Source organism: Crocuta crocuta, unplaced genomic scaffold (assembly GCF_008692635.1).
Source record: "Crocuta crocuta isolate KB4526 unplaced genomic scaffold, BGI_CrCroc_1.0 scaffold41, whole genome shotgun sequence".
NCBI classification, from domain to species: Eukaryota; Metazoa; Chordata; class Mammalia; order Carnivora; family Hyaenidae; genus Crocuta; species Crocuta crocuta.
The window spans coordinates 16,642,949-16,787,127 of record NW_027529428.1 but is presented as its reverse complement, the minus strand read 5'-3'; the positions used below and the strand labels follow the sequence as shown (position 1 = coordinate 16,787,127).

The window sequence follows — 144,179 nt, the reverse complement described above, 5'->3', positions numbered from 1 at the left end:
TTACACTTTCATTATGTACAACTGATCTCTTTGCTTCTGGGCAATCACTCTTGATTATCACTTATCCTGTTCGGAAGATTTGGTAATGAGGATGTGGGCAGAAATGATAATGATGTCTGAGTTCGGCTTCTCAGTAGCCTGGGGGTGAGTGGAGAAGGTGGAAATATATATGAAACAAGGTTGGCCATGAGTTGACCATCTTTGAAGCTAAGTGATGGGTAATTGGGAATTCATGGAGTTACTTGCTCTCCTTTTCTATGAGGATGAAATTTACAGTCATAAAAAGTATAAACATTTAAATTAAAAAGAGCATCTCAGTAACTTTGGTCACATGTGATTAGCCACTCTACCTTGTCCCCAATCCTCCCAACAGTGTCGAATATTATTTGGAATCATTTCATTAACCATAAAGGCAGGATGGCTTATTATTAATAGGCCTTCATGACCATAAACGAGAGTCTCGGCTGAAGCATGACTCTCAAGCAAAATGGGAAGAGAGTCACTATTCTTGCCCTTCGCTTTGTTTTTTTTAAATACATTTTAAAAAATTGTTGGAGACAGACCTAATTCACTTAAATTAGCCAACAAATTGTTGTTTGACTATGTCTCAGTTGTCCAGTATACAAAAATGCCAACACTGAATTTCTTGTGTGCATTCTCTATGAAAATAGCAAGAGAAGGGGTGTCTGTGTGGCTTAGTCCATTGAGCGACTGACTTCGGCTCAGGTCATGATCTCACAGTTGGTGGGTTCGAGCCCCACGTCAGGTTCTGTGCTGACAGCTTGGAGCCTGTTTCAGACTCTGTGTCTCCCTCTCTCTCTGTCCCTCCCCAATCTGTGCTCTGTCTCTCTCTCTCTCTCTCTCAAAAATAAACATTAAAAAATAAAAAAATAAAGTAGCAAGAGGAGTTGGAAACACATTGTTTAATGTGAGAAAACAGAGTTGACCATAATTCTAATTAGACCTCCCTCCTCTCTCTCCTTCTCCTTCTTCTCATCCTCCTTACCTTCATCTCCTTCTCCTTCTTCTCCCTCTCTATTTAGAAAATATGTCTTCACTAATTTGGACAACAATTCATATTCATTGTGTTAGTCCTTTATCTCTCATGTGTATCAGGGAGATTTGAGTCAAATTTAATGCCCACTTGTAACACACTATCCTAGTGTCTAATAATTTGACTTCTGTCCTATTCTCTCCCATTATTCTTATGCTTTCCACTAGGTTTAATATGACAGGTTCGGGAACTAAAAACACCGAGGCACCTGGGTGGCTCAGTCCCTTAACTGTCCGACTTCAGCTCAGGTCATGATAAGGCCCCATTCGGGCTCTCTGCTGTCAGCACAGAGCCCCTTCAGATGTTCTGTCCCCACTCTCTCTGCCCCTCCTCTATTCTTTCTCCCTCTCTCTTCTCTTGAGTAAATAAACATTAAAAAATAAATTTTTAAACAGTTCCTTTATATACGTGTAAACCCCCAGGGGGTACAACTCTAGAAATTAGCAAGTTCCATGACAATGTGTTATCAAACTGCACCTTAACATTAACTATAACTTCACTGTTTTGTCACAGTCCAAAATGTAATTAAAGGGCATCTCTGTCCTTTTTACTATCTTTTTGTATGGTTTATGTTTTATTGTGGTAAACACATAACACAAATCCACTATCTTAACCATTTTGAAGCATACAGTTTACTAGCTGAAATACATTCATAATTGTGAAAGAGGTCACCAGAACAGTTCTCACCTTGCAAAAGTGAAACATACTCATTAAACTGCAACTTCTCTTTTTCCCCTTCCCCTTCTGAGCACCATTCTACTCTCTGTTTCTGTAAATCTGACTACTTCAAATGCCTCACACAGGTGGGAAAGTATCCATCTTCATGGATGTGAGGTGAGATCTCATTGTGGTTTTGATTTGCATTTCTATGACGGTGAGGGATAGCGAACCTCCTTTCACGTACTTGTTGGCCATTTGTGTTTCGTCTTTGGAGAAATGTTATTATTGCCTTTGATACTATATCATGTCAGCAGGTCTGCACTGGAACTCCACGATTTGCTCTTGAGCTTTGAAATTTTGGAGGATGTAGTTTTAGATTATCCATCAGGTCTCCACACAGTTAATCCTTATGTTCAAGGAATGGCAAAACTCTTACAAGTATGGCATCGTAGTCAGGGTGGGCTTTAAACAGTATCTCATCCAGTTTCTAGACCTATCAGGAATATGAGTGGATTTCATAGAGTAAATTTATATATATTTCAAACATAGAAGTCATTTATAAAAATGATTGAAGAATTAATATTAAAGGAACATATCTATGAAACTGAATATTAAATATACTTAATTATAAGTACCTGAAAGAGGAAGAGTGGCTGCATGTTTGTTTGTTTTTAATGTTTATTCATTTTTGAGAGACAGAGAAAGACAGAGCATGAGTGGGCCAGGGGCAGAGGGAGGGGGAGACACAGAATCAGAAGCAGGCTCCAGGCTCTGAGCTGTCAGCACAGAGCCCGACATGGGGCTCGAACCCACAAACTATGAGATCATGACCTGAGTCAAAGTCAGACACTTACCCGACTGAGCCACCCAGGCGCCCCTGCATGTCTTTAAAAGGAGGGCTTAGAGGGACAGCCATCAAATATTTTTAATAGTCACCTGTAGAGAGTATCATTATGACTGGTTTCTATTTTCTTTTTTATTATTAGCATTTTCTAATTTTTCTTTCATAAACAAGAAGAATAATAAGTGCTGCTTTTTAAAAAGTATGTTAATTTGTTTTTGAGGCGTTCAGTGTTCACAAAGTGTGGTCTGCTCATTGATTGCATCAAAATTACCTGGAGATACATTTAAAATGCAGAATTCCTGGCCAAGTCCTAGGCCAAGAGTTAGCATTTTTAACAAATACCCCTGTGATTCTTATGCATTTTAATCAGGCTGACAAGGACTTGATTAGGAGTGCCCCCCTAATGGATGGTGCCCCCCCATTTATACTCTTTATACATGTGCTAGAGTCTCCGAACTGCATCTCCCCGTTGTCCTCCCAGCACGTAAAAAGTCAGAAGGTACCCTGGCTTCCTAGTTGCTGCGAGCACGAGCCCCACTCCTCTGTGCCCTCCCCCGGCGAGCCGGAGTTTGCTTGACTTCCTGATGGAAAGAGCTATCTGAAGGACGGAACAACCCTGCCATGGAGAGCAGATGAGACTGGTTGGCGTGACTGGAGGTCATTCAGTAGCACCCATCGGGGTGAGTTGAGCCCATCATGCTGATGGACTGCCTGGCTCATCCTGCCCGCTGTCATGCTGCTGGCCCTCTACGCTCCCCTTAACTGTGCCCCACCTGTAGAATGAAGACAGTAATCATACCCATCTGCTCAGACTTTCACTTCTTTTAATGCTAGAAACCAAGAGTTCAGAGTACTCTGTGCCCTAGACACAAAGAAGACCTTCCTAATGATTGCTTCTGTTTCACAAATAATAGTAACCAGTATTTAGTGTGTGCCAGAGACTGCCCTAAGCACTCTGCATTAATTACTTTTTATCCTCTTAACAATCATATGAGGTAGCCACTATCCCTATTTTACAGACAGAAGGAACTGAGGCTTCTAGAGAGGCTCAAGTTTCACAGACTTGGGAAGCAGTGGAGGCCAAACTTGAGCCCAGAGCACCAACACTTAACAACTCCACTATATTCTCTCTTTCCACAGACTTATTTTCTCACTAACTAAAGATACGTAATAATTTATGTTTGGCTGACTTACTAATTAATTTTTTTAATTCTTAAGAATATTTTTCTTACTCAACCCTTCATGCAGAAAAATTACTCTGCTGGGGTGCCTGGGTGGCTTAGTCAGTTGAGCACCTGACTCTTGGTTTTGGCTCAGGTCATGATCTCATGGTTCGTGATCTGAGCCCCGCATCAGGCTCCATGCTGCCAGTGTGGAGCCTGCTTGGGATTCTCTCTCCCCCTGACTCCCCCACCCTGCTCAAAATAAATAATTAAACTTTAAAAAAAGAAAGAAAACTTACTCTGCTAAGAAACTGAGTGAAATCAGCATTTTCACGTTCAACTGGACGATAGCATCCTTTGTAGCTTAAGCAAAAATGAAGACAAGAATTTATCCAAAGGAGCATGTGGATTCTTGAAAATAAGCAGTGGAAGGAAGAGAGAGAAGAAGGAATCACATTACCCAAGTATGATGTCAGAGGCAATATATGAGTCCGGAATTAACCATTTAATAACTGGATAGTATTTTGACAACATTAACCCATCCACATCAGTTCCACATCTAATTCACCAAAGGAAGACTCTCTCCCTTCCCAAGTCACTCCCTAAAAATGCCCAATATAATACACTGCAGGGTCTTTCTTTCCTCCAATGGCCCCTAGGGTTTGTGCTCTTGACTGCTTGCTGCTGCCTCTCAGCACGTGAGGGTCACCTTCTGCAGGGCTCTGAGAAGGTAGAATAGGGTCCCAACAGCTCCTCTCCACCTACACTTCCAAGGCCCCAAGCAACCTCACTGTTCGCCGTCTCAGGATTCTTCAATAGCAAAGAAGAAAATGGATAAGGATGGCAAGAGCTCCTTCTGTGTCTTTACCTTAACCAGGTGGGGGAAGCACAGGGGTGCAGATCAGCCTACTGTGTGGGTTAGGAAAGGAAGCTGGCCATTGTCTGTACACACTTCGCTATGAAGGCCACGTCTTTCCCTGATGTGGAACATAAAAACCAGTTTACCTGTTAGTGTCTCTTAAAAGGCGGAGAGGCGTTATTCAGCCCTGTAGCCCAGATCTATGGGGGAAACACCATTTGGCTAAAATGTGGCAGACATATTGGAATGCTTCAAGACTCAAGGGATGGGAATGGGTGCTGAGGTCCTTTAGAGAATATCTCAAAATACCCAGTTTTTGCTCACATAGTTCCCTCTTGTGGCTAAAGTATTCACTAGAAGAAATATTTACTTAAGATTCTATCATCCTCTATTAAAAAAATTGTATGACTGAGGTATAGCTGACATACAATGTTACATTAGTTTCAGGTGAACAATGTAGTGGTTCGATAATTCTGTACATTACACTACGCTCACCATGGTAGGTGTACTCATCATCTGTCACCAGACAACATTATTACAATGTTGACTATCATCATCATTCTCCTAATCTATAGATTTTATAAAGTAATGGACATTTCTGGGTTACCGGGGTAGATCAGTCATTGGGCTGAGTTACTGGACTCTTGATTTCAGCTCAAGTCATGATCTCATGGTTCATGGGTTCGAGCCCTCATCAATCTCTGCACTGGCAGGGCAGTGCTTGCTTGGGTTCTCTCTATTCCCCTCTCTTTCTGCCCCTCCCCCCTCAAAATAAATACATAAATTTTTAAAAATGGACATTACTAAGCTTCTTCATCATGAAAGTACTATTAACAATACCCCCAAGCAAAAGTTTCAAAACAAACTTATCCAGACCATATGACCAGCATATAAGATATGTTAAAGATATCTAGTTTCAGGCAAAACTCAATTGTTAATTCAGACATGAAGTTAAGTATATGAAATCAAAGAAATCAAAGGATTAAAATGTATGAACACAACACATTGCCATTAACAAGTCAAGAGTTTCCCATGCTCACGTTAGTCCCTGAAACTGTATTTAGGTACCACTGGAAGTCCAGTTAATCAACAAAGAACATGGAGTTGCAAGTTGAGAAACTACTCTTTAAGTGTAGTAAAGTTAGTAAAAGAGCTTAATATGAAACACAGTATATAGCATTATTATATTCACACCATATGGCAAATGTAAGTTATAAATCCTCCAAAATTAGATATGTACTTTTTCTCTTTCATTTACTTATGATTATATCCTCAATGTTCTATTCAGAACATGTTGGCATTTCTATCTTGTTTTATTATTTCAGTTATCAATAATAGCATTTCTTGGGTTCTCTTACTTTTCATTAAACTATGAACAAATATAAGTTAAGAAAGAATGGAGAAAAAAAGAAATCTGAAAGAAGTTCCACCCAACCGAGCAGTCAAGTAATCGTCCAGTGTCAGCCTTCAGTAATCCTCCAAAGCCTTTCTCTCCCGTCTCGCAAAAATACTGTCACCTTCAAGAACAGGAAACCATCTATGAGCCACTTCCCATGCTTCCTCCTTCCAACAATGCAGCACCTTTTCTACCTGGTACCCTTCCTTCATAGATTCACCTTTACTCTTTGTCTTCACTTTGTTTCCCCCAGAAGCTGACTCTGAGACTAGAATACACATCCAAATAGTATATTTGGGTGGTGATGTTGGGAAATGCCAGCAGGGAAAGTAAGACATGGTACAGAAGACAGCCAACAAAAGGAGTGTTTCCAAGCTTGTTAGCACCATGGATAGCAGGTGCTTAGTCCCTCTGAGGAATTCTGGGAACCAGTGTACAGCCCGTGCCTCTGAGGTGTTCTACCTGGGAAGTGAGGGAGCAAGAGATTTATACACCAACTGTTGTCACTCATCAGAGAAGGGCTGCTCCTGGGAGGTGTCAAATCTCCACACACTCAGCTTCCATGGTCACAGCTGGACCTCCGGCCACTAGAAAAAGCCATTGCAAGATGGTGCACCTGCTGGAGGTTGATAAAGCCCCAAAGAGTCATGGTCAGAGCACCAACAGCATCTGCTACACTGGTACTTGAGATTCTAATCTAGTACAGTGAAACCCATTATCAAAAGCAAGGGCTCACAGACTTGGGAAAAAGATCAAAGGCTCTGGAGACAGACTGGTTTCAAAATCTGGGTTCTTTCTTTGTTTTATTTTTAATTTTTTGAATTTTTATTTTTGAGAGAGAGAGAGAATGAGAGAGAGAGACAGAGACAGAGTGTGAGTGGGGGAAGGGCAGAAAGAGACGGAGACACAGGATCCGAAGCAGGCTGCAGGCTCTGAGCTGTCTGCATAGAGCCCCAATGCAGGGCTCAAACCCATGAATTGCAAGATCATGACCTGAGTTGAAGTCAGAGGCTTAACCGATTCAGCCACCCAGGTGCCCCCAAAATCTGGGTTCTTAACCTCTCTAAGCTTCAGAACTCCATAATGGATTGTTGTAGGGACTGAATCATGTCACTCATGTAAAAGTCCCCAGTATTGTGATTGACACATGGTACACATTCCCCCAAATGCTAGTTATGAATGTTTTTATGAACACCCGACCCCCTCACAGAGACCAGTTGTCAGACGCAACCTAAAAATGTTCTGCTTCAGGCACCTGGGGGCTCACTCAGTTCAGGGTCTGACTTGGGCTCAGGTCATGGTCTCACAGGTCATGGTCTCACATGGTCTCACATGAGCCCCTCACAGGGCTCTTTGCTGACAGCATGGAGCCTGCTTTGGATCCTTTGTCTTCTTCTCTGTCCCTCCCCCACCCATACTGTGTGTGTGTCTCTCTCTTTCTCAAAAATAAAAATAAAAATAAACATGGGGTACCTGAGTGGTTCAGCTAGTTGACTGTCTGACTTCAGCTCGGGTCATGATCTCATGGTTCGTGGGTTTGAGCCCCGCATCGGGCTCTGTGCTGACAGCTCGGAGCCTGCTTCAAATTCTGTGTCTCCCTCTCTCTCTGTCCCCTTCCCTGTTTGTTCTCTCTCTCTCTCAAAAATAAATAAACATTAAGAATAGTTTTTAACAAAATAAAATAAAAATAAACATTAAAAAATCCTTTAAAAATGTTCTGTTTGACCAGGTTGCCCAGCAAGGACCCAGAAGTTTCTGTCTCACTACTGGCACGGCATTTACATTGGCATCAGTGAGCAGAACTGGCAACATGTCTGGGTATCAGTCCAACTACCGTAATCTTGAAGACATGGCCAGATGGAGCCCCGATTGCCATCAGAGTGGGGAGGGGGTGGTCTCAAGCTGAGGGGGCTCAATAGGTCACAAAAGAGTGGACAGATGTCCCAAGCAAGGTCTATTTTGTGGTCCACCTTACCCTCGCCACACTACTTTCCTACTGAGCCACCCAGTCTCTAATTTTTTTTTTTTATGTTTTTGAGAAAAAGTTAGGGAGGGAAGAACTAGTACTTCGTATTCTCCATAACAAGTTCCAACACAAAAACATAACTGCCCTTTCAATAAGCAAGTATTTTTGGAATTCCTTAGTTCAAATGAAATTACATGGTTCACATGCTCAAAGCATTTTTTCCAACTGTTTTTCCTCCCCAGTCAGTGGAGACCAGACTTTTGGAAAAGCTCAAACTTTCATTAAAGTTCAGCCATGCAGGATATAAAAGCTGGGTGGGTCCTGCTCAGATTTTTCTTCCTCGCTAAACATCTCTACCCAACTGACAGCAAGACCGGATTTTGGGAAGGGATGCCGAGGGCCAAGGACAGACCTAGGGGGCCACGAAAGGCAACAACAACAAAAGCAAATTTTGAGAAAAAAAATTTACATTTTCTAAAAAGGCAGAAAACACTAACTTTTCAATTCTTAAGATAGTGTCTGAAATAGATATATAGTAAGCTCATTCCAGTACAAGGCCATATTTTTTCTAAATTGCTCATTGATCATGAATATTATAATTGAAATTACAAATCTCAAAAAATGTTTAGGGATGAGTATTTACAGATCCTTCATTTTAAAAAGTATTGTCTGCCTTAATTAAAATAAACATTTCTTCCAAAATTGGCACTGGAAGGAGAATCTTGATGTGGAGAGAAACAGCTGGATTGTAAAGCCCTCTAGAATCACCTTCCCTTTGGCTGGGGGTGGGGGGTGGGGGAGGGCACTGTTCTCTCCCCTAATAGGGGCCTAAGCTGGGGCAGTGGGGCAGCTATGATTCCAAGAGTGCTTCCCAGGAAACTTCCTGTACCCTAACCTCTGCCTCAGAGTCTGCTTCCCTGAAAATCCAGTTTGTGGCAGGTACCCACGGCCAGGGACACATATCCAGACACCTTAACCCAAAAGAGTAAAGGAAGGGGAACTTGGGTGGCTCAGTCAGCTCAGAGTCTGACTCTCGGTTTCGGTTCTGGTCATGATCCCATGGCTTGGGGTTCAAGCCCCTGCCATGGCAGTGCGGAACCTGCTTGGGAGTCTCGCTCTGTCCCTCTGCACCTCCCACTTGTGCTGCTCTGCCTCTCTCAAAATAAATAAGCTTAGGGAAAAAAGAGTAAAAGAAGGAGAAGGTCAAAGCAGCCTATTTCTGTCTGTATATGAAACTGCTTCAGCTCAGTTGGTCTGTGGTGTTTTCCTCTTTGCAGATGGAAGTTTGCCTGTATCTCTTTTGAGGTCTCTGAATAATAACCTTATCAGAATATAACCCAATAAGTGTATTTATGAATATATGGGTTCTGGGGCATTTTATTTTAAACTATCTTTTTTTTTTTTCTTGGTGCAGAGTCCAGTGCTCTTTATTAATCTATTCTCTGAAAGGATTTTTTTTTCTTAAATAGTTTATTGTCAAGTTGGTTTCCATATAACACCCAGCGCTCATCCCAACAAATGCATTTTTGGTAGAGAAGGGAACGTGAGTGGGGGAGGGGCAGAGAGCGAGGGAGACAGAATCCCAAGCAGGTTCTGCGCTGACAGCAGTGAGCCTAATGCAGGGCTTGAACTCACAAACCATGAGATCATGACCTGAGCCGAGGTCAGACACTTCACCCACTGAGCCACCCAGGCGCCCCTGTTGTAAACTATCTTGTTAATAGTCAAAATAATTTAGCAAAAAAGAACAGAGGTGACTTAAAGGAAATGAAAGAAGTACTGACATATCTCACTTCATAAAAAACATATTCCTAGAAAAGCAGACTATGAATTGTGTTTTGGTGAATTAAATTATATTTTAGTGTCAGCAGGGGAACTCATCCCTGACAAATAGTGTGGCAGGGGAAAAATGGCAAATTTAAATCGTTACCTTCCAATTCACTACTTTGTGAAACTAGATTTTCAGTCACTGAAATGATTTAAACTAAAGAATTTGTTATTCATGTCTTCTTTATTTAAACTATGAGTGTTTGTAGGGGTGCCTGGGTGGCTAAGTTGCTTAACTGTCTGCTTCTTGATTTCAACTCGGGTCATGATCTCAAGGTCATGAGATCAAGCCCCATATTGGGCCCTGCACTGACAAATAGTATGGAACCTGCTCGGGATTCTCTCTCCCTCTCTCTCTACACCTTCCCTGCTTGCATGTTTATGCACATTCTCTCGCTCTTTCACACACACACATAAACCTTAAAATAAAATGTATTAAATATATATATAAATATATATATATATAGGGGTACCTGGGTGGCGCAGTCAGTTAAGCGTCCGGCTTCGGCTCAGGTCATGATCTCACGGTTTGTGACTATGTTGGGCTCTGTGCTGACAGCTCAGAGCCTGGAGCCTGCTTAGAATTCTGTGTCTCCCTCTCTCTCTGCCCCTCCCCCACTTGTGCTCTGTCTCTCTGGCTCTTGCAAAAATAAACATAAAAATTAAAAAAAATATATATATAACTCTTTGTAAACATATGTGTAGAAGCATATGGGAATAGCCCTGTTTAAAACTACATTAATTATAAAATAAAGTATTTGTTATTCAAAGTATAAAACCATGGCAAAAAATCTAATATAAAATTGTATTCAACCCTAATTATTTACTCTTGGCCTAATGATTTTAAAGATGGAGAAAAATTCACTTCAAGTTATACATTGCTGTAATATTCTTGAGGAGATTAGCCAAACACTTGCCCAGTACTGGAACTTTGTTTTTTTATTATTGTTCACAATAAATGCATTGACAAAGACTTAATCTCTTTGTCAATTAAATAAAATTAAATAGTTTTACTCATTTTAGCCACTCTGACTGTGTGAGGTAGTATCTCAGTGTGGTTTTGATTTGTATTTCCCTGATGAGGAGGGATGCTGAGCATCGTTTCATGTGTCTGTTGGCCGTCTGGATGTCCTCTTTGGAGAAGTGTCTGTTCATGTCTTCTGCTGGCGAGGATGTGGAGAAACGGGCACCCTCCTACACTGTTGGTGGGAATGTAAACTGGTACAGCCCCTCTGTAAAACAGTGTGGAAGTTCCTCAAAAAATTAACAATAGAACTCCCCTACGACCCAGCAATAGCACTCCTAAGAATTTACCCAAGGGATCCAGGAGTGCTGGTGCATAGGGGCACATAGACCACAATGTTCATAGCAGCACTCTCAACAATAGCCAAAACATGGAAAGAGCCTAAGTGTCCATCAACGGACGAATGGATCAAGAAGATGTGGTTTATCTATACCATGGAATACTCCATGGNGGGAGAAGAAGGGGGGAAATGGTGGGGGAGAGGGAGGGAGGCAAAGTGAGGGCTGATGGCGGTGGGGGGGAGGGGAAGGGGGGTGATGGGCATGGAGGAGGACACTTGTGGGGATGAGCACTGGGTGTTATATGGAAACCAACTTGACAGTAAACTATTATAAACAAAAAAAGAAAAAAAACTTTTTCATAAGAAATATTTCATCAATATGATAATGTTTAGCAACCTTAAAACTAATAAAAACTATCAGTCAAAAAATAAAATTAAATAGTTTTATTTATTTTGTTTTTCTTAATGTAGGGTCTACCCCCAATGTGGGGCTTGAACTCATGACCCCAAGATCAAGAGTCACACGCTGCACTGGCTGAGCCAGCCAGGTGCCCCAAAATAATTTGAATTCTAATGCTATGTTTTAGCAATGGATTTAAACTGCCTCCTAGATGAGTAGTTAAAAAGAGAGAAATGAAGGTTAGGAATTTACTATCCTCTTCCACCAAAGAGTGTTGTTGTTCCCCTTAGATCAGTAGTCACAGAGAAACCATGGATAATACAGTGCCAGATTTGGATAGAGGATTGAGAACTTGGCCTTAGCTCAAAGCCAGTAATTCACATTTAAATAAAACGAACATTTGGAGGCAGTGCTCAGATTTAGTTAAGATTATATTATAAAGATCCAGGAGGAAATCAGTCCTGGGATCACATCTATTTGCAGTAGAATGAATAACTTCCTTTGGTGAATAATTATGTAAGTAGATCTGTTATTGCAAATCTACCTAAGCCTGTATAATGATGTCGTTAGCAGCAACGGGCACAAGTACATGGGTCAGGAATGTACTTGGAGAGGAGGAACAGCATGTACCCCAATCCAAAATGCTGACATATACACTTTTGAAAAGAGTTTCAGGGGGCACCTGGGTGTCTCAGTGGGTGAAGCATCCAACTTCGGCTCAGATCATGATCTCATAATTTGTAGGTTAGAGCCCTGTGTCGGGCTCTGTGCTGACAGTTCAGAGCCTGGAGCTGCTTCAGATTCTGTGCCTCCCTCTCTCTCTGGTCCTCTGCTGCTCATGCCCTGTTTCTCTCTCTCTTAAAAATAAATAAACCTTTTAAAAATTTAGAAAAGAGTTTCAGATGCATAAGGCTATTTCTTAAAAACAGGCTTCCAGAAAATTACTAGAACTGATAAGTGAGTTCAGTAAGGTCACAGGATACAAAATCAATATACAAAAATCTGTTGCATTTCTAGACACTAATAATGAAGTAGCAGGTAAAAAAATAAGAAAACAATCCCATCTATAGTTACATCAAAAAGAAGGAAATATCTAGAATAAACCAAGGAGATAAAAGAAAACTATGAAACGTTGATGAAAGAAATGGAAGGTGACACAAATGGAAACACATTCCATGCTCAGAGACGGGCAGAACACATATTATTAAAATGTCCAGGGGCGCCTGGGTGGCTTAGTCGGTTAAGCGTCCGACTTTCGCCTGGGTCATGATCTCGCGGTTCGTGGGTTCGAGCCCCGCGTCGGGCTCTGTGCTGACTGCCAGCTCAGGGCCTGGAGCCTGTTTCAGAGTCTGTGACTCCCTCTCCCTCTGACCCTCCCCTGCTCACGCTGTCTCTCTCTCTCTCCTAGAAATAAATAAAACATTTAAAAAATTAAAATAAATAAATAAATTAAATGTCCATACTTCTCAATGCAATCCCCATTGAAATCTTGACAGTAGTTTTCACAGAACTGTAACAGAACAAACAATTCTAAAGTTTCTATGGAACCACGAAAGAACCTCAAATAGCCAAAGCAATCTTGGAAAAGAGAGCAAAACTGGAGGGATCACCATCTTAAATTTCAATATATACTACAAAGCAATAGTAATCAGAATACTATGGCACTGGCACAAAAACAGACACATAGATCAATGGAACAGAATAGAGAACCCAGAAATAAACCCACAATTATATGGTCAATTAATCTTCAACAAAGGAGGCAAGAACATGCAATGGGTAAAAGACAGCCTCTTCAACTAATGGTGCTGGGAAAACTGGACAGCTATGTGCAAAAGAATGAAACTGGATCTCTTTCTATAGCATACACAAAAATAAACTCAAAATAAATTAAAGACCTAAGTGAGAGACCTGAAATTATAAAAATCCTAGAAGAGAGCATGGGCAGTAATTTCTCTGACATTGACAATAGCAACATTTTTCTAGATACATCTCCTGAGGCAGGGGAAATAAAAGCAAAAATAAACTGTTGGGACTACATCAAAATAAAAAGCTTCTGCACAGCAAAGGAAACAATCAACAAAACTAAAAGGCAGCCTATGGAATGGGAGAAGATATTTACAAATAACACAACTGATAAGGATGCAGTATCCAAAATGTATAAAGAAGTCATACAACTCAACATCAAAACCCCAAATAATCCAATTTAAAAATGGGCAGAAGAAATGAACAGACATTTCTCCAAAGAAGACATACAGATGGCCAACAGACACATGAAAAGATGTTCAACATCACTCATCATTAGGGAAATGCAAATCAAAACCACAGTGAGATATAACTTTATAACTGTCAGAATGGCTAAAATCAACAACACAAGAAACAGGTGTTGGCGAGGATGTGCAGAAAGGGACGCCATCTAGCCCTGTTAGTGGGAATGCTAACTGGTGCAGCCACTGTGGAAAACAGTATGGAAAAATTACAAATAGGGGCACCTGGGTGGTTCAGTTGGTTAAGCATCCACCTCTTGATCTCAGCTCAGGTCATGATCTCACAGTTTGTGAGTTCAAGCCCCACGTCAGGCTCTGCGCTGTCAGAGCAGCTTGGGATTCTCTCTCTTCCCCTCTCCAGCTTATTCTCTCTCTCTCTTAAAAAAATGAATAAACATTAAATTTTTTTAAAACTTACAAATAGAATTCTCATCTGATCCAGTAATTCCACTTCTGGGTATTTATCCAAAAAATACAAAAACACTAATTCAAAAAGATACATGCACACACATGTTTACTAAAGTATTATTTACAAGCAAATTATGGAAGCAACCCAAGCAACCCATTCATCGACTGATGAATGGATAAAGAAGATGTGGTATATGTATACAATGGAATATTACTCAGCCATAAAAAGAATGAAATCTTGCCATTTGCAGCAACACGGATAGAGTTAGAGTATAATGCTAAGTGAAATAAGTCGGTTGGAGAAAGGCAAATATCATAGGATTTCACTGATAGGTGGAATTTATGAAACAAAGTGACAAACCAAAATCAGACTCCAAAAAACAGAAAACAAACTGATGGTTACCAGCGGGGAGGTGGGTGGAAGGATGGGTGAAATAGGTGAGGGGGATTAAAAGTAGAATTACTGTGGGGTGTCCGCGTGACTCAGTTGGTTAACTGTCCAAGTTCAGCTTAAGTCATGATCTTTCAGTTCAGGAGTTCAAGCCCCATGTCAGGCTCGGTGCTGATAGACTGGAGTGTGCTTGGGATTCCTTCTCTCTCTTCCTCTCTCTCGGCCCCTTCCCACTCAAAATAAATAAATAAACTTAAAAAGAAAAAGGGTATAATTACCATGATGAGCACTGAATGTATAGAATTGCTGAATCACTATATTGTATACCCAAAACTAATATTATGTGTATAAATATATGGATTATATATATATATATTATACATATGTATTACATATGGTATATATATATATATATGGGTTTCGAGGTTACAGGCCACTTCACTTCATCCTGTGCCCAAAACAGAAGGTGGAAGTGAAGGAACAGCCATATTTCTACACAGAGGAAGTCTGTGTAGACCCATAGCACCTCCTACTCCTTTAGGACCTGATTCAGGTTCTCCAACTCTTGGGGCAGGTACGTGTTTAACTCCGTGATGAACACACTAAAGGTTTAGAAGTAGTGAGAGATGAATGCAGATTCCAGTCCATCCTTGTGGCTTCCAGTTTGTCCTTCTTTCCCTCACTCATATCCACACTCCCCATTCTGGGGATTTTAGCTCCAGCCAGAGACACACAACAGCCTCACACAGACAGTGTAACCAGCTTTTATAATTGCACACAATCAAATCCTTGTAATAAATCCATTACAGTGTTTCTTTCTCATAGTGGTTCAGCTTGTCCAAACAAACATTTGGGTTAGAATGTTTTTGTTTTTATTTTTTGCTGTTACAAAAGGTACCACTGTGAACACTCAAGTCTGTGTCTCCTGGTGCACTTGGGCAAGAATCCCTCTACAGTATATTCCTGAAAGTGCGTATCGCTGGATTGCTGGGCATTCAAATATTCAATTTTATAAGATAATGCCAAGTTCTATTTTAGAGCATTTGTGCCAATTTATATACTTATAACACATTGCTTAGGAGTTGCCCTTGATACAAGTCTTTTCAATTACTTTGTATAGTAGTGTTTCTTAATTTTAGCCCATCTGAAGAGTATAATATGGTTTCCTACTATCATTTTAATTAACATTTATAGAATTATTAATGAGGGTTGAGAATAATTTTATACTTCTATTCTCCATGTTTCCTCTTCTGCAAAATGACGACTTGTGACTTTTACCCATTTTCTATGGCATTGTGGGATGTTTAATTATGGATATACAGAAAGAGTTCTTTAGATATGATGGAAACCAGTGCCTTAGGGTCATATGCAATGGTGTGCTGGAGCTGGTTTGTCCAAGAGCAATTCTGTGCATCTCCATCTCTTCCTAACTCTGTATATAGTGACATTATGTTGGTAGCTTGAAATAGGCCTTGTTGGGAACATCTCCTCCACAGAAATCATCAAACCCTACAAATCATGGACAGCTAGCTTTTAAACATTGATCAGCACACCACCTATTACACATGTTGCAAATATCTGCTATTGGTTTGGGTCTTGTCTACAGATTCTTTTGTGGGGTCTTTTGAATAAATGAAATCCCCAATTTTTATATAGTCAAATTTGTCAATCTTTCTAGTTCTCAGTTTAGATAAGCTGTACTTTATTTTAGATGTTTAAAAAATATCAGCTTTCCCATCAACGTCTTTAGTATGTCTGGAATTATGTAGTGTGAGGTGGGGATCCCACTTCATTTTTTCCCCCTAATTTGTCCCATTATCACTTATTGACTAATCCTTCCTTTCCACAGTATGTACTGCTTTTGTGATATATTACGTCCATACATGTGTAAGTCTGTTTCCAGAACCCCTTCTAGCCCATTAAATCCATTTGTCTATGACAGCATCAGTCTGCACCGTCTTCATTATTATAACTTTATAATTAATGTCTTCAAGTCTGATAGGGTGAGTCCCCCTACCTTATTCTTCTCTAAAACAGTCTTTATTATTTTTTATTCTGGTCTTCATTCATTGATACAAATTTTAGAATCAGCTTATCAGTTTAAGGAGGAAACCATTGGGATTTGGAATTAAATTACATTGACTCTATAGATCAGAGTGGGGAGTACTGACAGAGTTCTTCCTAATGAAGACCCTTCACTGTTTATCTATCTATCTATCTATCTATCCATCTATCTATCTACCTGAGAGAGAGAGTATGCCCATGTGCAAGTGGGGGAGGTGAAGAGAGAGAGGGAAAGAGAGAGGGAGAGAAAGAATCTTAAGCAGGCTCAATGCTCAGCATGGAGCCTGATGTGGGCTCTATCCTGCAACCCTGGGATCATGACTTGAGCTGAAATCAAGAGTCAGATGCTTAACCAGCTGAGCCACCCAGGTGCGCCACCATTTATTTCTGTAAAAGGTTTTCTTTGATGTTATTTGAATAGAGTTTTAGAATTTATTCCATGTAGGTCTTATACAACTTTCATTTGATGTAGCTAAAGTTTTTTTCATTGTTATTGTAAACTGCATTTCCCCCCAAATTATACCTCTGTTTGTTGCCAATGCTTAGAAATGATATTTGAGGGGCACCTAGCTGGCTCAGTCAGTATATCATGAGGCTGTTGATCTCGGGGTCAGGAGTTCAATTCCCACATTGGGAGTAGAGTTTACTTAAAAAACATAAATTAAATTAAAAAAAGAAATTGCATATGATTGTGTGTATTGGTCTTCTATTCAGCCAAATAATGAGCTCTGTTATTTCCAACCATTTGCTTTTAGATCCTTTGGGACTTTCTATGCAGACAATTATATCTTTATAAATAAAGGCTATTCCAATACATCTACCTTCTACTGCCTTTTCCCATTAAAAATTTTTAATGATTATTGTTGAGAGAGAGAGAGAGAAAGAGAATGTGGGCAGAGAAGGGGCAGAGAGAGAGGGAGACAGAGAATCCGAAGCAGGCTCCACACTTGTCAGCACAAAGCCTGATGCGGGGCTCAAACCCATGAACTGTGAGATCATGGCCTGAGCGGAAGTTGGACACTCAACTGGCTGAGCCCCCAGGTGCCCCATGCTTCTTCCCATCTCTGAGTTTTGTTACTTCTTTTTCCTGTTTTACTGCCCTTTTAGGAAATCCAGTATAATCCTGAACAGAAGCAAATGGACTTCCTTATCTTGTTCCTGATTTTTTAGGGCCTGATTCTCTGTTTTCTGACACTAGGAGTATTGTCTTTACATCTTTTGAGATGGCTGTGTGTTTTTCCCCTTTAATTTGTTAATGTCCTGAATTATAATTACATATTCCCTAGTGTTTAATATCCTTTCATTTCTGAAAAAAAAACCCATCCTGTTTATGATGTGTTGTCATTTTAAAATGGACTCCTGGGTTTGTTTTATTAGCACTGTATTTGAATTTTGTGGCTCTGCTTTTGGTTGAGCTTGGTCTGTAACGTTCCTTTATCGTACTGTCCTTGCTTAGTCTTGACACCAAGGGAACATTAATGTCAGAGACTTAGCTGTGTCGTATTCCCTCTTCTCCTGTTCTCTGAGGCAGTTTTAATGGCTGGAGTGATTTCTTCCTTAAAAGCCTGGTGTAAGTCATCTGTGAAAACATCTGAACTTAATATTTCCTTTGTGGCAAGGCTTTAAAATATTGATTATGTTTCTTAAATAGGTATAAGGCAATTCAGATTCTCTATTTTTGAGTACGTTTTGATAAGTTATATTTTTCTAGGAATTTGTCCTTTTCACTTAAGTTTTCAAATGTTTGACCTCAATTCACACAATTAAAAAAAATCTTTGCCTTATCTTTGATTATGTGACTTCCATACTAGTATTGCTTGTTCTTCCTCTCTTTTTTTCTTGCTCAATCTCAGCAGAGATTTCCCTATAAGACAGAATTTATAATTTCATAAACTCTCTTTTGCACCTTTATTTACTTTTTTTTTTACAACATTTATTTATTTTTGAAAGACAGAGCATGCAAACAGGGGAGGGGCAGACAGAGATAGAAACACAGAATCCGAAGCAGGCTCCAGACTTCAACTGTTACCACAGAGCCCGAAGTGGGGCTTGAACCCACAGAGCATGAGATCATGACCTGAGCTGAAGTCAGACGCTTAACCGACTGAGCCACCCAGGTGCCCCACAGCCACTGTGGACCTTAAAACCCAAACCCAAAACCAAAAATCAATGCCCGAGTCCCATCTCAATCCAATTAAGTTAGAATCTCCAGTAGAAGCTTGCTAAGACTAAGAGATGGACTGCATTAAGGACATATGAGCGGGGGAAAGAGAGGGAGACAAAGCTCAAAAGTGGGCTTATGGATGATTGACAGTCCTAGATGGTGTGCTGCTTACCTCTAAGTTTACGTACTGATTTGAAATACGGGACAACATCATAACTACTTAGTGCAAAATTGAATTAAGTAAATTTTCACTATCTCTTTAAAGGGAAACACAACAAAAATTCTGGGTCTCAAAATAATTATTCTTCTCTACCTTTAGGGTATAAGATCATTCATCAAGTGGGTATGATTCACAGTGAAAATGGCTCATGCACTCCAGTGTTGTGGAGCAGAGAGCTTGGCTTGCCCAAGAATTCCCCTAAAATGAGACTGTGCTCAGGACGGTGAGGCATCGTTTTGCCACGAGATGGAGCTATGGGCTGAGATTTCAAAAAACTAAGCAGCATTTGAAAGGGAGGGAGAGGCTTAGAAAACTTCTCTAATCCTCACTTCATGTTTTATTTTTTAATTTCATGTGTGTGTGTGTGTGTGTGTGTGTGTGTGTGTGTATGAAAACTGACTACTTTCCAAATAAGCTACACATTCACATAGTTCTAAATCTACACAATGAGAAGGCTGTACGGTCTCTGTGGTGGATACTCCCTGTCTGCTCTCCAGGTCCACCGTCCACCTGACCTGAGCCCCGGGAGGGGTTCACGTGTAAGGGTGCATCTAGAGTGTTCTCTGCCCTTGGGCATCTCATAGGGTTTCCCCGGGGGACAGCACTGAAAAGAGAGATGAGGGCGGGACGAGAATGGGGTCAGGGGGCAGGGATTTCCCCCAGCTTCTTCCCTGGTGGGCTGTGGGTTCATCTCGGGAGGGCTGTGACATCTGTCCAGTGGCTCCTTCTGTGCCTACAGAATTCTCTCTCTTTGGGTTCAGGTGACCACTTACTCCTCTTGTCCCTTGGGGCCTGCCACGGTAATGATTCCCCTCTGTAGTGGGCCCAAGGTGGGCACACCACCATCCTCCGTTGGGTGCCTTAGCCCAGCCCACACCTTTGTAGATCATTCTTTATTAAACCTCCTTTGATTATGCCTTTTGAGTATGCTGTGTATTTCCTGCTGGCTTTCCTAACTGGTAAAGTTCCCTTCCCGGCATCTCTCTCGCCCATTCATCCAGTTCTCCTGAAGCAGCCAATTCTGTAAGTTTCCTATGTTTGCATGTACAACTATAAAGGAATATCTCTCTCTATATATATTCCTATCACCCTTATTTTTTCAAATTGCAGCATTTTATATACCCAGTTCTGTATCATGGCTTATGTGTACATAAACAATATATTCTAGAAATCACTCTATAGCAGTACATAGAGATTTACCTTGCCCCCGTTTTTATCGCTGCTTTATACTCCATTTTATGGTGTACAATAATTTTTTATCTAGTTTCCAATCAAGAGACATTTAGGTTGTTTCCAGCTATTTGCTATTACAAACACTGCTATAAGGAATAAACTTGTATATGGGTCATTTCTCCTTTTATGTATGAGGAAAATGAAACAGAAAGAGATTAAGTGAATTGTCCAAGGTTATTTATGGGCAGAGCCCATAGTATCACAGTCACTACTTAGCAGGAAGAGACTTTGCCCAATGGAATCTGAACTTTGCTTAGTGTCCCCTCACTTCACCCCCCAATTTACTATACATTTCAACACTTCTTAAATTTCTACCCTTACACTTCCATTGCCAGGAGAGTGGTTACAAGAATAGAATCTAGAGCCACCATCCAGGGAATGTTTCCTGCTATATTGCTAACTGGCTGTGTGACTTTGAACAACTCACTTAGCCTCTCAATATCTGTTTTCTCATTTATAAAAAATTTCCTGCCTCATGGTGCTGGGACAAGCATTCAGTACTTGGAGAAGCACCTGGGACACAGGAAGAGCTACTGTGTGAGCACTGGCTCGAAGGAGTGGCATTATTAGCATTCAAGTACAATATGAGAGAGCTAACTCATTGTGTCTCATCAACAGGCCATCTTTAAAACCAAGATTACCTGAGATGATCAGATTGCTTCTTAAGAACAGATGTGGATAAAGAAAGATTGTGAATAAAGAAATATCAGGGAGCTGGGGACCTGAAATGGATCCTAAAAGAGAAAGGGGTTTCTAAAGATAACTTTGCCCACTTCGCAATTTCATTTTGATTTTCCCACTCACATGGACTTAAAACAAGTCTATTTGCCTTCCGGACAGCCTCCCCATGTATCTTACAATTTCCAAACTAGGCTCACGGTGCAAAGGCCGCCACTGTCCGCCACCCTTTGCCAGTAAACCAACCCTGGTCTTCCTCTTGCTGTCCCCGGCACATTTGAACGAGTCAATTAAAAAAAAAAATCTCAGATTCTTCTGTGACTGCTGCCTTTCACATCCTTATGGCAAATTTGTTAGCAAGCCCTCTACGTTTTTTAATATCTTTCAGCTTCATTCCCACCCTCTCTCTCTATCTCCTCTGAGACTAACTTTAAATTAGACTCTTATTGTTTCTATGTTCCACTAACCCCAACCTAGTTCTAATCCTTAATTCGTGAAATTTATAATCTGGAGAGAGAGTGAGACATTAAGCACATGCAGATATGAGGTCACTTGAAATGACCATATCACTTCTTAAGAGCAGATGTGGGGGCGCCTGGGGGGCTCAGTCGGTTGAACGTCCAACTTCGGCTCAGGTCATGATCGCATGGTTTATGGGTTCAAGACCCACATTGGGCTCTGTGCTGACAGCTAGGAGCCTGGAGCCTGCTTTGGATTCTGTGTCTCCCTCTCCCTCTGCCCCTTCCCCACTTGCTCGCTCACACGCATGCTCTCTCTCTCCCAAAAATAAATAAACATTAAAAAAGAAAAGCAGATGTGGATGAAGAAAGATAGGCAAAATATTAGGGAACTGAGGACCTGAAATGGACCCCAAAAGAGAAGGGGTTTCAAAGTTTACTTCCAATAACTGGTTATCTAAAATAACACGGATAACTGGTTCAGGGTAACAGGGATGTTGTTTTCTGTCTAGCGTCCCATGGAAGGAAGAGCAGAAACCCAGGCTTTGTGTCTTGGAGCTCAGGGCTTCCTAGCCTCAGGAACACATTTTTACCCTTGCTTTAAAAGTCTCTGGGATGCTAAGAGCTGGAGCTGGGAGGCCAAGAGGAAAAGAGGTGGCCTGGCCATAAGGAAGAGGGAGAATGGACGAAACTGGCGTGAATAGGGAGCTGCGGGGAACAGACTTGTGGCAGGTCCTGTAACAGCTGGGGATCCGCTTGCACTTTCGCACAGGGCTGGGGGGGGATGACCTGCCCTGAGCACCGGGACCCCAAGAGCAGTGGCAAGAATCCCTACGGCAGACCTGTGACCAAGAGAGGACCTGTGTGGGGGCCTACCTGCAGCTTGCCAAGGGTAAGAGAGCCCAACAGGTGCCCAAGGACCAGCCAGGGATGGGGAGTGAGTGGCGCCAGAGCTAAGAGACCAACTTCTGGCCGCTCCTCCATTTTCATGGCACTGGGTAGACCCCTTGGCCTGAAAATGAGCCATTTTGGGGTTGGCGTAGTAACTGTAGTTTCATCTGTATAAGACCATCATGCTGACTTCACGTCATGAGCCTTATTCCATGAGCTGTTTCTAGGTCAGAGAGGCGAGTTAATTTCTGTTCTTTTCTTTTATAAAATAAAATAATCCCAAAAGGCTATATATATATAATTTTTTTTGAGAGAGAGAGAGAGAGAGAGGTGGGGGCTGGTGGACACAGAATCTGAAGCAGGCTGTGTGCTGATAGCACAGAGCCCAATGCAGGGCTCAAACCCACAAACTGTGATACCATGACCTGAGCTGAAGTCAGATGCTTAACTGACTGAGCCACCCAAAGGCCCCCAGGAAATACCGATTTTTCAGTCACAAATGAGTTGTGTTATCATGAATGTGCCATGAGTCCCCCATGGGGCTCAGTCTCCTCATCTGTAAAATGTGGGGGATGACTTTGAACCTCCATCCCAGCTCTGCTACCTCTGGGTTTTGTGTTGTGTCATCCACACACACTGACTCAAACATATTTGGTGCTTAAATCAAAGTTTGAAGTCTGAAACTTCAATACTCTGCTTCGAGGCAATTGCAAATCACAGAGTAAGACATTTAGCAGCCTACCATGAGGTATCCAAAGGAGACAGATCGCTTCAGATTTCTTCTGAGAACCAGGTATAGAAGCCGGGAAAGAAGAGCTAAGTAAGAAGGAAAAATGCTAAGGATGCTTAGAAGAAATGTCTTCAAAGTAACAAAATATCCAGAGTTAATCTTTTTTCAAAAGGATACACGTGAATTGCCTGATAAATAATGTGCTGGGTTTCTCTAATTTTCCTGAATGTATTTTCCTCCCCTCCCCTCCCCCCTCCTCTTCCTTCCGGTCCCCTCCTCTCACCCTTCCTTCCTTCCTTTCCTGTGTGTGTGTGTGTGCGCGTGCGCGCGTGCACGTGCACACACGTGCATGTCAACCTTAAAAGATATCTTGGTATCTGAGAAGGTGTTTTCTGCTTTCATTCAAAATGTAGAGACAGCACTCAAGTGTGTCCCAACTTTTCCAATCTATTTTAAAACAAAAGGTCACGTTACAGATCAGGAAATTTGCACTGTCATCCATTGAAAATAATGATCAACGGTCACATACAGTCTTAATGTTTGAATTTGACCTTTAATACTTGTGGATTATTGCACTTGCACAATTCCACCAGTCCTCAGAGTTAAGAACACAGCCTGCATCTGATTCACTTAGTGAATATATGAACATAGCTCTTCATGTGCTGATTTTCTCTATGACTTTTGAAAAGCTATAGCAGGATACTAGGAAGATTGTGCCAGTCAGTGGCATTTGGAGGGACCTTTCCTTTTTGAACTCTTCTATGATTTCCAATGCAAACTGGCTTGCTTTTTTTAGGAAAAAAAGAGACATTATCTAGTCTGTGTTCCTTTTAGAAATGACACAGGGAATAAATACATGAAGTCAGCATTTTTTATTGCCTTAAAAAGAGGAAACTTTGTATTTTTTCAATTCTTGCCTCAAGTAAAGCCCATAGATTCTTAGGCAGTTATCAGTATTAAGTCTTATGGTGGTGACACGTCTGAAAGACTTTACCGCTTTTCTTTTTTTGGGGTGATTACATATCATCTGATTATAAAGTTCATCCTAGATAAGAGGACCAGAAAGTCCCTTAGGGGAAAAGTTATGGCCCGAAATGCTGTCCATGCACTTTCTGATTCTTTGCCACAGTAGCTGGGGGCTAAGAGGTCTGGGATTAAATTCTGGTGAGATAAATGGGGATTTAATACCTCACCCTACTTTCCTTTCTGTGTGTGTGTGTGTGTGTGTGTGTTTAATTTAGGTTTTGTTTTGAATAACATTTTATCCTGAAGTCACATGATAACATACAGTACTTGAGACTCTCAGTTCCCCTTACTGCAAAACCACACTTATATGTTCAGAAACTGGCCTTCACGAGAAGCAGATGATACAAGGAGGTGGGGTCCACAAGGCCCGGGTGGGTTTCTGCAGGGTGCTGGTATGTTGCCCAGAGGGATCTCGGACAGTTCCAAGGTGAAATTCTGGACATGTTGGCTGAGGATTATTAGAACCTCATTTCTTTATTTTATCATCAATGGCAGCTGTAAACTCCCTGCAAATCCAGCGCCTGCCTCATTTCACAGAGTGTCTCACAATTCTGGGAAGAGAAGAGGTGTCTGGGGCTGAGCCCCACCTCCAGGAAGCTTATAGTCTTGTCATCGCCACACTCACAGGGGAGCAACTGAGGAGCTCTCGCAAAGCCAGTCAAACAAGCCCCACTTAAAAGACTGCATGGAGAGGCTCCTCTGCCTGGACCGGCCTTTCTCAACAAAGCCCAGGCCCTTAGCTGTCAGGGCAGCCTCACTTTCACAATCTATACATTCTGTTTTGTTTCTGACTTCAGCCCCTCTAGGTGAATTCATGGTTTTGTCATCACCTCTTCTTATACTCAGAATTTTTTTTTTCTGTAGAAACTGCTGCTTTCAGTAGCCTCTAAAGCTTATGAACAAGTAATATCTTCAGAGTCCCCCTCATCTTCCCCTAGATCTGAAAAGACATGACAATTGGGCATTGACTGTGGGCAGCCTATTTCTTTGCTCATTCTGATGAGCTTTCTAAAGGTGATGACTGTGGCCTTTACCTCTCTTTTCACTAATGCTTATTATAAACTTTTTAGTAAAATGGGGCTTTGATAATCTTGCTTTTCTAGCAGCATGTTAGCAAACCCCAGATCTCTCATTTCCTCCCTCTCTTTTTTTTTTTTTTTTTTTTGAGAGAGGGTGCAAGTGAGTGAGGGGCAGAAAGAGAGAGAGAGAGAATCTTATGGGGGCAGACAGAGAGAGAGGGAGGGACAGAGACAGAGAGAGAAAGAAGTGGGGCTCACCCAAAGCGGGGCTCGAGGTCACCCAATACAGGGCTTGAGCTCACCTGATGTGGGATCTGACTTCACGAATTATGAGATCATGACCTGAGCAAAAATCAGATGCTTGACCGACTGAGCCACACAGGTGCCTGCAGACCCCAGATCTCTTGCTCACAGTTTAGCTGACTAACCATTAGAAACAAATGAAATTACTGTCTGTGGATTCCTCTCTGTAGTAGCCCTTCATTCTCTCATTTCTCAGCAAACATTTCACTCAACACAGCGCAGTGACAGGCACTGGGCTAGGAGATAGAAACAGAAACATGAACAAGATCCCGCACCTGGTAGAAAAGACAATCAGCCCCTATGGCACCTTTATGTGATTTGGAAAAAGTCACCCCTTCCTCCTGGTGGGGACAGTTCTGCATCAGGGCTCAGGAATAATAAGTGGAGAACAGAATGGATTTCAGCCTGCTTGGCCAAGGACCCTTGTGTAGGGCATAACCTGAGCAACATTACGGTATGGACCAGGAAATGTAAACAGTATATGATGTGTGATGAGCACAGAGGAGAGAGGACCTGAATGCCTGGAAGGTTGGGGAGTTGGGGGGGGGGTTCCATGGAAGATGTTACATGTGAGATGAGACATGAAGGAGCTCATCCAGGGAAGGTGGGTGGAGGGCAGAGGGAAGATGTACAAAGCCACACAGATTTGAAAAGCATGGCCTATCTGGGGCTCTGGAAGTCAGGGATGGTGTCCAGAGTGCCCAACAGGTGCACGGGTGTGGAGATGGCTTGATAAGTATTGAAGCTTGAAGACACTTAGAGGAATGATCTAGGACCTAAACTCTAGGTCCCTGTTACTCAAAGTCTGGTTCCCCTTAGGGTAGCTTTGGCATCATCAGACAAGTTGTTAGAAGTGTGGAATCTTGGGGCGCCTGGGTGGCTTAGTCAGTTAAGCGTCCGACTTTCGCTTAGGTCATGATCTCGCGGTTAGTGGGTTCGAGCCCCGCGTCGGGCTCTGTGCTGACTGCCAGCTCAGAGCCTGGAGCCTGTTTCATAGTCTGTGCCTCCCTCTCTCTCTGGCCCCCCCCTGCTCACGCTGTCTCTCTCTCTCTCTCTCTCTCAGAAATAAATAAAACATTAAAAAAAAATTAAAAAAAAGAAGTGTGGAATCTTGGGTGCATTTTAATAAGCTCTTAGGGAAGGAGGGTTTCAAGATGGCTGCACAGGAAGATCCTATGCTTCCTGTCCTTTCCCGCTGAAAATGGTGTGAAAACTAGGTGACTTCTCCCCACAACAAAGGATAAAAGGACAACGTTAAGATGCATGGAGGGACAGAGTATGGTCTTGGCAAAAAACACCACTTCAAATCAAAGGATAATTTATCCAAAGGATAAATTAAAAAATACCCAGAGAGAAATGAAAAGAGAAAAGAAGACATACTAAAATCTATGTAATGGAGCAAGAGAGTTTCTAAGAGGGAAGTTTATTGCAATACAGACTTATCTCAAGAAATAAGAAAAGTCTCAAACAATCTAACTTTACCTTTATAGGAACTAGAAAAAGAAGAACAAATGAACTCCAAAGTTAGTAGAAGGAAGGAGATAATAAAGATCAGACTGGAAATAAATGAAATAGAGACTAAAAAGATAATAGAAAAGGTCAGCAAAAGTAAGAGCTGGTGCTTTAAAAAGATAAACTTGACAAAAGCCTTTAGCTAGACTAACCAAGAGAAGAAGGAGGGCTCAAATTTATATGCCAACACATTGGACAACCTAGAAGGGAGAAATTCCTAGAAATATTCAATCTTTCAAGACTGAATCAGGAAGAAATAGAAAATCTGACACACTGATTACTAGTAAGGAGACTGAATCAGTAATCAAATAAAAGTCCAGGACAAGACAGCCTAACTGGTGAATTCTACCAAATATTCAAAGAATATTTAATACCTACCGTTCTCAAAATCATCCAAAAAACTGAAGTGGAGGGAATGTCCTTAAACTCATTTTATGAGGCCAGCATTGCTCTGGTATCAAAAACAGACGAGGACACCACAAAACATTAAAAAAAAGAAAGAAAGAAAATTACGAGACAATATTCCTGATGAACATAGGTGCAAAATCCTCAACAAAACACTAGCAAACAGAATTGAACAATACATTAAAAGGATTATACACCATGATCAAGTGGGATTTACTCCAGGGATGCAAGGATGTTTCAGCATTTGCAAACCAATGGGCAGGATACACCACATTAACAAAATCAAAGATAAAAATCCTATGGCAATCTTAGTAGATGCAGAAAATACATGTGACAAAATTCAACATCCACTTAGGATTAAAAACATTCAACAAACGTTTTTTGTTGGTACCTCAATATAATAAAAGCTTTATATGACAAACCCCTGGTGACATGAGATTCAACAGTGAAAAGCTGAAAGCATTTCCTCTAGGATGCCCACCACCCCCACTTTTATTCAGTACAATACTGGAAGTCCTAGCTACAGCAGTTAGGCAACAAAAAGAAATGACAGGCATCCAAACTGGAAAGGAAGAAGTAAAACTGTCACTATTTGCAGACGACATGGTACTATATATAGAAAACCTTAAAGACTCCAACAACAACAACAAAACTGTTAGAACCAGTAAATGAGCTCAGTAAAGTTGCAGAATACAAAATTAATAACAAAATTTATTGTGTTTCTATACACTAATAACAAAACATAAGGGAAATCAAGAAAACAATCTCACAATTGCATCAAAAAGATTAAAATACCTAGGACTCAATTCAACCAAGGAGGTGAAAGACCTGTCTTATACTGAAAACTATAAGACATTCATGAAGGAAGTTGAAGAAGACACAAATGGAAAGATATTCCACAGTCATGGACTGGAAGAATTAATACTGTTAGAATGTCCATACTACCCAAAGCAACAGACAGATTGAATGCAATCCCTATCAAAATTCTGACATCATTTGTCCCAGAACTAGAAGGAATGATTCCAAAAAAATTTGTGTGGGACCACAGAAAACCCTGAATCGCCAAATCAATATTGAGAAAGAACAACACAGTCAGGGGTATCCCACTCCTGGATTTCAAACTATACTAGGAAGCTATAGTAATCAACACAGCGTGGTACTGGCATGATTACAGACACATAGATCAATGGACCAGAATAGAGAGCCCAGAAGTAAACCCATGCATATACGGCAATTAATTTATGACAAAGGAGGCAAGAATATATACTAGGAAAAGTACAGTCTCTTCAATAAATAGTGCTGGGAAAACTAAAACAGCTCCATGCAAAAGAATGAAACTGGACCACCATCCTATACCATATACGAAAACTAAGTCAAAATTGACTTTTAAAGACTTGAATATAAGACCTGACAGCACAAAACTCTGAGAAGAAAACTTAGGCTGTAAGCTCTCTGACCTTGGGTCTTACTGATTTTTTTTTTGGAACGGACTTCAATGACAAAGACAAAAAAAAGCAAAAATAAACAAATGTGACTACATCAAACTAAAAAGCTTCTGTACATTGAGGGACACCATCAATAAAACAAAACCATCCTTACTGAATTGGAGAAAATATTTGCTCAACATATATCTGGTAAGAGGTTGATATCCATAGTATATAAAGAATTCTTACAAATCAATAGCAAAAACCCACACAATCTGATAAAAAAAAAAATGGGCAGAGCATCTGAATAGGCATTTTTCCAAAGCAGACATAGATGGCAAGCAGGGACATGAAAAGATGCTCAACATCACTGAGCATTAGGAAAATGCAAATCAAAACCACAGTGAGATACATTTTACATCTATTAGAATGACTAAAATAAAAAAATACAAGGAAATAACAAGGGTTGGTGAGGAGGTGGAGAAAAGGGACCCCTCCTACACTGTTGGTGGGAATGTAAATTGGTGTAGCCCCTATAGAAAGCAATGCTGAACTTCCTCAAAAAAATTAAAAATAGAACTACCATATGATCCAGCAATTCCACTTCTGGGTATCTATGTGAAGAAAACAGAAACACTAATTCAAAAAGATATGTGCCCTCTTATGTTCAGTGCAGCATTATTTACAATAGCCATGATATGGAAACAATGTAAGTGTCCACAGATAGATGAATGGATAAAGAAGGTGTAGATGCACACACACACACACACACACGCACGCACACACACACACTAGAATATTACTCAGCCATAAAAAGAATGAAATCTTGCCATTTGGGGCAACATGCGTAGAAAGACAAACATCACATGATTTCACTTTTATGTGTACTTTTGAAAGCAAAATAAACCAAACCAGACTCAGATTCACACAGAGAGCAGGTTGGGTGGTGCTGGAGGGGAGGGGGGTTTTGGTGACCCCTTAAGTCCTGGGGTCATAATGTACAGCATGGGCCATATAGTTAATGACACTGTATCAACTTTGGATGGTGACAGATGGCAATTATACTTAGGAAAGAGATCATCTGCAACACATACAAATGTCAAATCACTGTGTTGTACCCCTGAAAGTAATATGATATTGTAGGTCAAGTATACTTCACTAATGATATAAAAAAGCCCCCTAATGGTTCATGTGCACATTAAAGTCTGAGTAGCACTGGTTTAAGGAAGAGTGAGAAGAATAAGGGTTTGCTTTGAAGACATATTCTCTAGATATTCCAAACATGGAGTTTCCCTTTACACTGTCACAAATCTACCATCACCAGATTCACCATCAGGGTGACTCTGTGATATTAACTACAATTCATCGTTATGGAAAACAGGGGCATGAAGAATTTAATTTGCACATGAGCATCAGCAAATTGAAACAGAAGGAAGAGAATGCAGACTTCTCCCCTTGCTTTTTTCTTTTTTTTGTCTTAACTACTTAGGCTTGCTTTCCCTTGAGCCTTTAGCTGGGAGGTGTGGAAACGTCTAAGTCTAGCAAGCACTGAGGTTGGAAAGGTGAACCCATCCAGAAGCCGTGGACTCGACATGGTGTCTGTGCACCATCTTGGAGCTGCTGAAAAAAATGGAAATAACTCTAAAAAAGATCCTAGGAAGAAAGTAAGGTGAGTGTTATCTCTACCCAGCCTTCCTCATCTCTTCTTTTTCCCCTTTGCCCATTTCTTTATGCAATCGTTCAATTATTGACTATACATATTAAGCACCTACTCTGTCAGGCCCTGTTATCTTCATATTCCTAGTAACCGCAGAGCTTTCTACAGACTTCCAGATCTCCTGAGAGATCCTTTACCAAAGCTTCTACAAGTTAGACTTTCCCTCCAGCCCTAGGTGGCTCGTGGGGACAGTAAGAAGAATAGAAGCTGGTAGGCTCTGAGGTTTCTGTTCTATGCTCTGTCCTCTGTGTATGGGCTTCTCTGATTCTTTTTCTGTAACAGAAATCCTGGGGCGAGGGAGGAATCCAGGCACAAGGTGGGGGGGGGGTTCAGCATCTGCAAGGGGTTATTACTGTACTTGACTGAGAGATTAGCCCTGGTTTTTGTGTTTTAGCTACTGAGGTCAGAATGGGGTGAATGAGGAACAATGAGCGAATTTCCCTCAAAGAAGGATGGGTTGAAGAGTAAGTTTGAGGTGCACGGAAGGGAACTTTGGGGGAGGGGAAGCAAAAGACATGTAACACTTTCCCTCCAAACCGTTTCTGGGAATTCAGCATAGAAACCCCTTGAGTGTTACCATGGTATCATCACTCTGTGATAGAAAATCATATTACCATAAAACAGAGATGACAAAGGAAAGGTATACTGGGTGTCACTGTGGTATCTGGTTTGACTTTTAAATCTAATCGTATGATAAGACTGCAAAAAGGTCACTATGGATGCCTAGCATGAGCTGGTAGCTCTTCTTCCTTCTACCTCCTTCCTACCGGTATCTGGTTCCTCTAAAACTGTGAGTGCAGGCTAGGAAAGGGGAAAGGCAGGGGAAGAGACATGCAAATATCAGGGTCCCAGCCTAGAGCCTCCACACGCAACTTTAATCTTTGAGATAAAAACTAACGGTCATGCTCAGTTATATAGCAATCACTAGATCTCTTTATCTCTCTTATTTCCTTCATAACGGCTGTAGGAACTGAAGACTTCTTTAAGCAGGCCCTGCGTTGCATGAGTTAAAACAGAGAGTAAAAAGGAAACAGACAAGAAGAGAAAGAGGAAAAAATAACCTATAGTTAGTTGATAGGTAGCTCAGAAGCAACCAGGGTAAGGCTGTTGTAAATGAGCATCAGGTGGTATAGGTGCTTCTCAAAGTGTGGTCCGTGTGTTTGTGCCGATCCGCAGCAGGTGGTTACAGGTCTGCAAAGGCCTGTGTGGCCAGGGCTTCCCAAGAGGGAGGGCTGTGAATGATCAAACTGTGGAACGTTTATACATCAATGTGATTTTGCTTGGGAGGCAGGATAGGTTTCCAGCCTCAACTGTTGGGGCCACACGCGTAGAACAACTTGTGTTTGAAACAAGGGATTTGTAATCAACCTTCCAGGCACCTGCTTGAGTGCCTGGGACAGACAGATATGGTCCCTACACTCCTCTCCTCCAGGGGGAAGATTAGCCCATTTTGCAGGTGATCTGCCTCAAACTGCCTTTCGCCACTTCTTTCTTCCTTTGCGGCCGTCTTCTGAGTAGAGGGGAAATGTCTTGCATCTGAGTCCCCAGAGCTCAGATTCCGTTACAACTGGAAATTAGTGTTCTCTGAGTGAGAACCACGTATATGCGCTTGGAAGTGGTAAACATTTCTCCCAGGACATTCTACTTCTTCAGTATGTTTGGCTTAGACTTGCCCTAAAATACATTTTCCTTTGTGGTTTGTGTAAAAAAATTTTAGAGGTAGATAAAAATGTAGTTGGGCCCCAGGACTCTTCCCTACTTAGCAATTATGTTACTTTGGACATAGGGTTTTCAGCTTTCATTTCTCATCAGAAAAGTGAGAATAATCCTACCTATTTTGCCAAACTGCTCTAAGGGATTAAATGAAATAATTTATGCAGAACAGCCCACACAGCGGTTAGCACAGCTGACTTCCTTCTGGGTCTACTTCTTCACTTTCACTTGAGTACCAGGTCCCAAGAGAGCATGAATGGAAGAGAAGAATGGATGGTAGGCATGGAAGGAAAAGAGAGCAATAGAAGGAAATAGCCTAGGACTGACAATCTCTAGTCCATTCAAGTTAGCTGGCTCAGGACATTTGTTTCCCAGCAGGTGAAATAACTTGCATTCAAAAAGAATTTTTAAAGTTTATCTATTTTTGAGAGAGAGAGAGCAAGTGAGCATGCACATAAGCGAGGCAGAGAGACAGGGAGACACAGAACCGAAGCAGCTCCAGGCTCGGAGCTGTCAGCACAGAGCCCGATGCGGGGCTCAAACTCACAAACTGCCAGATCATGACCTGAGTTGAAGTTGGACACCTAACTGACTAAGCCACCAGGCGCCACAGTAACTTGCATCTGTAATATTAGAGTCGGTGGAGAGTGAGTTGTTCTGGCTTGAGATCTGGAAATGCACCCAGCGGCTTTGTATCATGGAAGTGTGCCCCGTGGTCATTCAAGAACCCCACAAGGACAAATGTGTCACGGAGAGAGTCATCCTTCAAAGGGTCACACTAATTAAAGCCTAGATCATGCTAAGCTTTATCCTCTCCTGTGACGGCAAGAGAGCTGGTCTCTGGCTTCTCCCTCCCAAGGAGTTCTGGTCATTCCCAAGGAATGCTTGCTTCAGCCAGCCATCTGGAGCCCTGATGGTGATGTATCTTTGTAATTCCCCACAACGGGCTGTAACACGTAACACAGTTTTACTGAAGGAGATATGAGAATAATAGAAAGAAATAATAATGCAGAAAAGTAAAATACCCAACTGGGCCCTCCAGAACTCTACCCTTGCTTCATAGGAAATGTTTTTCCCTTCAGTCCCCATCTTGCTGCCATATGGAAGGGATCAATTTACATACAGAAGACAGTCCATTGACCAAGCCTCATTTCCCAGATCCCAAGAAGATCCAGGGCCACAGCTGTACTCACAGTAAAGGCAACAGTTTCACACAGTCATGTGTTTTATGTTCAAAGCCTTCTGTGGATGCAGCAGGTGATCAATAAATATTTGTTGAATGAATGAATGGTCTTAATCTTTCCATTCTAGTGAGGATTTTGGTTGTATATTTATGTGATTAAAACTAATTATGAAGGGTTTTTTTCCCCCTCCTGGAATAATCAGTCTCAAAAGAAAATTTTAAAGTTCCTTACTGGAAAAAACAATCTGGTGACTTGGAAATAGGAACTTCTCTCCACTTTCACATCCCAATGTCCTATTTCTAGCAATTAAGATTTTGTGAAATATTTGCCCCAGTTTAAGCTGGGGTGCCTCATTCCACAGGGCATTTTCTGTTAAAAGCATATTTTCTGAAAATCCCAGGATTTTCCCTTCTGCATGAAGGTTAGCTGAGCAGACTCTTGCCCCCCAAAACAGTTTTTAAGACAAATTACTCTACTAGCGGCTAACCATTCATTAAGCTTTGGCTATTTGGCTACATACTAACTGGGGTGGGTACATTAGCATGTTATCCTTAATCCTCTCAGTAATGCTGCTGGGTTAGGCTGCTGATTTTACATGTAGGGAAACTGAGGCTCAGAGAGCAAGTGACCTGTCCATGGTTCACATAGCTCAGCAGCAGCAGAGCTGGCTTCCACTCAAGCCTGCATCTATAGGTCTCAAGTCAGTTTGGAAAAGGTCATAGAAACTCAATAGGGACCTATTTGAAATTACCCCCCATTTCCCTCCTTCCCCCTGATATTCTGCTATGCTTCCCTCTGGCTGTGTCATCTCTGCAGAAATTAGCCACTGTTACTGATGGAAGGTGTTTAATTATCCTCCAGTGTTTGGGGGCAAACGTCTGCTTTGACAACATGCTGCCGCTCTTATCTGCCTTCCTCTGTCTGAGGCTCCAAAAGAAAGTCCTTGAGGAATTCTAGCTCTTCAGCCTTACCAGTATTGCCCCGGGGGACTCCATACTTATGGAAATGACTGATTGAAAACAACAACAACAACAACAACAACAACAAAACTACAGAAAAAATCATGATCCCACCACTTGGCTGAGAGATTCCGTCTGTCTGTCTCTCCAGTCCTTCCAGGATCAATGCTTCCTCCGACGCAGTGCCCTCCAGTGACCAAACCACTGGTTGCTAGCCACTCCCCCCCGTCCCTAAAGGGTTGGCATCATCACCCCGGTAAAGGTCCTGCCATGGGTTGTCCAACCACACATGCCCCAGCTGCTTTCCCCATTTCAGTCATCTTGTGTCATGTGGTCTTTTTATACACTAGTAAAAGGTTAGGGAGAGGGCTCCTTTGAGCCACCAGCCCCTCGTAGACATCTGTAGCCCCAGTGCCTCGTATAATGCTTAGCACTAAAGTGGTGGTAATATAAATGAAAACATGTGGTTTTCCCATGACTGTATCTTCCAAGGATAGCCCTGGACCCTACTTCCCTAAACACGGCCCTTTCTCCCAAGTCTTAGTATATATTGCCTGGGTTGAGTTGATCCATAGCTCTGCTTCAGCAGAATTTGTACCCATGGAATGTGGCTTTCACGTCTTCTCTTAATAATTCTTCTCCAGGAGAAATACACCCAACTCCTATAGGTATTCCTAATCTACACTGGTTCCCAGCTCCATCGGTGAAGCTGGGTTCCTCACTCCAGACCTGTTCCCATTTATCAATGTACCAGGTAACAAGTAGAGCCTAGAATAGGACAAAGTACTCTAAACACAGGCTGGTCGAGACATACAAGTTAAAGCAAAACTATCTGTTCCCGGATCTAAACAATATCCTACTATCAGACGTGCTGACACTCTTAGCTTTTAGCAACTGGATTTCAATTTGGCCTGCATTTGTAGTTTTGACAGATCTGTAGTTTACAAGTATGATGTCACTATTTTATATGAAGTCCCCACAACTTTTTCATCTTCACTGCTGACAAACCAATCTTCTTCTGTCTTTGCTGTCTGCACACCTAGAAGCAACCACTTTATACTCTATCTCTTTGGTCTTGACTTTGTTGATCTTAATTATTTAATTATTTNGGGTACATCGGGCAAATTACTTTACTTCTCTAAACCTGATTTGGCCGACCAGTAAAATGAGAATATTGGCACTATTTGTTTTACCAGTTGTCAGTAAGGCTCAACCAGACATTTGAAAATGCTCTGCAAATTTTAACATGCCACAGAAATCAAAATGAGGGTGATGTTACTACTGTTGAGTGCAGTTGGGTTGGGCTTCATTTCCTTCCTTCCTTCCCTCCTTCCCNGAGAATATTGGCACTATTTGTTTTACCAGTTGTCAGTAAGGCTCAACCAGACATTTGAAAATGCTCTGCAAATTTTAACATGCCACAGAAATCAAAATGAGGATGATGTTACTACTGTTGAGTGCAGTTGGGTTGGGCTTCATTTCTTTCCTTCCTTCCCTCCTTCCTTCCTTCCTTTCATTTCTTTTCTTTCTTTCTTTCTTTCTTTCTCTCTCTCTTTCTCTCTTTCTCTCTTTCTCTCTTTCTTTCATTTCTCTCTCTCTTTCTTTCTCTTTCTTTCTTTCATTTCTCTCTCTCTTTCTTTTTCTTTCTTTCTTTCTTTCTTTCTTTCTTTCTTTCTTTCTTTCTTTTCTTTCTTTTAGAGAGAGAGACAGAGAGAGAGCCAGGGACAGGGCAGAGGGAGAGAGAGAATCTTAAGCAGGCTCCATGTTCAGCACAGAGCCTGACATGGGGCTTTTTATCTCATGACCCTGAGATCATGAGCCAAGCTGGAATTCAGAGTCAGATGACCAGCCGAACGAGCCACCCGGGCACTGCTGTTTCCTTCTTAAACCTGTCTGCAATGCCTGATGACCATCAGCTGCTGACAAAACACTATGATGAATTTCTCATCTGTCTTTGCTCCCTGTCAGATCTGCCTCCTCTGATACCTGACTTGGATCCACACTCAGATTATGATTCATTTGTTTCTTCTTGTTGCCACTTGCAGTTCCTGACCCTCAGGGCTTCTTGTGTGAGGCCCCGTTTCCATGTGACCGTCCCAACCCTGGACAGACTGACTTCTCAACTCAGTGCCCCACTGTCAACATCCAGAAGCATGGAGTTTGTCAGAGGAATGACCACATGACCAAATGAATGATGAATGAAGGCCACCTTCACACCTACTTCTGTTCCTTTGCCTGTGGTTTTGGTCTCTTGTGGACAGACCAGCAGAAAGATAAATACACGGACAGAGAAAGAGACGGACAGATGGCTAGTTAGACAGGTAGACAGACAGATTGACAGATAGGCAGATCCAATGAAATACCATGTGCAAAAGCAAGTTTTAAATGTGCTGTACTTTCTGTTCTCGTTCAGGGCTGATTTCCATCAGATGCTGGTATGGTTGCACCTTTGTCTTGGATAGAACCAGATGGTAAACAGTCCCTGTCCCACACATGCTGAGTGACCCCCCACCATCCTGGCCATCTCCTGAGACTTGTGCCTTCTCTGGGATCTCCAGAAATCCCCCCTTGCCACCATGTAACAACCAAAGGAGTGAGTCTTGGCTCAGCAAGAGTTTCCAGGACTCCAGCCTTTGGACCAGCGTCCATTCTGGACTGGCCGGTGCCACTGCTGGGCAGGGTGGTGAAGTTTTTGAGTATCAGCCCTGCGCCCATTTCCACTCTGCTTACGCCCTGCCCATCACGAAAAGCTTCCAGGTGCCGCACATTTCTCAGTCCCTTTGCCTCTCCCTTCCACGGGGGTTCCCACCCAACCTGAGTTCCTTGGAGTCTTCCTATGGTTTGTTTCCTCTCTTCAGACACTTAACTGTATGTGGCCTCGCTTTTTCTACAGCTTTTCCCATTTGTGATTTCCCACGTGGATTTCTCCAGCTCCTTAAAAATCCCCTAAGGTGCAGGGTATCTAATAAAGACTTTGTATCCCTCCCATCTCCCACTGTGCTGACTGGGGGTTCTCAGCCCCAGCCTGGAATCCGACAGATTCCTCCGGGCTAGACCAGCTGCCTTCTCCTCAAATGGCTCTGGAAGGGACAGGATGCTGCTGGGATGGTCCATGGATCCCCAGTCTCACTGATGAACACTCAGGAAGCCAACCTGGGCTTGAACTCTCCATTTTGCCTCTTAGGGGGAAGGTTATAGATGGAGACTGTCAGCTGGCATTTCCCCTAACAGCTTCCAAATGTCACATCCCAGCATCTTGCACCCCCTGTGCTTTCCTTCTCTTCATTTTTAGAACACTCAAAAAATTTTTGTGTTTTGGAAAGACCCCTCCTGCTCCCCACCCTTGAACTGCCTGCCTTCAGGAGGGTGGTTTCTGAGGTCAACTCCCCAGAGCACAACGTGGAGGAGACAAGAGCAGCTCATCTGCCACATTTGTGTCACATGCAGGGTCACAGCCCAGTCATGTGCTATGTGCAAGTCTGATTCGACAGTTAATTAAGCGGAGCAGGATGCTGGTAAGCCTAACGCCCCTGCACACTTTCTCTTTGTAAACTCTCCTTTTAGTTTCTGTTTAGAGTCTCTTTAGAACACGGATGAACGTTTGCACATGACATAAGGGAAAAGACATGGGCTGTACATATAAAATTTTTGCCAAAAATACCATTATATTTGGCATTCGTGGGGCCTTTTGATTTTTAATAGACACTGAAATTCTAATATTTCAAAGTATTTTTTAAATATTTTTAATTTAAAACATTAAGTTTATTTTTTCAGGTTAAAGATGTTAAATGTTTTTATTTTTATCTATCTATTTCTCTATTTATTTTTTTGAGAGAGAGACAGTGAGAGGCAGGGAGGGGCAGAGAGAGAGAGGGAGGTGGGGAACAAAGAATCCAAAACAGGCTCCAGGCTCTAAGTTGTCAGCACAGAGCTCTTCGCGGGGCTTGAACCCACGAACTGTGAGATCATGACCTGAGCCGAAACCTGACACTTAACCAACTGAGCCAACCAGGCGCCCCAGTTTTTATTTATTTTGAGAGAGATAGAGAACAGGCAGGGGTGGGACAGAGAGAGGAGGAGACAGAATTCCAAGCAAGGTCTGCACAGTCAGCCCAGAGCCCGACATGGGGCTTGAATCCATGAACCACAAGACCATGATCTGCGCCGAAACCAAAAGTCCGATGCTCACCCAGGTGCCCCTAACTGTGTTTCTAAAAACCTTTCAAATACAAGAAGAATATAAAGAAAACTAAAACTGACCATAATCTCATCACATCGACTGAGACTCTTCCTGTAATTGTCATTCTAACTTCACAGGTGAGACACCAAAGGAGAGGAAGGAAGGATAAAAGGAAGGAATATGTGCTTTTAAATTTTTTTTAACGTTTCATTGTATTTTTGAGACAGCTTGAGTGGGGGAGGGGCAGAGAGAGAGGGAATCACAGAATCTGAACTAGGCTTTAGGCTCTGAGCTGTCAGCACAGAGTCCGACGTGGGGCTCGAACCCACCGACTGCGAGATCATGACCTGAGCCAAAGTTGGCTGCACAACTGACTGAGCCACCCAGGTGCCTTGGAATATGTGCTTTCAGATTTTCTTCCCAGATGTGTTAAAAACATGACTCTGTGGAAATGGTCTCCCCAATATTTTTTATTGAAGTATAGTTGATACATAATATTTATTAGTTTCAGGTGTACAACATAGTGATTTGACATTTATACACATTATGAAGCTGATCACTGTGATCAGTAACCATCTGCCACCACACAAAATTATTACAATATTATTGACAACATTCCCTATGCTATGACTTTATAGTTTATACCTCTTACTCCCCTTCACCCGGTTTGCTCTCTCACCCCCCAACTTCCCTCTGGCAACTACCAGTTTCTTCTCTGTATCTGAGAGTCTGTTTTTTGTTTTGTTCTGATTCCACACGTAAGCAAAATCACAGTAATCCTCAAAATTTCTGAAAGAAATGACAGACATTCATTTCCTAACAACACTTACACTGTCAGAAGTACCATTGCTATTTCTGGATATTAAAGTGTTACAATGATTAATAAGCTTTACAGAGCTCTGATTTCTGTATTATAATATATATAAAAATATATGTGTATATATATTGACATGAAGTGCTAATATTCCATCTTTCCAATTTTTGTGTATGTGCTGGCAAAGCGAACATGTAAAATAATGCTTTGCAAAAGTGCTGTGTGTTACCAAAAATCTTATAAAGAGGGAAATGACATACAGCTCCACTGCTTCAACAAAGCCCTATTAATATGTTGGTGACTTCTTCCCAGCTTTTTGTTCTATTCTCACTTTTTTAAAAATTTTGTTTCTAATGCTTATTTTCCTAAGAGAGAGACACACAGAGCACGAGCAGGGAGAGGCAGAGAGAAGAGGGAGACACAGAATTCGAAGCAGCTCCAGGCCTGAGCTGTCAGCACAGAGCCTGACGTGGGGCTTGAACCTACAGATTGTGAGATCATGACCTGAGCCGAAGTCAGATACTTAACTGCCTGAGCCGCCCTGGCGCCCTTTTCTCTCTCTTTTTTTTTTTAATGTTTTATTTATTTCTAGGAGAGAGAGAGAGAGAGAGACAGCGTGAGCAGGGGAGGGTCAGAGAGAGAGGGAGTCACAGACTCTGAAACAGGCTCCAGGCTCTGAGCTGGCTGTCAGCACAGAGCCCGATGCGGGGCTTGAACCCACGAACCGCGAGATCATGACCTAAGCGAAAGTCGGACGCTTAACCGACTAAGCCACCCAGGCACCCCTCATGTTTTCTTATTTATTTGTTATTTTTTTAAATCTACTTGGACTTGGCTTTACAATAGAAAGAAAACCATTATTGTGAGACGACCCACATCATCATTACAGTTTGAGTCTCTCTTTCTCTTTTTACTTTGCTAATTATCCTCAAGTGTCCAGGGCTTGTCTGGCATGTTAGGTGAGGAGATACGGCTGCCACGTCAGTGAGCTTAGGTTTGAATCCTGCCTCTACTGACTGTGTGAACTTGGGAAAATTACTAAGGAAATTTGTCTCAATTTTCTCATGTAAACCATGAAGAGAACACCTTTCCTACCCGTCAGATTGTTAAGCATGAAGAGGGAACAGATGTAAATTGAGTGACATAGTAATGAGCTCAGGCTGGGTAAGTGCTTAATACACAGAAATTATTTTTTTCACTTAAAATCGTATCATAACACTTATATTTCCATATAATCTTTTTAATTCTCATTTTATGACTAGATAGTAGTCTGCAATACAAATACAAATCCCTATGACTAACTCACTTCCATTTTGTTTGACAAGTTATTTCCAGTTTGGGACCATGTAGATAGTACTATAATTAATACATTTTTTCACACAACATGTTTTATTTCAGTATATGGATTTCCTTTAGAAAAATCCTTGGAATGGTATTTTTGGGTGAAAGTATAAACCTTGACATCGTTCTTGCTACATATCCAAGCATATTTTTTGAGTTCACTTTTTTTTTAACTTGAGCAACTGAGGATAGAGTTTTGTACTTGCTATTTTCTTTTTTAAAATTTTTTAGAAGTTTACTTATCTTGAGAGAGAGAGACAGACAGAGAGAGAGAGAGAGAGCAAGGGGTGGGGGGCAGGGAGAGAGGGAGACAGAATCCCAAGCAGGCTCCCTGCTGGCAGCGCAGAGCCAGATGCAGCTCGAACACATGAACACATGCAATCATGACCTAAACTGAAGACGCTTGACTGACTAAGCCACCCAGGCACCCTTGTGCCTTATGATTTTCATTCAATGTCATGACAAAGCTTTTTAAAAATATTATTTATTTTTATTGGCAGTGAATGTCTGCATGTCTTTGGCTTTTTCTATCTTCTGGATTATTTCAGATGTATAGATTTACAAAAGTATAATTACTTGAATAAATGGTATGGCCTGTAATCTACAAATCATCCTCCAAAAAAATCATATTGATTTATGTGATCACTGACAATTCATGAGTCTACCAATTTAACAACATATTCTGGAGCAATATGTGTTAAGATTAAAATGCATTTGTTGGAGCACCTGAGGGCTCAGTTGATTAAGCGTCTGACTCCTGATTTCAGCTTAGGCCATGATTTCATGGGCGTGAGATTGAGCCCTGTGTTGGGGCCCAGTGAGGAGCTTGCTTAAGATTTTTTTCTCTCTCTCTCTCAAAAAAAAAAATGCACCTGCCAATGTTATGATTCAAAAAGGCCTTCTTAAATTTTGTTTTTATTTAAACTTTAAATTTCCTATAAGTTGAGCATTTCATGTGCTGACTTTGAAAGCAAGGGGGAATTGAGACATTGGGAAGTTGCCTAATTTGACCAGTAGCCTGAAAAAAAACTATACATATTTTCAGGCTGATCATATTTCTGCTTGATCTGTACAACTCTCAGTACTTGGCATGCGTTGCTTCTTCTGTACTTCCTGCAGCTGTTCTATTTTACCAAGGAGTTCTATTTTTACAGGACAAACAGAACTGAGCAGAAAACTTGCTCCTTGGAGTTTACTTCCTCGAAGAGGAGCCTGCTGTTGAGAATACAGAATCATGTTTGGTAATGGAGTCAGCCAAAAGGAAGCAGAGGGAAGAGATGGTGGAGAGAATCTGGATCCTGCTGGCATTAGACCCCTGTGCGCACCCGCACCTTTGGCTGCTCAGTTACATAAGCCAATGCATTCTGTTATTTTAAAAATTTAAGCCCATTTGCTTCAGGTTTTCTTCCAGTTGCAACCAAATGATGCAACTGATACAAGTTCTACGAAATGCATTTAAAAATAGATGGATTTTGGCCTATGCTCAAAGCCAGAGCCATTTCCAATTGCTACTTTCTTGTCCAGTTAATCAATAAATATATAATAGGCCCTTGTTATATGCTCAAATGCCAGAAAGTTTAAGAAAGTTCCTATGCTACAACCTAAATGGATTCCACGGTCTCTGTATTTTCCTCTCTCAGGAAATAGATCTCCATTTACCCAGATAAGTTTCTATTCGGGAACTGGTGGTTGTTTACCCCCAGTTCTCAGGTCTAAGCCTATCTTCCTTTATTCCATCCTGCCAGGCTGGGGCTGGGATTCTGCAAACCTCAGTCACCGGCTCCCCTTGCAGCTGCTTCCTGTGAAGTTCCAACAGATGGGACACCCTAGGGGCCTGGAACGTGGGAAGCAAAGACTCCTTCCTGTTTCCAGACAACAGGAACTTAGCTGCTGTCTGCAGTTCCAAGGTTTGGGTTGCGTTGGTATCTACTTTGTGCTCCTTCTGTCTTCCAAGATCTTTATGAGCAATTCCCAATATTAAGTCCACTGCACTTTCCTGCCTGGACTCTGGCGGATACAGGACTTGATACTGGGAGTGGTCTGAGGAGACAGGCTCTCAAAAACAAGATTCTGAGAATTATTTGCTTTGAACTCAGGGCTGAACTCTTTGCCAATGGAAAATGGGAGCGGGTAATCCTTGGCATGCGATGACCTTACGATTCACCAAATTATCCCCTATTCTTGCTGAGTTGGAGTGCCAGCAGGAGGTGGGGTTTTGGAGACACATTAACTGCTGCCTGATGCTGGTAAAGATGATGGGGGGTGGGGGGAGGCTCCTGGGTGGCGGTTAAGCGTCCGGCTTTGGCTCAGGTCATGATCTCACGGTTCGGTTCGGTTCGTGGGTTTGAGCCCTGCGTCGGGCTCTGTGCTGACAGCTAGCTCAGAGCCTGGAGCCAGTTTCAGATTCTGTGTCTCCCTCTCTCTTTGACCCTCCCCTGCTCACGCTCTCTCTCTCTCTCTCTTTCAGAAGTAAATAAAACATTAAAAAAAATTATCCCAGGGAATGTAAGGAGAGACAAGTGCTTCCAATTGCACTGTGGTGCTTGCAGGATGGAAATAAATAACAAGCTTTCAGCTCAAATCATCTTTCAGGAATGAGAGGGCTTCTAAGGCTGCCCTAAAAATACCTCTAACATCTTGTAGTTACAGGACAGACATGTCTAAAAACTCAGACCCAAATCAAACATTCATAGGCTGGCCACCTCTCATATGTGAGAGTGGAGGGGGTAATTTAGAAAAAATTGGACTCCGACCCTAGGAACAGAGACCTTTGAGTGGACTTGGATGAAGCTGAAAATCCTGAACTCTCCCTCCCCCAAGTGTCACTGACCTTCCACTGATAGTGGAAGAAGCCTCTAATTTCCTCTTTGGTAAATACCAGCCTTTCTTTGCTTGAAAACCTGTAGTCAGCACATCTGAGGCAGTTGCCTTTGCATGGGGATCTCTAATTTTTTAAAACTCCACTGCTCCCAACTCCCATGGCCTTCAGGCTTTTATCTAGAGTCAGATTCCAGCATATTCAGGGAGAGAAGGGCAGTCTGTCTCTGGAGGAAAAGGCTTTACTCCAAAAGAATCACAAGCTTTTGTTAAATTCATGCTAGAAGAAACCTAAGATATGTGGAGATGGATTCTAAGGGTATCAGATCAAAGAGAACAGAATACAACATTGGGTTGGGGCCAAATTTAGGTAGCCCTGATATAATACACTTCCCATAGGTTTTTGGACTTAATGCTATGGTAGATTGTTATAGCAATAGCCCTAGGGAGTCATGCCATTTTATATATCAGGCCCTCATGTAATTCCTTCCACAGTGATTTTGGCCTAGCTATTTGACTTGCTTTGGCCAATGAGATGTTAGCAAATGTGATGCAGATGGAGACACTTGCATGTTGGGGTCTGCCCGCTCTTTGCTCTTTTTGGATCCACTTCTATGTTGAAAAGAGCACAGACAAATCTGCTGAAGACACACAGCCCCACCGACAGCCAGCACCGACTCCAACACATATGAATGAGGCCACCCAAGACCAGTGTGCTCCGACATCTATCAGCTGCCCGCAAATGCATGAGTGAGCCCAGCCGACGCCATGCAGAGCAGAAATGAGTTGTCCCAGCTGAACCCAGCCTAAGTTGCTAAACTACAAAATCATAAACACATAAATGATAAAAAAGAAGCCATAGGTTTTGTTATACAGGGAAAGCAAGCGGAAACAAACGTATTGCTTTGGGCAGATGGGAGTGGTCTGTTTACGAAGTTGGTTGGCTGATCCCCATGTGCAACAAGGACATTAGGTGATAGAATTTCTTTGGAATAATGGACAGATAGGATCCTAAAGGCTTAAGGAGTTAGGAATAATGGGGTAATTTGTCGTGTGTAACCTGTGTGTCTTTCCTCCCCCTTGAAAGGGACCAAAGGATATTCCCTTCACTAAAGTATCGAGAAATGCATTAGTGAGGGAGCCCCACAACCCTGGGCACCCCCAGATGTCTGTTTTCTGTAGGCCAAAGATGATGGTAGGAAATGCTGCCGCTGATATGGGCTTCCTGACTTCATGAGATGATAAGAGCCCAGAAAAGCAATCAGAATTTTTTACGCATCGGAAATCTTTAGTGGTAGTTGGCCCTAAGAATTAAGTAGTTGGCCAGCCTACCAAAGCATGGCTTGATCTATAGAATAGAAATCTGGCTTGAGTTTTCACAACTGAGAATTACAGCTTCTTCCCCAAATTCTTAGAAAGGACCCTGCAACAACGCCATAGATACTTGTAGATCCTCCTCCAAGCTATCCCCAAGGGGACCTGAAGTCATTCCTGAAGGTGTCTGTGCCCTGGGGGAAATGGAAATACCCAGGCTTTTCAGGGATTCCTAAATGCTGCTCTGAAATGACACCAATCCTTAGGAACCCCAAATGTCACTGTGGTCCACTAGTCAAAACAGGCTTATAGTGATTAGGAGATGAACAGAGCTTGTGCCCAATCCAATCTCATTATGATCTGTGACTCAAGCATCATTAAAGAGATTCATTAGAAGGACTAGTCAACAACAGAGGTGTAAGCTTGGGGTATGATGATAAATTTGAAAAAAAAAGGATTGAAAATGACAGCTCTAGCTGAGATTGTGTATATGTCTGGACAAGAACCAGATGCAAACAGCAAAAATGAAAATACTTGTGCTGAGATAATGAGATCATAGGTGGTTTTTGTTTGCCTGGCATCTCTCAATTCCTCAAACTCTCCCAAATGCTATTTTTGCTCCCTTTGTAAAAGGTACTTTTTTTTTTTTTTAAAAAAGACTTAGTGTTTATCCAGCTCTTTTGTTTTAAGAGTTGCCTTTACATACATTTTAGCCAATCACAGTGATGTCATAAAAAATAAGAATGTAATGTGTCACCATTCTCTTCAATATTATGATGAGGCTCAGAGCCAAGCATGCATGAGGCATCTACTCCATCCATCAGGCTGCAGGATTGACAAACTCCTCCTCCCTCCTTGCCCTCCAGGAGCTTAGAGCCTAAGGAGAAGATGTAACATGGGCTTAAATCCTCATGATTCAAAACTGAGAAAGACAACCCTCTATATCTGAGACTCTGCTCTGATAACGTACACATTTGGATAGTTCCTGGATCAGCAGGTGCCCTGAGCTTCATGACCCCGGTATGCAGACCAGATTTAACATGATTAGCCTGTTGTTGCTCCATGCAGTTACCCTTGACATGCATAAAAGGGGACTCCACAGCATTTCTACAGTGCCAAGCATCAAAGGCCTTGCCTAATGAGTGTCCCTGTGTCACAGACATGGAACTGAGTCCCTGAAGGGTTAAGTTTAAAGTCACAGAGAAGACCAGGAAAAGAGCATTAGTGTGGGACTTTGACCAGTATGGATACCCATCTGAAATCTTTGCAGGTATAGCATACTAGCGTGCTAAAGTTTTCTAATGTATGCCATTGGTTTCTGAGGTTAAGAAAACAATTTTTTAAAGGTAAGATGTAGTTGAAAAAAATTCATCCACATGACCCATTTACAGGTTAAAATAAATGCTCTGTGATTCAAACCTTGCAAAAATACTCAATGGCTTTTCTCCATGATTTGTAGTCGCCCACTGTGTACTTAAATGCTTTCTGTTAGTTAAACAACTGAGATGTTGTCAAGATTCCATAAGCCATATAACTTGCCAGTTATGGCTTGGCTGTGCATAAAGCTCTGTCTAACGGCCTCAAAAGGCTTTTCCAATATACCCAGAGGAAACAGTGGATAAAAATAACTCTCTTGGCAATTCATCCATTTCTGTAACTGAAAGTTTCCACTCCTCTCTTCTTCTGGAAATTACTTTGGAAACTTAGGGGTGGAAATTCCCTTTGTGTTCATTCTGCCAGCAAGGACGAGACTCAGAGCACTGACTGGGGTCTAGGTCCAGGGTGGTCATTTTCTAAAGTGCAGTAGTGCTTGCTTAGGGTCATGGCTGCAGAGGAGAGTGCTGGATCTGGGAAGGGCGGGCTGCCTGACTTGCTCTGAGCACACCACGGCCAGGCCTCTTTGCAGTCTCCACTTTAGTGCTGGAGCTACAAAGGCATTGGACAAGGGCAAACCACGAGCTCTGCACGCCAGTGGATTCTTGTTCAGAGTCCAGAACCTTCTTGAGGACGTCCCATCAGGTCACCCCAACTCCTGAAAACACAGGTTCAAATCTGGAGAGAGAAGTCCACAAATAAGAACATCACTTTTCTGATTAGAAAACAGATAACCTCTCAAGAACAGACTGGAGTGAGAAACGGCTGTAGGGGAGCAGCTCACCTATCTGGAGGCAGCAGAGTTCAAGACCTTGCTTTCTGCCCTTGCTACCAATGCCCTCGTCCACGTCTTCAGCCTCTCTCTCCAGACCTGTTGCAAGAGGCCTCTTCCCTGTTCTCAGAACTGCCATTGGCTCAATGACACTGCCACTGGAGTACAGTACACGGGGCTCCCCTATTTGAAACCTTCGGAAGTTCCCTATGGGGCCAGATATTTCTGTTGGTTCCTGCAGATGTGTTCTCCACCCTGAGGTACCCTGCTAGGCGCGCTGGAGGATGACCTTGGGCTGCTCACTGGGCTCGCTTCTCCCTGGCTTCCATGCCATGCTTTCCCTCAGACTCGGGGTTAAAGAAGGTGGTAGGGAGCATCATAATGAGGTTGGGGTGCGCACCCTTCAGCAGCCTCCCCGACAGGCTGCAGGCTCACCTGGCCTAGCTATCTGATTTGCTTTGGCCAATGAGATGTTAGCAAAAAGTGATGCAGATGGAAACACTTGCATGTTGGGGTCTGCCCTCTCTTCGCTCTTTTTGCACACACTTCCATGTTGAAAAGAGCACGGACAAACCTGCTGAAGACACACGGCCCCACCGACAGCCAGCACCGACTCCGACACGTGTGAACGGGGCCACCCAAGACCAGCGTGCTCCGACATCTGTCAGCTGCCCGCAAATGCACGAGCGAGCCCACCCTCTCATACTGCTGTTCTCACCAGCATGATGGTAACTATGCCTTCCCCTCAGCTCTCCCTGCTCTTGCCAGTTTCAGGTCATTCAACCTCCCTCCCCACCGCCCCCCTCCTGCCTTTGTAGCTAGTAAGCTTGCCTCAGTCACCCCTCCTGAGCGTGCCCTCCCTTCCCTGCTGAACCCTAAACGAGGCATGCACGCCTAAGGAGCAACAACTAACCTTCACCTGGAAGTCCTGGCTCACAGCAGAGCCCCCAACCGTCTTCCCTCTGATCTCACACCTGGCTCTTCCCAGGCTGGAATCACATGCCTTTTCCTATAGATGTGCAAGTCTCCCTGTCTCTGCCGTTCCCCTTGTGTTCCCTCTATCTAGAATAGTCTGTTATTCCCATGTTTGCCTGGTGCAAATGTCACCTCTTCCATGAAGCCTTCCCTCTTCCCTAATTGTCCCAGCCTAAAGTGATACTTTCTCCATCTCTGAGCCTTCACGTATTATGTGTACTTTCTGTAAAGCCATAGAAAACTATACAAAATATGCAGACTGCTCACACAATTAAAACCTCACAAGCCAAGGGGCACCGGGGAGCTCAGTCGGTTAAGCGTCTGACTCTGGATTTTGCTTGGGTCATGATCTCATGGTTCATAGGTTCAAGCCCCACATCTGGCTCTGCGCTGACAGCATGGAGCCTACCTGGGATTCTCTCTCCCTTGCTCTCTGCCCCTCTCCTGCTTTCACTCTCTCTTTTTTCTCAAAAATAAATAAACATTAAAAAAAAACACCCACAAGCCCAGGTGAATGAGGTGGCTACTGTCTCCTCCTCCAGCCCCACCCTCCCTACAAAAGCCGTGCTCTATGTGGAAGGAAGCTGATGCAGGGTGAGCATTTCTGAGGATCCTGAGAATAGGTATAAGGTTGGCTTTGGAATAAAGTGATAGCTTGAGAGCTTCATGATCTTCCGAATATGTTCCAAAAAGCACAAAGAGGCCTTTGCAGAGACCTAAGGTAGGGTGTATATACCCCTCAGTCTAGTTTAACCACTGATTTAATCTGCTTTTGTGAGATAATAGAAAAAATATATACTGGTCTCTGCCTGGGGTTCCTGGCACAGAATTCCTAAAGCACTTGTAATTTTCTACATGATAAGAGCACTGGGAACATCTTTGTTCTAACATTCAGTCTTTGATTTCACTTCCTGACAGAGTTCCCAAATCCCTTGAAATTTCCTGGATGATAGCAGTGTCTTTTGTTGTAATGAGGTGACTTAAAAAAATTTTTTTTTAAATGTTTATTTATTTTTGAGAGAGAGAGTGCAAGCAGGGGAGGGGCCGAGAGACAGGGAGACACAGAATCTGAAGCAGGCTCCAGGCTCTGCGCTGTCAGCACACAGCCCGACGTGGGACTCAAACACACAGGCCGTGAGATCATGACCTGAGCTGAAGTCGGACGCTTAACTGACTGAGCCACCCAGGCGCCCCATAATGAGGTGACCCTTGATGAGCTCCTGGATGAAGGCTGGTCATCAGGAAGACTAAACTATGGTTAGAAAATTGGAATTTTCAGGCCCACCTCCCACCCCACCCCTGTTCTCCAGAGAGGGGAGAAGAGCTGAAGATGAAGTTAATGATTGGTCATGTCTTTGTGATAAAGCCTCCATAAAAATCCCTGAAGAAGGGCTTCCAGGAGCTTCTGTGTTGGTGAGCACAAGTTGGTACTGGGAAGGTGGCACATGCACAGAGTGTGGACGCCCCCACATATCTTGCCACATGCATTTCTTCTATCAGATGTTCACTGTATTGTTTTTACCCTTTATCATAAATTGGTAAACAGTAAGTAAACTGTTTCCCTGGGTTCTGGGAACGACTCTGTCAAATTCACGGAACCCGAGGAGGGGATGGTAGGAACCTGAGATTATTTATAGCTGATTGGTCAGCAGCACAGGTGACAGCCTGGGCTGGCCATTGGCATCTGAAGAGGGCAGTGGAGGGTGCGGAGGGCAGTCTTATGGGACTGAGCTCTTAACAGGTGAGATCTTACGCCATCTCCAGGGACACAGTGTCAGGCTTGATTAAATTGTGGGGCACCAAGCTGGTGTCACAGAGAACTTCTGGTGGGGAAAAAGCCCCACGCATTCATGGCAGAAGTGTGTGTAGTAGTAGTGACAGTAAAGGAGGCCTTCCTCTGGGAGGAGGGCTGAAGTCCCCCCACGGGAGGAGGGCTAAAGTTTCCCACAGTATGTACAGGTATTCTGTCTAATGTTTCCTTTATGAAGGGGTTACACTGGGAAGAAAAGAAAGAAAAGATTGGAAACCACTAACAGAGAAGGCACCTGGACCATGGTGGCATGTGGAGGCTGTGAGCAGTTATTAGGTGGAAGTTCCTGAGGGGAAGACAAGAGACTCATGCAAAACAAAACAAACACAGATTTGATCAACTGCCTGGGGGTATATCGACATCTGGCTTCTTTTCATTTTAGCCCGAATTACACAAAGAGAAACAGTATTTTGAGTACCTTATCTCCAATGCTTGATCGTTAAGAGTCTTGGAATACTAATGCTATGCCTCATTCATCCTTACAATTTCCACAGAGTCTACTGACACAGAGTCTTGCAAATAGCAGACCCTTAGTGCATGTATCAGAGTGAATGAATGAATAGCACTGTACTGGGAATCACAAGACCTTTTATTTTTCTGTCATTATTTCTATTCAAGAACGTCACGTAACATTCCTTAGCCCAAATCTTGCCATCTGTAAAATGAGGAAGTCAGTTACATGGCTTGAAAACTCTAAAAAACCATGTCATGATGACTAGGATAACTTTTTTTTTTTCTAAAGGAAGCATGATATATATCCATGGGATCAGAATCCACTCCTGAAGTTGTTCTAGTTGATAGCTTGGTGGCCTGTATGAGAGTGAGAAGCCATGGTCTCAAACCTGATCTCTACATCCTTGGAGTATGGATCCACTCCTTGTAGGCTCACTAGGTTAAGAAACTCTGAAAGGCAACTAAGACATTGGTATGTATTGTTGAAAAAGGGTATAGCATTCTGCTCCCTAAAGTCGACAAGGACCCAATGGAGATTTCTGTATAATGTATTTGTTATATAGGATATAAAAAGGTGATATATACAGTGAGAGGTAAGAAGAGAGAGAGATCGTTTTTCATCTAACAAGCACCCCTGGGTACTTAAAAGTGATACATTGGGATATTTTATTTTTTTATTTTTTAATGTCTATTTATTTATTTTGAGAGAGGGAGTGAGGGAGAAAGCATGTGCCCATGAGGAAGAGAGGAGCAGAGAAAGAAGGAGAGAGAGAATCCCAAGCAGGCTCCATTCAGTGTGGAGCCTGATGCAGGGCTTGATCCCACGACCACGAGATCATGACCTGAGCCAAAATCAAGAGTTGAACACTTAACTGACTGAGCCACCCAGGTGCCCCAACACTGGGACGTTTTAAAATATATTCAAGTACAAAGAAAATTTAGAAAATCTAAAAGAAGAAAACAATACAAGTTTCCAGATATAATGATTACGGGTATTTAAATATTTTTGCTTCACTTCCTTGGGAGAAAGGGGTGTGGTGATATATTAAAAACATTTTTTAAATAGAGCATTAATGATAAAGTATATTTTTATATCTTACCCTTCTTTTCTTTTTGTTATACAGAAAGCCTTTTCCCATATTATCACTCCTCAGAAGCAGAATTGTAAGTGACAATATATAGTGTATTGACTAGAGGTTCCAGGATTTCCCTGTTGCATTAGTCAGGATAGACTTCATTATGCTGCAGTAACAAACAACCCCCAAATCTTTATTACTTAAATCAAATAATAAACAAAGCTTCCATGTCCACTGAGGGTCAGCATTATTTGTAGTTACTCAGAGACCCAGGCTGATGTAGCAGCCACTACCCCAAGTGTTGCTGGTTGTCACGCCAGAGGGAAAAAGAATACAGCAAAGCACAAGCTAGCCCTTACATCTTCTGCCCAGAAATCACACATCACTTAAGCTTATATTTAGTAGACCAAAGCAAATCACATGACCACACCCACCTACAAACTAAGTGCAGAGGAGTGCGATCCTATTACATCACACAAAAGCAAGAGATCCAAGAAATATGTGAAATTAACACTAATGACCGCCATACCATGGAGAAGGATGGTAATGAGCTCTTTGGCCATATTTAGTTTGATGGGAGTCTTCTGATCCTATAATATTAAAGTTAAGGCCTTAAAGGCCTGTCTGGGGAGGCTGAGAAGTCTGGATTTCCACAAGAATAAGAATAGGCAACACCTTTACCAGAGTTGCTGAGAAAGTTTGAGGCAGAGCCATGGAGTGGAAAACCCAGCTCTGTGCAGCTGATGCCTGAGCTTCTGAGCCCTGGTTGGCACTCCCACATTTATCGGGTCTCACTTCAATCTCTGATCAGTGAAGCAAAACCACCAAGTCCTTCCCTTCTTAAGTGGGAAGGGAGAATACTTAACTGTATCGAAGTCCTATCAGAAATACGTGTGATGACAGCCCCTCTGGAAAACAGTGTGGAGGTTCTTCAAAAAACTAACAATAGAACTCCCCTATGACCCACCCTATGACCACTGCTAGGAATTTACCCAGGGATACAGGGGTGCTGATGCATAGGAGCACATGTACCCCAATGTTCATAGCAGCACTCTCAACAACAGCTAAAACATGGAAAGAGCCTAAGTGTCCATCAATGGACAAATGGCTCCAGAAGATGTGGTTTATCTATACCATGGAATACTACATGGCAGTGAGAAACAATGAAATCTGGCATGTGTAGCAACATGGATGGACCTTGAGGGTGTTGTGCTGAGTGAAATAAGTCAGGCAGAGAAGGACAAATATCATATGTTTGCACGTATAGGAGGATTAGGAGGAACTTAACGGAGGACCATGGGGGAGAAGAAGAGGGGAAATGGTGGGGGAAAGGGAGAGAGGCAAACCATGAGAGACTCTTGAATGCTGAGAACAAACTGAGGACTGATGGATGTGGGGGGTGGGGGGATGGGCACGGAGGAGGGCATTTGTGGGGATGAGCACTGGGTGTTTTATGGAAACCAATTTGACAATAAACTTTGTAAAAAAAAAGAAAAAAAGAAAGAAATACGTGTGATGAACATGCTCAGGGCAAGTCCCAAGACTCTAGCTGCCAGGTAATGTGACTAAGAACAGGAGGGCCAGGATGACTCGTGGACAGTCTAGAACTTGACGCCATCCCCTCATGGGTGGCCTGGGGGTGACGCAGAGCTGGGATGGGAGAGGATGGGGGTGGGAGATCGAGAGCCCTGAGCTGGCTGGACCAAGCTCTTCCCAGCTGGGCTCTGTCCTCAGACCTTATGGAGCTGAGATTGGAGTTGGGGGACAGCGTTAAGACTATTTAGAACAAGACCAAGTAGGGGCGCCTGGGTGGCTTAGTCGGTTAAGCGTCCTACTTTCGCTTAGGTCATGATCTCACGGTTCGTGGGTTCGAGCCCCACGTCGGGCTCTGTGCTGACTGCCAGCTCAGAGCCTGGAGCCTGTTTCAGAGTCTGTGTCTCCCTCTCTCTCTGACCCTCCCCTGCTCACGCTGTCTCTCTCTCTCTCCTAGAAATAAATAAAAATATTAAAAAAAAAAAAAAAAGAACAAGACCAGGTACATTCACTGTGAGAGAAGGCAAAGAGCCATGGAGGACTTCTGGGGCACCAAACATTTTCTGTCGGGTCAGGCTGTAAAATATTTAGACTTTATGGACAATATGGGCTTTGAGCCGTTACTCAACTCTGCCATCAGAGGCAGGGGCAAGGGTGTGAAAGTTGGGAATGATACGGAAACAGTGAGGATGGCTGTGCTTCAGTAGAATTTTGCTTACAAAAGTAGGAGGCAATCTGGTTCCCTGGCTACTGCTCACTTACTCCTTAAAAGGAATGGATACATATCAGCGGATACTAGAATGTTAGCTTTGGTTGACCATCATTTCACAGATGCCTACTGAAAGTACAATGCCCAGGATGTGGAGGGCTCTGAAAGGAAGAAGACACTGCACCTGCTTCCTAGAAATATGTAACTTGGTCTTCTGGGAACCATGGATTCTATTCTATTCTATTGCCTGTAGCATAACTGTTATTAATTAATACATTCATTTTCTTTTGACAAATATGTGACACATAGGACATTTACTCTTATGACCTGGTCCTGTGATCCCAATATTACTATATTCAATACCTATTTTCTTTGGATAAGAAAAAACAGTTTAGCAGTAAGTGACAAATCAAGGGAAAATTTATAAAAGATATAGCAGGGAATTGGTTACTGTTAACTGTAAGTGAAGACATAACTAAAAAGATGGACAAAAGATACATAGACAGTTCCCAAAAGAAGATAAATCCTGTAAATTTGTACAAATGGTTTATCTCACTAATAACTTTAAAATGCAAATTAAAATAGTAATCACATACAGTTTTCCATTTCTAAATTAGCACAGTTTAAAAACAGTAATACCCAGCATTGGGACAAGTGCAATAATGAAACTAGATCTTTCATATATTGCTAGTACAAGCTGGTGCAACTTTTCAGAGGGCAATTCAGCAATATATTTTGAGTCTTAAAATTGTCTATAGCCGGGGCACCTGGGTGGCTCAGTTGGTTAAGGGTCTGACTTTGGCTCAGGTCATGATCTCACAGTTCATGGGTTTGAGCCCTGCTTCAGACTCTGTGCTGACAGCTAGCTCAGAGACTGGAGTATGTCTTTGGATTCTGGATCTCTCTCTCTTACCCTCCCCTGCTCATACTGTCTCTCTCTTTCTCTCTCAAAAATAAATAGAAAACATTTAAAAAAAATTTTTAATGTCTATAGCTTTACTCCAGTAGTTTTACATCTTAGATTTTACCTTATGGTAGTTACTGGTGATGCACATAAAGATCTGTGTATAAGATTATTAACTGTGATAATATTTATTTATTTATTTATTTAAAGCTTATTTATTTTGAGAGGGGAAGAGAGAGAGAGTAGGGGAGGGGCAGAGAGAGAGGAGGGGGGAGAGAGAATCCCAAGCAGGCTCTGCACTGACAGAGGGCTCAAACTCAGGAACCATGGGATCATGACTCGAGCCAAAATCAAGAATCAGACACCCAACTGACTGAGCCACCCAGGTGCCCTTAATTATGATAATATTTAAATAACAAAAAATAAAACAACTCTGAGGTAGATACTAAAGGCTCAGCAATAGGGAACTAGTTAGATAAATCCTAGTCCATGTATACAATAAAATATCAGTGATTAATTATATTTTTAGCACATCAGTAATACTAATGACATAAAATTAAGTTAAAGAAAACTATGTTAAGCTATACATACTATATATACATACTTTAATTTTATAAAATTAAAGTAATCTGTGTGCGATAGATTATAAATTATTTTTATTTCCTTTATGCTTTTGCTTTTTTATTTTCATTTTTGCTCAGAAAAAATATGTAATTTTTAAAAAGTTCTAAGGGCACCTGGATGGCTCAGTTGGTTGAGCATACAACTTAGGCTCAGGTCATGATCTAGCATTCATGAGTTTGAGTCCCACATCAGGCTCTGTGCTGACACCCTGGAGCCTGGAACCTGCTTCAAATTCTGTGTCTCCCTCTCTCTCTGCCCCTCCCATGCTCACACTCTGTTTCTCTCTGTCTCTCAAAATAAAATTAAAGATTAAAAAAATTTTTAAGTTCTAAAAGCTGTATTAGTTTTTATTTTTGAGCTGGCCAATTCAACTAAAATTAAGCAAGATTCATCATTTACTAGTGAGACAAATTTGGTCAAAATCAGTCAACTTTTACATTTATTGCAGAATAAACTACAAGAAGCAGAAACAAATGGACAGTAAGACAGACAAGTCATTTCCAAACCCTTCAGTTTAAATTTATCAAGTAATTCTGGCAACAGGGTTGTTTTTTCCCTTCCTGATTTACTCAACTCTTCATTATTTCAAAACACATAAACTGCAGGATTCTCATACCACACATGTTCTTTTGTTGCTGAAAGAGGCAGTGAGCTGAGGGAAAAAACCCTGTGAAATAAATAGAAAACCCTAAATAGTGAGTCTGCAGGCACTGTGGTGGCAGGTTCATGGATGAACAGGTTTTAGACAGAGCTCTGGCCTCTCGGACATCTCTGTGACGAGAATAGTCACAAACTTCTATTTTTCAAGGCTCAGGAAGGTCTGAAAAATTCACTTACTGCAGCCAAGACTGCCTCCCTCATGTCTCGGTGCCTGTGATGGTTAGTTTTCTGAGTCTATTTGGTTAGACTATCAGACCCTGTTGTTTGATCAGATGTTAGTCTAGATGTTGCTGTGAAGATGTTTTGTAGATGTGCTGGACGCTTGCCATCAGTTGACTTTAAATAAAGCAAATTTCGGGGCCCTTGGGTGGCTCAGTCAGTAAAGCATCTGGCTTCGGCTCAGGTCATGATCTCATGGTTTGTGAGTTCGAGCCCCATGTCGGGCTCTGTGCTGACAGCTCAGAGCCTGGAGCCTGCTTCAGATTCTGTGTCTCCCTCTCTCTCTGACCCTCGCCTGCTCATGCTCTATCTCTGTCTCTCTCAAATATGAAGAGATGTTAAAAAATTTTTTTAATTAAAAAAAATCAGATTGCCTTCTCAGAATGTGGATGGGTCTCATTCAGTCAGTTGAAGAGCAACAAATGAGGTTTCCCAGGAAGAAGGAATTCTGCCTGAGACTGCAGTGTAGCCATCCCACCTGAGTTCCCAGCCTGATGGCCGACTCTACAGATTCTGGATTCCAAATTTCAACTCCTACCTGAACTTCCAGCCGCCAAGCCTGCCCTACAGATTTCATACTTGCCAGTCTCCTGGTGGCTCTGTGGTTCGGTTTCCCTGGAGAAGCCTCCAGTACCCCTTAGTGGATCTTACCTAAGATTGTGTGGCTCACGGAAAAACTTGAGTCTAAACTCTTGAATTTTAGTTATGACCTCTTCTTTATAAACATTTCAGGCATACAACAAACTAGGAGAATATTATCATCACCATCTGCATACCCACCACCCAGTTTAAGAAGTTAAATCTGGTTGCTTTTGTACTTTTACTTCACATGACTGTTTCCATAAACACTACATAGGGGTTGTTTGCATGTTTTTATACTCTATAATTGCCAATACATTGTCTATTTATTCTCCCCAAATTATGTTTTTCAGATTTATCCATCTCAAAAATACATCTAGTTTTTGTGCTTCCATTTTAGTTGTTGTATATATTTCCTATTCACCTATATTTCTGATTTGCTGTTATTGTAAATAAAAGTACCAGTAACATTCCTGTGTGAGTCTTCTTTGATGTACATCTAAGTGGTCCTGAACTCTTTACATCACACCACATATTCTAAGTGACAGGGAAGGGTGGGGAAGAGAGAAGAGGAGCACCATTCTTACATCCTTGACTCTCCCTCCCCAGGTTAGAAGGTACAAAGGGTGACTATATGTTATTGGTTGGGGGGAAGAGAAAAGAATTAGTCTCCTTCCTTCCTTTCCTTCCTTCCTTTTCTTTCCTTCTTTCCTTCCTCCTTTCCTCCCTCCCTCCCTCCTTCTCTTACCTTCCTTTTTTTTTTTTTTTTTTTAAGTAGGCTTCACACCCAGCATGGAACCCAATGAGGGGCTTGAACTCACGACCCTGAGGTCAACACCTGATCTGAGATTGTAAGTTGGATGCTTAACCAACTGGGCCACCCAGGCACCCAGTCTAACTTCTTTAATTTGACTTTTGACCAAGATATTTACTTTATTTTGAATTTCACACACCATTAAAAAAGGGTATGAGGTTTTTCTGTTTTTAAGGAGGATGTATTGTTTAAAAATGGTTGTGATACCCTGTTAATCCCAGGAAGTCAGTCTATTAACCATGCACTACTCAGACCACGTGGCGGGCCATAGGAGGAGACATGTAGAATGGCCGCAAGGCTTTGGGCATCCCTCAATCCCTCATTTAGTTGTTCTGCGTCATTACTCAGATTCTAAGCTATTTTTCTGACAATACTTTCTCTCTAGGAGACAAGTTACAGCTGGTCACTGATAGGGCTCAATTAGCTTACGGACATATTTTATTTGGTTTGTTTGTTATCTGAAATACTTTCAGCCAGCATTAAAGAACATAGACATTTTATATAAAAGTCTGGATTTCCACCTTCTCCAATAATGTTAGCCTAGTGCTAAATGCACAGGGAATATGCTCTCCAGGTGGTCACCATTCCTCTATCTGGCTATCGTGTGCTCTTCTTTCTCATTTCAGGACGTGCCTGGCCCTGTGGGCATCTGAATTTACCACCTCTGCTCTCAAATCAACCGTTATGTGGCTGTACAGCAGACACCCTTTTTCTCTTTCTTCCTTGTGCTGAGCAGTTGAAGGAGACACGTAAACAAAGACGCCGGGCTCATGAAGCTCAGACAAACACTGAGGTCTCTTCCATGCAAAGCCACCTGTGTAGCAAGCATCCCAGTCTATGGGAATAGGGGGGTTTCGTTTCTCAAGAAACAGATGTTTCAATTAGGACTGCTAGTATGAATCCGAAACTTCTCTGAGTCAAGAAAATCTCATTGTTGATTCAGAGAAATTCAGCACAACTAGACCTTAAGCACAGTCCAGCCCTACACAGCCTTTGTTCCTTGGTTCTGGGCCCCGGGGGTGAGTACTGTGGTTAAGGATGTGTTTTCTTGAATGGCCATCAGGGAGGTGGTGGGAAGTAGGAGGGAGCAGGGCCTGATGGCGTTCCTGCCACTCATTGTGCTTCTGAGCTGCCAGACACTGACCCTGGGGTTGACGTTCTCTAGAGCTGTTTGCACAGTTGGTGCCTCCGGAATTTTATGGCTATTTTCAGCAGAACTCTAAAATGACCAGTTCTGAATATTTCAAGTAGCTGATAACAAAGTTGTTTAGAAATTTCTATGAGTTGTCTACAGTTCTGGCAAACTCATGAACTCATGTGTCACACCATGTGGCCCCCAGATTGCAAAAGGCAAGGTGGTTTTCACAAGCAGGCTAGAAATACTCATTGTGCATGAGGACCCAGGCCCGCTGGTCCCCAAAACACTACTTCTCCAGGGTCTAAGCTTTTCATCCAGCCAGCCGGAACGATTTTTAGCAACTCCAATTCTCCTGACCTCCATAGCACATCGTTTTCCACAAATTCCAGCTCCCAGCCTGTCAGCCTCATGAAGAGACTTCTACTCCCCAACCTTGACCCACAGCCCCAACAGTCACTTAACAATGGTTGCAACAACATGAGCTGTTGATTGCCCCACACTTGGATATCTTCCCTTGCTTTTAAGTGTTAACCGTTTTTCTAAGCCCATGGGCCCTGATGGCCTGTGCAGATTCCCTGGAGTGCCTCGGAATGTACACAGACCAAAGAGTACGCAACTGTTCTGTGGCTGCACAGCAGATACGGTTGTTGTTGTTGTTTTCCCTCCAAGAAAGGTGTGGAACAATCTAAGGTCACAATAGCAGCTGGTAGAAATGCCACTGAACAGAAAGATTCCGTACAGGCTGAAACCATTCAGCTGCCCTTTTGCACATCCCTGAGAACAGGGGTTATTTCTTAATTGAAGCTAGGAGACGCAAGAGGTGAAAGAGATAAGAAAAGTCACGACTACTCACAGCTCTGCTCACGTCCTTCCCTACTGTGGTGACCAATCTCTTGGTTGTGTCTGCAAGAGAGAAATCCCAGTGACAGAATAAGATTACTGAGAAAAGTGTTCTGTTTACAGGCTAAAAGATGGCAGAACAAAGAGTTAGTCCAAATAAATTACATGTAGAGGCCAAATGCACACTGTGGCTTGAGACATCAGGCTGAATAACAAATAAGGTCAAACTGTCCCCTGAGGCAAAAACTGTGAACAAAAGTAGTAGGTCTACTTTCCATTCCTCTCTCTCAGTCCCTGGCTGCCAGACACTCAAAGGCTGAAGGACTCCTAATCTGGGTAATCAGCCCAAGAAATGTTTGGCTTCAGATTCTCTCTCCTTGTTCTGCTTTGCTCTTTTTTTTTTTTTAATAGTTTATTGTCAAGTTGGTTTCCATATAAATCCCAGTGCTCATCCCCACAGGTGCCCTCTCTGCTTTGCTCTTGACTGCCACTTCGAAGCAAAAGGTGTGATCAATTAATTTAGACTAAGGTGTACATGACTGATACTGTTCCAGAGAAACTTGGGGCAGAAGCACACGTTCACATAATGGGATGCTGTTCACCAATGTTTCCCTGATTTTATCTTTTTTCAACCCTTGATGTCACATGTTCCCTGCCCCAACTCTGCTTTTCTTCTAGAGCTTGATGCCTGGGTTCCTGAACTCACATATCCCTAATTCTGCTTTTGCTCTGTACACTAGATTTTTAGTAACTGCCTCATGTAAACACCAATCTTGGCCTGGACTTTGAGGGCCTCTATCCAGCACTGAAGTCTCCTTGAAGAGGATTTACATTTGAAAGGAGCCTAAGAATTAGCCTACAGAATTGCCCATGAATGGCGGAGTTCCGTATAGTCCTCTCTAACCTTGAGGTCAGTGCTGCTGCTCTGTGTTTCTTCTGCAACCACCAGCCAACACGGTCTTTGGCTTAAATCCCTGTACAGTTCTGGCTCAGTCTTTTAGGACAGTGCCATTCAAAGAGTGGAGTCCCTGGGCTGGTCCTGGTGGGTGAACTACACGTTATCAGCCCACAATGAGACAATTACCAAGATCTAGTATAATATTCAGCAACTTTTATAGTAATCCTTTTACTGTGTTTTTTTCTGATCATATTTATTGAAATGCCAGAGATTTATTGAATTCAGTAAAAACTGGGCTAACTGGTCTATGCCTTTGTTCTTTTTATTTTACTTTTTAGTAATTCATTTTTAGTACATATTACAAAAGCATTGACCCTAACATACTGGAAATGTAAAACTACATGGATCCTTACAACAGAGAGTTTGAGGAATACTGTTCTTATGATATGCAGGCCTGTTCTAGAGATCTGGTCCCTAGAGCTGGTGACTCCTCCTGGATTCTGTTCTTGACTTTGCCATCGGCCCAGCCAATGTTCAAGTCATTCAATTACTTTGGATTGAGACTCTTTCCTTCCACTGCCCAACATAATACTATTCAGGTCGAGTCAGTTTTTATTAAGCACTTTGGCAACAAGAAGGCCATACAGCGTCAGACAGACCTATGTTCAAACCCCAGCTATTTGACTTTAGGATTACTTTCCAAGCTTCGGTTTCTTCATGTGCAATGTGGACACTACTTCTTGCCTCAAGAAGTTTTTGTAAAATTAACTGAAAAGAAGTTTGTTTGTAAAGGGTCTAGCCCAGTGCTGTCCCACAGAATTGTCTGCACTGGACTAGAGAAATATTATACATCTGCTCTGCCCAATACAGTAGCCTCTAGCCCCATGTAGCTATTGAGCGCTAACAATACTGAGCGCTTAAAACATGACCAAAGAATTGAATTTTTATTTAATTTAAATTTGAATAATCACAAATGGCTATTATATTATACAGAGCAGGTTAGCATAGGTTCCTGCATATAGTAGGTCCAATGTGTAAAATTTTACTGAACATCTACATATGCCAGATAATGTTTCAGACACTGGGTATTGATTGGTGAGTAAGAGAAACACAGCCCCTGCACGCATGAAACTCAAACACCAGCAGATGAATCAGAGCTTGACATTACTTTTGCAACAGAAGTTGTCAGCTTCTTCTTTAGAACACAGCGAGTCACCCGGAGCCCTGAACTGTTGAGGGCTCCTCTCAGGTAGAGATAGGAAACAGAGCCTTTTATGGGCTGGTCACAGCTGCCCTCCCCGTTCAGCAGGGTGTGCAGAGCTGATCGCTGAGGCGTAGACAGGCAAGTCTGTTTAGGGGCCAATGAGCCTTCTGGGCAGAAAGGGACTAAGACAGCCAGCCCTTTACTTGATTCTGTCTGACAGACAGACAAGTTCAGGACAGCAAAGGCCTGAAGAGGGACTCAAGAGAAGGAAGTCAGGACGGGCATCCCAGACTTAACGTGAAAGCCTTGGCCAGAAGAAGCTGGCTGGGCACAGCTATGGGGGAAGCAGGAAGCCCCTTGGGCCTCATCAGCCTTTGAGGGTCTCACTTGGGGGGCTGAGGAAGAGCACATGGGAGGAGCCTGAACAGCGTCACCTTGGGTCACTCTGGTCTGTGTGGGGGTCTGGACCAGCAAGGCTGCCTTTGCATGGGTGTATGGAGACCCCCAGAGGGAACAGAGCTGTGCATGGCGGGAGTACCAACAGCTCAAAACCAGGGCCCTCAGGGGAACCCACCTGGCTTCCCAGGAGCCTCCCTGTCCAATTGGAAGCAGCAGCCCCGTGGGCTAAGTCAGCCTCGTGACAGTCTGTGGGAGGAGGGGAAGTCCATGCTGTAAGAGGGAGACACTGGATGTGTGACTAAGACAGGCAGGTGGGTACTTGAGGAATTAGTTGGAAAATTAAAAAGGAGGCAACTGAGTTTATAGCCCGAGGTACTGAAACAGGTCCCAGATGTGTACCTGTGTGCTGAGTGCACTGGAAGGAGAAGAAGGTGCCGTGGAAGCATCTCGCAAGGGGATGTACTGTAATGGGCATGGTGAGGGGGCAGGGTCAGGAGAGGCTTGCCGGCGTGCTGGCTTCACCAAGATTTAAGGGGTGACACCAGGTCAGACAAGGAGAAGTAGATACTTTACAAAGGGCACATGCTATATGAGAAAAGTCCGATTGGAAAGGGTGGGGTGCCTCTGAGGACTTAGGGCCCTTATATGGCTAGAGCTTAGAGAACAAGGGTGATGCTGACTCAGGACACAGCTGGAATTGTGTCACACGCCTCAGGGCATGTTGGGACTAGGGAGCAGTGGGAAGCCATGAGGGATGTCAGATTATGGAGACACGTAGACTTGAGAATCTAAAAGCCTGTTCTGGCTGGAAGTGAAAACAGACCATATTGGAGGTGGCAAAAATGGATGCAGGGAGACAAGTCGGGAGGGTTCTGTTCCAGGCCAGGTGAACCCCAGCAGTGGCAGTCAGGTCGGGTCAATCTGCTGTAACACGTTCATTCTCATGTCACTTCCCACTTACAGATAGAAGAAACCATCTCAGAGGAGTTAGGTGATTTGTACGAGATCAGAGAGCCAATAAATGGCAGCTTCAGGTCCCAATCTAGCCTTCTGACTCTAGCATAAAGCTCTATTCTCAGTGGCAGCCACTCTTGACCTCCTTTCATGACACATGGAAGGCACGCTGGTGTGTGTGTGTGTCCACGTGCCTCCCCAGAGAGAAAGCAGATCCCCGTGCATGTGACTTAGGGTGGGGCGTTGTATTATACAGGCAGCCATGATTTCACTCTGGTTCAATACAAACAAATAAGGAATCATTTGCAAACTTACTCTCTTAACTCTCATCAACAACAAAAATGTCCCACACGATAGTGTCCGAGCCTTGCATCTAGTGTAGAACTGCTGATAGCCTCACTCACTCTTGAGACTGGGGTGAAGGATAAGGAAAAGAATTTTTTCTGCTCTACCATTCAGTATGACCCCATTTCATTCTCCCAAAGAGAGTAGGACAGAAAACTCTGTTGCCCATTTCTCAGGTGACTAAGTTCTCAGGCCTAGGCCTAGAACGTGGGTATAGGTCTGTTTCTGAGGGGTGTGTCTGGGGTGAAAGAAGGACAAAAGATTAGATTCTAATGAGGGTCATCGGCCATGGCTCTCTGAGGTCACATATTTGCAGAAGTGATCCTGTTTGGGGTGTCTGGGTGGCTCAGTCGGTTGAGTGTCCGACTCGTGATTTCAGCTCAGGTTATGATCCCAGGGTTATGGGATCGAGACTCCTGTCTGGCTCTGTGCTAAGGTGGAGCTTGTTTGAGATTAATTTTTTTTTTCTCTCTCTCTCTGTCTCTCTCACTTTTTCTCTGCTCCCTCCACCCCAAATAAAATGTTTAGAGAAAAAAAGAAGTGATTCTGTCTAAAGACTGTCAGACACTGTAATTCCTCCTTTATGGTGAAATGCCCTTCCTCTCCATTTCTAAATTTCTCTCTCTTTTCCTTTTTCCCTTCTTCCTCTTTTCCTTCACCCCTTCTTCCTTCTTCCTCAACCTCCATGCCTCTTTTTTTGACAATAGTTCCTTGGTTTCTATAGTAGAGAGTTTTGTGGTTAGCACCCAAGCTAATGCATGCATAGGACAGTGGACAAACAGACCACGACAGTATTTTGAGACAGATGAGAATACAGAGATTAGACTGTAAATGTAGCATAACAAACACCAAAGGGCCTCCAAATTCCCCAATAGTGGCCATTCCCAATTCCCATTGAATTACTCCCAGAGGTCATTTCCTTTTCTATAAACAAGGCCATGTACAGACCTTGGGAAGAGCTTACTGGGTGCTGACAAAGGAACAGGCTAGGAAACTGCCAGACAAGTCTGCAGATATTCTGGCCAGGATTCAAAGGTTATACCACAGGAGCAGGTGGGTGAGAACAGGACAGGCTGAGGAGGAACTCCAGGGGAACCACTGAAAGTCATTAGGGAGCCATTCAAACAGGTGGTTTTCCCGCCCCCAAATGGCCTCACACACTTTTCTTCTTTCATTACCAACCAAGGGTTCAGATTCCTAGGGACTGGAGAGGGCTCAGTCCAGCTGATGCCCAGAATGGGGAAAGAGGGAAGAGAACTGAAGGCATCCTCAGAAGTGATCTTGGCATCCTCCTGCTTATGAACTCTGACCACATAGCTATCTGCATCATCAAAATGACACGGATATCAGGAGGCTAAGGACACTTCATGGCTCAAAGAACAAAACAAACTGTTTCACCATCGGAACAAAACATTCCTTTTAAAATATTCCGTATGAGGATTTCAGCTCACTGAAGAAGACTAGAGCCATTTTCTTCTGGGGAACAGTCATCAGGATGAGCCCAAGGGGACTCATAAGCCCCGAGGAGGTTGGTGTGGGAAGCTGTAGGCCACTGGGGCAGGTAGAGCCCCACACTGCAGACGCCCAGTCCATTTGGTTCCCATGAATAAAACCCACTTACCTTTCCTACAATAAAGTTTTCGGAAGAGTGGTTTCCTTAGGGGTGTCATCAAAGTGATGAAAACCAAAGCAATGACTAAGGAAAGGATGACAACAGGAAGCAGCCAATTTGAAGAGATCTTGGGTTCTAGATCACCTGGATGAAAAAAAAAAAAAAAAAAGCACTAGAATCCTATTACATGGAAGCTTAGAGATAAACCAGTAAGTTGGCCACCTGAGGAGGCTATCACCAGGTTCTGTTCTGTGTGCTGCACATACTGGGTCATTTACTTCTCGCGACCACCCTATGTGCCCAACTTTGCTATGACCCTCATTTTACCAGCACAGAAAGTGAGGTCTTACTGTGTTCCCAAAGTTACACAGTAAGAGACAGAGCTGAGATAATCCAGGCTGTCTGGTTCCAGATTCTATGTTTGCATCCTTCTCATCCAGCTACCATGTCTGTCTGTCTGTCTGTCTATCTATCAATCTATCGATCTATTGATCTATCAATCTATCAATTTATCTATCATCATCTCTTTCTTTCCTGGATAGTCTCTCCACCCAAACAAGCCTTCCCCCTCCACTGTCAAGCACTCACACTGCTTGGAATCTATGCCATTAGTTAATCAATTCCAAGGATTAACAGGATCCTTCTGGGAAAAAAAGTACAATATTGTAAATAGTGTTAACATACACAATCCAGACATTCACACCTTAGTGTGAATTGCTACAGCATGTCCTTTTCCTTGTCCCAGCTAATCAGTGTCCTGGCACTGAAGAAAAGATGAGTTTAATAGAGAGGTGGATGAGAAGAGCAATTCTGAAAACAGGGGAAGGCCTTGTAAAGGAGAGTCCTGAGTATCTAGAGGTTAGAATGACAGATCCAGAATGACAGTGGGGAAGAACTAGAGGGGGCTTCACAATAGGGAGAAAGAAGTGCACCCAAGGGCAGCTGTGCCCTTTCCAAAACCCTGAATTTTGCCCCATGGAGTAGCTTATACAGAACAGACCAACAGCCTGGTCCAAGAGGCGCCTGGCAAAGCTGCTCAAGAGGAAAGTCTCAATCATGCCAACGGCCTTCCCTCTCCCCCGTCTCAGGCCATCAGAGAATCCCAGGTTGTTCTAGCTGAGAGAGGATCAGACATCATTCAATCCGAGCCCCTCATCTTAGAGTTCAGGAAGTAAGGCTTAGAGACACTAAGTAATATATCAGAGGTTATCACTGCTAAACAAGTGGCAAAGCCAGGGTTGTGAGTCTAGATTGGTTTAATCGATGCTCCATCCCCACAGATATTTGTTTTTATCGAACACAGTGTGGTGAACATTAAGGAAGAAAGGATTCAGAAGCCTGGCTTAGGCACATATTGGATAACCCGCATTGATTACAAAAGCTCTTTTACCTTTAGGAATTGCTTATTAAGCACACTGCAGTAGCACAGCGAGTCAAGGGGCCCTGGGACCTTCAGTGTCCCCACAACAGGAGAAGTCCTTACCTCGGTGACTCTATACAAATCCTGTCCTCTGCAGGTTCCTTCATGGTCCCTTCCACATACAGAAGCTCTACTCATCCCTGAAGACTTTCTAACAATGAACATCAGTCTGCTTAGACTGTAAGTATGTGAAGTACAAAGACTTCACCTAAGTCACCTCTGAATCCCCTATAAAGCCAAGTACCAGCTACATGATAGATGTCAACCAGGATTTATTGGGCCGAACTAATCATCCGTCCACCTAGTCCAATCCTCCCTGTCCTTATTTACCTTGTGGCAGACTGATGCTAATCCCTGAAATCCATTCTCCCTTCTCCCCTAGTATGAAGGCATTAGCTGGACTCATGGCTTCTCAAGACTACATGTTGGAGCCTCCCCTGAAGTGAGATGTGGCCAGCCATGTAAGTTCAAGGCATGGGTCTTCTGAGTCTTGGCCTTAAAACACTGGATAGGTCTTCCACCACTCTTTTCTCTTTCTGAAACATGGATGTGGCAGTGACTCAGCCTTGACAATTCAACAGATACAACATTCTAGAGAATGGTGAGCAACAAGAAGGAGAGAACCCGGATCACTGAATGCTTTATGGACTATAAATACTTACCTGCTCTGAATCACCTTCTATCTCTGAATATTACATAAGAAACAGACTTCTATCTTGTTTGAGTCATATTTCAAGGTCTCTCTGTTATAGCAGCTTAGCCTCTATTCTAATACATAGCCTTATATGTTGTTTTATAATAATTACATGTTACTTAATGATATGATGATACCATGGGAAAACTAGGTTTTATCCTCCGCACAATCCCATACATTCAAGGAAACCATGCTTCTTGGTAGAGACATTATATTTCCCCCATCTCCACACTTTCTGAGTGCTGAGGACTTAGGAAGCATATTCCATTTAATCCTTACCATCACCCTCTAAAGTATCTGTCACTATTCTTATTCCACAAACATGAGACCAAGTTACATGTTCATGTTCTCAAAGCTACTAGTGGCAGAGAGAGGATTTAAAAACCAAGTCTGTTTGATTTTCTGAGCCCATGCTCTTGACCTCAAGGACTCAGGAAGGCTGCACTTCCAGCTCCATAAAAATGTTTTTATAGTTACTTCCTGTGTTCCAATTCCATTACATTTCCTCATGAAATGCAACAATGGGATGAACAGAGGAAACCATGGTTCAAAAGGAAAATGGATTCATTACCCTTTCGTTTCTGATTAAAAGTTAGGATGTTTAGTCATCCATCTTACAACCCCTGGAGCGCCTCCCACCCCCAGACTCTCATTGCTGCATTTGCTTTCTTCACTGACTTCTAGAGAAGTTTGTGATGGGTCACAGAATGGGTCAGAAATGAGCAGCTCAACTGCCAAGAATGACCAGAAAGAGGACAGTCATAAGGCAGTTTAAAATGCTTTCGAGAAATAGGAGTCAGGAGCTGTGGGAGGATGTGTGACTGGTTATTTGTTGCTGGTTATTAGTACCACAAGCCAAGGGATCACTTGACTGCTCTCATCTGGTGGTCCACACAGTCTGGTGGCCGGGTTAATGGGACCAGGATTATCAAGACTAATCCTCCAACCCACTAATCTGACATGAAAGGAGCACTTAGTACAGGCAGAGTGTTCTGTTTTTGCTTTAGTCTGTTTTTTGCGTCTGCAAAGAAGACCCATGTGAATAATTAAAATACATGGAAATAAGATAGCAATGAAAGATAAAGGACAAATGTAGTCACAAGTAAACCAAGTCATGGTACAGGTAATAAATCTTAGGAGAAAAGGATAAGGGAAGGACCCCTTGTGCCCTGGAGTTATCTAAGCTGGTCTGGAGAAACAGGGGACTTGAAGCTGGTGAAGAGGGTGAGTAAGTATATCTTCTGTAGAAGAAACTGCCTGAGCAGAGAAATCATGCAGGTAGGAGAGGTGCAAGCAAGCTCAGAGAGCACTTGGTGAGGAAGGGGAGCTGACCAGAGTCCAGGAACCATACCAGGAGGTAACTGCAAACATATAACTCTGGGAAGAATAGGTAAATGTAGGCTGAAAATCTCTAACTGCACAAAAATCTCTTCATATCCTTGCCGTTTCACTTATGAGTGACATCCTAGAAGATCCTGAGCTGATGTGGACCCCACAGGCCTCTCCCATGATTGTTAACTATTCATTCAGCTACACTGGCTTCCATGGAAAGAAGGACCACCTTATTTCATTCGCAATTTCTCATTGGTTCAAGACTTCCAGAGGAATGGCCAGTGTGCCCTTCCTACTTCTCTACCACAAAGGAAAAACAAACAAACAAACCACTGATGTAATCAATGGGGGCAAAGGCTAGATTCCAGTTATCTCTAAGTTCATCTCATCCAGCCCCCTATTTCCCTGATCTTTCTGGAAAACCACATTCCATCCAAAGCATTGGCCTACACTTAACCAGGCAGGAAATTCCACAGAGCAAAGGACAGTTACTCAACAATTCCAGGTAACATAAATTCTTCTGTGATAGTTAGTATTGAAGCCTCTAAAGCTCTAGTATGAATTAACTGTAGCTAAATTTTCATAAAGTGACAAGTCTGAGGATCTTCACTATGATATAAAGAGAGGCAGAGAACATTAAAGACCAGCTTGCCTAATTCACTCTTTTTACTCAAAGTTGACCCTAAAAATGATGTGTTTCTAATGTCTTCATTTCTACCAGGATTCTTAGCATGGCATCTCTCTTGACTTCCTCACTTTATCAAAACCATTCAGTTAGAAAGAAGCTGGGCTCACCTTGCTGTGGGGACTGGGTAGTGAAGTGTGGATAGGTGGGGGGCTGGTAGGGTTTGGCAATGAGAAGGCAGCTGGCTGCCCCTGAAAACTGTGGCAGGGAGGACCTTTTCCCCCTGAATAACATCCTGGGAAATTAATGACAAGATGGGGACTGAGTTGCTCCAAAGTCCTCAGTCCCGTCTCTAGATTGGTGCCGGTTCATGATGAAGTGTACTCTAATTTGAGATAGAGCAGATATCTCTGATGCCCCAGCTCCTATTCTGTCTGTCCCAGCCCTGATTGCAGCCAGGGCTGAATCTGGCTGAATGATGGATGGTTCCAGTCAGGTCTGATGCACTTATCCCTGAAAAATCTCACCTCAAGCACATGCTGCTTCTGTGCCAGGGCTTCCTCAGTGCTGAAGCTCGGTCCTTCTTACTGTTACATCCAGTGACCCACTGGTGGAATTTTTGCTTTTTATCCCCACAGATTAGGTTCCACTGGATTGAAGGCCGGCTTCCTAGTGGCAAAGGCTTCCATCCAGGGATATGTTCAACTGCATCTAAATTCATAGCTTGAGTTCTACCCACGGGACTACTAGCAGAGAGAGAAAAGAATTTCTCTACTGACGGAGTGATCAGTCTTGATTACCATGAAGAACCTGAATGCTGCTACCTAACGCAGGCAAGGAAGACTAGGTCTAGAACTCAGGGATCCATGGATTCTCTGGTTTTTGTTACTTCCACGTTCAGGAATAACAATGAAAAGGCAACAGCCACAAGTCAGTTGGTTCAGGGCAAGGCAACCAAGGGCTCAGTGCTCTCAGGGTTGAAAGCTAGAGTCACCGGCCGCCACCCCACCCCCAGGCAAACATCTGAAGTACTCTGTCTAAAGTGCCCAGCAAAGGACATCTAGAAAGTATGGTGGACGAGAGAGAGGACAATGGTCGGTATGGCTTCGCATCCACTTCAGCAGCCAGAACCGTAGCTTGTTCTGTGAACTCTTGCGTATGAAATCTTGTGAAGAGATCATGGCTGCCTCCCAGCCTGAAGGTTTAGTCATGGGGGACTTAGTGTAGGCTTACAGGTGAGCAGGGCAAGGGAATGACTGCTGCAGTTCTGCCTCACTTCCTCTTCGCTGCACCTCTGACTCCAGCCACAGCTCGGGAGAAGTCTAGGTGAGCTCTGACTTGCTTCATTTGCCTCAGATGCATACTTGGCTTTTTGCCCTGGGATGACCTGATGCTACACATGCTGGGGGGGATCTCACTCAGCCCACATGCATGCATAGCTCACAGCATGGAGTGCACGCTCCTGGAGACTACTGTCAACCAGTAGAGGTGAAAGCAGATGACCTCCACCTGCAGTGCTTTAAGTGAGCATCTTAGGAGGCTGTCTGTATACTTCCCAGGTGGTCCTTGGGTATCTGAGCTCCTGTTTTGCTGACAGCAACAACTTCAATCCTTCTTTCCCGTCTGAATCTCCTAAGCCTCCTGTCTCTGCTCCCTGAGGCCACCACCTAAATACTTGCATGCCACACAAGCTCCGAACATAGTCTTTGCTTTGTCTAACTAAGACAAAGGGCAAAAAGTGAAATATATAATGACAGTATTAAATTTTCTATAAAGTCAAATTTAAGCAGCGCTAGGGACTGTCCTTTACTCAGAGATTATATCCTTTGCTGGGAGGGTAGAATAATGACTCCCTCAAAGATGTCCATATTCTAATCGCCAAAACCAGTGAATGTGTCACCCCACATGGGAAAAGGGATTTTGCAGATGTGATTATATTGAGGACCTTGAAATGGGGAAATTAACCTGAATTATCAGGTTGGGGGAAGGTGTCTAATGCAATTACAAGGGTCTCAACAAGGTGGAAGAGGGAGACAGGAGAATTAAAGAAAGATGTGATGTCAGAAGCAGAGGTCTGAGGGATGCAGTGGTGGCTTGGAAGCTGGAAGAGGGGATCCCAAGCCAAGGAATGCACGAGCCAAGGAATGTAGAAGCTAGAAAAAACAAGGCAATGAATTCTCCCTTAGAGCCTCTGCAATCTTGTCAACGCTTTGATTTAAGCCCAGTGAAGCCCATTTTGGATTTCTGATTTTCAGAGGTATAAGCTAATAAATTTGTGCTGTCTGAAGCCCACAAGAAGCATGTGTGCTTGGTGAAAAGATGATCTTTCTCCTATGGAAGAATTTTGATACTAGATGTATAGTTGCTCTTATCTGGCAAATAAATATTCTTACTCAGCAACTGCAAAATGGTCAGACTCCCAAATTATTTGAAATTTCCCTTGTGTATGAAGTTCTAAAGTATGGGATTCAGCACCGTCAGCAAAGGCTCTGAAAATTTTTACAAAAGGCCAGCTTTCCTTGAAAACCCTGGAACCACCTGACTGTCAGCAGAGCCAGCAAAGTCACATTTATCCTGCTGACTCTCGGCACTGTGCCTGAGTCACAGTGATTAGCTTTCGTGCTGGCTATGATCTGTTTCCTCCTCGGATCCATTCTCTGCACTTCAACACTGGGTTCTGAGCTCTGAGAGGCTGACCTTTTTGAAACACATCAGCGGCACTCCCTTGTTCTCTGACTTGCAGCTGGTTGCAGCTAATGGGAGGCACAGGCAGGAGACTGGAGGGTTGGGGGTAGAGTGAGGTTGGGGTATTCGCTTACCCAGCTTCTATCGCGGAGCTTTCTACAGGTGGCAGCATCTCGCTACAGGAGGCCACTCTCCTGTCAACTGGTGCTGTCCCCAGGTTCCATCCAGTAAGCACCTCAACAGTAGTAATTGCTCCTCTGACTGCTGAAGCCCCAGGGTCCGGCAATAACCTTACTTGCTTCTCGAAAACCTGATCACATCTTCACAAACAGGCTTTATTACACTATCCTCCAATTACTCGTTCTGAGAATGCCACCTATCTCCTCACTGATAAGAGTTAGGAAGGGTGGGCTGCTCTTACCGTAAGGGTCTATGACGGCTGAAGTAAGTTCTTTCATGTTAGCATTCCAGAACACACAGCTGAAGTTTCTGCCAGGGTGTGGCTTTAGTCGCAGAACACTAGTGACCCGGTAGAGGCCTTCGGGGGTCTTGGTGTGGCTGGTGTTGGCAGGGACGCTGACGTTTGGCCAGGACACTTCTGCCAGAGGATAACCTTCAGCCTGGCAGGTGAGCTCTACCTCATCTACCCCTGGGATCTTAAGGATCTGAGTGTTAATTTTCTTGTAGGAAGCTGGATAACACAAAAGGAAAAAGAAATAAGTTTTTCTTTTCTGATTCCTAGAGAGCTCTGTACTCAATGCAATGTGAAATGATAAAATTACCATTATCAATATTAAGTGATAATGCTTTTAATTTTTTAAACATTTCCTTTGTCCCAGATATCATGCTATTGACATTGAAGGATTTCATTTTTATAATAGAAATGGTGTTGTCGGTATTCCTAATTTTTGTTGGAGGTGACTGAAGTGAGTGAGGTTGAGTATTTTGCCCAGAGTCACAAAGTTCTAATAACTGGTGGAGCCAACATCCACACATTGGGAGTTTGATTCCAAGTCCCAACAGTGCTTTCCACTACCACACTCTGGGGCTTTCTGTATTCCTGTAAATTATCTTACAACAGGAGACTGGAGAAAATCGAGAGGGTGGTTAAATAAAATCCCTAGATAAGCCCCACTTTCCTGTTTTTATTTGGTGCTTTTTCTAACATCCTCTGAAGAAAACTTTCTTACCACTTTCCCCTTTCCTCTCTTCTCTATGAGATCAGGAGGAGAAAAAATAAATCCCTAGATTCTGTCTATAAAGAGTTAAGAATTGGCTATATTCATTACTTACTTATCCTGTACAACACACACACACACACACACACACACACACACACTTTTGTGTACAGTGTATGCTGAGTGAATTAATCCAAAGCAGCTCCTGGCTCTCTTCTCAGAAAACGGAGATCTAAGATGGATACAAATGACATTGAAAGCAATAAGAAGACACAATGACAAATTGCCCAATTATCTTAGATGATAGCCCCAAATGAAAACATAGTAACATTATATGCAGGTACCAGGGAATATGGAAAGTCATCTGCTGGGTTTTGGTGAAGAGGAAATGAGTACTAATTTCCATTAAATAGAAAATATTAAAGAATTTTGATACAATCTTTGATTGTATTTATGGCACAGGTGTGATGAAACCATTTTTTTTTCCTTATTGTTGGGAGGAATATAAATGGGCACACCCATTTTGAAAAGCAATTTTACAGTAAAATCGTGATGACAGCCTGTGGAAAACATCAAATGTGTATGAGGTAGTAAGTGCTTTCTAGGTGCTAAGCTTCATGCCCTGTGATTTTACATACTGGGGAGGGGGAGGCTAGGGAATATTCAGGCCGCTCTCCACATTTTTGCCCTTTGAGTACTTCTGTTTGTGTCTCTGTGTTGTGAGTTGGTAATCTGATTAGTTAGAGTCAAGGACATTCACTGCGTCACGATTCAGCGCACTGGGTGACCTCATCTTGAGGGTCAAAGTCTGTGAGCCTCTCTTGAAGTTCTTGTCTCCCTGTAGTAAAGCATACTCAGCTGGGCTGAAATCTTCCTGGCTCACAGTATTCTAGCTTCTGCTTGTGACTGGGTGAGTGGGATGGACTTTCTTATTCATGAGGCTGGATACAGGAGTAATTTTAGGGTCTGTTCTGCAAACCTGGACTCTAAGTTAGGATGAGGGCGCAGAGAAAAAAGAGGCCCTTATTCTAGGTCATGTTCTCCAGTGTAAGTCACCAGAGAAGCTCTAAGTTAGGAGAGGGGGAAAGGAGAGAACCATGTGCTCATCCAGTTATTAATTTTAAAAATGGAGTTAATTTCCCATTTGGCTATTGGTTCTTGTGTATACAGCTCACATGGTCAAAGACTTGGACCAGCAGTCCCAGGGAGAGGAACAGGGGTGAGCAGCTTTAAACCCTGACTCTATATTCTTGACATACATTGTCTCAGTTAAACTCTTCAAGGACCCTATGGGGTAGGTGAAATTCATATTCCAACTTTTTTTCAAAAAATTTTTTTTAATGTTTTATTTATTTCTGAGAGAGCGAGAGAGAGAGAGAGAGAGACAGCATGAGCAGGCGAGGGTCAGAGAGAGAGGGAGATACAGAATCCGAAACAGGCTCCAGGCTCTGAGCTAGCTGTCAGCACAGAGCTCGACGTGGGGCTCCAACCCACGAACCATGAGATCATGACCTAAGCGGAAGTCAGACGCTTAACCGACTGAGCCACACAGGCATCCCTCATATTCCAATTTTGTAAATAAGGAAACAGCTTAGGGGGACTTGAACTCATGCCCTTCATGGCTACATTATTCCGAATTCAGTATTGGTATCATCATAAGAGAATGATTCTCAATGTAACTGCAAAAGTCTGGAGATAGAGCAATAGACACAGAAAGGGAAGACCTGTTTTTCCAGGGGGAATTAGTGACCCATGGAATTAGCGGAAGATGAAGAGAAGCAAGTTTTGAAGCATCCTGTTGAGGAGGTGAACTGGTTAGACCTCCCAGTGTCCTTGAAGACAATTTTGGTCTACCTCTAGCAATTCAACAGGATTTGAAGCATGTATTTTGAGTACTTACCTTATCTTTCATTTTACGCTATTTATCTACACATACTTTCCCTTGGTTTGACGTCCTCTTAAAATCATTTCATCCTACTACAGTGTAGATTATTTCTGTAAGCTCTGGGGTCTTTGAAGGGATGGAGGAGAATAAATGGATTCATAGAAGCAATGTGTTGCATATAAAGGTCTGGCCAGTTCCTGCAGGATGGCTCAGGACAAGAAGCTGATCTTGAGGGCCAAGTAGAGAGGTGGTTTCAGAGGTTGGGGGCCCAGCAATCAGTAGGCTGAGGCTATAATCTGGGATATACAAATGAGGGAGCAGATGAGAGAGATGTTCACCTAACAGAACCAGCAAGGTTTGGGGAAGGGATGGGAGCCCACAGCCTGCATGTTTACAGTATTAAAGACTCCTCTGCAGCCTCATGCATATTTGGGAAGTGGCTGAAAAGGCATCATTATTAGCAACACACAATGGGGAAGCTGAACTAAGGGAGATATTCTTAGGAAAAGATGAGTAAATTGTAGAATTTCAGAGATGAAAGTAATCTTAAAATTAAAAATAGTCCAGTTTCCTACTCTAGTTGTTGGGTACAAGTTTTACATATGTCAGTTAGGCCAAGATGGCTGTGTTTATTCAAACCTTCTATTTTCCTTTTTGTTTACTTTATCTGTTATAATAGAGATGAGCTGAAATCTCCAAATATGACTATGGATCTATATCTCCTTTTAGGTCTGTCAATTTTTGTTTTCTATGTCTTGAAGCTATGTTGCTAGATGTACACACGTTTAGGATTGTTATGTCTCCCTGTCATCTTGACTTTGTCATTATTAAATGTCCCTTTTTATCTTACTAATACTTTTCTGATATTAGTAATCTGCTAGATGACTAACTTTGGACTAACTACATCGATTAATGGAAGCTCCTACTTTCAGGAGTAGCCATTACTATGATTAGACAGTTAGAAAGTTAAACTTTCATTGGAAAGATCATCCTTCTGCGAAGTCAAACTTTGCCTCTAAGCAGCCTCAACCCACTGGGAACTGTCTGGGTTAGTAAGACAACATCGTGTGAAAAAACGGAAGCCTTGCTGCCTCCTTCCTCCATTTGCTCAAGATGTGCACCCATCGAGCTTGGGCCTTTTCATTGGTTTGAAATACTTCCATGAGCCTCAGCCTGTTCTGGAGGCTGGCGCTCTCCTGTCCCCATTGCACACTCTGCCTGGGGCCTTCAGGCTGGTTTGGCTCTTCTGTTCTTACAACCTGTTCTGTGACTGCCTGGGATCCTTTGCAGAGAGCAGTTCTCAAGCTGAGGGCCCAAGCCCTGGGCTCTCTGGCCTCTCGGGGTCACGGCACTCTTCTTTGGTCATGCTCCCTGACCTCCCTTGGACAGGTTACTCACAGTCCCGTAGCAGCAGCTTGCCCCTTCAGAAACCCATCTCTTCTGGACTCTCTAGCCACTCTACCTAGTATTTATTTTCCTGTACTTTTGAAGTTAGTTTTCTTTTCAGTATATTTAATATGAACTGCATCCAAGAAGCAACCAAGAAGGTGCTATAAACCTGTTTTCAAGTTTATGGGATTTAATGAGGCATTTTAAGGAAAAAGCACATCCCTCCTCTGGTCCTGTGTCATTGAAGCAAATCCTGATTGAGGTCCCAAATCTCCCGTTTCCTCCAGAGGCCCCTGATCAGGTCAGAACACTCTCAGGTGACAGTCTTCAGCTTTACCGGTTTTTGCTTGCATTCCTTCTAAAAGGACTTGGACACAGTATGCTCCTTCTCACACGTCTTAGGTTGTTCTTAAATTTTTTCCTAAGTTTCTATATTGGAAAAATAGATAATGTTTAGAATGTTGTAAACATTTATATTTTATAAAGAGCCAATGATTTGACTCTTACATATGTATCTAATACTGTCTAGAAGCAAAGAGATCTAGATATATTTTACACACGCCACCATCCATGGAAAAATAAATACAAAAATTCTCCTCTCATAGTCCAAGCTTTACACCGTTTACACTTTTTCACACTGTTTCATTCCATGACCCTCAGCTCCCATGCCACTTTTTCTGCAGGACTTTATCCTAACACAGCATGTTTGGAAGCTCTTTTATTGATTATCCTTGTTTCTTTGCAATGACAAAATACATCTTGCTATTGAGAGTGGTCTTTTCTTCTTGTGATCACTAGGCTTCAAGTGTTCATAGTTTTCTTCTGTGTTTAAATCTAATTCCTGGGGCACCGGGGTGGCTCAGTCCATTAAGCATCCAACCTCAGCTCAGGTCATGATCTTGCGTTTGAGAATTCGAGCCCCACATTGAGCTTTGTGGTGACAGCTCAGAGCCTGGAGCCTGCTTCAGAATCCGTGACTCCCTCTCTCTCTGCCCCTCCCCTGTTCACGATCTGTCCGTCTCGGTCTCTCTCAAAGATAAATATTACCAGCACAAGTAAAATCTAGATGTAAATGGTTATAATGATTAAACATGAGAGAGCAAATTTACTAGAAATCTCTTAATAGGATGGATGGGGCTCTCTTTTTCAACCTGTCCACTTATCTGAGGATGTATATGACTTGTGGTTGGAATGAGGCAAGGGTAAGCATCAGTTCTATTTCTGGCTTTCCGTTTTTGTGGCAAGAACGGCTTCCTCATATGAATGAGTAAGTGGGAGTAGAAGCAGTTCTGTTATAGGAATGTCATTTCATTATGATTTACATGGCAAAAAAACTATTTCATTTTTTTACTATCCTCTGTTAACTCTATTAGGGACTCCTCAAATTTTGTTGAACATAGAACTTGATATCACTTGTTTTTCAGAAGTACTTATTAGTCATTGCAGTTTGATAAGGTACCAATATTTCCAATCACTCTTTCAGTTAGTACCATAGAGATTTTCTACGCCCCTGGGAAATGCATCATATTCATGATGGCGAGAGGCACACTTTTTATAAAGTGGAAGAAGGCAATTATCAAAGAGGAAGTGTTTTAGGGGAATCCCAAGAGCCTTGCCTGGAAGGCATATTCTCAGGCACACTCAAGTTGGGGAAAGAGTACTTGGGGAAGATGAAGAATTAGAAACTCTTTTTCTAAAACTTCCTGTCCCTTAGAAAAGTCTTTGTATACCCATATACCTTAGTTTGAAGACCATCAAGGATTTAAAGAATAAATAATTCAGATTTAAGGAATCTGAGTTCCTGAGCCCTCCCCAGGCTAGGTGACGAAGCTGGCAGAGTGGCTTTCCAGGAAGGAGGGGCAGCCCTCAGTTGGACAGGAAGAGTGAGATGACTGGCCCCCAACTCCCCAGAAACCCTAGATGCCTTACAGCATTCAAATAGAGATTAACAAACACAGAGGCAGAGAGTTAGGGGTGCAGATGCTGAACACATTAGGAGATCAAGAGAATGTAGAGCCCTCTTTCTTCCCATTAATTGAACTCAGGCTAACTTCAAAGTTGTAGTATTCATTTCAGTTCTGGATGTAGGAAATGCAGTGAAGGTGGAAGTCAGTTACATCTAGGCTCATGACTTTCCTATTGACTTAATAATGGTTGAGATGAGAGGAGGTCTTTAAACCAACCCCCTGGACACTGACCATATGCCAAGCACCATGCTCAGTTCTTTATGTTCATTATCTCTCTTAATTTTTACAATAATCCTATGTGGTAGGTTCTGTTATTGTTATCCTTTTACAAATAAGAATAACATGAGAGTCTGAAAGGTGAAATAACCTGCCCAAGGTCACAGGTGGAAACAAATTCACCCTCATGTCTGATTCTTCTAGTTTGTCCTTCTTTCTATCAGATCATAAAGTTACAACATTGCTGCCAAGGGCAATGGTCTTTAGGGACCAAAGTCTATGGGCTTTCCAGAAGACAGAACAGATCCTCTGAGGCCTAATAGGTGAGACTGGAAGGGGACATAGAAAAAACCCAGAGCAGTCAGGGCAGGATGAAAAACACAAGCTGATGAACAAAGCCAAATCTGTTCTTTTATGGTCTTTCCCAAAATGACCTCTTCCAGAACAAACATGAACTTGAAGATTCTCTTCGGATTTAGGTTCTGGGCTGGTATCCAGGTAAGGAGAGCCCTTAACCTAGAGGAATGGGGACAGCTTAACCGGGCCTCCCTGGCCCACCCACTTGACTTCTCTGGACTTTAGCTGCTTCATCTGCAATAGGTAAAGCTTGGACAAAAGCAGTGTTTTCCAAACTTCTTAAATTGTGACCCAGAGTGAGCAAAAATATTTTACATCACAATCCAACACGTACACACACGTATACACACACATACACACCTCTGAAACAAGAGTGTCACAGAACAACACTCAGCCTATGTGATGCCTTCAGATTTATTCATTTTGTCATTCATTTTATTAGGGAAAAGACACCTACCTGGTTGCTACTCACTAAATTGATACTTCTATCCATTAACGGTTGGCAAACCATGGCTTCAAACACTCTGGACCAGAAGAATAAGCTTCTCTCAAAGAGGAGCCTAACCATCAGGTCAGTATTGTTCCTTTGGAGGTCCGTGGGTGAGGCAAGGCTTAGTTTGGACCCCTCCCACCTTTCAGGGACTCATTTCCTGCCTTCCCTCCAGACCCACTTATTTCTACAACTCCTGCCCCTAGTTACCCTCACCTCAGCTGCTTTATACTCAGAGGTTAAAAAATACTTCTGGGCGGGTGCTTCTGTTTTCTTTAAGACTGCCCGGTATCCTTGTTAACAATCCCCCCAGTTTTTGCTTGTGCTGATGCCTCCACAGATTCTCGTCCTTGAAACTACTCACCTTTGACTTTCAGAGTCAGGTACTTGTAGTCCCCGGCAACCCGGTAGATGATCAGGCAGCGATACTGCCCTGCATCACTCATTTGCACCTGAGGGATGTGGAATAAGGCCTTCCCCAGGGACAGATGCTCTTCCAGCAAAGTGGCTCTTTCACTGTGCAAGGATGTATTGTTTCCCACCTTCTGCAGACTGGCCCTTAAGTCTTTGAGTTCCACGTGACCTTCGGTGTCAAAATTACACTCCAGGGTCACATTGCTGCCGTAGTCTACCGTGTACAGTTCCTGAGAGACCATCACTGTGAATAAAGCTGAACAAAATACAAGCCGTTCTCCCATTATCTGCCTTCACATTTCAGTTCTGTACAGAGTGGGAGCTGAGGAGACCCACCGCGCCCCCATTTTCCAGGAGATACTTGTCATGAACGGGACAGTCCTTTGGGCTCTTTCTCTTCTGTGCCCTATCCTGTCTGGGCAAAGAGTGGAATTCTGGATCCACTGCTTTTAGGTAGTTCTCTCAACACTCCACAGCTGTGGGGCTTATGGCTCTCCTGTAAGCTATTATCCAGGCTCATCTTCTCCATATGGATCAAGTTATACCATTCCCTGCCAAATACTATCTCCCCTCACAAGTGACAGTAATAATAACAACTCTTATTTGTTGAGTTCTTACTATATATTAGGCCTCTGCTAACACACAGTCTCACTTAGTCTTCCCAGGAGGCCAGCAAGGGAGAGCCATCCTCTTTTTAGAAAATGAAACAAGCACATGGGGCACCTGGGTGGCTTAGTCGGTTAAGCGTCCGACTTTCGCTTAGGTCATGATCTCGCGGTTCGTGGGTTCGAGCCCCGCGTTGGGCTCTGTGCTGACTGCCAGCTCAGAGCCTGGAGCCTGTTTCAGTCTGTGACTCCCTCTCTCTCTGACCCTCCCCTGCTCATGCTGTGTGTGTGTCTCTCTCTCTTCTAGAAATAAATAAAACATAAAAAAAAACAAAAGAAAATGAAACAAGCACAGAAAAGTAGCCAGGATCAAACTCAGGTATTGCTACGTCCCTAGTACCCTCACCCACCACATCATACAAACCCATTGTAGAAGTTTATTTTCTGTCAATACGGAGAAGGAAAGAAGAGAACTAATATGTAGTGTATACCTATTATGCACCAGGCACTGTGCTAATAAGCTCTTTATACCTATGTCACTTAATCCTGAAAATACAACCATGAAATACGTATTATTATTACTGTTTTATAGTTGAGGAAACTGGCTCAAAGAGATTCACGCTAGGACATACAGTTAGTAAAGTTGAAATTCAGAGCCAGTTACATGGATCTTGAGAAACTTAACAGAAGACCATGGGGGAGGGGAAGAGGGAAAAAGTTACAGAAAGGGAGGGAGGCAAACCATAAGAGACTCTTAAATACAGCAAACAAACTGAGGGTTGATACGGGGTCGGGGAGAGGGGAAAGTGGGTGATGGGCATTAAGGAGGGCACTTGTTGGGATGAGCACTGGGTGTTGTATGGAAACCAATTTGACAATAAATTATATTTAAAAATAAACAAAAAAAATCAATAGTTTCCGCTCCAACAGTATTTCCCAAAATATGAGGCACATATGAAGCATGTGAAATAATTTTATCTAGGATAGAATTAAGGCCTAAAGGGAACCCAGAGAGGAATTTATTTCCTCTTCAATTCTACTTCAGTCTTTCAAACAACATGTAATTTGCAATTAGACTCTCCCACCCCAATAATGGCTATTTCTCCTTTTAATAAAACAGGAAGCTCCCAGGCAGATACTGTAGATATCTGGGTAGAATTTAATAACACGACTTTTGTTGCACTTATTTTTGCACATACCCTCTATTTACCAGTAACAGTGATACTATACTGGTTTTCCATTTACCATAGGGGCATAGCATTTTGTTAAAAAAAATTAAAGTTGAATTGATTTAAAGAATCCCGTAAAAACAATAGCATAAAGAGTGGTAAAGCAAAGCAAAACTAACGAAGGTAGTGTATGCATGGATAAAGTGTGGGGAAACTGTAGCAAATTATGCTGCCTCCATCATTAATGAATGGATATTCATTATGGCCGAGATGCAGCAAGATCTTAAAGTAATTTATGAATCATGACAAAAGGTTAGATCAAATTATATTCAGGAGCGCTTGCTTCATTCATTTATTCATTTTTTTTTTTTTACAAATAGTTTATTGTCAAATTAGTTTCCACATAACACCCAGTGCTCATCCCCACAAGTGCCCTCCTCCATGCCCATCCCCCCCTCCCCCCCACATCCATCAGTCCTCAGTTTTTGTCAGCATTCAAGAGTCTCTCATGGTTTGCCTCTCTCCCTTTCCCCCACCATTTCCCCCCTTCTTCTCCCCTTTGTTCCTCAGTTAAGACTATACTTTCAGGGATCATTTCTATAGTTCATTCATTCATTCATTTTATTAGTCAAAACATCCATTCAACAAATACTTGGGGATGGCTTCTAAGTGTATGCTACTCAAGGAATTTTTGCCATTATAAAAAGTGGTATGGTAAGAGCATGGGATTTAGTGACAGATGAACCTTGACTAGTATCGGGACTATGAGTGCTTTAATCTTGAGCATGTCATTTAGCTCTGTGAGTCTCTGCTTCTTTATCTATACAGGTGTAAGGTTAGAATCTGTGTCTAAGTATTGTGGGGAAAACTAAGCAAAATGACACATGTGATGTGCCTCTTTTGGCAGGTAGCAGGCAGTCAGTAAACATCTGTTCCCTTTTTTTGTACCATGTTTTAATTCTTGGGGAAGAGGTAATCCATACATGCAATACATGGCCACTCTTTATTGACTGAGATCTTTTACTAACCAGAACAGCCCATTCCCAGACCATCCTGGGCAATAGATTTTACAGTATAAGTAAATTTTGGGTTTCCTGTTGCTTGAAGGATTCACATGGCAATTTCTATTCGACTTGAGTTTCTCCTTCTACTATCCTGCAAGACTTTGAAAGCAGAGACCAGGTTGAGTCTGTTTTCATATCTCCAGTGCCTAGCACATACTAAGTTTCAGTTAGGAGGTTGGCACATAGAAGAAGAAAGGATGAGCCTAACTGTACTCACTTGTTTTCCTCTCATCAAACTTGCAACTTCACCCAAATTGCACAGACTGGCATTCTTAATCATCACACGGCACACTTGATAGTTATGCACAAAACTTGACATTTATCGAAAATGACTGGCAGCTTTACATCTTGCCTCCAAACCCGGTTTCAGCCATGGCCAGAACATGAAGGTGACTTTCTAACAGCGCTAGAGTTCATATCTGCCCTGCATTCTGTGGTGCAGGATGGGGTGGGGGCAGGTCTATGACATGAGGGCCTCTCTATAAAAATCACACTTGCATTTGCTTGGACAGATTGAGAAGACTCTGGGATGACACATGTGGAAAGATATTCCTGCTCCTGAATTCCCTGCATGATTCCATTTCATGAAATCCACTGAGCACCTATAATAGCTCTCACCTTGGGTGTCTATAATAGGGCCATCTTAAGGGTAGATCCTTTGGTGACGGGAACCATCTCCAGACTTATAACCAGATCCACTCAGGCCTGAAGAGTAATATTTACTTATTCGTTCACCAAATGCACAGTAACCAGCTTCTGTGTGCCATGTTCAGGAATTCACTCTTACTCTCCTTCTTTAATCTTATTACACATGACAAAGCAGGAAACAGGGAAGAGAAATGGGGCTTGCAAGAAAGTTCAGTTGCTGAGTCTCAGATAAAACAAGTGTCAGAGGACTTGGGTGTTGCCTCTATTGAATTTATTTAACAAATTTATTTACCACACTTAGGCTTTCTTCTCATGAGAGACAGACAGTCTGTAACTTCCTCTGGAACTCCCCATAGCAGAGGGCAGAACTCCCCTCTTTACGCTCTGGGCCTTTGACAAAAATCCATTTTCTGCTTGCTTCTCTCTTCTGCCTTATACAGTGTGTGTGTACAGGGGCTGTGGCCATAAAGTATGTTACCTCTTTGGCAGGTGAACATTTTACAGCTTAGGTTCACAGGAGGAAAGAGCAATTAGCAAACAGGACTCAAATATCTGATTGCCCAGAATAACTGGAGGATGAATTGTTATTTGGTATAGCTTTGCCTCAATTAAATCTTCTAAGACATGCAAAGCTTTGGAGCTTGATTACCCCATAAAAATGAGTTTAGGAGATGAAATATACATTTAAAATCCTAAATTATTCTTACTTATTGTAAAGTATAGAGGAAATAAAAACACGCTGGGAAACAACTGTGTGAAGATATTTTTCTCAACAGAAAGTCACTAAGCAGGGTGCCTCAGCTCTGGCTGTCATTGGAATCACTTGGACGAATTTTTTAAAAAATACCAGGCCTCAGCTTTGATCCTTTAAATTCAAATTCTAATTCTTTTGTGAGGCCAGCATCAATTTTTTTAAATTTCCTTGAGAGATTCTAATGTGCAGAGATTATTGAGAACCACTGGTTAGATCAATAAAACCTACCTGCACACACAAACACCTTTTATTTTCAAAGTGTCCTCAGCTTCGCCTCAGAGCAAGTTAGGAACTTAGAATCTCAAGCTGTGCCTGAGTGAAGCAGATCCTACACTCCAACAAGGCTGAGGTGTGTCATGTGCACATTCGTGTCTGGCATAGTTCTTACACTAGCCTGCATTTGGGCTGTTACTGGGAAGTAGAGTGATAGCTAACATTTATTAAACACAATGAGCCAGACACTGAGTAATCTTTACATCAGCATCTCATTTAATGTTCCCCAAACTCTCAAGGTGGGAGTTACCACGCCTGTCTTATGGATGGGGAAACGTAGGCTTGCAGAAGTGATACCGCTTGCCCAAGGTCAGGCAGGGGTAGCTCATGGAGTGGGAATTCCAGCTCATATCTCTGTGTCTTGAAAGCCTGTACTAACAACTCTACAGATATGACTATATATCCACTGGCATGCATATACTACACCCACGATTGAAATAGATATACCTTTCAGCTTTATGCTAAGAAAACTACATTTTCTTTCTGTGAATGTGAGCATGCGTGTGTGTGTGTGTGTGTGTGTGTGTGTATACTTTGCATACTTATTTCTGGGTTCTTTATTCTGTTTGGGTTATGTATCTTTTTATGCTAGTACTATACTGTTTTGATGTCTACACCTTTGTAATACAGCTTGAAGTCAGGGGTTATGAAATTATGCTTCAATCTAGCACTGAGCTCCTAAAGTTATGAGACAAAGGAAAAAAATGGAAAAAGTCTCCATGACTACAAAACTAAGCAGACAAAACCAGAACAAAACAGGTTTTCCCAACCATTTGGGCCTCCTGACTAAATTAAAGAAACATTTGGCCAGGACATGCAAAATTCATATATGCAGCTTCTTTAAACAGGTCAAAGCAGCTGGCTTGAGCAGTGCTGGACCTTTCTGAAAGCTCCTGGGGAAGCTGTGCACTGTTTGCAATCAGGCATCAATAGGAGTCAGCACCTGTCACATCTCCAGAAACACAAAACAAATCATTTGCATTACCTCCCAAGATAGCTTCCCCTTGAAGCTAATTTTATACTTTTTTTTTCCATTTAATAACAGAAGCTTAAGCTTTTTTTTTTTTTTTTTTAGAATGTGTACTTAATGAACTTGAAAGGTGGGGGCTGCTTTACACAACCACAGTCTTCAGAAAACTATCGTTCCTGGTTTAGGATAGAAGCCTGTTCTGGGCACCTGACTCATCTGCTCCTCTTTGCAGGAATACTGCATGGAGGCATCTCAGCTCTTAGGAATCCTTCCCCCAACATGATTCTTCTGCTTTGTATACCTCATGGGTCTAAACAAGTAGTTTCAGAGGCTGAAGCTTGGTCCCCACCTCACAGTGACCTCAAGCATCACCATGGCCATGTGCTCCCTTGGTTTTTTACCATCTCTGGAGGATGAAGAAAGAATAAAACACCAATAAAAAGGGATGATGATTGGGGTTACTTTTCCCCCCAATACATGACAAAGTAAAGAAACGAGTATTTCCCTCTTAAATGTACCTGGGTTACAAGATGTTCTTAGGTTTTGAAATTAAATGATAAGAGAAGAAGAACTACAACATGACAGAAATTCAAGGAGTGTGCTCTGCGTGAAAGTGTACACAGAGATCAACAGAACAGATCGCAGAATGGAGTCTAGAAATCAACCCACACAAAGATGGTCAACTGATGTTTGACAAACGTGCAAGGCGAGCCAGCGGGGAAAGGACAGCCTTTTCAACAAATGGGGCTGAAGAAACTGGACATCCACATGCAAAAAAAAAAAAAAAAAATTTCAACTTATACTTTATATCTTTGGTGACAATTAACTCAGGATGGATAATAAACCTAAGAGTATACAACTATAAAATGTTTAGAAGAGGGACACTTGAGTGGCTCAGTCAGTTAAGCGTCCAACTTCAGCTCAGATCATGATCTTACAGCTTGTGAGTTCGAGCCCTGCGTCCAGCTCTGTGCTGACAGCTCGGAGCCTGGAGCCTGCTGTGGATTCTGTGTCTCCCTCTGTCTCTACCTCTCTCCCATTCACGCTCTGTCTGTCTGTCTCTCTCTCTCTCTCTCTCAAAAGAAATAAACATTGAACAAAATTTTAAAAAATAAAATATTTAGAAGAAAACATAGAAAAAAGTCTTTGAGAGTTTGGATTAGGCAGAGTTCTTAGACATCACACCAAAAGCACAGTTCATATAAGAACACAAAGTGAAATTGGATTTCATCAAAATTAAAATCTTTGCTGTCCAAAAGACACTGTTAAGAGAATGAAAAATGAGCCACAGGCTGAGAGAAAATATTTGCATATCATTCATCTGATAAAGGACTTGCATCTAGAATATACAAAGAACTCTAAAAACTTAGTAAGAAAATGAAAAAAACTTAATAAGTCTGCCATGCTTTAGTATCACCATCACTGTAGGCTGGTAAGGTAGAAAGAACATTAGTTTTGAAGGAAACTTGCCTGTGATATCTAATGACTACATAATCTTGGGTAAATTAAATAACTTTTCTGAATTCCAATTAAAAATGGTCAAATAGTTTGAATACAGACTTTACCGAAAGACATAAATGTCCAATTGCCATGTGAAAATATGCTCATCCTCTCTAGATATTAAGAAATATCTATTTTCCTAGGTATTAGGAAAATCCAAATTAAACCACAAAGAGATACTTCTGCAGACCTAGTAGAATGACTTAAAAAAAAAAAAAAAGGCGACAATGTCAACACCAAGTGCTGCCAAGAATGTGAAATAATTGGAGCTCTCACACTTTGCTAGGGGAATGCAGAAATGGTATAGCCACTATGGAAAGGTTTGGTGGCTTCTTATAAAGTTAAATATTTACTTCCCATATGACCCAGCCATCCTACTCCTAGGTATTTACCCAAATGAAATTAACACGAAAATCTATATAAAAACATTTATAGTAACTTGATTCATAATTGCACCTAAACAGGAAACAACCCAAAAGTCCCTCAGCTGGGGAACGAATAAGCAAACTCTGGTATATACACACAGTGGAATACTAGTCAACAAGAAAAAAGGAATGATCTATTGATACATCTAACAATATGGATAAACCTCAATTGCACTATGCTAAGTGAAAGAAGCCAGACAGAAAAAGCATATGTAATGAATAATCTCATTCACATGACATCCTAGAAAAGGTAAAACTCTAGTACAGAGAACAGTGGGTACTGGCTTTAAGAGTTTGGGGAGGGTATTTTGTGTGTTTGCTTGGCAAGTGGTAGAATTATTGTGGATCTTGATTGTAGTGGTGGTTATACGACTACACATTTGCCAAAAACTCACAGATGTTTTTACTAAAAAGATTAAATGTTACTGTATGCCAACTTAAAAGTGAATACATGTTTAAAAAATGAAATGAAAATGTTTTCTGCCAATTTTTCTTTTCAAATTTTAAATTGTTTTACAGATAACAGAATAGAGCACCCACAGAGCACACTCTTAAGGAAAGAGTTCACGATAAATGGTTTACCTGAGTCATACTCTGAGTCCATTTTCACCACAGTCTTTAGGAAACACATTCTTTTTCAAGCATTAATCCAGCAAGAATCAATTGTTTAAAATAATTATAATTTCCATCAATAAAGGACTGGTTAAATAAATTACAACATGTCCAATGAAATATATAGAGCCACTTTATTTTTTGTTTTATTTTATGTTTTAGATTTCCCTAAAGGTTTATTTATTGGGGGAGGGGGGAAGGGACAGAGAGAGAGGGAGAGAGAGAGCAGAGCCCATCACGGGGCTCAATCCCATGAACTGTGAGATCATGACCTGAGCTGAAATCAAGAGCTGGATGCTTAACTGACTGAGCCAACCAGGCACCCCAACAATTAGTAAAAGTTTTAATGGAATAAAGGGTAGATAGTACAGGGTTATGGGGAGGAGGTTATGGAGGACTGGGGCAGGCAAAAGGTTTCGAGGAAGGCTGGTACAGATCTACTATGTGACATAGGTGATGGTTAGAAAAGTGTGCACCATACGGGAATATGATGCTTTTCACCTGTTTCATGTACTTTTCTGTACTTGTGGTATCTTTTACAACATAAAGGTCATTTATTTATTTAAAACTTTTTTTAATGTTTAAGAGAGAGAGAGAGAGATAGACAGTGAGTGAGTGGGAGAGGAACAGAGAGGGAGACACAGAATCAGAAGCAGGTTCCAGGCTCTGAGCTGTCAGCACAGAGCCCGATGTGGGGCCTGAAATCACAAACTGTGAGATCATGACCTGAGCTGAAGTCAGACACTTAACTGAATGGGCCACCTAGGTGCCCTGACATAAAGGTTTAAATACGGAAAAAAATTTAAAGATATCAAATCAAATAAAATGAACACCTGTGAATCCATTCACCACCTCCCCTGAGAACCAGAACATCACTAATGACCTACATCTACTTCTACCACCAAACATAATCAGCATCCTGAATATGATGTTTATTAATCTCTTGCTTATATTTTTAGCTGTATCATATATGTGTATACACATATATACCTAATCAATATATGGTTTATAAAAAGGGCATTGTATTGTATGCTGTCTTCTGTGCTTTTTTTTTTTCTTTTTACTCATTATGATGCTATTAAGATTCTTAAATGTAGTTGCATATTTTTGTAATTAATTTATTCACATGCTGTATATTTTCCCATTCTGCTAATATACTACAATTTATGTATTACCCTGTTGATGGGCATTTGGTTGTTTTGGTTTCTTTTTGAAGGATGAATAATGCTGCTATAAGCATTCTTTTTAAAATTCAAATATGGAAATTCACATAGAGAGGGTAATAAAGAATTATATTGATTCAATTCACATTATCTTTTTTTTCCTTGTCAAAGAGGGGTCCAAGTTTAGGGCTGAACAAGCAGTGAGGGAAGTGAGGTCATCAGTCCGGCCACCTTGATAGCTGTGGTTCTCCTTAGAGAGCGGGATGCTACAGCCTGATTGCTCGCATATGCTTTCTTAAAAGTTTGTTTATTTACTTTGAGAGAGGGGGAAAGAAGGGGAACAGACAGAGAGAGAAAGAGAGAGAGAGAGAATCCCAAGCAGGCTCTGCACTGTCAGTGTCATGTGAAGCTTGAACCCATGAACCGTGAGATCATGACCTGAGCCAAAATCAAGAGTCTGATGCTTAACTAACTGAGCCACTCAGGTGCTCCAAGATAAGATATGTTCATAGTTTCCTTTTGGTTAATTCATAAACATAATTCACCATACATAGTTTTTGGTTTTGTAAATGTCCAGTGTCAACATTCAATATATGTTCATAATCAAACTTAACTCCAAAAATCCATTCCAAAGTCGGAAGATTAGGGACTGTCTGGACTGTCACCATCACTGTAGTCGGGTAAGGTAGGAAGGGCATTAGTTTTGTAGGAAGCTTGCCTGTGACGCCTAATGACTACATAATCTCAGGTAAATTAAATAGCTTTTCTGAATTCCAGTTTCATCATCTGCCAAAAGGTTACTGTTTCTGTAAGACAGGGGCAAGCACAAGCCACCCAGGGCACCATTATTTTTTACTGTGCATGTGACAGTCATCACACTTCCAGTCAAAGAAAGCCTTCAGCCTGAGGACCTCATTTTCACCACTGGCTTCAGCTATGGGGAAGCTGCCTATTCCTCTTTCTCAGGCCCCTCCCTGTGGCCTTTCTTACCTGCTGTCTGATGAAGCTGCTTTCCCAGGCTCAACATCAGCAGGAGGAACATGATCTGTACCCGATCTGAAAGAGACAATTTAAAGTCTCAGGGTCTTCTCGTGATTTGGTCACTTGCTCATTCCTGAAAACAGGGAAATGACTTGTAAACAACTGTCTGGGGGGAGGAGGCCGTAGAGTGGGGCAGAGCAGAGCTTGAAAGAGAAGTTATTAGTTGAACGCCTGGAGGAGAATGGAGGGGGGGTAATGGGAAGCGAGGCATTCTCTGTCGATCCAAATTAGAAGCTCTTCTTCCTTTTTTGTTTTTGTTTTTAATTTTTTTAAATGTTTTATTTATTTCTGAAAGAGAGAGAGAGAGACAGTGTGAGCAGGGGAGGGTCAGAGAGAGAGAGGGAGATACAGAATCTGAAACAGGCTCCAGGCTCTGAGCTGTCAGCACAGAGCCCGATGCGGGGCTTGAACCCATAAACCGTGAGATCAAGACCTGAGCCAAAGTCGGAGGCTTAACCGATTGAGCCACCTAGGTGTCCCTCTTCTTCCTTTTTTGAATATGAACCAATCCTCACGAGTCACCCACACTACTGATTGTCAGAACCTCCCTGTCCCTTCCACAAAGTCCCCTAGTTTTTTTCAGTAGTGGGTCCTTGAAAACCAAATGATTGTCTAATGAATGCTACACACCAGCTTCTTCAGGTGGGCTTGAACTCTGGGAGTCAAATACTCAGCACACAGTACAACAGAGCTAAATTCTCAATAAGCACTTGATACTTGCCTGAGCAGGTAAAGTGACAAGTATCACTCTTTTGAGTGTTGTGATGGAGTTTGCTCATCATCTGAACTACCTGTTACTAAGCAGTTTAGACAGAAGTGGCGACACTAAGTAGGTGTCCGACCTTGGTCTTGATACACCTCCTAAGCTTCCACCTTTGCTCAAAGGCTTTCTCCCATCCAAGGACTTCTCGTGGCTGAGGCAAAAGGGACAGGATATAGTACTGTCAGCTATTCTGTCTTCAAAGAGGCTTTCAAAATTTTATTAGCTATGGAACCATTTCTCCAAGGGAAACTGGTTGGAGCCATACAATCCAAATCAGATACAAGCAGAGCTCCTCTGAGTTCTCAGTGTGATAGAAAGCCAGCAGAGGATTTAGATCTGGTGAATGACATGATCTCATTACATTTTTAAAAGAGGACTCAGCTTTGGTGTAGACAATAGACTCTTGGGAAGAAAAATGGGTTGGACAAGATAAGAAGCAGGATGATCAGTGAGGCATGTTTTCACAGAAATGATGACAGTTTGGATTGAGTGATGGCACTGGTGGAGGTGAGAAGTGGTGCATTGGAGAGTATATATTATATACTAATATATATTTGTTCTTTAAATTTATTTTTTCCCAACAGCATTATTGAAGTGTAACTGACATACGATAGAGGACTGTGTGTGTGTGTATATGCATATTTGTGTATACACTTATATATGGAAAACACAGGCAATTCAGTGGTACAATTCAGTGGTTTTTAGTATATTCACAGAATTGTGAAACCCACACAAGTATCTAATTTTGGATTATTTTCATGACCTCCACAAAAAGGAACCCAATACCCACTGAGAGAAACTTCCCAATCTCCCTTCCCTCTCCTTCCAACCTCTGGCAACCTCCAATAGGCTTTCTGTCTCTATTGTTTTCCTTAGTCTGGATATTTCATGACACACTGTGGCCTTTTGAATCTAGCCTCTTTCAATGAGTTTAGTATTTTCAAGATTCATTTATGTTGTAGCACCTATCGGTACTTCATTCCTTTTAATGATTGAATCGTATTTCATTGTATGAATATAACATGTCTAGCATTTCATCAGCCAATGATCATTTGGGTTGTTCCTAAATGCTGGCTTTTATGAATTATGCTACTATGGACATTAATGTACAAATTTTTGTGTGGATATGTTTCCAATTCTCCTGGATATGTTGGAGTAGAACTTAAATAGTAAATCTATGTTTACCTTTTTGAGAAATTGCCAAACTGTTTATCAAATATATAATTTGCGAATACTTTCTCCCATTCTGCAACTAGTCTTTTCAGTTTCTTGATAGTATTCTTTGAAGCACAAATAATTTAATTTTAAAGCACAAATTATTTTAATTCTGATGAAGCCAAATTTATCTATTTTCTCTTTTATTGCTTGTGGCTTAGGTGTCGTATCTGAGAAACCACTGTCTCACCCAAAGCCACAATTTATATCTATGTTTCCTTCTGACTATTTTATGGCATTGGTTCTTATATTTAGGTCTCCAATCCCATTTTGAGGGCTTTTAAAAAGATAATAATTGTTCTTTTATAGACTAAATCATCATAGTTTGGGCTACTGGAAGTCCCTTCAAGGTAGCCTCTGTTTCCTTTTCACACAAACCTATTAATCTTGGAAAGTTTGTTTTCTGTTCAAATTGCCTTACATTGACTTCATGTCTCTGCTGCCCACACATGCAATTAACCTTTCTCTAAGAAGTCTTAGGATTTTTTTTTAAATCTAGAAACAAAACAAAAACAGTTTACCCACTTCTCTCACCCCCTAAACCCCTGCCTCTGGCAATCACCAATCTGTTCTTTAGATCTATGAGCCTGGTTTGTTTGCTTGTTTGTTTTAGATTCTACATGTAAAAAAAAAAAAATCATAAAATATTTGTCTTTCTCTGTTTGACATATTTTATTTAGTGTAATCTGCTTGAGGTCCATACATGTTGTTGCAAATGGCAAAATTTCATCCTTTTTTGTTGAGTAATATTCCATTATGCGCGCATGCACACACACACACACGCACACACTTAGGTTAATTCCATATCTTGGCTATTGTAAATTATACTGCATTAATACTGCAATGAACATGGAGGTATACATGTCTTGAGTTATATTTTCATTTTCTCCATATAAATACACAGAAGTGGAATTGCTGGACCATGTGGTAGTTTTATTTTTAATTTTTTTTAGGAACCTCCATACTTTTTTCCAGAGTAGCTGCACCAATTTACAATTCTACCAAAGTACACAGGGGTTTCCTCCTTCTCCACATCCTCACCAACACTTCTTATTTCTTGTCTCTAGCCATTCTGGGGCGCCTGGGCGGCTCAGTTGGTTAAATGACCGATTTCTCACGGTTCGTGGGTTCAATCCCTGCATCAGGCTCTGTGCTGACAGCTAGCTCAGAGCCTGGAGCCTGCTTCAGATTCTGTGTCTCCCTCTCTCTCTGACCCCCCTGCTCATGTCTCTCTCTCTCTCTCTCAGAAATAAATAAAACATTAAATAAACATTTAAAAAAAGATACTAGCCATTCTAACAAGTGATATCTCATGGTGGCTTTGATTTGCATTTCCCTGATGATTAGTGATGTTGAGCACTGTTTCATGTACCAGTTGGTTATCTACATGTCTTTTTTGTAAAATTGTTTATTCAGATCCTCTCACCATTTTTATTTTGACTGTGTGTGTGTGTGTGTGTTTCTAGTGAGTTGTTTGGGTTCTTTATATATTTTGGATATTAATACTTTATCAGATATACAGTTTCCAAATATTCTCTCCCATTCTGTAGGTTGCCTTTTAATTTTGTTGATGATCTCTGTTGCTGTGCAGAAGCTTTTTAGTTTAATACAGTCTTAATTTTTAATTTTTGCTATTTTGCTTTTGCTTCTGCTTCTGTTGTCAGATAAAAAAATCATCACCAAGACTAATGTCAAGAAACTCATTGCCTATGTTTTCTTCAAGGACTTTTTTGGTTTCAGGTCCTACATCCATCTTTAATCCATTTTGAACTGATTGCTGTGTATGGTGTGAAAGAGTGGTCCAGTTGCATTCTTTGCATGTGGTTGTCCCATATTTCCAATACTATTTACTGAATGCTTTGGAACATATTCCTCAGTTTCTTCATTTTGCTGAACTCTCTTGTTTCTACATTGTGGATGAAAAAACTACTTTCCCAGTATTGAAGGACTAGTCTTACATAGGAGATGAACCTTGATGTTCAACCCTGTCTCATCTCTTGGTTGTCTTACAAATCTTTGTGTTTGTCCAAGCAGCTGATTCTATTTTTTTTAAATAGCTCCCAGTAGTGGGAGATGTGTCTGTCAATATCCCGAAGGGGAGGATCTTAGCATCTAGATCCAGATTGACTGAAAGTCAGATCCTCAGGCATAGGCTTGTAAAAATATGGAAATTTTATAGTCTGGCAGACTGCAAGTGTAAGTCCTATGGCCACCAGAACCAGGCAATTTGGAGGTGTCTTCTGGGTAGCAGTCACAAAAATGTGGGCTCTAGATGAGTATATAAGCTTTCTTCTGGGTCATGCTGGTGAGCTGAAATGAAGCCGAGGGAGAGCACCAAGATGGCATCCATAGCCTGTGTTCCTCAAGAGCAGCTCTGGAGGCCACCAAATGTGTGCAAGACCTTAACCCTGCCCCTCAGGCTGAAGCTCTAGAAGAAGCAAAAGGGATTTCCTTGCAGAAAGATTAGGGTGTGTGCATCTGTGCAGGGCTCTGGGGGCATCAGCCTGCCCAGAGCTATCTCTCAATCTCACAGTCCCCTGGAACCTAGGAATTCAAGCCCCCTGGCCAACAGAGCCAGGTGATGAAAGGGTGGGAAGTCCCCCGGACAACAGCTGCAAAAAAATAGTAGACCCAACACCTGTAAGTTTATCTGGAAGGAAACACTAGTGCTCTGTAGTGTGTCAGAGGATGAGTGTGCAAATAGCACCAGCCTTCCAAGGTCTCTGGAAAGGATTACACTAGCCCCTACAGGTGTGTTAATCAGAAGTCTGCCTCTCAGGGTGCAGTCACAGATGATTAGCTAATAGGCTTCCTTCACAGAAAGACTGAGCTCCTAGTTCTATGGCTACTCTGGCTCCCTTACATTTCCACGTGAATTTTAGGGCCAGCTTGTCCATCCTCCCCCAAAAAGGCAGTTGGAATCTTGGATCTTGATAGGAATTGCACTGAATCTGTAGATCCATCGGGGAATATAGCAATCTTCACAATGTTAAGTCTTCCAAAAATGAACATAGCATAATTTTCCATTTACTTAGGTCTTCTATCTTTTCAAATAAGACCTTATGAGATTTGCTGTCAGGTTGGATATGTAGTTTGGCCAAAACAGATAAATCCCAGGAAATTTTCCAGATTTGAGGCTTGAGGCATTAGGGCAACACAGGTGCTATTTTTGAAACTGGAGAAGATGGAGGAGAGAAACAGATTAAGGAGCAGAAATCAGTATGTGTTTGGCATGTACTTGGTTTGAGATGCCAACTAGACATCCAAGTGAAGATGTTTAGGAGGCAGCTGGATAACAGGGGGTCCAGAATTTGAGGTAGAGATAAATTTGGGAGTACTCAATGTCTCCATGTTACTTAATGCCATAGGGCTGTGTGACCTCACCACGAGAGAGACGGGGGAGAATAAGTGTCCAAGGACTGGGATGTGGGGCATTCCAACATTTATGGATCCCTGGGAGGGAGGACACTAGCAAAGAAAATTGAGGGGAAGGGTAAAAAGTCCAATTAATCCCGCCTTTTATTTTTATTTTTCTGATACTGTCACATCTGGGCTCTTGCTGATCCTGCAGGGAGGACTGGCCCCCCACCTTAAGGATTAGTCGGTTCCAGAGACAGTGAACAACTCACCAGGAGGGTTCCTTTCAAATGCAAACTCCACACTCCAACCACCTCCTTACTGCCCCAACCACCCTAGCACCAGGTACCACACAACAAGGGATAACCCCTATGTTCCAGATCCTGACGAATGATTTTAAACTAGACAATTTAAGCCTGCCTTCCCATTCCTTCTCATGGAAACCACAATAAAGACTCCTGGCCACATTTCCCTTTCTGCTCTGCCTCCTGTCTGAGCCGGGTGCTTCCCTGGGTGGCCCCTGCAGGGTGGCATGCCTCCTTTTCTCAAGATCTAAAAACACAATAACCTATTTTTTCTGTCACAGTTATCTCCTGATCTGTTGGCCTCACCATATCTCAATTATAAGGAAACCTAGAGTTTAAAAAACAGTGTTCCAAGGAAGGGGTGTTCAGTTGACTCAAATGCTGCTAAGAGTTGGCATTAGTAGTGTGGAGGTCATGAGTGAGCCCATTTGCATGACGTCAGTGCATTTGATGCAGATGAAAAACTGTGTGAAATGAAAGAAGGTAAGGACTAAGAATGCAGAGACAACAGAATATAGGCAGTGCTTCAGAGAAGAGTGTTTCAAAAGAGAGAGCAATGAGGCAGTAGCTAGAAGGACTGTGAGGTCCACAGAGGGCTGTAATCTTGTTTTCATTTTAGAAAGGGACATATTACCATGGGTACCAATTAGGAGCACCATCAAGTGCTTTCCATAGGGAAATGCTTGACCTCAGCTGGACTTGAAGACCTCTTCCTTATCGAAAATGCAAAAGTACCCAGAAAAGAATTCATCTTTATGCGCTGCACTTGCCCAGCAAATCTTATTCCTGGAGCTCAGAAGGATAGCGTGTAACACGTTACGGCAACAAAAAGGACGCCTGCCTCACCCAGCCCTGGCTGTAACTTCCCCTTCTTTCTTGCCCGTCTAAGGGGACTTTCCTTGCATACTGCCTCCTTTGGCCAACACAGAGATAAATACTGCTATGAAGGTACTTTCCAACAAGCAGCTTCTTCCAGCTAGGGACAGTCTCTTCTATGCATTGGATAAGAGTTCATGCTCTAAAGTCAAACACATCTGAGCTCAAAACCGGAGTCTAAAAATTATGAACCCCTAAGACCCCAGGCACTTTATGAACTCTTTGCGCCCCATGTTCCTGTAATGCCAATAATATTAACACCTACCTCAAGCCAGAATCTTGCATGTGTCATCTTAAACCTACGCATCTCTCATCTTGCAAATCCAGCCCATCCCCCACTCCTGTTAATTCTATGCTGGGAAACTTGTGGATGATGACTCTTCTTTGTACCACCTCACTTCCATCACCTTTATTCAGCATCTCATCATTCCGCTTTATACCATAGCAGAGCATCCTGCTCAAAATCTTTTGATGGCTCAGCATTTCACTGAGAATAAAATCCTCAGTCTGTCTAGTAGCCCAGGCAAGAGGGACTGCTGGCTTAAGCACTATGCTTTAACGGACCCAACAGTGGCCATGCTTCTGGTGTTTGCAGAGCTGAGAGGATCCTCTGGAGCCCTTGACCCGCCCCCATTACCCACCTCAATCTGGGTTCTTGGGACTCTGGAGTTCTCTAAGTGGTCCTATGCCTGCTGCCAGGCCTACGGGGCTTCTTCCCCAGATCCATTCCCTCAAGAACAGATCTTGTTGCCAGTGTGCAACTCCCTACATCCAGGGACTTTCCTTGCTCTTTCTGATGAGACTGTCTTATGCAAAATCACACCACCAGCACTCCTCCAGCATTCCCAATTCTCCTTCTCTCTCTTACTTTTTCAAAGCATGCATGACCATTTGACATCCCACATAATGTACTCAGTTGTTATATTATCATCAGCTGTCTTCGATAATAATCTAATCACCAAAAAGACAGAGATGTTTGATTTGCTTATTAACACCTTTCAGTCCCTAGAACTGTGTCTGGCAGGAAACTGGCACTCGGTTCATACTGGATGAATGAATTCTCCCTTTACCTGGCAGAAGGCTCTCCTGAGCGCTGAATAATCAAATGTGACCATGTCACTCCTGCTTACAAGACTCCAATAGCTTCTGTGATTTATTAGGTAAAGTTCTCCTGCGCATGGGCTACACAATTTTTTCTGATCTGGTCCTTCCTGCCTTAACCACAGGAGTAATGCAGGCACTTTCCATGACTAGGCCCTCACAGGTGCTCTTGAGATTCTCATCTCTCTTGTCTAATCTCCTTTTATTTTGTCCAATCTTATTTCCCCTCTATATCGGTTTTTAGGTTTTTACCAGAGCTCAAAGAAACTGTACTGGGTCACAAATATTTCCTTAAGTGGCCTTACATTCTTATGCACTCAACACAAGTAGATAAGCCTTTCCTAGCTGCTCCAAGCTGTTCCTTCTGCCTCAGTTGTTATCTGCTATTCACTACTGTTAGCACTTAACTCCTTCCTGGTATATTAATTTGTTACATATCTGTCTTTCACGCTAGAACAAAAGCTCTTTGTACTGTATTAGGTCCTAATAACAATTTTCTTTATCTCTGTGTGTGTTTGTGTGTATGTGTGTCTGTGTGTTTGGTAAATGTTTATAACTGTTTATAACGGATAATGACTGTTCCCTGAAGGAACAGATGAATGAGTGCATGTGTGGCAATACAACATCACACTCTAAGACTACTGGCCCCCAGGTGACTCCTTCTTCTATTAGAGAAACAGAAGACCTAACTTGTTTAATAATTTTGTCCCCAAATAAAAGAAATTTTCATCAGTTTAAGTCACTCACAGTACAATGGGCTTCTAATGGGGTGGAGATGTCATCACCCCTGGAACTGCTTAAGCAAAGGTGTATGTTGAAGGAAGCCTTTCCACAAGAGGTGGACAGTTAAAAAAAAGATCTTTAGTAAGATTATTTAAAAGAATGTTCCCATAGGTACCTCAAGCTCCTCACCAACCACCCTCAAAATGCCAGTCTCTCTCAATAAGATCTTTGACCTCCTGGTTCCTTAGGGAAATGACATATTCTGAAAGAGCAGATTCTGGGAACCTTTAATATTAGGTAAGTTTGAACTCTTTTATATTCAGGCTGGTAAAGCCTGAAAGAATTTATTTGGAGAACTTATGGAGTGCACTGCCCAAATTAATTTGCTCAAGCATCACTTACAAAACATCCATATGTAAAGCACTCCTTTGGTCAAAAGAGCACAGAGATGACACTTCTCTGTGAGATGAAATGAATGTGTTCAAACAACCATGCTTTCCCTTCAGTCTCCCCTTTCAAAATTCACATTTGTTTTGGACAAAGTATCTAACTGTCCTGGACTGCGTGGCCATTCATTTTTATCTTAATTGTATATTCCTTATGTATGTGTTTGTGCTCGGGTTTTCACCAGGCAGAAGATGCTCAGTAGCCATCTGTACTAGGGCAAACTCCTCTCTAAGGAATACACTAGAACACGACTAGAAAAAAACATTTTCAAAAAAAGGAAAAACAAAAAAAGTAAAGAAAAAGGATTTTTCAATCAAATAATCAAGTTAGCTGAATTTTTAAACTTCTGGATAATTTTTAACGAACACTGGGTAATTCCCGACAACTCTGCCTATGGACATACTGTAGTGGTTGGGGTCTAGTCATGGTATGAGATGGAACAGGACAGCAGAGGATACTAGATTCTAGAACATTTTTCTGTGGCCCTAAAAAGAGTCAGGAAGGGAGCTCTCAGTCACAAGATGCTCAGTCTTGAGAGAGAGAAGAAAGGCCACTCTTTATTTTTTTTAATTTTATATATTTATGTATTTATTTACTTACTTATTTTAGACCTTCAGAATCCATCATTTTTAATCTGGAGCAACTTAAAGTTTGTAATAAGGGCCACTCTTTTTAGATTGGTGAAGAGTCATGCTCAGAGTTATTTATTTATTTAATTTATTTTAGACCTTCAGAATCTCTCATTTTTAATTTGGAACAACTTAAAGTTTGTTTGTAATAAGGGCCACTCTTTTTAGATTGGTGAAGAGTCATGCTTAGAGGGCTCCCCTGGCCACTCGGGAAGCTGCTTCTCCCAATGGCATGGTGGAAAGCTTTGAGCTAGGCATCAAGAGACATTAGTCAACTTAACGACAGTTCAAGTGTAACTTAAAGTGCATCTCAACTTTTTAGCCAGTGTATATGATACTCCCACTTTATGCACGTCTTTAAATTAGGGAATCCATTCAAATCGAGGTGGGGAATCAAGATTAGGATTCATGTTAGAAAGGGTCCTTGCCCTCAAAGACATTATACTGCAGTCAGGACATTAAAAGTCTGCACACATGAAAAAGGGTAAGAAGTGATGTGAAAGATTTTTGCATGAAAATGCCCAAGCTGTGCAAGCTGCCTGGTGGAAGGATGCTTCTTGGGTTGAGTGGGATTTGGGGAGTTGGAGCTACTCTGGAGGTCCTGCAGAAGAGCTAGAAGTAAAATCACAGCTTCACAGACACAGGGCTTGTTGAGGACAACCAGGAACAGCATATCTAGACCAGAAATGCAGATGAGACATGTCAACGGCTTAATGCCAGTTAGAGCTTGTCAACGCGTGACAATCCCAAAGAAGTATGTACGTGGTTTTTTTTTTTTTTTTTGTCTGTATAGAAATGAGGGAGTGAAATTGAATTCCAGTCACTCAATGAGAGGATCAAGATATTAATTCAGATGTTTGGTAAAGCCTCTGACCTAGGTTCAGAAAAGGGAAGAAAGGCAGAGGAAGGAAAAACTTGTTAGAGAACAATTCACAAACAATTGACAAAACAATTGACAACTGATCAGCCATACAGGAAAGAAAGAGAAGCAACAGGTTGGCTGTGGTTTTGAAGCCTGGCAATCCAGACAATGCTGATGCCATTGCAGAGGGGTGGGTGGAGGAAAGATTAGATCAAGAGCTGAGTTTTACAGGGAATGCTGAGCTGACTAAAGACTCGGGGACCATGAGGTGCAGGAGACAGGTGGAACGGTAGAGCAGGCTGTGACACGAAGAGACCACGCTGCAGAAGCCTCACTGCAGGGGGACTTAAGTATGCCCCAGTTAAGTCACCTGGTATATCTGGACACTGCTATGTGGAATAAAAACATCACACAACAATCTATGCGTTTCTATCCCATGCATCTTAAAGCAAGTCAGCTTGGAAGCACGACCAGAAATACTCTCTGAGCTCATCTGCACTGCCTCCTTCTCAAATCAACCCCCAACTGCCCCATGTGTATTCCACAAATGCACAAACGACCCGCATCTGGGGATTCAGCTGTGGGTTCATCAAATCAAATCATTTCCAACTCAACAGGCACCCAGTGAGCGCCTCTGCATGATCGAGGCGTTGTGCCAGGCACTTGGGATTCAGAGAACCTAAAAGTTGTAGTCCTTGCCCCCAAAGACTTCCAGGTGAACAGAAAGGCTCCTGTGAAGGAGGAATCTGGGGAGAACACACCTGGAGGCTGCAGGTAAGGAAGAGCTGCTGGTGGAGAGAGTTCAGGTAATGAAGGCGCACAGACCACTTCTGAGAGGCAGGAGCAATATGGCTCATCCATTCATTGACTCTTGGACTTGGAAGGGAGCTTGGAGAAGTCCAGTCCACTGGCATTTGACTCCTGATACTACATCTGATTACTGTTCACACTGAATATTCTTGCTGCGCATTGTGCACACTGTACTGTGCATAGAATTTCAGGGAGAGAAGGCTTATTTACAGGCAATTTCACTCAAGCTGCTCACTTCACCCCTCTCCCACATGAAATCCATGGTCCTCTCTTTTCTACTCTTTGCACCTGGACAGTGAGCCATACTTAGCAATTAGTGTCTTTTCAGTTAGCTCATCTTGCTCTAATCATTTTATATAAAAAAGTCAGTCTTTTAGTAGGCCCCAAATAATCCCTTTTTTTAAACTAATGGTTGCTTGTATTTTTTTAAATGTTTTTTTATTTATTTTTGAGAGAGAGAGAGAGAGAGACAGCGTGAGCAGGGGAGGGTCAGAGAGAGAGGGAGATACAGAATCTGAAACAGGCTCCAGGCTCTGAGCTGTCAGCACAGAGCCCGATGCGGGGCTCGAACCCACAAACCGTGAGATCACGACCTGAGCCGAAGTTGGACACTTAACCGACTGAGCCACTCAGGCGCCCCTGGTTGCTTGTATTATAAATTAATTTAATTGTAGTTGGGTTTTTTGTTGTTTTTCTTTGTTTTAAACAGTTTATTCTTAGAGCAGAGCTTGTAAACGCAGATTAGCCTGGAATGTTGATTGCCTGCCAGAGGGATAATTACAGCCAGATATCTGATGTAAAACAAAACAAACAAGCAATTTTTAAAGTTCCATTAACCCTCCCTAAATTCTAAGCTGAGAGACAATCTCAAGATGATTATTTTTTTTTCCCACTGCACATTTATTCTCTTCAGGGGAAAAAAAAAAAGTCCGCTCATAAAACTTCCCAACATGAGTGATACGTGGATGAGCGAGCTTGAGAGACAGCAAGATACGAGCTTGTTGGCGTGCCTGAGCATAACCGCCGAGGCGGACTTTCTCCTGCCTGCAGTGATGTGGAGTGAAAGTGTGCCCACACTTACCTGATGGTGGCGGTTTCATCATCCTCTGCAACACCAGTTCAGGGAGAAGACCCCAACCTACTGGATACTCGCATCAGAACTTGGGCCCACCCCGCAGGCAAAGACGTTAAAGGAAGGAAAACAAACAGTTGCTCCTGCGTCAGATTCAGTCTTAAAAGTCAAGTAAACAAACAGCCGAAACCAAACAAAACCAAAACAAACAAACAAACAAAAAAAAAATGCAGGTTGCTCCCTAAGCCGCTACAACAAGCTGCAGCTCCGAGCCAGGACTCTTTGTGGCTGGCGGAGGGATATAGGAGGATGGGTCACAAAAGGCCGTCTTGTAAAGTACATTATGCAAGAGGAGAGAAGACATGTCTCCGTCTAGCTCGGGCTTCTTGTAACACGAGGGTAATTCACAACAAAATTAAGCCTGAGGAACTGCCTGAAGCTCAGCCTACTGAGAAGTTTTGGTTTCTCTTTCAAGCATTGCTCCTCCTCTGCCCTCAAGGGCCCCTTGCAATGCGTCCCTGGAGAAGCTGATGCGCTGTTTATTTATCAGGAGGGAGGGAGAGACGAGACCAGCATGTTCTAGCTGCGGGCCAGGAACGTTTCGCAGGTGCCTTTGTTAGTCTCCCAGTGTTGTTGCAAGCAGTTAACCAGAGACTGGGTAGATAAGACAGCAGACACTATGCTCACTGTTTTCCCACCTTTCTGGAAGCCAGGTGGGTGAAATCAGGTGTCACAGGGCCACACCCCCTCTAAAGGCTCCAGTCAAGAATGCTCTCTTGCTATTCCTTGCTTGTGATGGATTCTGGCAAGCCTTGGCCGCCTCCTGGGTTTGTAGTTGATCACTCCAATCTCTATGTCCATCTTCACATGACCTTCTCTTGTGTATCTTTGAGTGTCTTTTCCTCTTCTTAGAAGGACACCAACCATTGGATTAGTGCCCACCCTCATCCAAAATGACCTCATCTTAAGTAATCACTTCTGCAAATACCCTGCTTCAAATAAGTCACATTCTGAGGCTCCCGGTGGACATTAATATTTGGGGAAATTGTTTGACCCACTACAGGACTCCATTCTTGGACCAATGTGTGGTCTAGATACCATTAGGTCCATTTTACATATGAAGAAAGAGTCAAGGTCAAGCAACTCTTCCTCACTTGCATGGCTGAATTTGAACTCAGGCCTCTGTGGTCCCAGTACATGTGAGGCTCTCCAGCAGTGAGACTCAAACCAGGTGCAGAACAGGCCAGCTTGAGCACAAGACTGGATGACCAACCCATTCCTGCCGCCCCATTCCTTTGGGCTCATATGTGCGGTCTGAGCAGGGACAAGGCTCTGACGCGCACATAGGGTGTGTGTTCTTAGCCACATTTATCTAATATTTTCTTGTCCTCTTTCCACGCCTTGCCTTTAATTGATTTTCTTCTGAAAAAAGCAGACTTCTTTCTTCCTTGTTCTTTTAACTGCATCCATCACACAAGAAGTAATAAAATTTGTATTGGCTGCAAATGGAACTGGCCGCCTATTCTCAAGGATGGGCTGTGTCTTTGGGAAGCCAGCCTTCCTCTGGGGACCTGCTTCTCCACCTACAGCTCTGGGTATGTGGTTTCATGGGAGATGCCTGCTCATACCTGACCTTCTCCAGTTACTGTGATAGTCTAAGGAAAGGGCATAGGTCCCTCGAGTGGCTCTCAGAGTTTAGTGTCTTCAGGATCCCCACACCACCCATCAGAGTTTCTGCCTGTCTTGAAGAGGGAGACACACTCCCCACTGTATCTCTCCTCTGCTCTAAGCCCCCTCCCTCTCTATCCACTTTTTCTCTCCACTCCTCTGGGCTCTTGCTGAGCAACTGAGGTTTGGGGGGGAAAAAAGACCCATTTCAAACCAAAAGACAGCCTGGGAGTTTTGACAAAACTCTCAAATAAAACTCAAACTGGAATCTCAGCATACTTTTCCTGCCTCAGAAATCCATATGTCTCAACGAAAACACCGGAAGGGTAGATACCAAAATGGTAACAGTGCGTTTCTGGGTGGAGGACTTGCAGGTGATGTTTTAGTTTCTTCTTGTGACTTCTATTTTTTTTCCTAAATAACTTGCCATGGACACAGATGACTTTTGTAAAGACGTGGAACTCAACATCAAAAATCAGTAATGAACAGTACAATTCAATTGCTAACCAAGAGCAACAAGAAAACAATTTAAGAACTTGGCCAAGGGCTTATGTTTGTTTCTAGTTCATTCAATTTAGTGTTGTTCTCTTTATCACAGAAGATCCCTGAGGCATAGCTGAATTGTGTTGTGTGTGTGTGTGTGTGTGCACGCTCATGCAGAATACAGACCTCTCCATGTTGCACTGATACTTGCTAATGGAAAATTAGAATGTAGGTCACAAATACTGCAATATGATAAGCAAAATAATGACCTCACCAGTGTCCATACCCAGTCTCCACGGCCCCATCCATTTCATAGAAAGGAAAATTGAAGCAAAGAGAGACTGTTCTGCTTCACCAGGATCACCTTGTAAATGCAGGGCAGAATTCACTTCTATTCTTTCTCCTCCAGATATTTTCCTCCAAATGCAGTGTATATAATGTAATGTGATGTAAAGGTTCACGTAAAGTGCCTAGAAGAGTCCTTGTCCAATAGCAGGAGCTAAATCAGTGTTAACTGTTCCAGATCCAAACAACAAGTCCAACCATTCCCACCTTCCTTGGACTTACAGAGAAAAAACAAAAGAACCCAGCCTAAAAGTGAGAAAAAAGTGCACCTGGGGTTTTGGAGAAATGAGTAAAGACCAAGAGCTTAGGAAGGGGTAAGATTTCAAGGACCCAGCAGTTTATCTGGAATCAGCCATAGCAACATCCCCAAAGTCAGCAACCAAGGGTTTTGTTTTTTTTTAATATAATTTATTGTCAAGTTGGCTAACATAGTGTACACAGTGTGCTCTTGCCTTTGGAAGTAGATTCCCATGATTCATCGCTTCTATACAACACCCAGTGCTCATCCCAACAAGTGCCTTCCTCAACACCCATCACCCATTATCCCCTCCCCGCACCCCCATCAACCCTCAGTTTGTTCTCTGTATTTAAGAATCTCTTATGGTTTATCTCCCTCTCTATTTGAAACTGTTTTTCCCCTTCACTTCCCCTATGGTCTTCTGTTAAGTTTCTTAAATTCCATATATGAGTGAAAATATATGACATCTTTCTCTGACTGACTTATTTCACTTAGCATAATACCCTCCAGTTCCATCCATGTTGTTGCAAATGGCAAGATTTCATTCTTTCTCATTGCTGAGTAGTATTCCATTGTATATATATACCACATCTTTATCATTCATCAGTTGATGGACATTTGAGCTCTTTCCATAATTTGGCTATTGTGGATAGTGCTGCTATAAACATTGGGGTACATATGCCTCTATGAATAGCACTCCTGTATCCTTTGGATAAGTTCCTAGCCATTGCTAGGATAAGTGCCATTGCTGGTTGTAAGGGAGTTCTATTTTTAATTTTTTGAGGAAACTCCACACTATTTTCCAGAGTAGCTGCACCAGTTTGCATTCCAACAGTGCAAGAGGGTTCCCATTTCTCCACATCCTTACTAACATCTGTTGTTTCCTGAGTTGTTAATTTTAGCCACTCTGACCAGTGTGAGGTGGTATCTCAATGTGGTTTTGATTTGCACTTCCCTGATGATGAGCGATGTTGAACATCTTCTGATGTGTCTGTTGGCCATCTGGATGTCTTCTTTGGGAAAATGTCTATTCATATCTCCTGCCCATTTCTTCACTGGATTATTTGTTTCTCAGGGGTTCAGTTTTGTAAGTTCTTTATAGATTTTGGATACTACTGCTTTATCTGATATGTCATTTGCAAATATCTTTTCCCATTCCGTCGGTTGCCTCTTGGTTTTGTTGATTGTTTCCTTTGCAGAAGCTTTTTATCTCTTTTTATCTTGATGAGGCCCCAGTAGTTCATTTTTGCTTTTAATTCTCTTGCCTTTGGAGATGTACTGGGCAAGAAACTGTTGCAGCTGCAGTCAAAGAGGTTGTTGCCTGCTTTCTCCTCCGGGTTTTTGATGGCTTTCTATCTTACATTTAGGTATGTCATCCATTTTGAGCTTATTTTTGTGTATAGTGTGAGAAAGTGGTCTGGTTTCATTCTTCTGCATTTTGCGGTCCAGGTCTCCCAGCACCATTTGCTTAAGAGACTGTTTTTTTCCCATTGGATGCTCTTTTCTGCTTTGTCAAAGAGTAGTTGGCCATACATTTGTGGGTCCAATTCTGGGTTCTCTATTCTATTCTATTGGTCTATGTAATTATTTTTGTGCCAATACCATACTGTCTTGATAATTACAGCTTTGTAATACAGGCTGAAGTCCAGGATTATGATGCCTCTGGCTTTGGTTTTCTTTTTCAACAATACCTTTGCTATTGGGGTCTTTTGTGGTTCCATACAAATTTTAGGTTGTTTGTTCTAGCTCTGAGAAGAATGATGATGCTATTTCAACTGGGATTGCATTGAATGTGCAGATTGCATTGGATAGTATTGACATTTTAACAATATTTATCCTTCCAATTCATGAGCATGGAACATTTTTCCATTTCTTTGTGTTTCTTCAATTTCTTTCATAGGTTTTCTATGGTTTTCAGCACATAGATCTTTTACTTCTTTGAGCAACCAAGGTTGTGATGTGTATTGATGTGGAATATGATGAATGGCAATGATGGCTAGCCCCTTCTCTTGAAAATGGAGAAGGTCACAGGCAACTGTAGGCAGAGCGGGGGGCGGGGAGAAGACTACCTGGAGCACCCTGAAAACCAGCCTTCCTTGACCCATGATGAGTCCAGGGACTGGAGATTGGCCTCTAGTGACTCATCTGATCCCTGCTTGCTAAGGAAGGCCTTGCCTTAATGTGAGGGAAGGGAAGGTAGGGAAGGATGTTCTGGCCAGAGCGACAGAGATGGGTATTTGTTTTTAGAAGGAAAGAGGTCAAAGTTTAGCTCATTCCCTGAAAGCAACTCAGATAAAAGGGAAGTTTAAATTGAATGGGTTTATTTGAGCTACTGATGAAGTACTTTCCTGGTTCATCTCCCCCCAGGTGACTGGTAGGAAAGAAGCACCTGGGAAATAGCTCCTTGTGGAGAACAAAGTTACTGAAGTCACAAAGGTCAGATCTCAGTAAGGGGAATCTCAGAGGCTCAGGGCTGGGAAATGGAGGTGGAGAAGGCAGGGGTGGGAGAGGTTGAACTGGTCCATTAGCCTTTTTTTTTTTTTTTAAGTTTATTTATTTATTTTGAGAAAGAAAGAGAGAGAGCTCATGCATGCAGGGGTGGGGGAGAGATGGGGGAGAGAAAGAATTCCAAGCAGGTTCCAGGCACTGTCAGTGCACAGTCTGATACAGGGCTTGAATTAACAAACCCTGAGATTAGGACCTGAGCTGAAATCAAGAGTCAGAAGCTTAACTTACTGAGCCACCCAGGCATCCCTCCACCAGCCTTTCTTTTTTTTCTTTTTTTTTTTTTAATATTTTTATTTATTTCTAGGAGAGAGAGAGACAGCGTGAGCAGGGGAGGGTCAGAGAGAGAGGGAGTCACAGACTGAAACAGGCTCCAGGCTCTGAGCCGGCAGCCAGCACAGAGCCCGACGCGGGGCTCGAACCCACGAACCGCGAGATCGTGACCTAAGCGAAAGTCGGACGCTCAACCGACTAAGCCACCCAGGCGCCCCTCCACCAGCCTTTCAAATTTAAAACACAAGAGAAGGATTCCAGAGACAAGGAGGACCTTCTTGGGTCCTGGAGGGAATATGTACTGTTCTCTTCTCATCTTTGGAGAGAAGATAGGGATGCTGGACACCCTGAAGTTTTAAAGTGCTCTTCATAAAATGTAACACCTGCTGCTTGCCTGGGGTTTCTGAAGGTGGGAGGTTCCCTAAAGTACCCCATTTCTGGGATGTCAGAAGGGCTGTGTGGTTGTTTTCAGGGATGGTGAAACTGAACGCACCCCTCATCCCAGGCCTTCCAGTCCTCAGTGACCATTAAAGACTCCATGGTTTCTGTGGCCTCAGGGGACACAGAAGTGGGATAAGCCACAGGCACAAAGGTCCTTGGCCATTATTAGATGCCTGTCACTGGCCTGAACCAGACTTAGCCTGGGGATATTTGTCTCTCCCACTCCAAGAGAGCTGAACCTCATGTTTACCCTATTCCTGGCATAGGAGGAGACTGAAAAGGATGTGAGACTGGAATTTCAAGTGGAACTGGGCTCTAGCAGTTCCCCTAAATGTTAATTGTGGAGTTACTGTTTGACCTAGCATTCTACTCCTAGGCCATATAACCAAGAGAAATTGAAAATGTATGTCCATACAAAAATTGTACCCCAATGTTTATAGCAGCATTATTCATAATAGCCACCAATGGAAAGAACTCCACTGTTCAGCAGCCGATGAATGGATAAACACACTTGGTGTATCCATCCAGTGAAACAGAATTCAGCCTTAAGAGCAAATGAAGTACTGATTCAGTCTACTGTGTGAAGCATGAACAGGGGAGGGACAGAGAGAGCGGGGGTAGTGGATCCGAGGCCAGCTCTGTGCTGACAGCAAACCCTGACAACATCACGCTCAGTGAAAGAAGCTGGTAACAAAAGACCACATAGTGTTTAAGTCCACAGATATGAACTGCCTTTAACAGACAACCCCTAGAGACAGAAGGTAGTTAACGGTTGCTGAGGACTCGGACTAGAAAGGGATATAGAGGTGTGACTGCTAAAGGGTATGGGATTTCATTATGGGATGATGAAAATGTTTTAAAATTTATTGTATTTTAAAATTTATTGTTGCACAACTCTATTTATATACAAAAAAAATCATTGAATGATGTACTTTAAAGGGGTGGATTGTATGGCATATGAATTATATGTTAGAAAGTTGTTAAAAGAGCTGGAACTGAACAGAGTCATAAGTGACCTGGGAGATTGGACTGAGATACGATGAAGCTCACTCTCTACCCATCAGGCGGGGGGATAGGCAGGGAGGCAGAAGGCCTCTTCACCATGTAGCCCAGGCAAGCTCTACAGAAGGAAGCAGCAGGGAAGAAAGACACAGCCCTGACTAGAATTCTGGTCCTCACTTCAGTCCCTTCTGCAGCCTGGCCTGTGGTTCCAGCGTCAAGCCTACCTAGGTAGCTGGTAGAATTGCCATTTTTTCTCAAGTGGCCACCATTACAGAAGGCAGTTCTAATAACACAGAGGAGCAGAGGAACCTGAGATCCCCTTACTGCTACATGCTGACACAGGCCTGACCTCATTTCCTGGGTAGACTGGGGGAAAGGACAAGGTAGAGCTAAGGAACTAAATTGTCTACGTGCATCCCAATGTTTCTCCATTTTCTTGATCTTGGCTCATCTCTGGGAAGACAGAGGGAGGCAAGAGTGTTGGCCCCAGACATCGAGTCCTGCCCTAAGATGAACCTGGTGTGGTCCCAGGAACTCAGGACTGAAGGATCCCCAGAACCAGCCTAAAATTCTGCACCCATTTCACTGTGTGTGTTGGGGGTGGGTTTTTCCCACACTAATCAAGCAGTTCTTGGACACCAGCTGGGTGTCCTACAATTCAACTCAATTCAGAAACTATCTACCCAGAGGTAATATCAGATTCTACAGGTGGAGGGCTCAGTGATACAAGGCTGTCCCCACTTCACATTCCAGTCACAAGTCCCAACTATCACCTGTGCTTCTGACTGACTAGCTACTTATTGGAGGGCCTCACCACCCCTCCTTGAGTTTGCGTAATTTCCTAGACAGGATCACAGACTTCAGGAAACCCATTTACTCACTAGATTACCAATTTATTACAAAGGATATTAAAAATACTAATCAACATCCAGATGAAGAGATAACAAAGGGTGAGATATGAACAAAGGCCCTCCTGTCCTAAAGAGTTTGGGCCCAGCTCAGCGGCATGTGGAGGCAGTCTGATGCCACAACCTTGGAATCTCTTTGAACCTTTTCATTTTCTTTTAATTAAAAAAAGAGTTTATTTATTTTTGAGAGAGACAGAGAAAGAGAGAATGTGAGGAGTGGGGGGAGCAGAGAGAGAGGGAGACACAGAATCTGAAGCAGGCTCCAGGCTCTGAGCTGTGAGCACAGGGTCTGACATGAGGCTCCAACCTACAAACCACAAGATCATGGCCTGAGCCAAAGTCAGACATTTAACCAACTAAGCCACCTAGACTCCATTTTGGGTTTTTATTGGCTTCATTTCATTGGTATGGTTGTTGGTTGAAATCATTGGACATTGGTGACTGATTTATCCTCTGACACCTCTCTCTTGCCAGGAGGTCAGGGAGTTAAAACTTCAAATTTCCACACCCCTAATCACTGGTTGGTTCTACTGCCAACCAGCTCTGAACTTAGGTGCATCCATGAGTCACCTCACTAACATAATAGAAACAACTTTGCAGCATTCATCACTCAGGAAATTCCAGCAGATTGAGGACCTCTGTATCAGAAACAGAAACCAAAGACCAAATGTGTATTTCTTTTAGAAATTATAGCATCACGTAGCCCTTTCATCCAGGAATTCCCTAACCACGATTCATCACGACTACAACAAGGTCCCAGGGTGGAATGGAGGAAAGAATCTTTCTCCTGAAGCCTGGACTGACATCCTTTGCCCTTTAAGATCTTTAGAAGGAGATTCAGTGCCTGGTTCACTGCAGGGAATATCTGAACTCAACCTCAGATAAAGGAAATAAGAAGTTCTCCCATTGACTCTCAGTTTCAACTCCGTTTAAAAAAAAAAAAGAAAGTGAAATGATTCATCTTTTCAAATGCAGTCAGAGACAGGAGAAGACAGCTGACTCATGTTTTGAGGAGACTGACCCGTATCAGTTTTTCCCAAACCTGGCTGCACATCAGAATCCCCTGGGGAACTTTAAAACATAGAGGTGCCTGGACACTCCCCCAGACCTTTTGATTAAAAATCTCCATGGTTGGGGTGCAGAGATATGCATTTTTTTGAAACTTAGATCAGGTGATTTTGATGTAATCAGCATGCCCTAATTGATGGCTCAGCATTAGAGAATCCCAAAGTTTGATTACTTTGTTCACCACCATCCTTGTGAAGAAAAGTGAGTAAAAGGGAGGAAAAGAGAGAACAACCTGTGCCCAACAAAAGTGGCTATTTCAATATGTGCCTTATATCTGTCTATGCTTCTTGGATTTTCCTTTGTAAGAAAAGCAGATATCAGGATCCTCAGTTTACCCTGGGGGGGCGGTGTGAGTTACTTTCCTAACTCATGGCATATGAGGATTTATAAACCATAGTAATTGCAGAGGGGTGGCACTATGTGGAAAGTAGACAGAACGGTTGACACAGGCAGAAAAGTTTTATCAGGCTCCACTCCCCACTAGCTGCTCTGAGGGATAGTGGCAAAATGCCTGAAGAAAGAGATGGAGTTTTGTAATGGTATTTTCTAACTTACATAGAAAGCCTAGTACTTCTTAGGATGCCTGGATGGCTCAGTTGGTTGAGCGTCCAACTCTTGATTGCAGTTAAGGTCATGATCTCACATTTCATGAGTTTGAGCCCCACGTCGGGCTCTGTGCTGACAGTGCAGAGCCTGCTTGCGATTCTCTTTCTCCCTCCCTCTCTCTGCCCCTCCCCCACTTGCTCTCTCTTTCTCAAACGAAATAAACATTAAAAAATTAAAAAAAGAAAGCCTAGTATTTCTTGAATTAAGTAATTAATATAAAATAGGGCCTGCTGGTGCCTTTTACATAAATGGCATGTTAAAAATTAGTGACTTCTTGGGGCACCTGGGTGGCTCAGTTGGTTAAGCGTCCGACTTCAGCTCAGGTCATGATCTCACAGTTCACGGCTTCAAGCCCTGTGTTGGGCTCTGTGCTAACGGCTAGCTCAGAGCCTGGAGCCTGCTTCAAATTCTGTGTCTCCCTCTCTCTCTGACCCTACCCTGCTCACGCTGTCTCTCTCTCTCTCTCAAAAATAAATAAAATATTAAAAAAAAATTAGTGACTTCTTTATTTAATAAAATTTGTACTCTAAATGTGGTGCCAGATAAGGTAGAAAATGTAACACTAAAAATAAGTTAAGATGCAACCACTGCTTGCCCTATTACCCTGAAGTCAAAGGCCACATGGCTGTAATTTCTAGTTACTCACCCCACAAAGGATGTTGTTTAATTGAATAACGTTAAGTTCCTGGTGCTGGGGATGCAGAGATGCTCGAGACATTGTCTCTGCTTTCAGGAGCCCATGTCCAGTGGAGAGAATGACACATGAACAGAATTATTGTAGAGGGTGGTAAATGCAGGCACAGATAATGCCCAGCTCAGCTGCCTTCTAGCCTGTCTTGACAACTGGCCCATTGAGGGATCCAGGGGCCTGTCTCTCACCCTGACATAGGATGTTGGTGATGACAGCGTAAGCGCCACAAGAGCAGTAGCTCCTAGGCCCGTACATGGTATAGAGGGAGTAATACATTGTAAGTTGGGAGGTCTAAGAAGTCTTTCTTGTTTTATAAAAGAGGAAATTGAAGTTGAGAGGAGGTAAGTGAACAGGTGGCCAGTGAGAGGCTGAAGACCCTTCAGAGCAATAGAGGAAGTCCTACACCGATCACCCACCTGTCCATTCTCAGACGTCCCTGCAGATAAAGAGGAGGTGCCCTGTCCACGAGGCAGCACATGATCAGACACCTCTGCCCAACTCTCTGTTTCATCTTGTACCAGCCCTGGGACCTTGAACAAATGATTTTCTCCCTTGGTACTGTTTCATTACCTGTAATACAGGGGTACATGTAAAATGTAGAATGTTGTGTAGATTAAATGGTTTGAGACATGGAGAGTGCTTAGAAGAGAGCCTGTCAGCATATAGTAAGTGCTCAATAAATGTTATTCACATGATTCTTATGCCATTACCTGGTTGGTATGGTCAACCCAAGATTATATTAATAAAAATAGGATTAAAACCTAGCTCATTCTTTTCCCCTCAGAATTAAAATGTTTAAAGTTTAGTTTTTTAAGATTGCAAAATGACACATTATATCATTGTAAAATATATATTTTTTTTAAAAAAGAGTAAAGATTACCCAAATAGTGCACCTGAGTGGCTCAGTTGATTGAGCATCCGACTCTTGATTTTGGCTGAGATCATAATCCCGGGGTCATGGGATCGGGTCTCATGTCGGACTTTGTGCGGAGTATGAAGCCTGCTTGAGATTCTCTTTCTCTTTCCCTCTCTCCCTCTCTCCTCCTCATGGCACTCTCTCTCTCTAAAAATAATAATAATAATAATAAATTACATAAATAAATAAAGAAGATTACCCAAGTACTCACACCTGAGATATTCGCTAATATTTTGGTGAGCATAATTTTCTATAGCCTCTGGATACATATATATACATGTGTGTACACACACACACACACACACACACACACACATATACCCACTATATATATGAATGCAATTTTAATAAATGCCACTATATTAAGATGCTGTTCATTGAACTGCTTTTATTACTCATCAAAATTGCCATGGGCATCCTTCCATGTCAACAATTATAGATCCCATGATTACTTGTAAAGACTGATGAGTATTTCACTGCATTGTTACGCAATAATTTATTTAAGCCATCACTATTGATAGCCACTTGGGTTATTTCCAGTATTGCTGATACTACAAAACAATGGAACCATAAATGACCCCACCTATGTGTGTGTATGACATGGGCCCCTGTCTGATTATTTCCTTGAAAAATCTGCTGTAAGTGGTCTCTCGGCATCAAAGCGTATATCGCTGAAGACACATGTCCCAATAGAGTAACACATATCATGGAAAAACAGACTGGCCAGACATCTGGTTTGACAGCACTTACAGGAATGTGGCTTTTGCCACAACAGAGGACCGAGTTCTCTAGGGAGTTCAAGTGGGCCATCGGTGAGTCTGTAGGAGGGCAAATATTGGGAGGCAGTCCCTGCCCACAAGTTTCTAACATGTTCCTATGCCAGCAGGTAATTTTTCAGGCCCGAGAAGGGGCTCAGTAGGAGAATTTACTGACCTCGTTTGGCCACCAGTGCCATACAATTTCTTTGAATATCTGGCCTTTCCAGGAAATCAGACTAGGGAAGTTCATTTGGTTGAAAAACGTAACTTAAATTTTGAGGAACCTGAGGGTATAATGTCCAAGGGTATTTTGCTCCAATCATGTTTGGGGAAGACGTTTCCTAGCCCCAAGCTTTCTTTATCACCTGGCCAGCAATCCTGGGCATTTTCCTTAGCAAACAGAGTGGGGACGTAGAGTAAGAAGCATGAGTGGTGGTCATGAGATTCAGCACCTTCTACTGGCCAGAGAGTAATGAAAGATGAGTTGAGTACGGAAAAGAAATGGACATGGCCTGGACTACATCAAGACTTGGCCAGTTCAGATAGGCTCTTCTAATAGGTGGATGAAGGTGAGAAAGCACCTGGTGCTTCACCTTAAACCCGAGGTCCACCATTCCACACTTCACTCCAGTTCTCTTTCCTGACATCCTCGGATGAGTGGGGCATTCCATCATACAGGCGTGGCACGGGAGAGGAGTGATTGGGAAGAACTGGTAGAATGAGCAGTCTACTCCTACTTGTAGTAATTCCTAGCCAAAGAGGAAAGCAGTGATGTAAGCTAACCTTTACGGAGTTGTAAATATTGGCAGGGCAGTTCCAAGTGCTTTATGTGTATTAACCCATTAACTCTCACAACAACCCTAGAAGGCAGGTTCACTCATTGGTCTCATTTTATAAACACAGAAACTGGGGTACTGAGAGGGTAGACAATTTTGCTTAAGGACATACTGAGTAAATGGGAGAACTGAGATTTAACCCCCATAGTCTAGCTCCAAGGTTCTTTTATTTATTATTGCTCTCCTTTGTATTTGTAATAGTGAGCATCTCTGATTCTTTTTTTTTTTTTTAATGTTTTTATTTATTTCTAGGAGAGAGAGAGAGACAGCGTGAGCAGGGGAGGGTCAGAGAGAGAGGGAATCACAGACTCTGAAACAGGCTCCAGGCTCTGAGCTGGCAGTTCAGCACAGAGCCCGACGCGGGGCTCGAACCCACGAACCGCGAGATCATGACCTGAGCCAAAGTCGGAAGCTTAACCGACTAAGCCACCCAGGCGCCCCGAGCATCTCTGATTCTATCTTCAACCAGACACTCCTGAAATAATCAGAATATGTATGTGTGTGTGTGTGTGTGTGTGTGTGTGTATATACATATATAGATATAGATATAGATATAGATAGATGAGGGATAACATTAGAGAAACCAATGGGAGTTCTTGAGCCTGTTTAAGTGTATCAAACCTGATAAATAAAAAGGGGATTGAATGGAGCCCCTCTTGGCCTGGGATTATAAAAGAGAACAGCATCTTTAGGGACAGAACCATGGGAATTCTGGTGTCAGGAATCATGACATTATCTGACAGTGACCCACTTTGTGTTAAAAGTAGGGGGTATGTGGACATTTTTGCTTCTACTCTTTGTCAGCTCTAGTTCCTTTACTTTTCCCCTCCTATTCTCTCTATCCCTTCTTCATAAGCTTCAGCTACTTTGTGTCCAACAGACGTATGTATTATTGATCTCTCTTGCAGGCAAACACTCTGATGTGTGTATATCTATATATCTTTGTATCATCTACCTATGTATATGTGCATATGTATTTCATACATACAAATTTATCTCCATAAAATTGTTAATTTTCTAAAAATATTAAGTAATCAAATTTAACAAAGTGTTTACTCCATATGCCTCAGGTGATTAAATTATGACCTTAATGCTCAATAGAACAGGAGAGCAGTGGAGTCAGATGAGGTACCAAAGGCTGCCAAAGGCCCAGCCAGACACCTGAGCCATGACATGATACTAAGGATGAAGAGACATACATTCTGGGGTAAGTGACCAAGAAGAGTGGACCTAGTTAGCAAACTGAGGTGTGCTGGCTAGGAAGTAAGGAAACTGGGCTAGCCAGTAGGGCTGAAGAGAGGGAGCAATAAATTTCCATTATGGATACAATGGCCAACATATTCATTTCCTGTTCACATCCCCACCAGGACAGCCAATGCCTCTTGTCCCCTAACAAGCTGAAGGATCACCATGGTGCTTTAATTTGCCAAAAACTGACTTGCAAAAGACATTTGCTACATCTTTTCAATAGATGTCTCTATGTGCATGTGTGTGTATGACATTATTCATTTCCAGTAACTTCTTGAAGTTCAAACCAGAGCATTCTTATAACCGTCCTGACTTTGAGGAAGTAGTCTTCTGTCTTACTTCCCTCTCTCCGCGTTCACCCCTTGCCTTGGTTCCCCAATTTTAACTCCTCTCTTTATAGCCACCAAATTTGAAGCTTCCCTGACTGTCCACAGAATTCCCCAGTGTCTCCCTTTCATTTAATTCAGGAGAAATATCAAAGAGAAGCTTCTTTCTGAGCTTCACAACCTACATTTATAAATTGTTTTTAGTAGCACTTTGGGTCTTATGGATCCACTTTCTCTAGAAGTCCCAACTGTCTTCCCAATTGACTATCCAGAAATACCAAACCTCTTGAGGAACAATATTTGTTCTTTTTAAAATTTTTATTTATTTTTGAGAGACAGAGCATGAGTGGGGGAGGGGCAGAGAGAGAGGGAAACACAGATTTCAAAGCAGGTTTCAGGCTCTGAGCTGTCAGCACAGAACCCAACGTGGGGCTCAAACTCAAGAACCATGAGATCATGACCTGAGCTGAAGTGGGATGCTTAACCGACTGAGCCACCCAGAGGCCCCAACAATATTTGTTCTCTCTGAGCAATACAATGAATCACTTTTGGAACAAAGAATGATCTATATTCCAGGACTGTAGAATTTACAGAACATCCAGAGAGAATTTAAAGCTGGTCACAAGGCTCTCTAACATACAACAAATAAGTACAAATGAAAAGTGGGTCAAGAAAGTGGTTTTCCCAGGGTGAAGCTTATCCATTGCACTCTGGATGTGCTGATCCTTGCAATTTCCCCAAATGTGGGAAGCTCGACTGCATATTTGTGGTATTGGGGGACTGAATTCATGCTTTCCCCTGTAAAAAAATTTTTTTGATACATTTCACCTCATAGTACAACAGCAGCTGCCCATCTCCCAACCCCAGTCCTGTGGCAGGAAGCTAGTTATGCACATATTCCTGGAGTAGCCCATACACAGTTTGTAGGAGCCAGGACAGGCAAAAAAGACTCTATTCTCCAAATACTGAGGATCTGTGCTCTGATCACTGATTGCTGCATCTGACCACAGAGGTGCAGACAAAGAGGCAGTGGCCATTTTTGTTGTACCTCTTCGCATTGCTGCAATCCCCTCCCCCTCCAACTGAAGTGACTTCCAGGGGACTTAAAGGGTCAAAGCCCTTTTTCTTACCATCCCCTCAAACCTCACATTTTTCTCTTTTTTCCCTTTGTGCAACCAGACAACAAAGACTAGGACATTTATAACTGCAGATATGGGGAAAATTTTAAAGTGACTCCATATGGCCAGGGAAAGGAATAGGTTCAGAGTAGACCCGAGAAGACCTTAAGTTTACATTTTAGTTATCCTTGGCACAGAGAAAGACTACAGCAATAACAACAACAACAAAATAAAAACAGTGTACAAAACCATAACAAAACAGCAAACTCTAGGGAATACAGAGAATCTTATTTGCAGAGTTACCACATTATTAGATTCAAATGTCTTATTTTCTACAAAAACAACAAAAAATAAGGCATACAAAGAAACAGGAAAGTATGGTACATTTGAAGGAAAAGAAATCAACAGAAACTATCCCTGAAAAAGACTTGATGGCAGATATACTAGAGAAAGACTCTAAAACAAGTATGTTAAAGGTGCACAAAGAACTAAAGGATGATATGGAGGAAGTCAAGAAAATGATGTATGAACAAAATAGAAAGATCAAAAAGAAGGTAGAAAACTGAAAAAAGAAACCCAAAAGAAATTCTGGAGCACAAAAGTACAATACCTGAAGTGAAAAAATTCACTAGAGGGATTCATAGGCAGATTTGAATGGGCAGAAGAAAGAACCAGTGAACTTGAAGATAAGACAATGGAAATTATCTAGTCTGAGGAACAGAAAGAAAAGACATTGAAGAAAAGTAAACAGAGCTAAAGTGACCTGTGGGACACCATCAAGTAAGCCAGAACATATGTCATGTGAGTTCCAGAATGACAAGAGACTGAAAAAGAGGCAGAGAGAATATCTGAAGAAATAATAGCTGAAAACTTCCAAAATTTGATTAAAGACATGAATATAAACATCCAAAAAGCTCAATGAACTTTTAGTTTTGAACTTAGACAGACATATAGGTCAGTGGGACAGAACAGAGAACCCAGAAATAAACCCTCAACATACATGATGAAATGATTTCTGACAAGCTTGCCAAGACCATTCAGTAAATAAAGGACAATCTTTTTAATAAGTGGTCCTGGGAAACTAGATATCCAGATGTAAAACAACAAATCTGAATCATTATCTAACACCATATACAAAAATTAACTAAAGATGTAACAAAGACCCAAATGTAAGAACTAAAATAATAAAACCCCTAGAATAAAACATAAGGCAAAAACTTTATGAGATTGGATTTGTCTTGAATATGACACCAAAGGCACAAGGAACAAAAGAAAATATAGACAGATTGACTTCATGAAAAATTTTAAGTTTTGCACCTCAAAAGACAATGTAAATATTGTAAGAAAGCAACCAATAGAATGGGAGAAGCTATTTGCAAATCATATATCTGATAAGGGATTGATATCCAGAACTCCTAATAGTCAACAACAACAAAAGCCTGATTAAAAATTGGCAAAGGGTTTGAACTGACATTTCTACAAAGAAGATACATGAATGGCCAGTTAGCATGTGAAAAGATGTTCAACATCACTAATCATTGGGGAAATGCAAATTGAAACCATAATGAGATACCACCTTACATCCTAGAGTGGCTACTGCCAAAACAAACAAAAAACAACAACCACAACAACAAAAAACCCCAGAAGGAAACATGTTGGTGAGGATGTATAGAAATTACCCTTGCTTATTGTTAATGGGAATGTAAAATGAAATAGTGCAACCACTGTGGGAACCAATATGTCAATTCCTCAAAAAATTACCATATGACCCAGCAATTCTAGTTTTGGGTATATACACAGAAAATAATTGAACACAGGGTCTCAAATGTGTATACACTGAGTGTATACATTCAGTGGAATATTATTCAACCTTAAAAAGAAAAGAAATTCTGACATATGCTGCAACCTGGATAAACCTTAAAAACATTATGCTAAGTGGGGTGCCGAGGTGGGTTAGTTGGTAAAGCATTCAACTCTTGATTTCAGCTCACGCCATGATCTCACATTTCATGGGCTTGAGCCCTACATTGGGATCTGCACTGAGCATGGAGCCTACTTGGGATTCTCTTTCTCTCTCTCTCTCTGCCCCTTCCCTGCTTGTGCTCATGCTCTCTTTCTCAAAATAAACATTTATTTAAAAAAATGCTAAGTGAAATAAGCCAGCCACAAAAAGACAAATACTGTATGATTCCACATATATGAAATATTTTAGAGTAATCAAAATCATAGAGACAGAAAATAGATTGGTGGTTGCCAGGGACAAGGGGAAGTGGGGAATAGACAGTTATTGTTTCATGAGTATAGAATGTCAATTTTTAAGGTGAAAAGAGCTATGGAGATGGATGGTGGTGATAGTTGCACAACATGAATGCATTTAATACCACTTAACTGTGCACTTAAAAATGGTTAAGATGATAAATTTTATGTTATGTGTATTTTACAATTAAAAAAAAGAAATAGCATCATGGAAAAAAAAAAGATTGCAGGAGCTAGGGTGAGTATCTGTTGGGTGAGGGTAGGAAGATGAGCTTGAAATGATACTCACCAAGAGATTATCTGCACAGTAGAGAAATAAACTCATTTATTTGTCTTAATCTAGCAAATCCATGTACCACAGCTTGGAAAAGATTTGAAACACAGCCCTATAGGATCTTTTGATCCTTGAATCAGTATAATGATTTCATTGAGTTAACACATATGCAAAAAGTCCGGCTGCTATTGTAAATTTTGATGATGTATCAGATATGAAGCCCAGACCCTACCAGATATCCTTCTGTGTGGCACTGCCTCAAACCACTACCTTGTCATCATGATGACTCTAACGGGATGTTGCTTGTTCAGTGGAGTAAGGGGCTGGTTGGTGAGTTTGAGCCCCACGTCAGGCTCTGTGCTAAGAGCCTGCTTGGGGTTCTCTGTCTCCTCCGACCCCACTTCCTCACTCTTTCTCTCTCAAAATAAACACTTTTTTAAAAAACTAAAAATACTTTTTATGACATGATACGCAAAAAATTAATTCCAGAAGGACTGCAGATCTAAATGTGAAAAAATAACAGTAGACATTTTAAAAGAAACCATTGAAAGTGGTCTTCAAGACCTTGGAGTAGGCAAAGTTTGCTTAAATGGGACCCACAAAAAAATAAAGGGAAAAACTGGTAAATAGGGCTATGTAAAATTTTAAGAGCCTTATGTTCATCAAAAGACCCTCCCTAAGAGAAAGAATAGGAAACACACAGAGTGAAAAATTATCTGACAAAGGACTTACATGTAGAATATAAGAGTTCTTAAAAATCAATCATAGATAACTTAATAAAAAATGAACAAAACACAAAAAAAAAACCCTTCGTGGAAGTTGATGGACACGAAGCTGATAAACATGAAAAAGAGCTCAATTCCATTAGTCATCAGGACAATGCAAATGAAAACCATATTTGATATGTCTACAGATTTACCAGAATGTCTAAAATAAAAGCAACGAAATGCCAGATGTTGGTGAGAAAGTGAAGTTCTCATACACTGATGCTGGAAATGCAAAAGTGGTACATTTCCCAACATTTCCACACTATGCCCCAGAAATCCCACTCTTACGTATGTATATATACCAATGACCCAGCATTTGAATTTACCAGGTATATACTGAATAGAAATGAGCTCAAGGATTCATCAAAGACATACACTAGAATATCTAGAGCAGCACTAGTCAGATTAGCCCCCCTTGCCTGGAAAAATAAAACTATACAGGCAAACATCTGACTGCTTCTGGAGTTGTCCAACCCAGGTAGGTACTAGTGGTACTGAACTCTGAAACCTCTTCATTAACATGCCTCCATGCAGCATTTGGCTCTAGCACAGTGGAGAGTTTAAGAGCATGGGATCTGAAGCCACATTGTTTTTGCATCCTGCAGCCAGAGCTTACTGGACACCTGATTTGGTCGAGTTATCTAAATTTTCTGTTCCTTCATTTCTTCATCTGTCAGGAAGGGATGATAACAGTACTTTCCTCATAGAGATTTTAGGAAGACTAAATGAATCAATATACACAAAGCATGGAGAATATTGCCCAGCATATAGTAAAAGTTTTAAAAATCTTAATACTATTGGGGCGTCTGGGTGGCTCAGTAGGTTAAGTGTCTGACTTTGGCTCAGGCCATGATCTCACAGCTTGTGGGCTCGAGCCTCGCACTGGGCTCTGTGCTAATGGTTCAGAGCCTGGAGCCTGCTTCAGATTCTGTCTCCATCTCTCTCTGCACCTCCCCCACTCACACTCTGTCTTTCTCTCTCTCTCAAAATATAAACAAACATTTAAAAATTTTAAAAAAAACTAATAATACTATTTATTAAGCCTCTTTCATATGTTCTAGTGCTCTAATATGGAATTAGAACTCATGCAACTACCAAAATAACACAATTCGGTTAGAATCAGTGAGGCACCAAAATTCATGAACTTGCCAAGGATTGATAAAATATAACTTAAATGGTAGAGAGGATAAAGATTGAGTTCAAACTGCTTTAATTAGCTTCTGGCAATTCAATAGTTTCTCTGATACTATTATTTGTGTTTTTTGTTTTGTTTTGGGAGGAGGAGGAAGCTTTATGCCCATAACTCATGATAGTATGTTTCAATCATGGTGTTTTTAAGGGTAGCATGGATGTCTGGATCATCTCTACATTCTCCATGAAGCCTAGTAGATACAGTAGGCACTAAATGAATGTTTGTTCAAATAAAGGGGACGAGTTCTCATTGATGGTGTACTTAACCAGGGTCACTGTTTTGCTATGTTTTGTTTTCAGTTTGACTGAAGAATAGACAGAAATATTTAACTTGAGGTATAAAAAGAGGAATTACTTTCCACTAGAAAACAGCTTGTTCTGAAATTACCAAGGAGTGAAGCGTCTTTCTTTAAAAACAAACCACGGGTATCCAAATAAACATTTTCTAAATTGTCCCTAAATAAGTTTCATTATCCTATGTAATTTCTGCTTTACACTAGAGCTCAGCATTTAATGACATACGAGACCCCAATGAATCAAAAAGGAATCAATATCAGAATTTTAAATGGTCAAATTGAAAGAGGAAAGAAATGCTAGTTAATTGTAACATAATGAAAAATTCCAAAATTATGATGATGATCACCTAAGACCATCAACCTAACACAACTTTAATTTAGTTATTTTACTTTATAGAAAGAAAACATTTTAATTTTAAATTTTTTTAATTTTTAAAAATAAAATTTTAATAATAAATACAAAATTAATTTTGATTTAAAAATGGTTTTAAAGTCANTACCAGTCTGTTTATTCATAGCTCCTGGACTTTAAAATAATTTAATAAATCATTTCTTGGCATTGATACTGACTAGACCATCCATCATGCATTAGATATGCTGTCCCATTTAGCCTTCACTCTGTTTTACCCATAAGGAAACAGACTCAGTGAAGTTAAATCACATACCCAAAGTCACAGAGTTCATAACAGTGGAACTTGGGTCTGACTCCAGGTTTCTACACAATCTCTCACTTTTCCCAAATATATGTACATTTCTCAGGACAGCTAGTTTTTTTTGTTTTTTGTTTTTTTTTTACCATCCACAGTCACCCAGAATGAAGCAACTTTTAGAACAGTGGTAAAACAACAAACACATGTTTATTGTTTTTGTCTTTTTGTTTTTCAGCTTTCTCCTCAATGCCTGAATCACTTTAATCAAGTTTTTAAGTTCCCAAGCATCTCCAGTGTCCTAGAAAGAGACCATTTTGTTGGAGCTCATACATGTTAGCACTGAAAACTGTTTTCTATCCTGCTAAGAGACGTGGTTGACAGACAGAGCTTGCTCTCAGTAATTTGTTGTTGCTGATTTAACTTTTTTCCATTATTCATGCTTGACGTGGCATTTTCTTTGTCACAACAAAAAAGATTCTTCTAATCAGTTTCAGTTATGCAAATTTTGTTGTCTATTGAGTAACTTCTCCGTGATCTTTCATTTTTCACAACTGCAGAGCACTGAGATGAAAACAGCTTTTTGTGTCTTGTGAAAGACTGGATGCTTGGTCTCAGGTTGACAGCCAAAGCTTCCCATGGAGAAGCCAAGATCGAAAGGGGAAATCTGAGTTTGGGGGATTTTGATAGTCACCAATAACCTCCCAAATGCTGGCCAAAAGTTTCACCTTGTAGTTATGCAGAAACTTTGCTTGTGTTAAACTCAGTTCTTAGACTGGATACATATGCTGGAATCATTCTTGCATCTTGCATCTTTTCCCCAAGGTCCAAATGTTTTAGTGATTTCATATCAACAGAAACATATTTCATGTCTACAGCACCGGAAACAATGGGTTGATTTGTTCTACTCACTTTTTTAAATAATAGTATCACATGGATCCAAACCCATAGTCAGAGCCCATAAATAAACTGATCATGCTTTTCCGTAGTCAAGGCCGTGCTGGGAGTGAAACCAGTGAAAAATGGAGAGAAGGTAAATGAATATAAATAATTCAGTACAGTTGGGTTCAAATCCAGATTGAAAATCCAGTGGTGGTTAAATTTAGTTGTTTAACATCCCTCACCTCTGATGTTTATGTTTGGCCTTACACATTAAGGAGAGTTATCATTTCCTTAGAAGGCAAATAATTGAGCTCAGACTTTCAAAATCATAATTTATTTGAAATAGGGAATATGTTTACATGATTCAAAAGTCAAAAAGTCCTACCAGTAAGATTCTCCCATGAGGAACTACTCCACTCCAAAAGTAACCAGTCTTAACAGCTTCTATGGATTCTTTCAGATATACATTTTTTGCCTATATATGCAAATATGTATCTACTTTTTCCTTTCAAAAAATAAAAAATTTATATCTCCAAGGATACATAGGGTAAATATGCAAACTAAGTGTACATAGCATGCATGCTAAGTACCTACTGTATGAAGTGTTCATAGTACACAAAATATAATGTACAAAATGAGCATATACTTCTATACCTTCTTTTTTCAATTTAACAATAACTGTATCTCAGAGATCTGTTTCATATCAGTAAAGAAAGAACTTCCTTATCTGTTTATGTGGCTGTCTAGTATTCTCTTTTTTGGATATGACACCCCATTCATTTAACCAGTTCCCAAATGGTGAACATTTGGGTTATTTCCATTTGGGTTATTTCCAGTGTTTTGCTATCACAAACAAAGCTGAAACCATTGCAGCTTTAAAACCCTTTCTTAAAATTAATTTCGTATTTATTCTTAATTCACATATCCTTCACAATAAAGATACGTGAATATCCTGATCCATATGTCATTTTTCACATACGAGACTAGAACTATAGGGTAAATTTCTGTAAGTAGAATTCCTGGGTCATTTATCATTTGATAGATATTGCCAAATTATCCTTTTCAGAGGTTGTACCAATTTATATTCCCACTAAAATGTAAGGATTCACAGATTTTCTTCCATTGTTAAATTCATCTGGAGTGCGGGGGCGGGGGGGGGGAGAGGCAGCAGCTGCCCACACTGCTATGGTCTAAATATTTGTGTCCCCTCAAATTCACATGTTGAAATTCTAACTCCCAAAGATGATGTTAAGACGATGGGGCCTTTAGAGGGCTCTTAGGTTATCAGGGTGAGCTTTCATGAGTGGGATTAGTGTTCCTATGAAGGAGACCCCACAGAGATCTTCTGCCTCTTCCACCATGCGAAGATACCACTAGAAGGTGACAGGTACAAGCCAGGAGGGGGATCCTGACCAGAAGACAACCATACTGGCACCTTGACCTTGGATTTCACAGTCTCTAGAAAGGTCAGAAATAAATTTGTTGTTTACAAGCCAGCTGCTCTGTGGTTTTTATTATAGTAGCCTGAATGGACTGAAAACACACACCATCAGAGGTAGGTGTCTTCTCCATTCTCCAGGGTCCAAGTTGAATCTGACCTCATTGGTGAAAGTTTCCTGGCACCTATGATTTCCTCCTTCTTCTACTTTATAATGTTTGCGGTCTTCTCTTCTCAGTATCAAGACATTTTCTTAAAGTCTCATATTCTCTAACATTCAAATTATGACTTAATTCTTCTTGAATTTATGTATCATGTCTTCAGTTAGACTGTAAGTTCCCTGAGAGCAGCCACCACATTTCACATCTTTGACTTGTTTGTGATGCCTTATAAATGCCTGGCCTAGAGAAGTTGGCCAGTGAGTAACTGTGACCCACGGAGATGTTTGTAATGGAGCTGTGAAAAAATATGAATGGAATTTCACGTATTGATGTGGCACTTTCAGGGCACCTGGGTGGCTTAGTAGGTTAAGCGTCTGACTTTGGCTCGGGTCGTGATCTTGCGGTTCATGAATGTGAGCCCCACATCGAGCTCTGGGCTGACAGAATGGAGCCTGGAGTCTGCTTCAGATTCTTTCTCTCTCTGCCCCTCTCCCACTCTCTCTTTCTCAAAAATAAGTTAACATTAAAAAATTTTAAATCAACCTTGAGGCTACAAAGAGGGAGAACAGAGGTAGAAAGAAATACATGAAGCAAAATCAGATTAACAGGCTGAGATTTGCCACAATCCTGACACAAAGACTTCTTCTGGTAAACCCATTTTCTTCTTGAGAATTTTCCTTCCCCAAAATGGAGGCAGTGGAACACTGTCCTATCTCGGTTTCACCACCACTGTAGTCATCCCCAGGAGTCTCAAAGTACTGAATCTGAGAGCCTGTGATCCTTCTGCTGGTCTCCAGCCTGGAGATTCACCTCCCTTTATCTCCCATTGAACCAGGACACTGCTGCCTATTGTTTCAGGTGTAGCCTTGAAGTGGGTGTCCCTTCTGCAGTGCCTAGGGTCTTCACATTTCATCTCCTCTCCCGATCTGGGTCATCCCCTGGTTTGCCACCTGGCCTGAAAGGCTCTACTGAGGGGTTGAATCCTGAGGCCTGTGTGAGATTTCACTACACACTATGGACTGCTCCCCATCTCCAAAGCCTTGACTCTCATTTTCTGCAAGAGACCTAAGGAGATCACACTGACTGGAGGAGGAAGGTTGAGGATGTGTTTACTGGTTTTCTTCAATGGAAACAGATATTCTCAACTTCCTATCCATTCAATTCCATTCTTTTATACTACAGAATCTGCAATCAGATCATAAACTGATGAAAAATAGAGCTAAAATATGATAACTTCACAACAATTAAGAAACCAAGAAGTGTAGGGGTGCCTGGGTAGCTCAATGGGTTAAGTGTTTCTCTCCTTTTTTATTATTTATTTTGAAAGAGAGAGAGAGAGAGAGAGAGAGAAACAGAGAGACAGAGAGCAAGTGAGCAGGGGAGGGGTAGAGAGAGAGGAAGAGAGAGAATCCCAAACAGGCTTCATGCTGTCAGCATGGAGTATGATGTGGGGCTCAATCCCACAAACTGTGAGATCATTCCCTGAGCTGAAATCAAGAGTCAGATGCTTAACCAACTGAGCCACCAGGTGCCCCAAGCATCTGACTCTTGATCTTGGCTCAGGTCATGATCTCGTGGTTCGTGAGTTCAAGCCCTGCATCAGGCTCCGTGCTGACAGCAAGGAGCCTGCCTGGGAGTCTCTCTCTCACCCCTCCCCGACTTGTGTGAGCAGGTGTGCATGCGCTCTCTCTCTCAACAAATAAACTTAAATTAGAAAAAAGAAACCAAAAACATGTATGTTTCAGCCAATCTGGCCATTTAGTCTCCATTCAAAATTATGTCATAGTAGACTTCTATACATTACTTNTTTTTTTAAAATGTTTTATTTATTTCTAGCAGAGAGAGAGAGAGAGAGAGACAGCGTGAGCAGGGGAGGGTCAGAGAGAGAGAGAGTTCTATACATTACTTTTAAATCACCACTTTATATTTTTCTGTTGAGGGAAAAGACATAATAATCAGCAAGAATTACAATAAAAACTATTGTTTGGTATATCTCAACACCAGCCCATGGCATTAGATGAGCTAATACAATCCCAGTGTCTAGCCTGAAGTACGTCCCCAATAAATGGTAATTATCATGACTATTAATGATAAAACCTCACCACTAACAGTTGTTTCATTTCTTTTAAAATATAAATAATTCTGAAAATATTTAAATTATAATAAAGGTAAATTNCTAATTTCTTTAAAACTCTGGAGAACTGGAGCAGAGGAAAATTATAAAAATGGAATACATCTGTCTTCACAAATTTGGCCAGGGATGGCAACTGTGCAAAAGTTAACTTTGAATTCTAAGTTTTAAAATAGTAATAATCTAAGCTTTTAAAAATACTGGGGCGCCTGGGTGGCTTAGTCAGTTAAGCGTCCGACTTTCGCTTAGGTCATGATCTCACGGTTTGTGGGTTCGAGCCCCGCGTCGGGCTCTGTGCTGACTGCCAGCTCAGAGCCTGGAGCCTGTTTCAGAGTCTGTGACTCCCTCTCTCTCTGACCTTCCCCTACTCATGCTGTCTCTCTCCTAGAAATAAATAAAACATTTAAAAAAATTTAAAAAAAAAATACTTAGATAAAAATATATTTGTTTGTGGTGCCTAGGTGGCTAAGTCGGTGAAACACCTGGCTTTGGCTCAAGGTCATGATCTGACAGTTGGTGGGTTCAAGCCCTGTGTCAGGCTCTGTGCTGACAGCCCAGAGTCTGGAACTGCTTCGGATTCTGTCTCTATCTCTCTCTGCCCCTCCCCTTTTTCCCTCTCTCTCTCTAATACAAATAAACATTAGAAAATTAAAAAAATATATTTATATATATATTTGGTTCACTTGTGGCAGACAGCTGCATACTTGTAAAAGGGACTGAAGTAAAACTTGGATGTTTTAAAAAGGGCTTGTGAAAGGGATGAAGTAAAACCATAGGTCCATGTTTGGGCTTCTTCTCTTATAATGTGGGCCCTTCCAGTGTCACAAAATTCCAGCCAGAACCATGGCCACCACAGCCAACCAGGAAGACTAGGGATGTATCCTGATGTCCAACACCCATTTTTATTGCTTTGACTGCCAAGCAATTGGCATAAGCATCATTATTTCTACATGCCATCATCATTTCTATAAGGATACTGATATCCTTCTTTAAAAACATCTAGAATCTAACATAGATTCTTAGAAATACCTATCATGATCTTTTGACAGTGACTGATTCAGAGAAATATTCCCAAGTCTCTTTGAAGTGAGCTTGATGACTCAGCAATTAAGAGTCCCACACTTCTTTGAAAGATTAAGTGTTGTCTGCTTGTTTTAAAACTACAAACCTTTTGGGGGATCTGAGTGGCTCGGTTGGTAAGCGTCTGACTTGGTTTCTGCTCATGTCATGATCTCCAGGTTTCGTGAGTTTCAGCCCCACGTCAGGCTCTGTGCTAACAGTGTGGAGCCTGCTTGGGATTCTGTCTCTCTCCCTCTCTCTGCCCCACTCCCACCGCTCATGTGGTCTCTGTCTCTCTCAAAATGAGTAAACTTAAAAAAATAATAAAAAATAAAATAAAACTACAAGTCTTTTTAGGGTCCCATCCTAGATCAGGCTTTAATCCTCTACTTCACAGTAAGACGTCTCACTTCCTTTTCGGAATGTGAAGACTGGAATACATGCAGCTTCACAGGCCTTGGCTTGCATGTCCACATTTGCTGTTCTGAGAAGTGGACTCTCTGAGAGGAAAGCCCCTTCAGTTTCCTTATAGCTGTCTGGGTTTTTTTTGTTGTTGTTTTGTTTTGTTTTGTTTATAAGAGAGAGAGAGTGAGCACAAGCAGGGGAGGGGTAGAGAGAGGGACAGAATCCCAAGCAGGCTCTGTGCCATTAGCACAGAGCCCAATGCGGGCCTTGAACTCACAAACCTTGAGATTATGACCTGAGCTGAAATTGAGAGTCGAGTCAGCCGCTTAACCCACTAAGCCACCCAGGCGCCCCTCCTCATATTCATCTTGAGCGCCACTCCCACTCTCTCATCCTCCCTCCCACCCTCAGATCTTCAATTTGTATGACACAATTTTGGCTCTTTTCTTGGTACTGTCCTAAAAGAAGCTATCAAGTAAGAAAGGATGAAAGCTTTCAATACATCCTTTTAAAAGCAATTCTTTTGATAGATTTCATCACACAGAACTCAAGAGCATGCTGCATAAACAGCAGCTATGAAAAAAATAACGAGGAAGGTAGCTGCAGATATTCTAAGCAACTTTTCCCACTGGGATATTAAACTGGGCATGGTTTTATAAAACCTAGAATACAAGAAAATGGACATGCTGGTGCACTGAGGAACAAAATAAATATTTTATTACATTAATGCAGGTGTAAACAATGACAGTTAAAATTCAGAACTAAGTACTGTCTCTGACTATGTCGTTTACAGTGGAACACAAGACAAAGATATAAAGTGCCTTACAAATCCAACACCTCAAGGAGGCACTGACATTTAGGAATGGAGTGAAGAGGTGGTCCCCAGCTCAGCCAGAACTCTCCCCTGTACTTCGCACAGAGGATATGGCCACGCCAACAGGGATGCCGTACCAATTAACATGTACGAGGAGAACAGAAGGGGTTCTGTTCTGCTGGAGATTCTGTTTCTTCAGCTTTGACATGTGGCAAAGCAAAGGTTTCCCTCGTCGATAACCCAGGTAGGCGGCCAAGACAGAAGGGATATGCTGGGACCTCCTGAGAGGGCATGTAAATTCAAGGTCTTTGAAAAGCAACATCTTAGATCTATGTAGTGATGAGAACTGGTAAGACTAAAGGGTTCAGGCACAGCTCATGGGCCTTTTCCAGCACAGGTGGGGGTCAAAGTACAGTCCTGGAATTCCAAAAATAAAAACAAAAACAACCCCCCCCCCAAATGAAAACCGAAACACAGCAAAACCCACCCATTTAATTTTGCAATTGTAACATCAGAGTCTAGTTTGTGCTCAAAACAGGAAAAAACAAGTTCCACACATGATTCAGTCATATAGAATTAATATTAAAGTCAGCCTTTAGGACCCAGGGCACCCAGGAGAACCCAAGGGTTTCACTTTGAGAAACACAACATAAACCAAATCCAAACTCAGTCACAGAGCAAGCACTCAACAAATGCTGGTTGTCTAAATGTGGATGAAGTAATATTGGGGATGTATTAAGTCTTATAAAAGATACTAACAGGCTACGGAAGAGACGATTTAGAAACAAAGAAGATATGGCACCTGGCCTCTGGGAAGCTCATGTTTGCTTCAGCAGCCACATAAGAAAGAATACATTAAATAAAAATAGCCAAGTGCACAGCAGGTGAATAGTGTGTTACCACTTATGTGAACAAGAGGAATAAAAGATTTACTTTTTATACATATTTCTACATATATCCATAGATGATGCTTAGGAGGCTACATAAATAAAAGGGAGGGATGGTTGCTTCTCCAAAGGAAAACTGGACGGCAAGAATGAAATGGAGACTTTTTAATGTCTTCTCTAAGGTCTTCTGAATTCTGAATCATGGAAAGATATGAATTCAAAATTCAGCAGCACTTAAATAATAATAGTAAAAAAAAGATCTGCTAGATAACACCAACATGATACATATCAGCATCAGACTGCAGGGCAGAAGTAAGTAGATCAGAGGTAAATACAATGATAGAAAAGGAATTCAAGAGTTATTTTCCACAATCTTTAAAACCACTGACTTCTCACAAACTAAAATCACTTGGATTATGAAAATGTATTTTCGCCTTCCGAGGGACATGCTGACTGGCGTCCCTCCTTCTGGCAACTCTTCCAGACTCTCCACACCATCACCGCCCCCCAAGACCTTATTCTATGACACTGCACGAAGACATCGTAATCTGTTTTCTGATCCGTCTCCCCTTGATGCCCTGAGCCCCCTGAGGAGATGTACTTTGTCCTCTTCAGTCACGGCCTGGCAGAGTGCTTGGCATGCGAGAGCACCTCCTAACTGTCTCTGCTGAATGAATGAATTTCTTAAAGCAAAACATAGCTCTAAAACTGTATTCTAAAAGGACAGTGGGCGACAGTGGTAGAAATATGAGGTGTGCTATTTACTGGCTCCGGCAAGTTACTTAACTCTCTGCTCCCTCTACTATGAAATGGGTATAACAATCGTGCTCACCACAACACAGCTGATACAGGTGTTACACATGATTATGTGTGAGGATGCCACACGGCTGTCACGCTGACAGGTAAAATGGAATGGGTATTTCAGTAACATACCTCACCTCAAGGAGTGAGAGTAAGATTATTCAGGTCAACCAAAGTGCTAATGGGCTAAATAAGATAATAGCCTATACAAACCAATAGTCCATTCTCTATGCTTCCTATGTGCTGGTAGCTGTGGTGGACACCAAGCACCTTATAAATACTACACATCTTGGGGCTCCTGGGTGGCTCAGTCAGGTAAGCGTCAGACTTCAGCTCAGGTCATGATCTCACTGTTCGTGGGTTCTGGCCCCACCTCAGGCTCTGTGCTGACAGCTCGGAGCCTGGAGCCTGCTTCGGATTCTGTGTCTCCCTCTCTCTTTGCACCCCCTACTCATGTGCTGTCTCTCAAAAATAAATAAACATTAAAATTTTTTTAAAAAAATACTACACATCTTATTGAACACAAATAAGTCACTAAGCAGTAAGTTTAGTGGCAAACTTTTAACTTCCTCTCTTGTATATCTTCAAAAGAAATCACTCACAAGCACACTCACATGACAGGACTCCACACATTCAAAATAAATAGAAATAACATACTTAAATATTGTTGCAACACTGGGACTCTCAATCACGCAGATGACAAATAGAGATGCTGGCGAAGCCAAGGGGCACTTCTGCAGGAACTGACCATTAAATCAGGGAATCTCAACTCGTTTTCCCAGGATGAGCGATGGACAATTTGGAAGTGTCCTCTCTCTCTCTCAGGTGCCCATGAGTCTCCCAGTTGTTCTGAAGCCCCAGGGTTTCCTTGCAGGCGACCCCTTCTTATTCCTTGCTTTGTTCTCCTCCTCTTCTCTTCCGGCTTCCATTTTTGAGTGCTTGGGCCTCTTCGTCCGACATGATTTGCAGCTCGCCTGGCCCACCACACTCCTCTGGTCATGCCTAGCCCTGACGAGCCCAAAACACAGGCTGAGAATCCCTGCTTTAAGATCAGAAGTTTCAATCCTGGATTACGTCTCCTCAAATTGTAGATCTGGAGAGTGATTATGAGAAACATAGCTCAAGTTTGCTAGATGATATAAATTTGCAGTAAGAGAAAGCAGCAGATTATGTTTATGGCCTGTTACCTGTGCCACATAAAGGGTGACCAACCATCTGGTTTACCTAGGTTTGTTCTGGTTTTAAAACAGAGCCTCAGGTCCTGAAAAAACCCTTAATTCTGGGCAAATTGAGAGAGAAGGCGGGTCACCCTAAGATGCTCCAAACAACATTCACTATTTAGTTTTACAAAACAACTGAGTGGGATGGACCATGTATGAGACCAGCCTGAGCTTGTCCAAACTAATTAGATTCCTTTAAACTTGGGCTAGTCATGAAGTTCGCTTTCTGGCTGCATTAGAAAGAATTGGAGGGGCACCTGGGTGGCTTAGTCAGTTAAGCATCCGACTTCAGCTCAGGTCATGATCTCATGGTTCATGGGTTTGAGCCCCACATCAGGCTCTGTGCTGACAGCTCAGAGCCTGGATCCTGCTTCAGATTCTGTGTCTCTCTCTCTCTGCCCCTCCCCTACTCTGTCTCTCTGTCTCTGTCTCTCTCCCTCCCAAAAATAAATATTAAAAAAAATTTTTAAGAAAGAATTAGAAATCTTAATATAACTTTCTTCTTAGTTCAGGGGTGCCTGGGTGGCTCAGTGGGTTAAGCATCCAACTCTTGATTTTGACTCAGGTCATGATCTCATGGTTCATGAGCTTGAGCCTGGGCTCTGCTGATAGTGCGGAGCCTGCTAGGCTTCATTCTCTCTCTCTCTCTCTCTCTCTCAAAATAAATAAATAAATTTTAAAAAAATAAACCTTTCTTCTTAATCAGCTGGGTGAGGTCTTTCTCACCTTTTATCAATGCAGACATTTGTGGTGACATGAATTTCAGTGGATAGGTTAAGAGTGAGGATCTATGGTGAGGCTAGTGGACTCCAAAGCCTGATTTTTGTCTGGTATGTGCTCCTTCACCCTATGTTTTCTCTACTGTAAAATGGGGAATACTTCAGTATTTATCTGTTTGATTTTGTGGGGGAGAGAGTAAATGAGGAACTGCCTATGACACAGTTAACACAGTGACTGCTACTTCAGTTCTCTCTCTCCCTCTCTCTCTCTGAATCATCTATCTGTCATCCATCCATGTAACTCAACTTGGTCCCCTTTTGCAGGGAGGTGTTAGGATCCAGAGCAAAAAAAACTTAGAAAGAAGTTGCCTCCTCCTACCAACCCCAAAGCTGCTGACCAGTCTACACTCCAAGGCCGTTCCTCAGTCTCCTGAGGGACAGCAAGTGCAGGTGCCTCACAGATGTGAGGTGAGGAAGAGCCAGCTGCTCTAACAGCCAGTGTTCTTTAAAGTGAGGGGAGCCTACGGCTGATGGCTTTCTTCTTGTTATTAACTTTTTGTTCCTTTTTCTTTCAGCTTCTGAACCCCTACTAATATTCTTACCATTTTGTTTCTTTGAGTTCATATCTGTGGTGTCACATTTTTCCACATCCATCATTCGCAGCTCAAAAAACACTTCAAAAAAAGAAAACAAATCATACTTATTCGCATATAACATAACTCTACATCTCTATATCCCATATAACATCTCTCTACAGTGACTCAAGTTTAAATTCCAGGCTCTTAGGAAACATTTTTAATCCCCTAGGAAGTCTGGTAGACTTCCAAATTTATTCCATGGGTTCCAACCCCTGAGGTCAATTCAACAGTTTAGGGCATATGCTTTTGCTCCTAGATTGATTGATTTATTTTCTTCCTTCTTTCCTTTCTCCTTCTTTCCTTCCTTTCCTTCTTTTGTTCTTTCGTTTATTTATTTATTTATTTTTTGTCATCTCTACACCCACTGTGAGGCTCAAAGTCATAGCACTGAGACCAAGAGTCATATGCTCGTCTGACTGAGCCAGCCAGGTGCCCTGCTCCCAGATTTTCTCTAGGAGTATACACTTTTATTTTCCATCCTTCCCTCAGAGATGGATCATACTCTAAGGTACTTTATCATACATTAGTTTTCTAGCCATTTTTCATGCCAACAAATTATTTTTCATGGGCAAATAATCAAAATGTAAGTTGGCAATAGTCACTTCTTTGGATAAATCAACTCCATTTCAGAATCATCACATCATTGAAAGTTCATCCTTACATTCTGGCTCATTGTCTCAGTTCTGTTAAATGCATATTCTTTAGAAACAGCTGACCTCCACTCAAGTACACCATTTTCCCATATCCACTCACCCTCTTAAGGGGTTGTGGGGAATTTCTAAACCACCATTGGAATTCCCTTCCATCTTCCACTTCCCTATTTGACCTCAGATAATTCTACACACAGATCATCTTTGGATCCCCTGGTATACTTCTCAAAGCATTGGGGAAATATCTGCTTTGAATTGTCTTAAAATGGGAGGAAATTATTTGAATAGACTCAATTTCCTGGATTTTAATTGTTCCCATGGGCAAATAAAGAGATAAACACATGCAAATTATTTTGAAAACTATATAGCACCCTCAGCCAGAAATCTTATAAAATACTATATAGTAAAAGTATCAGAGCACTACAGAAAAAACTATTTTTCTTCCTCAGTGTGCCCAGAAACCAGCTCAATAAAGCAGTACAACTAATGCAAGACTTAAATTCAACCGGAACTAACAGGTATTTTAGCTTTTCCTCTCCTACTCTAAGTCTGTGGTTATTTGCATGACGGGAAGAAAGTGTATGATGTGTGGCCTTCTCCCTCCGTACACAGGCATTCTCCTGCCTCTCCCCCCCAGACACATGCTCTTCACCCAGCAATACTTCTCAGTCTCACCACCATCTCTATTCAACACTGGAATGTCTTTGTGCCACCTTGCAAAGGCAGATCAGGTTTCCCTGCAGCCATGATCCAACGGTCACCCCCTTGGAAATGCTACTACAAGGGTTCACTGCCCAGCCTCCCACGTAAGCAATGGTGCACAACAGTGAAATGAGCAAGACTGGAGTAAGGGATGACATACAGCTTCACACGCTAGCACTGTTAAAACCTATTTTGCATAATGAAAGTTGGCCTTAAAAGTGAATGCTAATCGGAAAGCAGCATTTTATAAATCAATGTTTCCTAGTGTGGCCACCACTGACATTTTGGTTGGGAGGGCTCCCTGCTACATGGGACTGTCCTGCACATTACACAACACTTAGCATCCCTGGCTCTGCCTGGAAGAGCCACTCTGACAACAAAAGCACCCCCAGACACTTTCACATATGCCTAGTGGACACCATCACAATAAAGGAAATACCATCTTTTTTTTTAAGACAGAAAGCGGCAGTCAGGACCACGACAAGAAACAACGGGACAGCTCCCAAAATCATGAAGTGAGTCCTCCCATTTGCTAGAACCAGACGTAGGTCTGAAAAACAAAAGAAAAAAAGAAACTAAAGAAACTAAAGATAAATTTTGACGGGAAGGGGTTGAGAGAATAATTATCTTTGAAGTTTAATTCAGGTTAGCTTGAGGGTGCCAAAAGTCCCTGGCCGGCGAGTGGCTGGAACAGCGAGATGCCTTCGATATGAAAATGGGAACAGCTCGAGAAAGAGAAGCAGCCTAGTCTTTGGACAGATGGATGTGGAGGTCAATTCTGCCACCACTCCCTAGCTTTGAGGTCTCAGGCAAATCCTTTAATCTGCCCACAGAATGGAAATGATAACCAAATTTATCATGAGGCTAGTATTTGTGAAGTGCTCACCATAGCAGCTCAGTACTACATGGGAGCCTTGTTATTCTCCTTGCATTCTTTAATGCAGAACCCAGTGGCTTACTGTACTGTATATGGAGACGGGACACAAAGGCCAACTGGCCCTGGCAGAGAGCTCCTACCTCCCCGTACAGATGGCCGCCACTAAAGGCCTTGTGTGCTGTCTTTTATTTCTCAGTTTGAACATGTCGGGCCATCCAATCATTGGTACCTCTCACCAATCTGTCTGGGGTTCCGTGCAAGAAGAAAAGGGATCCCCTGGCACGTGATGTTCAGATACTGCTAATTCCCACTTCCTAACCATTAATCATAATCCCTGACTGTCTAGTTCAAGCTTTAAAAATCACACAGTGGTCAACCTTTCTCTAGTAGCTTACAGTTTACAAAGGCTGTTTATATCTATTTTATTTCAATCTCAAAGTTAAGTTGAATCAGGTATGCAAGATATTAAAAAAAAACTGTGGGTTATAGATGAGGAAACAGATACAAGCAATTAGCCGAGTTACTGTAAATCTTCCCACAAATAAGCTGTCATAAAATAACTTTTAAATGGCAGGAGCCCATGAGTGTAGCCCCTACCAAAGTGACTCATAACCCAGTAAGAGCATCTCTTTAAGTTTCTAAACTCTTTTTGCTCTTTTCATTCATAGGACCAATCCAGTTTTAATTACCTTCGCCTATTGTTTGACCTTTCCACCACCCAATTTATTAGTTCTTTCTCTTTTTTTTAAAGTTTATTTATTTACCTTGAAAGAGAGAGAAAGAGAGCAAGCTGGGGAGGAGGTAGAGAGAGAATCCCAAGCAGTTCTACAATGTCAGTGCAGAGCCCAACGTGGGGCTCAAACTCACAAACCATGAGGTCATGACTTGAGCTGAAACCAAGAGTTGGACGCTTAACCGACTAAGCCACCCAGGTGCCCCTCTTACTTGTTTTTTTCTTAAGTAGCTGAAGCTTTACTGGCAACATCTAGTGGGAGGGGGCATTGAGAAGTGCTTCTCAGAACACCTCCAGGGTTATGTTAACATCATGCTCTCCTGACTCTCTCCAAAGGTCTGAGCCTCTCACCTGACTCTGTATCCCACCTTACCCACTTCTGTAGGGGAGTAAGGAGAACAATAGCTGAGTCTGTAGAGGCAAGAGTCTCAAATCCCTTTCACACACTATAGCTCATTAACCCCTATGATAATCTTGCCTGACAGGTTATAACTGTAGAGAGAATGTGACGCATGCAGGAATTGAGTCCCTTATGTCTTATGTGCTCAGCAGACTACTTCGAGTTGAAATCTCATAGACTATATCTGGAGTTGCAGGGTACATGGGGAGAAATGACCTGTATCATTTAGAATAGGATAAAAAAGTACCTTCCATTTGCTGCTGCCAGAGAAGCCCGGGAAAGAAAGGAGCAGCTCTGATGTGCTCTAATCTGGACTCCTGAAACCCTTCCTGGATTGAGTCTTCCTTTCATATACTCCCAGCCACAAGAGCATTGCCTACATGGAATGGGGTTGCCTTATCTGTTTCTTAACTTTTCTTTTTCCTGGAGAGCCTGAATGGTGTCTTATTCTTCTATGAGTCCCTGATACCTGGCACATAGAGCATGTTCAATAAATATTTGCTGAATGTTTATCAAATAGCAATAGGACTCATATAAGTGGCGGTGAGGAAGCATTTTGTAAATATAGTGTGATATCTGCGTTCATCTATTTAACACATGAATGCCTACAATGAACAGGCACCATGCTAGAGGCCAGGGGATAGCAGTAGACACATTTTAGTTGAGACATTCAGAATATTACCTGGGATGATCAACTCAGCAGTACTGTTTCCCTCAGGACTTGATCTTTGAAGAAAAGTGCAGTAGAAAATCGCATTAGCTGTCGTGTTGACTCTCAGCGTGCTGGTCACATTGAAAAGTTTTGTCTCCGTGTTGGAATTAGTGATGGTGGTTTGGCCTCTCAGGACTTGATAGTCACTGTCTGTCCAGATGACTTCAGCGGTGGGGTAACCCTCAGCCTGACACATTAGTTCATGTTCAGAGGTGACAGGATCCACAGAAATTCTTTGGTTGATTTTACGGTATGGGGCTAGGTCGTGAGCAAAAAGAAGACAAGGTTTTCATTTAGAACAAAACTAGGTGTGTGGCTTGGCATTGTCTACATTAGAAAAAGTATCAATTCAGGCTAGTTCTCAGAGAAATAAGCTTAATGATCAGATGTCTCAGCACTGGGGAACCCCTGTTAGTTCTGCTTCAACTCTTTAATTTTTTTTAACATTTATTTATTTTTGACAAAGAGACAGACAGAGCATGAGTGGAGGAGGGGCAGAGAGAGAGGGAGACACAGAATCTGAAGCAGGCTCCAGGCTCTGAGCTGTCAGCACAGAGCCCGATACGGGGTTTGAACCCAAGACCTGTGAGATCATGACCGGAGCCAAAGCTGGATGATTAATCAACTGAGCCATCCAGGCGCCCTTGTGTCAACTCTTCTATTCACAGTTGAGCTAAGTTTGAACTTAAAGGAACAACTCCCCTGCCATAAAAATCATATTGCTATTTTATTTGGGCTCCAAGTAAATGTACAGATGAATTTAAAGAGAAATGCCCTCCTGAAACCAATAGTCTTTCTATCCAAATATAAAATATGTCTGTCCATTTACTCAAGTCTTTGTATGTTTCTCACTAAAGCGTTATAGTTTTTACTAAGGGCCAACCCATTTCTTCTTAAATTGGTTCCTGGATATCTTCTTTTTGCTGCTATAAAGCTATCTTCATAACATGAACCTCTTCATGTTTTTCTTAGACTTTATTTAATAAATAGAATATCTGATTTTTATGTGCCATTCACTTTTAGTTTTACTATTTTTTCTTTTTTTTTTTCCTAAATCTCATTTATTGTCAAGTTAACTAACATACAGTATATACAGCGTGCTCTTGGCTTTGGGAGCAGATTTCCAGGATTCATCACTTACATACAACACTCACTGCTCATCTCAACAAGTGCCCTCCTCAATGCCCATCACCCATTTTCCCCTCCTCTCTCCCTCTATCAACTCTCATTTTGTTCTCTGTATTTAAGAGTCTCTTATGGTTTGCTTTCCTCTCTGTTTGAAACTACTCTTTCCCCTTCTCTTCCCCCATGGTCCTCTATTAAGTTTCTCAAATTCCACATATGAGCGAAAACATGATATCTGTCTTTCTCTGCTTGATTTATTTCACTTAGCATAATATTCACTTTTTCGACTGTAAGTCAATGATCAGAAATTAATTATAAAAAGAATATGATATTATAAAACTGCTATGTGTTCCTGATAATGCTTTTTAAAATTAAAGTTTATTTTTTTATTTTAAAGTAGTTTCAGATTTACAGAAAGATGGCAAAGATAGTGCGGAGTCCCTACATGCCTATTACCCAGTTCCCCCACTTCTGACATCTTACAGTACATTTGTCTTGACTAAGGAGCCAATGTGTGTACATTACTATTAACTAAACTTCACACTTTGTCCAATTTAACTAGTTTTTCCCTAAGATCCTTTTTCTATTCTAGGAGCTCATTCAGAATTCCATATCATGCTACTTACTATTTTGAACATTTTTATGTTATATTTTATATTTAAAGCCTATCCATCGATTGATTGATTGATTGATTGAGAAGCCCAGGCAGGCTCTCACTGTCAGCACAGAGCCTGATGCGGGGCTCAAACTCCTGAACCGTGAGATCATGAACTGAGCCGAAACCAAGAGTGATATGCCTTAGCTGACTGAGCCACCCAGGCACCACTATGTTGGCTATTTTAATAAATCACCTAAATAATTATTACACTCAAGAAATAACATTTAAATTTTAGATCAATGATTAAAATTTGGCTCACTGGTTTGGGACCCCTTTAGGATTAAGATACCATGTGTACTGACTATTATAGTAGATTGTTTAATGCATTTCCATCACCTAAGATCTTTATTCATGTTTTCTCATTACAAGCATGGCAACAAGCCACTATTCTGCTGGCATAATCTTTATTTTACTTCTAATGCTTCAGTGTAATCACTAGCGGTCCACCCAGAGCCTTAACTCTCCATTCCTTTACCAAAGGCATAACAATGGCTTTATGATAAGATATACTCACAGAAATTTAATACAAAAAAAAACAGAAACAAATAAAACTGAAATAATGATGTGATGTTTTTGTGCTCTTACTGAAACCATCAATAGAAACACTGGATATCAACATAATAACAATTTCAAAACACATAAAGAATGGTTCTCATGAGTACTTGGGTTCTTGACATTATATCTGTTATGTTCCAGAATTCTTTTAAAAAAATAAATCCACTGGAGCAGCTGGGTGGTTCAGTCAGTTAAGTGTTCAATTCTTGATTTTGGCTTGGGTCATGATCTCAGGGTCATGAAACTGAGCCCCACGTCTAGGTCTGCACTGGGCGTGGAGTCTGCTTAAGATTCTCTTTCTCCCTCTACCCCCACCCTACTCTTGCATGTTCTCTCTTTCAAAATAATAAATAAATAAACCCATCCACTGATCCTCCTGCAATAATATTATCATAATAGGTTCTAGTTCACATAGCACAAAGCTTGATCTCTGGACAATTTCATTTTCAAGAGTAAAATCATAGATAATGGTAAAATTAGAATTAAAGGTAAAATGTTTGCTTTTTTATTCTTCTAATTTTTAATGAAATAATAAAGGAGAATGTTGCTTCATGCTAAGCATATATATAAATGTGGCTATACCTCTAAGGGCACAATAAATGAGTGCATTGGTTCTACTCATGGTTAGATATCCACTGTATCAGTCTCTAAAGTAGGGCATATATATTAGAGTATAAGAAGAAAATATGAGAGCTTCCACTTAATATATATTTTTATCATAATAATTAAGAAATAATCTAAGGCTCTGCCAATTGATACTGGGGCTTACTTCATATGCCACATGAGGGTCTTACGGGAAGACGGGAGTTTTACAACACCAAAGGGAGAATAGTGACTTATTCTGGGCCCATTATAGATTTCTAGATTCTCTACTTTTAACTAGACTAACTGCTTACTAAATGAACAACTAATTAAAAGTTTTTCTGCAAAGAAGCTGAGGATGGAAGATACTAGTTCAAGCATGAACCACAAGGAAGTGGCAGGAATGACACCTTATGAAGTGAAAGGAGTAAATGCCAAACTGGACCTGACAAGGTGATGGATTGAACACCCTAAAGACTGTAGATAATGCTGCTATAAACACGGGGTACACGTACACCTCTGAATCAGTAGTTTTATATCCTTTGGGTAAACACCAAGTAGTACAATTGCTGGAGCACAGGGTAGTTCTATTTTTAACTTTTTGAGGAACTTCCATTTTGTTTCCTACAATAGCCAAATTATGGAAATAGCCCATTTGCCTATCAACTGATAAATGGATAAAGAAGACATGACCTATATATACACAACACACACACACACACACAGATACACACAATAGAATTATTACTCAGCCATATAAAAAGAATGAAATACTGCCATATTCAATGACATAGACGGAGCTAGAGAGTATTATGCTAAGTGAAACAAGACGGTCAGAGAAAGACAAATACCATATGATTTCACTGGTATGTGGGATTTAAGGAACAAAAAGAGCATAAAGAAAAAAGGAGAGGCAAACCAAGAAACAGACTCAACCTATAGAGAACACACTGATGATTAGCAGAGAGGAGGTGGGTGGAGGTATGGGTGAAACAGGTGATGGGGATTAAGGAGGGCACTTGTGATGAGCACTGGGTGTTGTATGTAAGTGCTGAATCACTAAATTGTACACTTGAAACTGAAAACAAAAACTCAAGATTGTCAAGACCATCCACCTTTATTAACAATGAACTTCACCTTGAAATAATGATAGCAATGATAGCTAATGATAGTGAATCATCATAATTAGCGAGGCATTAAAAATATGGTTCGTTAAACTTTTGTTCCATCCTTTAAAAAATGGGCTCAACGTGGGGCTCGAACTCACGAACCATGAGATCATGATCTGAGCCCAAGTTGGATGCTTAACCAACTGAGCCACCCCAGTGCCCCCTATTTTTGTACATTTATAGAATGCACAATACATTAGGTTGAACCATATGAAATTAGAGATGTTCAACTTCTTTAACCTTTTAAAAAAGTCAATTTCTTATGCTATATCCTTTATATTAGCACAAGCACATCCTTTATAACTACAGACACATAGACACACATATTACCTAATCCACTTTATTGATGGGGTGGGTCCCCAAGAACATCTGCAGACTACTGGTTTACTAGATATAGAGTACACGTGCTAATCCAGCGGTCACATCAAGAACAAGAAAAGCTCACAGTATTTTTGAAGTCAATATACAACTTCATATACACCCTGGAGGGATAAATACAGGGGGTAAAATCTGGTCATTAAGGACAGAGACTTCAGAGCTAGATTACCTGAGTTCAGAACCTGGCTTTACCACATAAAAGCTGAACTTGGGTAAATTACTTAGTTTCTTTGGACCTCAGTTTCTTTATTCATAAAATGATAATAGCACCATACATGTCATGAATCTAAGATGGCATCTATTGAAAGACGCACTTAGATTGCAGAGATAGTTAAATATGAAAACATGCATCTTAGATACGACGGAGCTCCTATTCCATAGAGTCGTTTGAGGATTACGTGAGTTAATATAGGCAAAATGCTCAGGACAGGGCCTGGCACATAATAGGCGCTACGTAAGTGTCACTAATCCTATGACAGCTACTAGAGCTGCCTCTCCTCTCCTCACTACTTCCACTTCAGTGCACTCAGGCAGTCTTCTTTAGAAAGTACTGACAATTCCTCATGAACAGACTCAGAAATAAACGTTCATATATTCAAACCTGTTCACGTTTCAAAACATTTAGCCTTCTCCTATTTGAGGAAATACTTCATTCATTCATTCAATAAGTATATTTATGTTTTTTTCATGTTTATTTATTTTGAGAAAGAGAGAGACAATATGAATGTGCATGTGCATGTGGGAGCCAGGCAGGGACAGAGAGAGAGGAAGAGAGAAGCCCAAGCAGGCTCCATGCTATTAGCACAGACACCACCGTGGGGTTCAATCTCATGAACCATGAGATCATGACCTGAGATGAAATCAAGAGTCAGATGCCTGACTAACTGAGCCACTGAGGCACCCTGTTCAACAAATATTGCGTGTGTGTGTGTGTGTGTGTGTTCTTGTCACACTCGTCTTGTACGCCAAGTCCTAGGGATACAGAAGTGAATGAAAACAGACCAAAATATCTGCCTTTGTGGAATATATATTCAAGAAAGAGGAGAGAGATAATAAACAGAACAGGTGCATTTACATGATGTGTTAGAGGAGTATATTATGTGATTCATTAGATGGGAAGGAACACTATAGAGAACACCTAAACAGGGCTGGCTGGTAAATCTGGGGGAGAGATGGGGTTGGTGGGGAGTGATAACATGAATCCTTGGTTTATATGAACAAATGCACTTTATTAGGGTAACTACATAATAACTGAGTTAATCCAAAACTAAACTGTTATACATTTCAGTTTTGAAATGCTTCACCTTTACAATCTCAGGGTGAGTAAACTCCCTGTGGGGAGGCTGTATTAACTCAGGTTGACAGTGATGGGGAAAGGAGCCTGACAGCATTACTGCAAAATCATTTGCATACAGAGGTGACTCAGGAATTCTAACTTGCTTGAGTTGCGAAGCTCATGAAAGAGACATTTCCATGAGTGACACTGCCTCAGTGCACGTGAAGCTTGGTGGCTGGCTTGCTCTCAAGTGCAGCTCAACTCAACACCCAAGACCATAGTGTGCAGATGTCAACAAGAGGGATGGGACTAGGGTGCCGAATTTAGTAATTTTTAACACAAAATGGAATGGTCAAAACAAATCAGGGTGCCTGGGTGGCTCAGTCAGTTGAGCATCCAACTCTTGATTTCAGTTCAGGTCATGATCTCACGGTTTGTGGGATCAAGCCCCATGTTGGGTTATTCACTCACAGCATGGAACCTGCTTGGGATTCTCTCTTTCTCTCTCTCTCATAAATAAATAAATAAACTTTACAAAACAAAAATAACTCAGACCCTCAACTCTGGCTGCTCATCTGCTTTTTTCCATCAGGAACCCCTCCTTGGAAAAACCATTAAGGCTAAAAAGTTTCCTATTATGTTGAACCAGAGCAAAGAAAATCACAGATCAGCAGAGCCCAGAGGACCTAAAAGAACACCCATTCTCGCTACAGAAC

The 144,179-nt window shown here is 41.9% G+C and overlaps 2 protein-coding genes, 1 non-coding gene and 1 pseudogene across 14 annotated transcripts in view; 2 read left to right on the top strand and 2 right to left on the bottom strand.

The window, feature by feature from the left end:
- Positions 1-39,896: 39,896 nt before the first annotated feature.
- On the bottom strand, positions 39,897-101,996 carry PDCD1LG2 (programmed cell death 1 ligand 2). The gene is made up of 7 exons (XM_077759472.1): positions 101,640-101,996; positions 89,420-89,485; positions 79,197-79,502; positions 71,772-72,041; positions 64,604-64,738; positions 59,196-59,245; positions 39,897-46,754 (listed from the first exon to the last, which is right to left on the bottom strand). Exons 1-7 carry the CDS (start codon positions 101,659-101,661, stop codon positions 46,749-46,751), a joined length of 855 nt encoding a protein of 284 aa, XP_077615598.1. The 5' UTR covers positions 101,662-101,996; the 3' UTR covers positions 39,897-46,748.
- Positions 81,593-81,692, top strand: LOC144227737 (small nucleolar RNA U3; annotated as a pseudogene).
- A 14,591-nt stretch (positions 101,997-116,587) lies between the features above and the next one.
- Positions 116,588-116,743, top strand: LOC144227747 (U1 spliceosomal RNA). Its single transcript, XR_013334048.1, has one exon. It is a non-coding gene; the product is annotated as a U1 spliceosomal RNA (small nuclear RNA).
- Positions 116,744-129,262: 12,519 nt separating this feature from the next.
- CD274 (CD274 molecule) overlaps positions 129,263-144,179 on the bottom strand; it is a 65,800-nt gene continuing 50,883 nt past the window's right edge. For 11 of the 12 annotated variants that reach the window (XM_077759459.1, XM_077759460.1, XM_077759467.1 and 8 more), the window contains 4 exons: positions 137,691-137,978; positions 135,438-135,548; positions 133,611-133,682; positions 129,263-132,162 (listed from right to left, as the gene is read on the bottom strand). In XM_077759459.1, the coding sequence (XP_077615585.1) occupies positions 132,140-132,162; positions 133,611-133,682; positions 135,438-135,548; positions 137,691-137,978 (494 nt within the window). In that variant the 3' untranslated portion in view covers positions 129,263-132,139. The remainder of the gene's footprint in view (positions 132,163-133,610; positions 133,683-135,437; positions 135,549-137,690; positions 137,979-144,179) is intronic. The other variant, XM_077759468.1, reaches the window with a different exon arrangement.

Excerpts from the sequence above, each read along its gene's own strand:
- PDCD1LG2 (XM_077759472.1), bottom strand. The coding sequence starts at position 101,661 with ATGATGAAACCGCCACCATCAG. Across the intron at positions 89,486-101,639 it reads GATGAAACCGCCACCATCAG|ATCGGGTACAGATCATGTTC; the intron begins GTAAGTGTGGGC and ends TGTCTCTTTCAG. Across the intron at positions 59,246-64,603 it reads AAAACTTTATTGTAGGAAAG|ACACAACCAAGAGATTGGTC; the intron begins GTAAGTGGGTTT and ends TCTCTCTTGCAG.